This window comes from Hippopotamus amphibius, chromosome 16 (genome assembly GCF_030028045.1).
Source record: "Hippopotamus amphibius kiboko isolate mHipAmp2 chromosome 16, mHipAmp2.hap2, whole genome shotgun sequence".
Classification (NCBI taxonomy): domain Eukaryota; kingdom Metazoa; phylum Chordata; class Mammalia; order Artiodactyla; family Hippopotamidae; genus Hippopotamus; species Hippopotamus amphibius.
Window position 1 is genome coordinate 51,722,584 of NC_080201.1, and position 121,896 is coordinate 51,844,479.

At 51.4% G+C, this 121,896-nt stretch overlaps 5 protein-coding genes and 2 pseudogenes across 14 annotated transcripts; 4 read left to right on the forward strand and 3 right to left on the reverse strand.

The window, feature by feature from the left end:
* Positions 1–4,085: 4,085 nt before the first annotated feature.
* Positions 4,086–6,965, reverse strand: SERTAD1 (SERTA domain containing 1). Of its 3 annotated transcripts, none has more exons than XM_057710668.1 (2): positions 6,813–6,965; positions 4,086–5,140 (listed from the first exon to the last, which is right to left on the reverse strand). In XM_057710668.1, the coding sequence occupies exon 2, from the start codon at positions 5,138–5,140 to the stop codon at positions 4,418–4,420; it is 723 nt and encodes a 240-aa protein (XP_057566651.1). In that variant the 5' UTR covers positions 6,813–6,965; the 3' UTR covers positions 4,086–4,417. The 3 variants fall into 3 exon arrangements, with proteins under 3 accessions (XP_057566651.1, XP_057566653.1, XP_057566652.1); XM_057710670.1 differs by having other exon boundaries at positions 6,822–6,959; XM_057710669.1 differs by lacking the exon at positions 6,813–6,965 and adding an exon at positions 6,476–6,704.
* Positions 6,966–13,082: 6,117 nt separating this feature from the next.
* SERTAD3 (SERTA domain containing 3) lies at positions 13,083–18,774 on the reverse strand. Of its 3 annotated transcripts, none has more exons than XM_057711954.1 (2): positions 18,670–18,774; positions 13,083–14,360 (listed from the first exon to the last, which is right to left on the reverse strand). In XM_057711954.1, the coding sequence occupies exon 2, from the start codon at positions 14,352–14,354 to the stop codon at positions 13,758–13,760; it is 597 nt and encodes a 198-aa protein (XP_057567937.1). In that variant the 5' UTR covers positions 14,355–14,360; positions 18,670–18,774; the 3' UTR covers positions 13,083–13,757. The 3 variants fall into 3 exon arrangements, with proteins under 3 accessions (XP_057567937.1, XP_057567935.1, XP_057567936.1); XM_057711952.1 differs by lacking the exon at positions 18,670–18,774 and adding an exon at positions 16,198–18,582; XM_057711953.1 differs by lacking the exon at positions 18,670–18,774 and adding an exon at positions 15,931–18,582.
* BLVRB (biliverdin reductase B) lies at positions 18,731–32,347 on the reverse strand. Its single transcript, XM_057711951.1, has 5 exons — positions 32,167–32,347; positions 24,258–24,422; positions 24,023–24,112; positions 22,657–22,785; positions 18,731–18,986 (listed from the first exon to the last, which is right to left on the reverse strand). The coding sequence occupies exons 1-5, from the start codon at positions 32,243–32,245 to the stop codon at positions 18,829–18,831; spliced, it is 621 nt and encodes a 206-aa protein (XP_057567934.1). The 5' UTR covers positions 32,246–32,347; the 3' UTR covers positions 18,731–18,828.
* A 3,830-nt stretch (positions 32,348–36,177) lies between these two features.
* SPTBN4 (spectrin beta, non-erythrocytic 4) lies at positions 36,178–106,927 on the forward strand. 2 transcript variants are annotated; one of them, XM_057712957.1, is made up of 35 exons: positions 36,178–36,349; positions 47,115–47,266; positions 48,400–48,573; positions 49,684–49,775; positions 51,331–51,411; positions 52,505–52,620; positions 55,109–55,221; positions 55,318–55,505; positions 55,580–55,697; positions 55,971–56,129; positions 56,789–57,091; positions 58,369–58,519; positions 61,527–62,460; positions 63,791–63,928; positions 66,658–67,408; positions 68,965–69,167; positions 72,800–72,890; positions 76,416–76,562; positions 78,009–78,272; positions 88,667–88,891; positions 89,846–89,935; positions 92,268–92,546; positions 92,638–92,768; positions 93,684–93,888; positions 94,279–94,659; positions 95,956–96,200; positions 98,980–99,115; positions 99,210–99,294; positions 99,661–99,857; positions 100,503–101,122; positions 102,181–102,250; positions 102,863–103,155; positions 104,361–104,534; positions 104,666–104,708; positions 105,988–106,927. In XM_057712957.1, exons 1-35 carry the CDS (start codon positions 36,178–36,180, stop codon positions 106,144–106,146), a joined length of 7,680 nt encoding a protein of 2,559 aa, XP_057568940.1. In that variant the 3' UTR covers positions 106,147–106,927. The 2 variants fall into 2 exon arrangements, with proteins under 2 accessions (XP_057568940.1, XP_057568942.1); XM_057712959.1 differs by lacking the exons at positions 36,178–36,349; positions 47,115–47,266; positions 48,400–48,573; ... (21 more) ...; positions 104,666–104,708; positions 105,988–106,927 and adding an exon at positions 74,293–74,390 and having other exon boundaries at positions 95,956–97,474.
* Positions 45,234–45,398, forward strand: LOC130839101 (ATP synthase membrane subunit K, mitochondrial-like; annotated as a pseudogene).
* LOC130839100 (60S ribosomal protein L30-like) lies at positions 54,461–54,844 on the forward strand (annotated as a pseudogene).
* A 497-nt stretch (positions 106,928–107,424) lies between the features above and the next one.
* SHKBP1 (SH3KBP1 binding protein 1) lies at positions 107,425–119,130 on the forward strand. 5 transcript variants are annotated; one of them, XM_057713012.1, is made up of 18 exons: positions 107,425–107,554; positions 107,786–107,839; positions 107,958–108,003; positions 108,110–108,183; positions 108,482–108,540; positions 108,771–108,851; positions 109,820–109,981; positions 110,065–110,155; positions 110,246–110,436; positions 111,037–111,152; positions 112,079–112,166; positions 112,281–112,397; positions 114,962–115,132; positions 116,199–116,354; positions 116,785–116,881; positions 118,009–118,187; positions 118,479–118,593; positions 118,715–119,130. In XM_057713012.1, exons 1-18 carry the CDS (start codon positions 107,469–107,471, stop codon positions 118,944–118,946), a joined length of 2,115 nt encoding a protein of 704 aa, XP_057568995.1. In that variant the 5' UTR covers positions 107,425–107,468; the 3' UTR covers positions 118,947–119,130. The 5 variants fall into 5 exon arrangements, with proteins under 5 accessions (XP_057568995.1, XP_057568996.1, XP_057568998.1 ...); XM_057713013.1 differs by having other exon boundaries at positions 118,482–118,593; XM_057713015.1 differs by having other exon boundaries at positions 107,469–107,554; positions 108,785–108,851.
* Positions 119,131–121,896: the final 2,766 nt, after the last annotated feature.

A 121,896-nucleotide genomic window follows, 5' to 3' on the forward strand; every position in this document is an offset into this window, starting at 1 on the left:
ATGCCAAGCTGTGGGTGGTGGATAAATAAGAGTGAGTTTCAAGTAGAGGAAATAGCCCGTGCAAAGGGCCCACTTGAGAAACCGGTGGATGTGAGAGTGAGGCGAAGCTGGGAGGAGGGCAAGAGTCAGCAGGGCCATGAGGAGGGGCTGAGACTTTGTCCTGAGGGCCCTGGGTGCCTATGGGAGGGACAAGGTCCGAGCTGAGTTTTAATGACCGAGGGTGGAAAGAACCTGATGACAGACCAGGCTAAAGCCGGGAAGAAAATTCACCCCTTGTTGCTCTGGGTCAGACAAACAAGGAGGCTGGAACAGGCTATCCTGTCCCTCTTCTGGGTCTCAGGGGCCAGATACCCTTGCTTCTTCCCAATCTTAAGTGACAAGCACAGTCTTTTGTCATGAAGTGTGATGTTAGCTGTACGTTTTTTGTAGCTGCCCTTTAGCAGGTGAAGGGAGCTTCCTTTCCTAGTTTGCTGTGAGGTTTTTGTAGTGAATGGTCTCTCTCTCTCTGTGTGTCTCTGTCTCTCTGTGTGTCCCTCTTTGTCTCTGTCCTCATTCCTTATCTCTCTCTCCATGTCTCTCTGTGTCTCTCTTTCTGTCTCTCTCTCTGTCTTACTTTTCCTCACCTGAGGGGGTGTGGCCACAGGAAGTTGAGTTTAAGGGATGGCACCAGCGTCCCAGTTCCGGGCAAGGCCACCTCCATAAACACAGGACATCCTGCAGGGCTGGGAAAGGAGATGGAAGGCTCTCTTCAAGGACCACCCTCTCCCCACCCACTGGGAGCCAAGCTGGAGCCAGGTCCCACCCGGTGCAGCCCAGGGAACTGCTATCTCTCTCACCCTCATCCTTCATGCCTGCTCCTGCCCCCTGCCCTCTCTACTGAGCTCCAGTCCCAGGGGCCCAGCCCCCTGGATGCCTGACACTGGGTGTCCTCCCAGTCCCCCGCACCTCCTGTGTCCCTATCTGGCCTCAGTGTCAACCCCAGACCTGCTCCTCCTCTGGGTCGTCATCCCAGGGTGGCCCCACCATCTCCACGTCCCCTGGCTGGAGCCCTGGGTCTCATTCTAGGCCCCTGCTCTATTGCACCTCATCACCCCACAGCCTGTCCTGCAGCATCTCTCCCCTCCCCCCCTCTCCCCACTCCAGTGCTGCTTTGCCCCTCCCCGGCCTCCCCTTTGGACTCCTGGCTTCGAGTGTGAGACTCTCACCACCATGTTCAGGTGGCAACCAGAGAGATGCATTTACTTCTAGATCCCTTTGCCCTAGTGCCTTCAGAGTAAAGTCCCCCATCCAGCGTCTTGTGTGCCCTGGCCCCTGCCAATCCCTCCAGCTCCATCACTTACCTAACTGCTTTCCTCTCTTTCCAATCAAACCCAGCAGCTTACAGATTCCTGAAAAGACTGTAAGGTCCCTAACCCTTGCACACCCTCTGCCTAGAATACTCTCCCCTCAGAACAACAGCCCTTTGAGGTGGGTACTCTTACTGTCCCAGCTTACAGATGAATACCCTGAGGCCCAGAGAAGTTAAGTACCTTGCCTCAGGTCACACAGCCACAGAACGGCAAAGCAGAGGTTCAAACACAGGTGGCCTGGCTTTCAACACAATACGGCCTGTTGAGTCAATAATCATTAACTAAGCATCATTAGATTTCTGCACTGGGACTGCAAACCGTAGATGTCCAGTAAATGTTCACTGAATGAATGAATGGGACAGAGGCGGAAAGTGAGCCTTGGAAGGTGCAGGGTTCAGATCCCTGAGGACTGGAATACATTCTGAGGGCCCGGAGCAGGGGAGAGATGTGGTCAGATTCACCTTTTACATAGGGTAGGGCACACGGTAGAGTAGGTACCCATAAATCTTTGCTGAATGAGGGAAGAGAGGGGGGAAGGGAGAAGGAAACCAAGAACAGCTCTCCCAGGTGTTGGCGGAGAGAAGTGTGTGTGTGATAGGGGTCCCTGTGAATGCCCATGGAGGGGAACTGGCCTGGGGAGTGCCGTGGTGGGAACACAGAGGCTCTGTGAAAACCAGCCGCAGCGCCAGGGCTGGTGGCTCCGTTAGGAATGGTGTGGGCCCTGGAATCTGCTGGCCGAGATAGTGTGGCCTCCTGGGATTGAGCCTGAGGGCGGAGGGGCACACCAGAGCCAGGGAGCTCCACAATCATCCAGGGGTCAGACACAGGGAGAGTAGGGCAGGTCTTCAGGCATGAGCTGTCATAAACTTGAGGGCACTGGGGGTGGGGGTGCGGGTGGGGGGCCAGGGCTGATCTAGCCCATATGCTGCTTTTGTACAAAAGGCATCCCCTTCCCCAAGGCATTTGACCTCCATCTGCTGAGAAACTGCCATAATAAATATGTAAATGCATGGTGCCTGAGACATGTGTGGTAGCCCCTAAAATATGGAGCCTAAGTGCAGTGCACAACCAGAACAACTGTACACAGAGACTCTGGGGAGAGGGGAGCACTGCTTGCCAAACAGGCAAAGGGGCAGATGGGACCATTGTTGACAGATGGGTACGCTGTGTGCATCAATAGGTATCACAAATTATCCCCTGATTTGGCACCCAGAGACATCAGGAATAGGTCCTCAGGGTATTGTAAACAAAAGGCATTGCTGATCCCACAGGGGAGACTCCTTGACCATGGGTCGGGTCTCCTGGGAATCTAAGGCAGTGGCAGGACAGACCCCCAGACTGGGCACCAGGGGGCATTGCTGAGCTCAGCCTAAACTCCCGAGGTCTCGGTCTGGGTCAAAACCAAGTGTGAGTCCCATTGCCCAGGGGCTGGAGTCACCAGGTGTTGGAGTCAGGCACCCGGAAGACCCTCAGCCTGGGCACCAGCTCCCTTTAGGCCATTTCCACTCCCTTCCCCGGGGCCGCCCCATCCACTTCCAGAAATGGGCACGACTTCCTCCGCTCCTCCAGGAAGCTCCACTCTGCCCGCCCCTTCCAGGCCCGAGGGGCGGGCCGAAGCAGCCCGCCTCTCCCCTCTCCCCCGGCCCCCTCCCCCGGCCCGCCTCCCCGCTCACCCCCCCTCCCTGCTCTGTTTCCACCGCAGGTTCAGCCTCCCTGAAGCTTCCGGCCAGAGTGGAGGCACCCGGGCCGCACGATTTTAGTGTCCCTTTGCTGGGCCTTCCCGCAATTCGAGGCGCAGCCAGCCCCTCAGGTCACAGTCCGATCGTCTGCCCCTCCCCCCAACCCCCTCCCCGTGTTGCAGCTTTCACCGTGCGCCTTCCCCCCAACCCGTACCCAGGGCGCTGCCCTGCCCCCACCGCCAGGAAGGACGCCGCCTGGGTCCCGTGCCAGGCCTCTGAGTGTGCGCCCCTCCCAGCCCCGCCAGGAATGTAGCTGGACCGCGGGGGCGGCGCAGACACCCGGCGCTCTGGCCGGCCCTATCACACAGGCTGTCAGGCAGGTGGCCCCAGCTCGCCAGATTCTTCTAGAAGGAAAGCAGGATCGCCTGCCCCGTTCTGTCAAGCCACACACTTGGTGACTTTATTTCGGAATCAGCTTCCAAGCTGCCTTATCCCTTCCCCAAAGAGAGATTTGAGAGCCGGAGCGGACTTTGAAAACTTGCTGGAATCTCCCTTTCTTTCACCATTTTCAGCTTTGTGCTTTTATTTCTGGCTCATTCCGAAAGCTCCCATGTGCCCCCAACCCCAGCCCCAAAGACACACAGGTAGACTCCAGGCCAGGACTAGGTTTCATTTTTAAACTGGCCTGGGGCTCCTCCTCCACCACCACCACCACCACCACCATCATTATGTACACACACACAGGCACATCTGGAGACCTGGCTGAGTATATTCCCAGAGTTTCCTAGAGGGCCAGTTACCAGACCTAATTGGTCTGCTTCTCAGACCAAAAAGCAGTAAAGTCTGAAACATATCTCAAGTGATGACTTCTTGGAGCCTCAGTTTTCAACTGTAAAATGGGGATAATAATATGCCCAACTTGTTATGAGGATTAAATAATTTAACACGTCAAGTGCTTAGAACTGTGCTGGGTACACAGTCCATGCTCAATAAATGTTAGAGGTTACTTTATCACCCTTGCCTTAGCTGGGAAATAAAGCAATACACAAACTTGAGACTTCCTACGAGTGACTTTAATTTCAAAAAACTGGTTGGGGGTCTCTTCCCACAACAGGGAAAGAGTATACCAGGCTCTGCCTCCAGGGATTCAGCACTGGGCCTGATCCAATCACATTCCAGCCACCAGGCCCTGTCATTTCATCACAAGGGCCAATCCCAGACTCCCTCCATCAGCTAGAGACAAGAGGACGGAGATGAAGTTGCCCAGGACTGAATTCTTTCTCTCCAAAGCTCCTCTCTAGGGAACCCAGCTGTGTCTTTCCAAGGAGAGTTGGTCCAGTCACCAGGCTCAGTTTGGACACCAGATCAACATCCCAGCCCTGGGGGAGGTCAGCGCCCTGGCCCCGGTGGCCGCTCCAGTGACTGTGTGCCCACCAGCACGTCCATGAGGTAGTCCAGCTCAGCCTCGTCCAGCTCTGGAGCTTCCTCTTTGCCTGGCCCATCCTCAGGGCTGGGTTTGTGGCCCTCAGAGGCTGGTGCCCAAAATTCACTGTCGTACATGGATGTGTCAATGTCCTCAAACAGGCCCTCAAGCCCATCGTCCAGCAGACATCCAGAGGTGGGGCCAAGCAGGTCCAAGGCACCCAGGCTGGGTGGGGCTCCCCCCGGGGGGCGGCCTAGTGGCCCCTCGTCTACCAGGGGCTGGGGGGCCTGGCTCAGGCCCTCAATATGGCTGAGGTCCTCCAGGAGGCTGGCCATGGAGGCTGAAAGGCTGGCATCAGAGCTGGCCAGCAGGCTGTCAGCCACGCTAGGGGCTGTAGGTGGGCTGGGCACGGGTGGCAGGGCAGCTGTGGATGCCATGGACGCCTGAATTCGCCGCAGTGTGTTCACTACCAGCACCAGGTGCCGCAGGTCTGGCTCACTCTGCCGCAGGCTGTGGTGGAGCTTGAGCACCGAAAGGTCAAAGAGGGAACTGGAGGCCATGGCCGGGGATGCCTGTGCCACTGCTGGGTGGCCGGGATCCAGCCACCAGGCATCGACTGCCAGGGCTTCCTTCTCCTCCTCCTCCTCCTCCTCCTCCCGCTTTCGCTTCAGGCCCTTGCTCAGCATCATCTGCGGGGATAAAGGAGTCATTCAGTTATGGAAAGCCAGTGTGAAGTTCTGACCACTGCTGTCTGTGTGATCTTGGGAAAATCACTTAACCTCTCTGAGCCTAGGCTTAGGGAACCCTTAAGACATGAATGATAACTGTATCTATCTCCTAGAGTTATTTTAAGGAATAAATGAGATACCAAAATCACTTAGAACAGTGCCTGATACATAGCAATTACTCCTGTGACTCAATACTATTAATAATAACTATTATTATTTATTTCTTCAATGAACCATGTGAAATGTCCAATATTCAACCTTTTTTTTTTACCTACAAAAGCAGTTGTTTCACATGGTTTAATCTAATATTTATTGTGTCTACTAATAGTATTGGACAATAAATAAACAAATACAGGAAATGTACAGGAAGATACTAAATAAACAAATACAGGACATGGTGCTAGGAAGATACTAGAAGGTTCTGGAGAGTGGTCAGGGAAGGCTCCTCTGAGGAGGTGACATTTGAAATGAGGCTTCAAGTATGAGAAGGAATCAGTCATGGAAGAACCAGGGCGAAGGCAAAGAAAGACCTAGAGGCTGGATGAGTTTGAACTGAAAAAAGACTCTGTGGTCAGTGCACGGAGAAACAGGGGGTGGGTGGGGAAGGAGGGGATCGAGAGTAAGCAGAGGCAAGGAGCTTAGATTTTATTGTGAGTGTGGTGGGAAGTCTGACCTGGTGGGGAGCAGGGGGGAGAGTGGTGTTGTGGACTGATTAGATTTCCAGAAGATCCCCTTGGCTGTTAAGAGGAGGTGGGGGGGCGGGGGAGGGGCGGGGTGGTGGTGCTGGGAGAGTGACCCTAAGATCCATTCGGAGGCTACTGCACTCTTTGGGGTGGGCAAAGATGGTGACTTGGGAGTATACGGCGGTAGTGGACACGGAAGGAAGTTGGTCGATTCAGGATTTATTTGGGAGGCAGAGTGGACAGAGCTTGCCAGAAAATCCTGGTGGGCACGGGGGGTCACGGAGAGAAGTTTGAGAACCCACACTTTCCCCAGGGTGGGTGCCCCTGACCCAACCTGCTGTTTTCTAAGCCAGGCAGCCTGCAGGGTACTGTACCCAGATCCCTGCCCAGCAGGACTTTAGGAGCGACCCCTCACGCTACTCAAAACTGGGCCCTCGCCTCCGTCCCGGCGGACCCGAGAGTCCGGAACCGCAGGAATTCAGCCCCCACCCCCCGACTCCGCCCCCCGGTCCCGGCGCCCCCTAGCGGCGACAGGCCGGCTTTCCCCCGGGGATTCCGGCTTCCCAGACCCCGGGACCCTTTACGCTGCCCGGCAAGACGCGGTCGTTCCTACTTGCCACCCGGGACCGTGCGGGCCGGGATCTCCGGAGAGCTGTTCTGCCCTCTCGGCCTCCGCTCGCTTCCGGAAGGCAGTGGGGGCTACTTCTCTAGAATCGGCGGCGGCGGGGGCGGGTGAGTCACGCAGCCGGAGCCAGGGAGCCGGCGCCTCCGCCCCCTTCCCGGGCTGCGGGGTGATTCACCCGGCCTGGCCGAGGCGGGCGGCACAGAGAGGCCCGTGCGTCTCGACCCCGGACAGCCCTGGCGCGCACCTGCCGGACCCGGGGATCGAACCTGCCAATGAACCCCTCGGCCAGTACCCCTTCTTTCCCCAGGCCTCTCCATTTACATACCCAGCTCACCGGCTGCCAATCAAAACGAAGAGGGAGCCACCCGCAGCCAATCAGGAAGCGGTGGCAGCAGCATAGCTCGCCCGCTCTCCTTCAGCAACCAGCTCCCGGGTTGAGAGACGCAGTTCTGACTCCTGCTCACGACTCCAGGCTCCTGATTCCCCTTAGCTACCGCCCACTGCCGTGACAGCCCCGCCCTTCACCCAGGGATTGGTTCTAGACGGCTATGGGCGGAGCCTGTAGGGGGCAGGTTCGAAGAAGGGGGGGAAGTTGGCTTTAGGGCGCATGTCCGGACCGCTGCGTGAGGGGAGGGGAGAAGGTAAGGGTGGCTCATTGCCCTGTGGGACAGTGGCGGGGTGGGGTTTCTGTCTCTCAAGGTGCGGGCGCCGCACACCTGCCCACGCACCTGCCAAACCCAATAGTTGAGCTGCTTACGCACACAGCCCCCAAAGGGGTCTCACTCTAGGCCAGCAAGGCCTGGGTTCAGATTCGGACTCACACTCACTCGATGTGTGACCTCGGTCTCTGAGCCCACAAAGTCTGTTAAATGGGGATCTTCTTGCCTGCCTCTTGAGAGTTAGGAAAATTAAAATAAGGTAGTACCTATAAGAGCACTATATCAGCAAATGCTGGGTAGTTGAACTCAATCGTGGTTACAGGCTGGAGTGGGAGGGTGGGGATGGGATGCCACTGGAGTCTCATCCTAGGCTCCATTCCCTAAGGACTTGTGTGACCTTGGGCAAGTGCTTTGGCCCCTTAGGACGGTCTCAGTTTCCTCACTTTTGGAATGAGAGAAATAGCGTCTGGCTCAGAGGATTGTTTTGAGGATTAAATAAAACAGTTCTTGCAAAATGCTCAGAGTGGTGTGTAATGTGTCCTTTTTTCAGTAGTAATAGCTGTTGTGGTAATAGCACAGGTGCTTAATTCAAGGAGAGAAATTCAGGGTGGGGCCCAGGTAGGCAAGAATTTAGTGCTTGTCGGGTAAACTGGCAATGGGACTTACATTCTTCAAGTAGCTCATTTGCTAAGTCCTCTGGCTCCTTGGGAAGAACTGTTTGTGAATAAAGCTCCTAACCAAAGTAAGCTGTCAAAAATGCTAACTGGACTAGTTGATGCAGGCAGCCATTATCAATGGATGCTCAACCCTTAGGGTGAAAAATTCGGGAGGAACGGGATCTTGACAGCTTCCAAAGAATCATCGCACAGATTCCTGGCTAACTGCTAAGGGGGAAATATCCTTTTATGATGTGGAGGTGTGGTGCTCAACGCTTTAACCGTGTAATGACACTTTGCATCCACAGCACTGGGACACCACAAATTTGGCACCTGATGTGATGCGTTAGGAAGTACACAACATTTGTTGTGGAGCCTCCCTGTTAAACTGCATAGACTGAATCAGACCCAACCTCCAGCTTATAGGGAACAGAGAGTGACAAACACAAAAACAGGGACTTTCCTGGCGGTCCAGTGGTTAAGACTCCATGCTTCCACTGCAGGGGACATGAGTTCAATCCCTGGTCAGGGAACTAAGATGCTGCATGCTGCGGGGTGCAGCCAAAAAAAAAAAAAAGTTTAAATATAACTGCATAGGATTTCTGCGAGACCTGAATTCACATGTACAAAATTAAACACAAACACAGACAACTACAGAATGTGGAACATCTACAGCACAACTGGGTTGTTCTACCAAAAATTCAATTTCAAGAAATCACAAGAAGGGATTGGTAGGGTTAGGGGGGAGGATGTTTCAGAATAAAAGATATTATGTAATTTCATTACAACCAAATAGGCATGAGAACCTGCATTAGATTCTGATTTTGATTTGGGGGGGAAGAGATTCTACAACTGGGGAAATTTGAGCATAGACTGGATATTAGATGATATTATGGAATCCTTAATTCTCTTAGATGTGAAATAGGATTGTGGTTTGTAGGCGAGTGTCCTTAATCTTAAAAGATGTCCGCTGAGCTATTATCCTAGGGGTAGAATGTCAAGATGTCTGCAATTGACTCTCCAATGGTTCAGCAAAAGAAAAACTGTACATATACACATACAGATATGCAGATAAAGGAAACTTAAAATATTAACAATTAAGCTAGATGGGAGGGTGCTCAGAAGTGCTCAGTGCTCAGAAGACATACTTTTTTTTCTTTTCTATCTTTCCTCTGTACTTGAAATTTTTCATAATAAAAAGAGGGTAAAATGCTAATTAGATTCAGGCCCCTGCTAGGCAAATTCACATAATTTCCCTTACAACCTATCTTTCTGGCCTGGGGAAAAGGAGGCTCAGAGTCTCCAGGTGGCTCTTTTCAGGTCATAAAGGAAATAAGAGCTCATAGGAGTCTGAGGAATTTGCTTAACGTGTTTATTGAGCACCTACTATGTTGTAGGGACTGTTGTAGACAATGGGGGTACAGCTCTTGAATCGCCTCACAGAGCCTCTTTACATGGATCAGGGGACAGGGGGCTGGGGAAGAGAAACGAAATATGAAAACAAATGAATTGAGCACCTTCTGTGTGCCAGGGACTGTTCTAGGCACTGAAGATATGGCATTATAAAATTATAAACAAAAATCCCTGATGTGGACTTCCTAGGTGGCGCAGTGGGTAAGAATCCACCTGCCAATGCAGGGGACATGGGTTCGATCCCTGCCCCAGGAAGATACCACATGCCGTGGAGCCACTAAGCCCATGCTCCACAACTATTGAGCCTGCACTCTAGAGCCCGTGAGCCACAACTATTGAGCCCATGTGCCGCAACTACTGAAGCCCACGCGCCTAGAGCCCGTGCTCTACAACAAGAGAGGCCACCGCAGTGAGAAGCCCACGAACCACAACGAAGAGCAGCTCCTGCTCGTTGCAACTAGAGAAAGCCCGTGTGCAGCAACAAAGACCCAATACAGCCAAAAAAAAAAAAAAAAAAAAATCCCTGATGTGAGGGTGTGGACAATAAATGTAATAAAGCAAGACTATCTTAAGAGGTGACAAGTGAAAAGGAAAAGCAGAGCAGGAGGAGAGTAATAAAAGGGTGTGCAGTTTGGACAGAGAGCTGGTGGTGGTGGAGGGGTCTCTGAAGAGGCGACATGGAGTAGAGACTTGATGAAGTGGGAGAGGTAGTAAAGCTCTGGAAGAAGTGTTCCAGCCAGAGGAAAGGGCCAGTGCAAAGGCCCTGAGGTGGGAGGTTCTGTCTCTGCTGCCAGGGAGGAGGTCAGAGTTTTCAGGTCATTTAGAGTGCTCTATGGACCTTTGTTTTTCATTCTGAGTAGGATGAGAAGACCCTGGAAGATGAATAAATGAGGAAGATACTTTCTGCTTCTGTTCAGTGACTTGAAGAAAACAAATAGGACGGGGTAATAGAGAGGCCGGGGGAGAGGTGCCTGTAGCCAGGGTGGTCCGGGAGAGCCTCCCTGAGGAGGTGACATTGGAGCGGAGACCAGAAAGTGGAGAAGGAGCCAGGAATTCAAAGGGCTGGGGGAGGGAAAAGGAGAGAGCCCGGGCCTTGGGAAATGAAACCAGAAGTGAAGCCACTGGCCTGGCGGGCCTGGGGAGGAGGCTCCGCCAGCTGGGGGAGCGCCCCGCCCCCAGCTGGCCCCTGGGGAGAGAGGAGGCGCCGGCCGGGCTCCCGCGTGTCCAGCTCAGGGCAAAGGGTGGGCAGGAGGGAGGGACCGAGGTGGCCGAGGCCCATCCCCCACCGCAGGACAGCGAGGGAGGGCAGATTGGGGAACGTGGACTCTGCCCTCAGGGACCCAGTTCCCGCTGCACAGCCAGCCTTTCCACTTCTCTCGCTAGTTTCCTGACAGCTGGAGCTGGACCTCTCTGAGCCTTAGTTTGATCATCTGGAAAGTGGGGGTGCTCCTCATACTGGCCTCACTGTGGTCCTAACAAGCCCCATGATTCCTCTTCGCTCTTGTATCTTTAGGACAAAGAGGGTCCATGTAAAAGTGAGCCAGGTCTCCTTCCTCCACTGCTCAATGCCCTTGCATGCCTTCCTTCTCACTCAGGGTAAAGCTCAAGTTCTCCTATGGGACTCCCACAAGAATCTACATGATTTGCCTCCCTCAACTCTTTCTCACCTCATCTCCTAGCACTCTCCCCTTTGCTCCCTCTACTGCAGCCACGTAGACCTCCAAACGGTCCTTCAAATATTCCACTCATGCTCGGCTCTGACCACTGGACCTTTGCACTGGCTGTTCCTGCCACTGGGATTGTTTCCCCACAGATTCACATGGCTCACTTCTCACCTCCTTCAGGTCTTTCTCAAATGTCACCTTGTGAGGCCTTCTGTGGCCATCCCATCTAAATAGCAACACCCCATCACTTTCTTGCTTTTTCTCCACAGCATTTATCACCACTACCGGACAGACTACATTTTACTGTTTGTTTCGGTAAAGAGTACACACTCGTGTATATTTCAGCCTTCTCTCACTAGGGTGCCTTATGAGAGCAGGAACTCTGTTTTGTTCATGTGCCTGGAAGAGTGCCAGGTCCACAGTGGGCACTCAGTAAATTTGAACAATTATCTGAATCCTTGGTGTGCATCAGATGCCCTCTTACACACTTTGCATGATCACTCAGTGAGTCAGGAGTTACTCCAGGTCTTGAGGCTGGGACACAGTGTATTTGAAGAACAGCAGAGAATGGTGTGGTGGAGATGGGTTGAGAGAGGTGGGAAGGAGGGGAAGGAGGGTTGGCCATTGCAAGATTGGGAGTTTGTCTTCTCGACAACAGCAAAAGAAAAAAAAAAAAATTGAGTGTTCACCTGGGCCAAGCCTAGTTCTATGCAGTACAACATAACCCCTCTCTCTGAGAGATTCCTCCAACACTCCAGGAGCCTAAGCATAAAGAGGTCATAAATAACTTGAGATTGGGTAGGTGCTACTAAGAAAATCAAACAATGGGAAGTGGGGTGGGGGTGGGGGTGCACCTGGACCTGTTGAGCTGGGAAAGTCAGGGAAGACCTTTCTGAGAAGGGGACATTTGGATTGGTGAAACGAGGAAGGGTCCTCTGGGCAGTTAACAGCAAGTGAAATAACCTTGGGGTCAACTGGAGTCGTATGAGGGAGGGGAGAATGGATGATTAATTTGGGGAAGTTAGGAGCAAGATCATCAGGACATGCAGGGGTTGGGGTTTTATTCTGGGTGTGAGAAGTCACCAAGTTTTAAGGAGTTAGACATGATCCATTGGGCATCCACATTGAGACGTGGGCCTCATCTACCTTTTTGAGATCCCCTTGATCACCTCCTCTCTTTCTCCATATTGGCACCCACTTTTTAGTTACCCGGCTGTTTTCAGACTTAGATGCAATGCCCCTCTCAGGGTGAGAATCTGGCTTTGAGCCAGAAAGCAAAGGCAAAATTCCCCTCCTTTCCCTGTGTGTTACACCCACGTGCAGTTCCTCCTTGCAACCCTTCCAGAAAAGTCCCTAAATGCTGTGTTAAGGTACCTGTTGCCACATCTTCAAAGGTCTTAGTGGAGGCCTAGCCAGTGCAATTTTTTTTTGGCTGCACCTTGCAGCATGTGGGATTTTAGTTCCACACCCCTTGCGTTGGAAGTATGGCGTCTTAACCACTGGACCGCCAGGGAAGTCCCTGCAGCAACATACATCTTCCCAGGCCTCCTTTTTTTTGGCCTCTCACTAGCCTGAGCTTGCACCCCCAAATAAATCATTAGATTAACTTTGCTTCCTAGCCATCAGTTTTCTAGAAAGATCTGCTGTTAGTACTGGGGGGTCTTTGGGCATTTTCTTTCTCCTTTGGGCCTCAGCAGCACATTTCACATAATGAAAAGGCTGACTTTTAAGTGCCAGAGGCCCCTATCATTTGACTTGTAACTCATGTAACCCAGTTTCTCCCTCCTGTGTCCACCCATGTGTCTGAGGAGTCTACATCTACCACGAAGCAACAAATACAATAGTTAAGAAGGCCCTGGAGGTAGACTGAATTTGAGTTCTAGCTCCTTGGTCCTCATTCTTCCTAGCTGTGTGACCCTGAGCAAGTAACTTGGCCTCTCTGAACCTCCCTTAGGCCCCTTCAATGTAAAATGTGGCAACAGTATCTATTTCTATATAATCATGAGGCTTAGATGACAATTCATATAAAGTAGGTAGAACAGTGCTCTTAATAAGCATTCAATAAACGTTATGTTTAATAATATACCTGCCCCAACTTTGACAGGGAATGGATACAGGAGTCTAGGGAATTACCAGGTCCCTCCCACTGACCCACTGAAGTTTAGAAACTTTAGGCAACACCATCCCTTCCAAAATACTTTTATTAAAAAAAAACCATTACAAACAATCAAAAAAGGAAAAAAAAAACCCGAAAAAAAACCCCCCACAAAACCCGCCTTTCTTTTAAATAATGCGGCACGGAGCAGTTTGGTTTCCACCCTATTGCACGTGGTCCGGCCTGGTCATGAATCAGGAGGCTGCTGGGACTGGGGTGCTGTGAAGGAGGTGGGGTTCAGCCTGGCGGGGAGGAGGCCAGCCCCTCCCATTACCTGAAGGTGCAAGAGGCAGAGGCTGGGTTTCCATAGCAACCAGGCAGCACATCCCTGTCATCCTTTGACAGGCCCAGCTTATCTTCCCTGAGGCCCCAGTGGACACAAGGGGAGTAGGAACTGGAGGGAAAGGCAGAAGAAATGTGGAAGTGGGAAATCAGACTCCCAGAAACAGAGTCTCATTAAGGCATTTGGAACAGATAAATTAATTCAGGAAGACCCACCTTCACAGAAGGCTGTGATAACCAGACACACACACACACACACATGCAAGACAATTTGTGGAACCCTGAAATGGGAGGAAAGGAGGCCACAGCCACTGCTTCAAGGCCCCATCAACACACACAAACTCACACACACACGCACGCGCACACACACACACAGAGTTGCATCCAAGGATTCAGCCCACCAAGACTGAGATGTGGAAGAAGCCCCCCTCAGTCAAAGTCTTAGGATCCCAGAATGATTTCCATGATGTGATCTAGTTCATTCCACTCCCAGGACCCTGGGGCACAGAAAAGGTTGTGAGGAGGCTCTGGTGGGGCTAGTGTAGGCTCCTTCTCCACTGCAGATGTGTCAATGTCCAGAAAGAAGTCATCCAGGCTGGAGTCCCCCAGGTACCGGGAGCTCAGAGCTTCTAAGAAGACTGGATCAGGCTGGGGCAGCACTTCATTCTGGGGGCCCGGGGGAGCCACTGGATTCTGAGGGGGCTCAGTCTCATCCATGGAGGTGTCCAGCTCCCTGAGAATAGAGCCGATGGTGGCCGACAGGGAGAAGTCCTCCTCACCCAGGAAGAGGGGCTCCGGGGGCAGGGCAGGTGCAGGAGTCAGGCAAAGTGCAGCTTGGAGCTGCTGGAGGGTGTTGTGGATGAGGACATGCCTGCGAAGGCTGGGTGCTCGGGGGCCCAGACTTCGCTGGACTTTGTCTAGGGAGATGCGGAGCAGGGCTTGCTGGTAGCTCCGCAGGCCTGCTGGACCCCAGTCCCACTTCTCATCCTCCTCTTCCTCCTCCAAATCTGAGTGTTTCCTTTTCAAGCCTCCTACCATGATGCCCTGTGGAGAGAAGAGGGGCAAGTTAGGCACAGCAGGGCTAGTCCAAACCCCGAATCTCCTGTACGGCTGTTGATTCGTAATGATCCAAACTTCAGTTTCTGCATCTATAAACTGGAGATAGCATGAATCCCACAAGGCTAAGGAGGAGAGTACATGTATATGATCAAGAATACAAGATCTGGACTTAAACACAGCTAGGTCTGAATCCCACTTACTTGCCCATGTGCCCTCAAATAGTGAATTTACCTCCTTGAGACTCAATTTCCTTATCTGCAAGATGAGGATCCTAACTCAAGTTCCCCTATATCTTAAAGCTGTTCTTTCCACAATACTCTTTTCTTCAAATGTGGCATACACAAGACACGTGTTGAGTACAGAGACCTGGCCTCGAAGCAGAGAAACCTGGGTTTGAATTCTGCCTTTCACACTATCAGCTGCGTGATCTTGGGAAGCAATGTGACATTACACACTTAATGAACAAGAGTTAATTGACAAAAAAAAAAAAAAGTTGCCATTTACTCATTCAATATTTTTATTTGAGTGTCTACTATATTCCAGCCACTTGGACCCCTCTAAGGGCACCTATTTGTGGACACTCTTCTTCCACAGTGAAGATATTTCTGTCCACGCCCTCTCCCTAACTGACCTGGAGCGCTCCTGATGACAGAGAAGAAGCCTCCCTCGTTCCCGCCGCGGTGCCTTCAGGTTCCCCTAGGGCCCGCCCCACAGGAAAACTGGCTAGAACTCGACGCACGCCAAGCCCCGCCCCTACCGGCCCATCCAACCAGACCTCGGTCCCCTACAGGCCCCGCCCCATCTACGGATTCCCCTTTCAGCCTTCAGGCACGGCCCAATTTGGCCCAGGGCCTTCTGGGAAATGTGGGCCAATAGCCGCCGGGTATACGCACTGACGCTGAGCGCGCACTACAATCCCCGGAGGGCTCCGCACGCCGCAGGGACTAACCTTCCCCGCCCTCCCCAACTGCATGCGCAGAGGGGCCCGGAGTACGTGGGGGAAGGGAACCCGGACGTCCAGCTGCCAGGCGCCCGCCGAGCCCCGCCCTCCGCTGCCTCCAGGGCGGCGGGTCTGAGCTCCACGCCCGGAACACCCTTCCCCCACTCCAGACTCTGGCTCTAAAACTGCTTTCCTTCGGACCACAGAGTGTCCTGGATTCTTCCCTCTAACTGCTCTCGGGTTCAGAGACCCAGCCCCGACACAATGCTCAAAGACTTACAAACGCTCCCCGACTCATTCCGTTCGGGACAGTGGGTATCTCAGTTTTGAGACCTCCTCCCGTCCACTATCCCGTTTTCCCGTCTTTCAAATGCTTCTCGACTTCACCTCCAGTCTCCCCGCTCTGGTTCCAAGACAGGTCTTGACAGGGACCTCTCCCTAGCACCCCCCTCTCCGCCGCTGCGTCTTGGAGACCAAGAGTCCTTGCCGCTAGTTCTCTCGCTTCTCCAAATGCCCAGATCCCAGCCCAACCCCTCACACCTTTTCCTGAACACTAGGACCCCGAATTCAACCCGTCCCGGAGACCCGAATTGTCCTAATCTTCAGATTTCCTACCCCAAAAGTTCCTTTCTAGTTTTCTCCCTTCTCCGAACACCCCATGTCCCAGCGTCAAACTCCCTCCACTCGAAGATCCTGCCCCCAAAACTTCGCCTTCCGTCCAGGATCTCGAAACTCCGGTCCCCAACCCTCCCCTAAAACCCTATCATCACCCTTAATCTGCGCCCCCTACTCCCGCCCGTACTCCGCCTCCACAGCCCTGGGGGACGCGCCTCCGCCTCCCTCAACCCAAGGCAGATCCCAAGCCAGGCAGCCACACCTCACCTCAGCTGCCAGGTTCGCAATGACCACCTCCGGGAACGCCCGCGGCTTTGCGGACCCTCCAATGCTGGGTAGGGGCCTCGATCACCTCCCCGGGGCCTCTCGGTCTGGCCTCTGGCCCACCCAGCTCCGCCTGCGAGCCGAGCCGCGAGCCACGATTTGCTGGAGTCCTGCCCGCCCCGGGGCGAGGATTGGCTGGGCGGGGCCACCTTACGTCCCCCCCGAGGAGACGCCCTGCCTGCCCTCCCCTCCCTTGCTCCGCGGACCATTTAAAGGATTCCGACTCGCTGGGAGGCGGGGCCGCGTCGCTAGAGTGGCGGGGATATCCACGCGGTTTCTTTCAACTCAGTTACTGTCCTCGCTCCAAGATCGTCATTATTGCTCTCTGCGATCCCTTTACACCGGCCTGGACCGCATCTCGGAGCAAGACTGGCTGGCACTGCCCCATTCCACCCGGCTTTCCAGACGGGAGGGGCTGAGCCTCTAGCTGAGGCCGCGCCCCCTGGGCTCAGAGGCCGGACGCTGCGGGGCGGGGGAGGATGACGCTTTGAAGACCAGCCAATAGCTTGGCGCGGCCTGTGTTGCCTGGGCGATCGCAGCCCCGCCCCTTCACCGCCCCTGTCCTGCCCACCACACTTTACCCCGCGGCCTTCTTCTTATAAGGACTTCTCAGCATGTCCTCTGGTGGTGCCTCATACATCCTCCTGACGCCCCATCCTTCCTCTCTCAGGGTGGCACCCCTGCTGCTGGAAACTGGTTCATGGCTCCCCACTATCCCAGGGACAAAGTTCAAACTCATATTTTTGCTTCAGTGCCCTTCAGGTCTGGCCTGATGCACACCCCTTCTTGCTCCCTACAAACCTGTGACACCATTGACTTTAAGTTTTTCTAAAATGGCTTCAAGTGCTCTCCACCACCATGAACAGAGATTCTGTTTTCTTCCCTGCCTTATCCCCAGTGCCTACAACAATCCCAGGTACATAGCAAGTGCTCAAAAATGAGAAAAATAAAAGGCCTCTGGATCTTTCAATTTGCTTTCCCATCCTGAAAATGTATCCTCAATTCCCAGAACCCGGAATTCTCATCAGAACTCGTCTCAAAGGATGAAGCCCTCTCTGAGGCTCTAGGATGGGTTAGGACCCATTCTGGGGCTCCCATGGTGTCCTGTGCTTCCCCTTTCTAGGCCTTGACTCCTCTGCCCCTGCCTCCCCCATCCTTGCCCTGGGCTGTCACTGTCTGTACTGTGGGGCCCTGAGGACATGTACCAAGGTTATCTCAGTCACCCACTGCTTGGTCCACAGCATCGCCTAGCACAGGGCTGGACACAAAGCAGGCACCCAGTGAAAGTTTGTTAAATGCCCAGACTGTGTGACAGAAAGAAATAAAGAAGGCAGAAATAAAACAGTGCTAGTGCCCTGAAAGCCTGAACAGCATTGCCCCACCCCTCAATGTTCTCACCAAGGGGACAAGGAGGCAGTTTTCTCCAGGCCACCCCCCAGGAAGGTAGGTTTAAGACTCCTCAGACCAGTTCTCACCGGTTGGAATTTGTTAACCAAGTCGTCCAGCTGTTTTCAGAAGCAGTACAGGATTGGAATGGATTTTGGGGGCAGGGGTGGGAGTGGGTAGGTACAGAGGGGAGACTGCGTGGGCTTGCTCAGGCCTGGGAAATGTGTCTCTGGGGAACAAAGGTAGACTCCAAGGAGGGACATGATTAGGAAGGGGCAATTCACCCCCTTCCCCCTCGCAAACTTGCCCCTCCAGGGTTTTCTTCTCAGGGTGGCCCCGCTAAAACCCCATCTCCAGGATATAGCTTTAGGCTCCTTTCTGGATACCTCCCTGCCCTCTCCACGAACTGTCCACTCAGGCTCCCTCCTGCCCACTCTCCCTTCTCCGCTTCTGGGCGCCCCTTGGGTTCCCAGCCTCCACTCTTTTATCCTCTGATCCACCTACACACAGTAGCCAAGGGGAGCTTTATAAAACACAACCTGACGGGGTTCCCTCCCCAGCTCCACTCCTTGCATAACACCTTCAACTAAACCTTCAACTTTTTACAACCCTGGACAGTTGAGTGGCCTTCAAACAGCCTTTTGGGGCCGATTGCTCCTCTCCTCTGAACAAAGTGTTATTAACTGTAGGGGACAGATTTTAGTTCTTCAAAGGAGCCATGTGCTCTCCAGCCTCCTGGCCTTTGCTCATGCGGTATCTTCTGCCCAGAACCTTCTCCTGGTTCATTCTCACTAAACCAGGTGGGACATCCCCTATTCCACAGAACCCTGTTTGCTCCTCAAGCTGGGTCCCTCAGCCCTCTGTGCTTCCTCCATCAGAGTCCTGACCACTCTGTGTTGTCACCGACGGGGCAGGGCTGTCTTCCCCACTGGACTGTGAGATCTGTGAAGGCAGGGTCACCACTGGGTCCCCACAGTCACCATTGGGTCCCCCGCACAGGACCAAGCGAGGCAAGGAATGAATGAGTACCTGGAAAATCTAACACAGAGGCAGAGACACTGAGACACACAGAGGAAGAGTCAGAGGTGGGTCCTCTAGAATCACTTGAAGCTCCTGGCTCAAGATTTATTGCTCCTTTCCTTTGTTCTCTGTTTCCCAGGATGCTGTCCCCCTGGCCAGGCCAGAGCCCTACTCATACTGGTGGGAGGGGTAGGTGCTGTGCCCATTGTACTCATCGGTGGTGAGGCAGCGCAGCATGAAGTGGCCCAGGTCGTGTTTGGAGATGACCCTCGAGGGCCCTCGTCCATCCAGGGTCACTGAGTAGGCCCCAGTCAGCGGTTGGTCACCTGCGAGGTAAAGATGGAGGGACTGGGTAAATCAGATGTCCATTCCCCTCCCCCAACCAACATGTGATCACTCCTGTGGCCATCCCAGGGTGTCTACAGTGTGCCCAGCCCAGGTGGTGTAAGATGGTATAAGAGCCAAAACTGTATCAAACCCTTTCCACGTGTAGGGCGTAATCTGTACCCTTTACTTCATTCGCCAAATACTTTTTTTTCCTTTTGGTCACACCACGAGGCATGCAGAACTTCCCTGACCAGGGATCGAACCCGAACTCTCTGCAGTGGACGCGTGGTGTCTTAACTACTGTACCACTAGGCAAGTCCCATTCGCCAAACTTTTATTGATGACTTATTATGTGTCAGGTGCTGGGCACCCCACAAGGGACAAAACAGACATGAATCCCTGCCCTCAGCATGCAGACAGTCACTAGGAAGAGGCAACTAATAAGTAAAATAGACAATATGTTAGATGGAGAGAAATAAAGCAGAGAATGGGCTAGGGACTATTATTATTCATTCTATTTTACAAGTGGGCAAATTGAGCCTTGGAGAGAGGAAGTCATGTCTCAAGGTTGCAAAGGGTCACGTCCCAGTGGCAAAGGCTAGATTTGCCCTGTGCCCCCCTACCCCCCCACCATGACCTGGCTGTTACCAGGGCATCTAGTGCCTGCATTATGATAATTAAAAATACCATCTGACAGTGACCAACTTAACTTAGGGATCAAATGCAGCATACCAGCGCAGAGACAACCTGGAATAACCAGGTTGTATGTGCAGTAAGAAAAACACACCCTCACCCATGTGGCAATCCTGCCAAAAATGTTTAATCTGAGTCTGTAAGAAAACCACCACAGAAATCCAGAATGTGGAATATTTTAAAAGACACCTGGGACAACAAAGTCCTACCATATATAGCACAGAGAACTACATTCAATGCCCTGGGATAAGCTATAATAAAAAAGAATATTAAAAAGAATGTATATATGTGTAAAAAAAAAAAAGACACCTGGCCAGTTATGTTTCATGTTATGAAAAACATTAAAAAAAAAAAAGGATATAGAGGATGTTTCCAGATTAAAGGTGACACAGAGACTAAACACAACACGATCCTGGATTGGATCCTGATTTTGAGGGGAGGGGGAGGTTGGAAAATATTTTTTTTTGGCAACTGGGGAAATCTGAATATGGGGTGGATACTAAATGATGTGACAGAGTTAATGTCAGTTCCGTTGGTGCAATAACAGTACTGCAGTTCGTAGCCAAATATCTCTTCTTGGAAGATGCCTTATAAGAGGTTCTACGAGTTAAGTGTGCCGATGTCTGCAATGTACTTTCAAATGGTTCAGCCAGGGAAGGGAAGGGGAGGGGAGGGGAGGGGAGGGGAGGGGAGGGGAGGGGAGGGGAGGGGAGGGGAGGGGAGAAAGAAAGAAAGAAAGAAAGAAAGAAAGAAAGAAAGAAAGAAAGAAAGAAAGAAAGAAAGAAAGAAAGAAAGAAAGAAAGAAAGAAAGAAAGAAAGAAAGAGAAAAAGGAAGAAAAGAAAGAGAAATCAGACACACACTTATTTAAAAAAATATACATATACTACATATGTATTCACATATATACACATACACATTAGATGCATGCAGAGATGATTGATAGACAGATAGAAAAAGTAAACAGGCCAAAATGTTAACCAGTGAACCTAGATGAAGGATTTATGGGTATTCATAAACCTTTAATTTCTTTAACTTTTCTGGAGGTTTCAAAGTCTTCATACACACACACACACACAAAGAACTAAAACAAACAAACAAACCTTTGTGTTAAATAATTTTTAGGCATGATCTTTCTGGGTATTCACTTCAAACCTGGGAGGTCAAGAAATAATATCATGAGCCCTGTTTAGAGATGAGGAAACTGAGGCTCAGAGGCCACAGGCCTGAAGTCCACACAGTGCTAGGGGTGGGACTTTCCCCAGCTTCTCCACCATGCAGATTCACCACTGATTCAAAGCTTAGGATTCTTGTCCCAATAGGGTCCTGAACTGAACCTAACGTCGACACTTTACTCGAACCTCTGTAAGGCGTGCAGGTCTGCTCTTCCTCCAGGCAGAAGGCAGAGGGCACAGCAGAACTGCTCATCACAGGCAGGCAAATGTGAAGGAGATACAAGTGCCCAGCTCGGGCCTCCGCACTGCTGTTCCCTCATCCCGGGATATCCTCCCTTGCCCCAGACACTCACCCGATTCCCTTCCTCAGGGCACGAAAGCCATCTCCTTAGAGAGCCTCTGCTATAAGCAGTACCCCATCACTCTCTTCACCAAGCTTTACGGTTTCTTCATTCAGCATAGTAAGACCCAACAGTAGTATAGATCATCTATCTTCCGTTTGTCACCCCCGCTAGAGACGCTAGAGAGGTAAGCCTCATGAGAGTAGAGACTATATCATTGGTACTTGTAACGGCGCCCAGGCACCCACTTCCTATGCAAGAGACATTTGTAAATGAATGAATCTCTCTCTCGGTCTGACTCTGTCTCTCTCAATGTGGATTCCAGACCTGGGAGGGGAAAAGAGGGTGTGGTTCCCTCCACAGCACCACCTGGAGGTAAGGCATCTTCCCCAGTATTAGTTCATCCAACAAATATTTACTGAGCACCTACTACGTGCCAAGTCCTGTTCCAGGCCCTAGGAACACAGCTGTAATCAAAACGAGACAGAACCTGTGCCTTCGAACAAAACTTCAGACTTCAAAATTCTAGTGAGGGAGACACATGCTAAGTAAGATGAAGAAGGAAACGAGGGAATTCCCTGGTGGTCCAGTGGTTAGGACTCCCGGCTTCCACTGCAGGGGGCATGGGTTCAATCCCCGATCAGGGAACTAAGATCCCCGCAAGCTGTGTGGCGTGGCTGAATAAATAAATAAGTAAATATATGGGTTTTTAAAAAAAGAAAGAAAGAGATGGTGTGAAGCGTAAGTCCCCGTCCCTTGAATGTGGGGCAGCCCCGGGATAACTTACTGCTTCTCCTTCTTCTTCTTTTTTTAAAAATATTTATTTATTTATTTGGCTGCGCCGGGTCTCCGTTGCGGCATGCGGGATCTTTTTTAGTTGCGGGATGTGGGACCTTTTTAGTTGTGGCATGTGACTCAGTTGCGGCATGCATGTGGGATCTAGTCTCCTGACCAGGGATCGAACCTGGGCCCCTAGAGCTTGAAGTCTTAACCACTGCGCCACCAGGGAAGTCCCAAAACTTCCTTCTAATAAAGAGAATACATCGGAAGCAGCACTGAGAGCTCTGACATAGGAGAGGTGCCCTGCAGGAGTTCCAGTGATACACAGTCTGCATCCAGCACCAGCTTCCTTCCACATGACTCTACTGCCAGCAACTAAGCAACGGCATGCGACACCCCAGCAAGAAGCGCCCCCAGAGCCTAGTCAGCTCCCAGTACTGAGAGAGACAGTCATAATAAACAAGGGTTTTGTTTTACATTTCTAAATTTTGAAGAGTTTGTACAACAGAGATGACTGAAAAGTATGTTAGAAAGGAGATAAAATGAAGCAGGAAAGAGGACAGAAAGTGTAGGGGGAGGGTTTGTAATTTTAGGCTGGCCAGGGAAGGCCCAGCAAATGTCACCAGAGGACAGGAGAGGGCAGGCTGGTGGTGACCCTGCAGCTGGGTCCCCGCCCACTCACCTATGTGTGGTGGCATCACAGCCACGTACTTCAGGCCTGACTCCTGCAGTATCTTGTGCATCCGGATGTGGTCATCGGTCACATCCTGCAGTCTTGGGGGCACCGTGGACGGGTCCCACAGTAGGAAGGCTGGGGGGACACAGGGCAGGATTAGCCAAGGCTTGAGGACAGCCTGGCCAGGCCCATCGCCCGCAGGTCTCCTGCCAGGACCAAGCCCTACGGAGGCTCACGACTGCCCTCCAGTTTCTACAGGCTTCTCACTCTACCTGCTCCTGTCCAGTTACCTCCTGCCTAGACCATGGCAGCAGCCTCCTCTCTGGTCTCCCTGGCTCTGCCCCCCACATTCTGTTTCCCTGGCAGAGACAGAGGGATCAGAACTCATCTGTGACCCTGTCTCACCCAGGGTAAAAACAAAGGCCCCATCAGGTCCACAAGGCCCCACCTGATCTGGCCGCATTGGTCCCCTGACCTCACCACCCAACACTCTCCAGCCATGCTCCCTTCTGCCTCACAGCCTTTGCAAATGCTGACCCCTAAGCCTGGATCCCCTTACTCTCCCCACTCCTCCCTCATGTCACTTCTCTTCCCTGGGAGACAACAGGTGTGATGGAACAGAGGTGAGGAGTGGGGACGGTGGAGACAGACAGCCTGGTTCCACACCCCAGCTCTGCCAGCCACAGGCTGTGTGATCTCAGGTAAGGTGATGGGCCTCTCTGTGCCTCCGCTCCCTAAGCTATACAAGGGAAACAATAAGAACAGCAACTATTCACTGAGCACCTACTATGTTCCACCATGAATATAAGTACTACTCAAAGGAGTTTTGAGAGGATTAAGTGCCATTCATCTGTAAGGTGCTCAGATGGTGCCAAGCACACAGTAAGTGCTCAATAAATGCTGTCTGCATTAACTGCTCCTGCTATGCACCCTGCAGCCCTCCTTTCAGATTATTCAGGGCAACCATTTGTTTAATACCACCTCATCCTAAATTGAGAGCTCTGTGAGGGTAAAGACCTGGCCTGTGTATTCTATTCCAGTCCTGATCCCTCTGCCCATACTCCACCTGAACCCTGACCTTGACCCCTCTGCCTGGGTGCTCCCCCTGATCCTGGTCCTGACTGCTCTGGCTGGTCACTGTTTGATGATGGCTCTGTGGCCACTTCCCTCCTACTTGTGAGAACCATGAGTACAGGGCCCAGGGCTCTATTGTGTCTCTGGCATCATCCAGCAAGGTTCAGGCACACAGTTGGTGCTCAATAAATGCACAGTAACTTGGAGTGGCTCTAATGCACCTTGCAGAAGCCTCTGGGCTGCCTGTCCAGTACCCATCCCCCACTCTTCAGCCCCACCCCTATGACCCGCCACCCACCCGAGGTGCAGGCCACGACCTTGTCCACGCCGTGGGCCTTCATGGCTGCCACAATGTTCCGGGCACCCTCGGACATCACTGTGGTAGGACCTTAGAGGAGACAGAGAGTGGCTGTCACTGGCGGGCGGCGGCGGTGGCGGGGGTGGCAGGGGTGGCAGGGGTGGGGCTGGGGGCGGGGGTGGTGCTGGGGGCCGAGGTGCAGGGGTGGGCCGTGGACAGAGGGGAGGCCCAGTACTGAGGTCATTGCGGGTGCCCAGCAGCACGATGACGGCGTCCTGCCCAGCCACAGTCTTGTCCACATCGGCCGCCTGCCGAACGTCACCCACTATCACGTGGGCCGGCTGGGGCCCATCAGAGGGCAGCCTGGAGGTGTCCCGCACCAGCACTGTCACCTCATAGCCTGCAAAGAGGGGCAGAGAGGCAGGTCAGTTGACTTGTAGGCAGGCACTCACGGGATGCAGAGGCTGAGTCCCAGAGGGTGCCATGAACCCCCAAATCCATCCCCCAGATCCCCTGTCCTGAGACAATGGTCTTCAAACGTTTTTTTTGGCATACCCACAGCTGATACTCAGCTGGTTGTTAAAATAAGGTGGTACCTTGGTGTTGGTTCATAAATAACCTGCTCTGATGTCTCCAAGCGTCTCCTCTGCCCTGCACTCCCCACTCCTGCAACTTTTCCACCCTCTAGCAACCAAAGGGTTAATGCCGGGCACCATACTGGTCTATGCCTCTCCCCCTCATCCATGGTCCTGGAGCAACTGAGGACATGAGTTGCCCAAAGGTTGTCCACCATTGAGTTTGGTCCCCCAGGTCTTACTTCTGAGGGGCTGGGTCCTGCCTTAGCGGTCACTAAAGATTTTGAACATCACTTTGGCATGTCACCTCCCAAAAGAATTTTGGATAACTCTGTAACTCTGTGTCCCCCCTTCTGACACATACACTCCCTTTTAAAGTTTACAACCAACATATTTCTTCCTTTGTTTTAAACAATGCCACAATATATTAATGTTTATGTGTACTGCAAAAAAAAAATAAAGTAAAATTAGTAGTTGTAGTCTCTGTTACGGACTGAGTGCTTGTGTCATATGCTGAATTCATATGCTGAGGCTCTAACCCCTAACGCGATGGTATTTTGAGATGGAGCCTTTGGGAGGTAATTACGTTTAGATGAGGTCATGAAGGTAGGGTCCCCATAATGGGATCAGTGTCCTTATAAGAAGAGGAAGACCAAGGTGCTCTCTCTCTCTCTCTACCACGTGAGGACACAGCAAGAAGTAGCCCATCTGCAAGCCAGGAAGAGGGCCCTCATCAGAAACCAAACCTGTTGGTACCTTGATCTTGAACTTCCCAGTCTCTAGAACTGTGAAAAATGTCTGTTGTTTAAGCCATCCAGTCTATGGTATTTTGTTATAGCAGCCTGAGCTGATGAAGACAGCCTCAAAATAGCATTCTCGTGAAAAATGAGCCAGAGCTCCTTGAACAAATGGCTGCTTGCTGGGCCAGGCAAGGGAGAGCAAGAGGAACCTGAAACATCTTGTACTGCCAGCTGGTAAGGTGGTGTTTAAAGAATGATGGGGTGTCAAAAGGACACAGAAGCCACTTGAAGGGGTTTCCACAGGGCACATGGGGGCAATATAATTTGTCCAAAAGAGTACTGATGGCAAAGAATTGAAGCACATCAAATACACAAAAATCTGTGAGTGCATAATGATACCAGGAAACTTCATTGGTCATCACTGGTACCTATCAGAGGATTAATCTGAAGTGATAAAGGAAAAGGGAAACCAACAAAATTGTTCCATTTCTCTTTCTCTCTCTCTCTTTTCCAGCCACGTGCTGCAGCTTGTGGGATCTTAGTTCCCCGACCAGCGACTGAACCCGGGTCCTCAGCAATAAAAGCTGAGTCCTCACCACTGGACCACCAGGGAATTCCCCGGTTCCAGTTCTCCTGATTGTTGCCATCATATATGTAAAAAACGAATGATTAGAAATGTGTACACTCTGGGGCAGTGATAATATTTATAGAGTGCTCACTATATGCCAGGTGCCAAATGCCTTACATTTATCAGCTTATTTAATCCTCAAAGTAACCCTGGGTTTGAATCCTGTCTGGCCCTACCACTAGCTAGCTGTGACCCTGGGCAAGTCACTTAATCCATCTGGGCCTTACGACCTTCATTTGTAAAATGACACTAATAATAGTCTCTACCTTAAAGGGCTGTTGTAGGTTTAAATAATATTTCTTTTTTTGTTTGTTTGTTTGGCTGCACCGCACAGCGTGGGGGAATGTAGTTCCCCAACCAGGGATTGAACCCAGGGCCACAGCAGTGAAAATGCCAAGTCCTAACCACTGGACCGCCAGGAACTCCCTAAATAATATTTCTAAAAGTTTAATGTAGCTGGTTGATTTTTTTAAAAAACATTTACTTATTTATTTGGCTGCACTGAGTCTTAGTTGTGCAGGATCTTTTTACCTGTGGCACGTGGGATCTTTAGTTGAGGCTTGTGGGATCTAGTTCCCTGACCAGGGATTGAACCGAGGCCCCCTGCGTTGGAAGCGTGAAGTCTTAGCCACTGGACCACCAGGGAAGTCCAGTTGGTTGATTTTTGACAAGGATGCCCAGACAATTCAGTGGGGAAAGTACACCATTTCAACAAGCAGTGCAGAGACAACTGGATATTCATATATAAAAGAATGAAGTTGGATCCCTACTACCTCACACCATATATAAGAATTAACTCAGAATGATCAAAGACCTAAATGTAAGTGCTAAAACTATAAAAATCTTAGAAGAGGGACCTCCCTGAAGGCGCAGTGGATAAGACTCCCAATGCAGGGGGCCCAGGTTCGATCCCTGGTCGGGGAACTAGATCCCACATGCATGCTGCAACTAAGAGTTCACATGCCACAAGTAAGGAGCCCACGTGCTGCAACTAAGACCTGGTGCAACCAAATAAATAAATAAATTTTTAAAAAAGAGTTAAAAAAATCTTAGAAGCAAACATAGGCATAAATCTTTGTGTCTTTGGATTAGGCAATGGTATCCTAGCTATGACACCAAAAGCACAAGCAACGAAAGAAAAAATAGATATATTAGACGTCATCAAAATTAAAACTTTCTGTGCTTCCAAGGACACTGTCAAGGAAGTGAGGACTTTCCTAGGTGGCACAGTGGTTAAGAACCCGCCGGCCAATGCAGGGGACGCGGGTTCCAGCCCTGCTCTGGGAAGATTCCACATGCTGCGGAGCAACTAAGCCCGTGCACCACAACTATTGAGCCTATGCTCTAGAGCCCGTGAGCCACAACTATTGAGCCCATGTGCCGCAACTATTGAAGCCCACGCACCTAGAGCTTGTGCTCCGCAACAAGAGAAGCCACCCACTACAATGAGGAGCCCTCGCACCACAGTGAAGAGTAGCCCCCACTCGCATCAACTAGAGAAAGCCCGTGTGCAGCAATGAAGACCCAACGCAGCCAGTAAATTAAATTAATTAATTAATTTAAAAAAAGTGAAAAGACAGTTGTCTTTTCAACAGAATGGGAGAAAAATTTTGCAAATCACATATCTGATAAGAGACTTGTATTTAGAATATATAGAGAACTCCTACAACGTGATAATAAAAGATGAACATTAAAAGCTGGGCAAAAGATCTGAATAGACATTTCCCCAAAGATATATAAATGGCCACTAAACACATGAAAAGATACTCAATATCATTAGCCATCAGGGAAATGCAAATCAAAACCATAGGGAGATACCATTTCATACCCATTAGGATGGCCATAACCAAAAAGACAAAATACATGTTGCTGTGCATGTGGGGAAATAGGAACCATCATACACTGCTGATGGGAATGTGGAATGATACAGCTATCTTGGAAGACAATCTGGCAGCTCCTCAGAAGGTTAAACATATTGTTACCACGTGACCCAGCAATTCCGCTCCTAGGTATATGCCAAAGAGAAATGAAAATATACATTCACACAAAACTTGTACATGAATGTTCATAGAGGCATTCCTCATCATAACCAAAAAAGTAGAAACAACCCAAGTTTCCAACAACTGAATGGATAAATAAAATGTAGTATATCCAAAAAAAGAATAGTATTCAACAATAAAAAGAAATGATACACAGGCTACCACATGGATGAACTTTGAAAAAAAATTTTTTTGCTAAGTGAAGGAAGCCAGTCTGTAAAGAGCCACATAGAGTATGACTCCATTTCATATGAAAAGTCCAGAACAGGCATATCTATATAAACAAAAAGCAGATGAATGGCTGCCTAGGGCTGGGAAAGGGGTTGAGCAGGAAAACGGGGAGTACTTCTAGGTGTTTATTTTTGTGGTGATTAAAAGGATCTAAATTGATTGTGATGATATTTGCACAAGTCTGAATATGCTAAAAACCACTGAATTGCACACTTCACATGCTGCATTGTATGGTATGTGAATAATATCTTAGTAAAGCTGCTATTTCATAAATGCAAAATGCAAACAAACAAATGAAAAACTCAGAAGAGTGCTTGGCACAGGAAAGAGCGCTATACGGGGGTTGGTTGTCACTATACCTTTTCTTCGTCTCACAATTTTATTTCCCGTCCTGGTCTAGTCTTCCCTGGGCTCCTGGCCTCTCTCAACCCTTCCAACCCATATTCCACACAGTAGCCAGACAGAGAGCTTTCCACAGTTAGAGCAAAGCACCCTTGGCTCAGATTGCTCCCCTGACCCCCACCCCCCACTCCTCGTGCCCTGAGATAGTCATGTTCCTTATTTATGAGAGCCTTCAGGGCCCCCCAGGATGTGGCCCTTTTCACCCAGTGAGCTTCTTTCGGTTCCTCAAATGCATCATGCTGTCTCCTGCCTCCTGGTCTTTGCACATGCCCCTCTGCCTGAAGCACCGTTATCCCCTTTCTCCAGAAACCCAGCCAGTTCTGCTTCCTCTGTCATGGCCCTACTTATGCTGACCTGGAATCAACCAAAGGCCCTGTGGGTCCAGGGATTGTGACATATTTGCCACCACCTCCCTGACTTTTTTTTTTTTTTCATTTAATTTATTTACTTATTATACTTTTTTGGGGTCTCCCTGACTTTCGTATCAACACAAACGCACAGGCTATACCGTCCTACGGACCTGGGTTCAAACTCCGACTCCACTTTTTTTTTTGGCCAGCCTGGGAATAGGGATCTTAGTTCCCTCACCAGGGATCGAACCCGTGCCCCCTGCAGTGGCAGCACGGAGTCTTGACCACTGGACCGCCAGGGAACGGCCAGCTCCACCTCTTACTGGCTGAGGAACCTCAGGAAACACCTTCCCTAAGTGGCCCTCAGTCTCCTTTCTACAGTGAAGATCACAATCCCTGGCATCTCCATCCTGTGACCACCTGTCATAAGGGAATGAATGACACTTGTGCTGCCCTCACACTCATCGGGGAGCAATGGGGGCTTTCAGGGTGCCAATGTAGGCACTGGTTAACTACCACTGTATTAGTTAAGATGGACCCTAGTAAGTTGTGGGTATTTTGGAGGAGAAACGTTCTCATGGACAGTGAGAGCTCTGACACAGGCCCAATACAAGAGTACCTATTAGTGTCGTATTATTGGTGATCAGTGACATTTATAGAGAGCCTCCTAGGGAATTTCCTGGTCGTCCAGTGGTTAGGACTCCACGCTCTCACTGCCGAGGGCCCAGGTTCAATCCCTGATTGGGGAACTGAGATCCTACAAGCCTGAAGGCTAGGTCAAAAAAAAAAAAAAAAAAAAAAGCCTCCTATGTGGTGCCAGGTGCTGTGCTAAGTTCTTTTTACAAATAAGTATTTTTTTCCCCCAAAATTTTTAACACAACCCACATTTAAATTTAAATAGCAACTTGTGTCTAGTGGCTACCATACCAAACTATAGTTTTAGAATTCACAACTTTTGCCCTTTACAAAGAATAAGACTATGCCCCAAATTAAGAAAAAAAAAGAAAAAGGAAAAAAAAAACAAGAGCATTTATAAGGTTATTTCTAAACATTTCCTTTTTTAACAATTTCCTTACTTTATCTTTTTCTGTTAATTTTTTATTTTCAAATAAATTCAGACATATAGGAAGACTGTAAGAGCTAGATTCTCATATTCTCTTTATCCTTCTGTGTATATATAATATAAACACACATGTATAATTATATATGTGTATAAAGCTTTTTCCTAACTATATGAGAGTAAGTTGTAGACAGCATGCCCCTTTTAAGAGTTTTTGACCTCAACCCTCCATACAAAATAGATTTTACTCCCTAACCCAGTATACACAAACTCATACATATATAATTGAAACAAAAGTTTCATAAACCCAATATTTAACATGTGATACATTCTGACACTGTTGTGACAGATTATATATTTCAGAACTCACTATGACCCACAGTTGAAAAGCCTCAGATTGCAACAACCCCACAAAGTAGGTTGTATTATTTTGAGGATGGGGAAACTAAGGCAATTTTAGGTAACTGGACCAGGATCACACAGCTGTAATCTGAGTTCACTCAGCCTAGGAATGCCTGTTGAGCACCAACTATATGCTGGACACGGTTCTAAGCATTTTCCATATACTACCTCATTTAATCATCACAAGAGCCCCAAGTCAAGTTCTACTAGTTTCATCCTCACTTTACAGATATCTAGGTACACAGATGACAAGTCATTTGACCACACAGGTGGTAAGTGGCAGAGCTGGGGTCTGAATGCAGGCACAGGGCATCAGAGTCTGTGCCTGTCAGGACTCAGCCCTACAGAATCACTGAGGTAAATAAAAGCCCAGCTCATTCAAGCTCCTCCTTTTTCTAATGGGGACAGCGAGGCTCAAGTTCACTGTGGCTCTGAAGACAATTGTCAGAGCCACAGTGAGAAGGCAGGGACTCCACTAGGCCTCAGCGCTCCACACCCCCAGGTGCAGTCCCAGCTATGACCAGCAGGGTGGATGAGTGAAATCTCATAGATCCCAGGGTTAAGAGAAAGGTAGTAACATGGAAATCCAGAGACTCAGGGTGACTCAGCATCTTTCAACTTCTCCCTCTTACTTCCTCCCGGAGGAATGTTTATCAGCACATTTGTTTGTCCCGTCCCCCACAAGTCAAGATCCTTACTAGGTCTTCCTGGGGAGGGGGAGAGCAGTGGGCCTAATGGGGAACTTTCAGGCAGAGGCCCTCCAAGGGAGAGCTGGGCTAGGAGACAGCTGAGACAGGTGGGATCCTGGCGGCCTCCACACTTTCGGGGCACCCAGATAGTCAATATCTTTAGAGACACCGAGGCCAGCAAGGGTGGGGCTCGATATCTGGAAGTTCCAGGCTCCGTCCGATGGGGGTTGGCGAGGTCTGGACCAATAAAGTCTGGATGGTGGAGGCAGGGTACCGCTGTGCAATACTGATCCCGTTTGCTGCCCCCTTTCCTGGGGCAGCTCCGAATTTTCAGCCCTCATTGACTTTCCTAGGACCGTCCCCAAGTCTTCACCCTTGTCTCTGTGATTTTCTTCCCATTAGATGCTCACAGCAACCCACCCCCTCAGCCTTTTCAACTTTAAGCCTTGGCGCCCAAACCCAACAGCCAGTGAACTTTTGGCGGTTAAGAGCATGCGCTGGGTACAAATTCCAGCACTGCCACTTTCCAGCCATGTTGACACTGGGCAAGTCACTCAGTGGGCCTCAGTCTTCTCATCTGTCAAGTGAGGTGATACTAGTCCCCACCTCACATGAGTGCTGTGAGGATTTAACACGTGAAGAGAGGGCAGTGCTGGAGGTAAGCCCAATGCCTGGCTTAGGTAAGCCCAATGCCTGGCTTAGTTAAGCCCTTGCTGGGTGTACAACCAGCACCAGCACCAGCACCAACACCACCACAATAACAACTACATTTTGTATGAGCATGGGGTTTAAACCTGTCAATACAGTCCCCAGCCTCCCAAGGCCAATTCCTTTTCCTTGGACTCACATAAAATTGGCCCTCATAGCGTCCCCCGTTTCTGCCCCCGTGGCCACCTGCTTTGCTCCCTAGGTCCTCACACACAAAGGCAGTGATGGCCCCAACCAGCCTCGGCCCGACTCCATGACGCCACTTTCTAAAGTTCTGTCCAGTGCAGCCCGTGACACTCCCTGCCCGCCCCGGTTCATGCCTGCTTTCACCGCCTGCGCCAGGGTGGTGAGCCCGGTCCGGCCGGTGGCGCCGAAGATGGCAATCTTCTTGACCGCCATGCTGCGGGGTCGTGAGGGTGTGAGGCCGCGGAGTCGCAGGACACGCGGGAACCGACGGGCTGCTGGGCTCTAGGTCCTTCCCTAGCTGTAGGGGCGGGGCGCGGCCGCTCAGAGGGCCACGCCTCAGCCCGCCTCCGGCCCCAGACTCCTGCCGAGGGGCGGGGCCATGAGGACACGCCTCTAGCTAAGCACGGGATGGGCGGGGCGGGAGTCCGCTCGCCTCCGCCTGCGGCCCAGCACCGCCCTCTCCGCCCTCTCCGCCCTCCACTTAGGCTGGGAGGCGTGGCCGTATCCGGAGGTCTAGGAAGGTGGGCCCAGTGCCCCACCTCTGCGCTCTGGCCTCCCAGGGCGGGGCGAGCGCGGGCCACGCCCACAGCTCTCTCTTCACTCACGCCCCTTCTATCAGGGCCAGCAGGCTGATCTGGGACTCCCACTATGCCCCAAGGCCTCCTCAAGGCTACAAGGGGAGAAAGTGAGGGTGGACGTTGTGGGTGTGTGGCTGCGACACTGTGTAACTGCGTGTCTATGTGCCCGTGTGACCCTGTGTGACTGTGAATAACGCCAAGGGAGAGCATGGTCGTGGATGACACCATGTGCCATCTTCTGTGTAAAACACGGTATTACAGTGCGAGACTGTGTGTGACACCACGTGTGGAAGGCATTGATGCTGTTCTTCTGTGACCTTGTGGTGACACTGGGTGATGGTGTGTCAGTCTGTGATGCTGTATGCATCCATGACGCTGGGGGATATGGTGTGCGTGTGGGACATGTGTGAATTGTGTTGTGTGGGAGAGTGTGACTGTTAGTGTGTGACATTGTATGTGTCATGTACGGTGTGTGACACTGTGACATCATTTGAGTGTGGCTGTGGGTGTTACTGTTGTGATGCTGTTTGTGACTTGTGACTGTGTGATGTGTAAGTGTGTGACAGTGCAGGATATATGACCCCCAGGTGAGTATGTAACGGGTGTAACAAGTTTGAGGGTGTAAAAGTGTGTGACGCTGTGTGATGGTGAAGCCGTCTGTGATGTGTGAGTATATGACACTCTTTGTGACCCCATGGAAGTGTGCAACAGTGTGTGGCATATGTGCGCTTGTGTATGGTTCCGCGTGAATGATGGTGACATTATTTGAGTGTTTTACAGTGTGTGTGACACTGTCGGACACTGTTCCAGTGCGAGACCTCGTGTAAGCTTGTGACTGAGTGAGACAGTTTGAATATTTGACCCTGTGTGGCCCCATATGAGGGGGTGACAGTGTGAGTGTGTGGATGTGGATAATGTTTGTGACGCTATATGTGACCCCGTGTGTGTGGCAGTGTGGGAGTATGTGACCCCGTGGGAGTGCGGACTGTGTGTGACGCTACCTCTGGCCCCTGCAGCTGTGTATCACACGCCGTGGCCGGGTGTGTGACCGCGCGTGGGCCGGTGCTGCAGGCGGCCGGGGTTGACGGGGGACCGCTGGCGGGAGGGGGTCCCGGGGGCGCGCCGAGCGCGGCGGCCGCGCGAGCGGGAGGAGGCGCGCCGGCGGCGGCGGCGCATGCGGATCTGGCCGAGCGGCGGGGCCGGTGAGGCCGAACAGACCCGGCCGCACCGGGCCGGGCCGCGGACGCCGACAGGGAAGGCGGTCGGGCACGGCGAGCAGCGGGGACAGCGGCGCCGGCAGCCGCGGGTCAGGTGAGCGGCGTGGGGGCGGATAGCCCCTCCCTCCAGCATCTCCCCACCTGCCCGAGCATCCCTCCCCCGCGCGCCGTGGGCATGGCCTGAGCCCCGAGGGTCTCCCCGACTTGGGGAGGCGTAGGGTCGAGGGCAGAATGAGCCCCCATCCCTCAACCCAGTCCAGCCTCCGCGCCATGCGTGGGTCTTCCACCCAAGCCTTGTCCTTCCCAGGCCCCCTCCTTGGGAACGGTGACTAGACTGCAGGGAGAGAGAGGCGCGGCCTTGGAAGGGTTAAAGCATCGGCTCTCAGATCCCATCCCCAGCCTCACCCGGCCAACCTTTCCTGGGGCCCGCTGCCAGACACCCCTTCCCACCTCCCCCACCGCCTTCTCCCTTCCTTCTCCATTGAATCACGTAATGGCCAGGGCTGTTCCATCGCCAGCCTGACTGAGAGCTCACGAAGTGCTAAGTGCCTCTCCATCTCCAAGTATCCTCCATTGAGGAAACAGTTGTGCTTACCCTTTAACAGGGGGAAACTGAGGCACAGAGAAGCCAAGTTAAAGGTAATCGGGTTTAAAGATACAGCAAGGATAAAGCAGGACTTGAACTCATTTCTGTCTGACTTCAGCACAGGCACTTTGATTTCCTAAGATATGTGACTGGAAGATGAATAATAATAGCAAGGCCCATGTATTGAGGGCTTGCTGTGTACTAGGTACCATGTTCCCTGCAGAATTAATCCTCCCATCTTCAAACACCCCTAGGAAATGGGGACTATTATTGTCATTTTAGAGATGAACAAACTGAGCCCCAGAGAGGGTAAGTGACTTGGCCAAGGTCACACAGGTGCCCACTTACAGCTTTCCATGGAAGAAGGGAAAAACAATAATGGATTTTTGAGTGTCTGTTGAAAGGGACAGTCTCCACTACACTGACCAAGACCTAGACCCTGCCTTACTAAAATATGGCGGGTTGGCAACTGCCTGAATATTTTGAGAATGCGGACATTGACCTCCTCCCAGCTCCTTCCTTTCTTAGTCTTAGAATCAGGCCTGGGGTTCCAGAGGGTGGAGGAGATGTATCTAATATCTCCCACAACCTTAAATTTCATATTTACAATCTGGCAGTGTTCTAGAACATAGCTCTGGAGTCAGACAATATGTCAGTTAGCTATTGCTACAATAATGCTGCATAAGAAACCACCCCCAAACTCAGTGTCTGAAAACACTCAGCATTTATTTAGCCATGAGTGAATCTGAGGTCATCTGAGCTTATTCACCAGCTGGGATGGGTAGGGGGATGTTGACTGTTGGTTGCTCTAGCTGGCCTTGGCTGTAATAAGGGCCTTGGACCTGGACTAGCCTAGCAGTGTTTTTCTCATGGCCACAGTCAAACACAAGCAAAAACATGCAATGTATCCCGAGTTCTGGACTCAGAACTCACCAGCACTTCTACCTAAAACTATTGGTCAAAGCAAGTCATGTGACCAAACCCAGAGTCAAGGGGTAGGGCACGTCTCCCCACCCCACTCTTCCATTCCTCCCATCCCCAGAGTGGGAGAACACCGAAAGTTACATAGCAAAGGGTTTGGCCATAAGGGTGAAAAATTGAGACCATGAATGCAGTTATTCGTTCACAGTGACTATATTTGAATCCTAGTTACTCACTAGCTGTGTGACCTTGGGCAAGTGAACTAACGCCTCTGTGCTTCACCTTCCTCCTCTGTAAAATAGGCTTAATGATACCTTTCTTTAGGTAATTAAAATAAGGTAATGCATATAAAGTACTGAGCACAGTGCAAGTGCTCAATAAATGTTAATTACTGTTATTACTGCCGTATAGAGTTCTATTGATAACAATGATATCGTTCTAACAATAATAACAGTGACTTTTCTTTGGTGGGGGCCACATGGCATGCAGGATCTATGTGTCACGTGGGATCTTAGTTCCCCAACTAGGGATCGAACCTGTGACCCCTGCAGTGGAAGCGCTGAGTCTTAACCACTGGACCGCCAGGGAAGTCCCAACAGTGACAATTTGCTGAGCCCCTACCCTGTGCTAGGCGCTGCACTGGTGCTTGACCACAGCCCTATGATGTGGTCAGAGTGAACACTGCTGTCATTATCATCATGTCCCTTCTAAAAACAGAGAAATTGAAGGTGAGAGAGGCGACAGGACTCACAGCCAGTCGCTGTTAGAAGTGGGACCTCTGAACTCAGTCCCTGTTTCTAGCCTTGACCTGCCTCTCCTCATCCCCAGACCTCACCTTCCCCGATGGCGCAGGTACCAGGGGAAGTGGACAACATGGAGGGGCCACCAGCCCCTAACAATAACAATCCTGCAGCCCGCTGGGAGAGTCCGGATCGCGGCTGGGAGCGGGAGCAACAAGCCGTCTCCACCGCGGCCGCCTCCCTCTTTGAGTGCTCCCGGATCAAGGCCTTGGCAGGTACCTGGAGGAGGGTTGGGGTGCGAGGGTGGGAGGGAAGGAAGGGAGGAAGCTGCTGGGGTGGTGCCTGTGTATCTTGATGGCCTGGAGGATGGGAGGGAAGTTATAGACATTTAGAACTTGAATCTTTAGACCAGCATTGTTCAATAGAACTTTCCATGGTGATGGAAAAATGTTCTGTAACTGTGATGTCCAGTATACTAATACTTGTGGCTGGGAGCACTTGAAATGTGGCCAGTGCTACTTGAGGGACTGAATTTTTAATTTGATTTAGTTTAGTTAATTTGAATTTCAATAGCCACATGTGGCTTCTGGCTGCTGTATGCAGCAGCGCAGCCGCAGACCTTAGAAGTGTATCAATACAACCCCAGAAACGTGGGACCTTCTAAGCGTACTTCCTTAGAATTCTGAAATGCTGAAACCACGAATCTTAGGACCTTGGAATGTCATACTCAGAGATTCTTTGAACCCAAGGCCTTTAGAAGTGGAGACTCTTGTAAACAGAACATTATAATCACAGATCTTGGAAATTTTGATCATTGGCCCTTAGGATCTTAGAACATCAGAAACCTAAACTTTAACGCACATAGATCCTTAGGGCTTTATAATCCTAAAGCTTTAGGATTTCAGATTAGAAACATGGATCCTGAGCACTTTAAGAAAGAATGACCACACATTCATCTTTTTGCAGTGAAACCCTCAGCCTTGGGACAGCTGGAATGGCTGGTCAGTCACCATACTTTGGTGTTTTATGACAATATAAGCAAAGACCAGAGAACTGTATGGTTACAGAATCTTAGGACCTTAGACCTTTGGAATTGTAGGCCCTTGAACCTTAGGACTTTGTATTCATGGGGCTTTAGAACCTCAGAAGTGTTTAATCATCAATATTATATTAAAGTTTTATGAAAAAAAAAGTTTTATGAGCAAAGACCCTTGAGAGACATGTAACTCCATAATCATAAACCTTTAAAACATTAGACCCTTAGCACGTTGACCTTTGGAATGTTATTATCTCAGAAACATGGAGTGTTACACACATAAAACATATATTGTCAGAGTCATGAAATCTTAAAATTCAAAAGTGAGAATCGGTTCCCTCAGAGTCTCAGAATTTTAGTAACTCAGCATTTGACAATTATGGGATCTTCAATACTAAGATTCTTTATAAGATGTCAAGCAGGTTGTTAAACTCAAGGGCCTCTGGGAAAGCAGGTGCCATACACAGGTGAGTGGCCTGGGGGCTGTGGTTGCCGTGATCACCAGCTCTAACCACAGGGAAATGCAGGCCCAGAGCTGCTAGTTCTGATGTTTATCTGCAATTTCCCAAATAAAAAACAAAACAAAACTGTAAGTGCCAGACTTCCTAGGTGGCGCAGTGGTAAAGAATCTGCCTGCCAATGCAGGGAACACGGGTTTGAGCCCTGCCCTGGGAAGATTCCACATGCCACGGAGCAACTAAGCCCGTGCGCCACAACTACGGAGCCCATGTGCCGCAACTATTGAAGCCCATGCACCTAGGGCCCATGCTCCACAACAAGAGAAGCCACTACAATGAGGAGCCTGTGCACCACAATGAAGAGTAGCCCCTGCTCTCAGCAACTGGAGAAAGCCCATGTGCAGCAACTAAGACCCAGCACAGCCAATAAATTAAAAAAAAAAAACAAAAAAAACTGTAAGTGCCCAAAGTCTGAAGCAGATTCAACCCATAGATTGCTACCTTCCTCTGGTTGAGACACCTAGAACGATATAAACATATACTTGTGGAAACTTAAAATTGCATTTTTAGACTCTTAGATTTAAAAACGTGGGAACAAGGGGGCTTCTTCGGTGGCACAGTGGTTAAGAATCTGCCTGCCAATGCAGGGGACATGGGTTCGATCCCTGGTCCAGGAAGATTCCACATGCTGCAGAGCAACTAAGCCCATGCGCCACAACTACTGAAGCCCATGAGCCCAGAGCCCGTGCTCCGCAATAAGAGAAGCCAAAACAATGAGGAGCCCGCGCACTGCACCACAACAAAGAGTAGCCCTGGCTCTCAGCAGCTAGAGAAAGCCTGTGTGCAGCAACGAAGACCCAACACAGCTAATAAATAAATAAATAAATTTATTAAAAAAAAACAACAACAACTTGGGAACAGGGACTTCCCTGGTGGCACAGTGCTTAAGAATCCACCTGCCAGTGCAGGGGACACAGGTTCGATCCCTGTCTGGGAAGATCCCACATGTCTCGCAGCAACTAAGCCCGTGTGCCGCAACTACTGAGCCTGTGTTCTAGAGCCCCTGAGCCACAACTACTGAAGCCCACATGCCTCGAGCCCGTGCTCCACAACAAGAGAAGCCACTGCGCTGAGAAGCCTGCACACCCCAATGAAAAGTAGCCCCCACTCGCCACAACTAGAGAAAGCCTGCATGCAGCAACAAAGACCCAACACAGCCAAAAATAAAAATAAATTAATTAAATTAAATTAAATTAAAAAAAAAACTTGGGAACATATCAACTTAGAATTTTATAATTCATTTTTTCATCCACAAAATATTTAGTCCGTATCTGCTCGTGCTTGGCCTGTCCTGGACAATATGAGGGACATAGCCCTGCTCCTCCAGGGCACCCAGTCCAATGGGAAAGTTAGATCCAGCCCCAAAATGATGACCCACAGGGATCGGGGCTGAGATGGGGGAGGCACAGGCAGAGGACAGATGTGGAAGCTCAGGGCTGTAGGAGCCCAGATAAGGTGCCTGAACCAGTCTGTAGAATCAGAGTGCTTCTTGGAGGAAGAGATGGCTAAGTTGAGCCCTATAGGATGAACAGGAACGAACCCTGGGAAGAGAGTGGAAAGCTATTCCAGAGAGAGGAAATAGCATAGACAAAACCTCCAGAAGTTGAGAGCGGCTGGAGTGAGGTGGTGGGTAAATGATGACAGGAGAGGAGCCAGTGGCAGCCAGATCTTAGGGGCCTTGTAGGCCATTCCAAAGAGTGTGAGGGCACCTGGAGCAATGGTGAGATTTTAAGCAGAGATGGGATGTGGTAACGTGCGGATCAAGGACTCCTCAACTCTTAGAACCACTGATTCAGAGAATACTAACTCTGGACACCTCAGGCAGCCCAGAGAAATGCAGGGACTCCTTTAAAAAAAAAATTTCTCATACACTCCCTGTGTCTACTTAAATTATTAGAATATGGTTTTCTGTTTTCTGTTTTCTTTTCCATTATGATTTGTTACAGGATATTGAATATACTGTAGTTCCCTGTGCTGTGCAGTAGGACCTTGTTATTTATCCATTCTACATACAATAGTTTGCATCTGCTAATCCCCAACTCCTAATCCATCCCTCCCCCACCCCCCTCCCCCTTGGCAACCACAGGTCTGTTCCCTATGTCTGTGAGTCTGCTTCTCTTTCATAGATAAGTTCATGTGTGTCATATTTTAGATTCCACATTTAAGTGTTGTCATTGAACTATGGTTTTCTTCAATGCACCGAAACACACAACTCTGTTTATATCTTGTGTCTATGGTTCTCTACAATGAAAACAATTATAATGGATTACAGACTCAAACCACAAAACCAGTAACTTCAGCTTAACAGTGACTTTGAGATGCTGCTCAAGATGTTAACATGACGTAGACAGCTAGGGTGCATTTTCTTTTGCATCCCTTTGCCCAGTTCTCTCATGGTTTCTCTATCCACACTAAGGCCAAACCTTTGAGCAGAGTCCTCTGTAATATGCTTTTGCATGAAGATACTTAAAAAAATTGTCTGGGTCCCATGCTCAGAAAGTTCCCGTAATCACACTCCAGAGTTTGTGTCTCGCTGGTATCATGCGTCTGTGTGAGGCCCCTTTCCTCTTGATCTACTCCCATTATTATCTTTTTATTCCCATATCTTGCTCCGATGCCTTCTCTCCTATAGGCAATGTTTTAATGCAAATCTTTTTCTTCGCATGTGGATAACTTTGCAACATGTGCATTGCTAATTAGTGTGCACGTATCCATATTTTTTAACTCTTCATTAAAGTATTACATGCACACAGAAAGACAGATACATTGTGTGGCCAGCATTTCCACAATGAGCATCTCCTTGTAACCAGATCAGGAAACAGAATCTGACAGCCTCAGAGAAGCCCCTCTTGGGGTTGCCTCTGTATCATCCCAAAAGTAAACACTGTCCTAGCTTCTAATGGTGTATATACATTTTGCTAGCATTTGAACTTTATATAAATGGAATCATGCAGTGATACCCTTCTGTGTTTGGCTTCATTCACTCAACACTCTGCTCATGGGATTCATCCATGTCTACCCGTACTTGTAGGTTGTTCCTTTTCATTGCTGTATAGTATTCCACAGTACAAATGTGGCATGGCTTATCCATTCACCTGTTGATGAGCATTTAGGTTGCTTCTAATTTGGGGATATCACAAACTAGACTATTACAAACTAGTAATTTGTAGTATCACAAACTATTACAGATTATTGCTGCTCTAAATGTGCATGTTTTGAGAGGCATGAGCACTTTTTTTTTTCTTTTTGGCTGTGTTGGGTCTTCGTTGCTGTGCGTGGGCTTTCTCTAGTTGTGGTGAGCGGGATTCTCTTTGCTGTGGTATACCGGCTTCTCAGAGCGGTGACTTCTCTTGTTGTAGAGCACCGGCTATAGGCATACGGGCTTCAGTAGTTGTGAAGTGTGTGCACATCATTAGTTGTGGCTCACGGGCTCTAGAGTGCAGGCTCAGGAGTTGTGGCATAAAGGCTTAGTTGCTCTGCGGCATGTGGGATCTCCCTGGACCAGGGATCGAACCTGTGTCCCCTACATTGGCAGGCGGATTCTTAACCGCTGTGCTACCAGGGAAGCCCCATAAGCACTCATTTTTGATGGCTTATACCCACCCAGGAGTGAAATTGTTGGGTCATAGGGTATGTATATATCTAACTTTATTAGAAACTTCCAGTTTGTATCATTTTACATTCCCACCAGCACTGGATGAATGATTCAGTTGCTGTACATCTGGCCCTTGGTGTGGTCACTCTTTGTAATTTTAACCATTCTGATGAGTGTGCATTCCATGGTGGTTTCAATTTGCATTTTCCTGATGACTAACAACAACTAATGAGGTGGAGCTCTTCTTCATATAGATCCTATTTGGATAGCCTCCTGGGAAGTGCCTATTCAATTCTTTTGCCCATTTTCCTATTAATTTTCCTGCCTTTTTCTGATTGTTTTGTGGGTGTTCCTATATATTCTGGGTGTCTTTTGTCTGATATATGTGTTGTGAATATTTTCTCCCACTGTGTGGCTTGCCTTTTCATTCTCTTAATGTTGCCTTTTGATGAACAGTATTTCTTAATTTAAGGGTAGCCTTATTTGATCGTTATTTAATCCTTATTTCCTATATGGCTGACATTCTGTGTCTTGTGTAAGAAATCTTTGCCACCTCCAAAGTCATGGAGATATTCTTTGATGTTTTCTTCTAAAAGCCTTACTGTATTCCTTTCACATTTACATTTATAAGCCATATAAATATATAAATATATTTATTATTGTGTACCGTGTGGGTCAAGGTTCTTTTTTCCCCCAACATGGATGTCCAGTTGACTCAGCTCCATTTATTGAAAACCCTTTCCTTTCCCTACGGAAGTGTAATTTCACTTTGTCGTAAATCTGGGAGCCCTGTATGTGTGGGTTTGTACATGCAGGTATTGCTACTTGATGCATGTTTCATCATAGTCTTGATTGCATCTTTTGCTTTATGGTCTCACTCAGTGCTATGCCTTGTAGCCTCAAGACTCATCCATGTGGCTCTGTGTGCCTCTACTCTGGCTTTTAACTGCTGCATGGAGTCGATGGTGTGCCCTCGTCATATTCCACTTTGCCAGTGATGGACAGCCAGGCCCTCTCGAGCCCCCAACCTGTCCCTGCCCCCTCCCCCCCAATAGCAGTGCACTGAGCATCGTCATACATGTTCCTTATCAGCCGATGTGGAAAAGTTTACAGGACATATATCCAGGGGAAGAATTGCCGGCTCGTGGCGGGTGTGCACTAATTTAATTGGACTCAGATTGCCTCCCGAATGGCTGCCCCACCAGCGGGCATGAGGGTTACGATGTCCTCACACTTCCACCAGTACTTGCTATCTCCGGCGTCCTAACTTTTCCCAGAATAATAGCCAGTGTGTCATTTACATGTTGTCTCTCTCTATCCTTCCTGTGTATCTAGTAGTAGATAAGGGAGTAGTAGTTGGTCCCTGCTCTATGAAAATCTCAATGTATTAAACATATGAAAAAATTAAAGTCTTATTCTAAGGAAATGCATTCCACTTGTGATTGGTGACTATCACCGTGGAGAAGAATATATCAATGGCAAAATGCTATGAGCGCAGCGGCAGAGGTAGGGCAGTTGTCATTTGACTTGGAATCTTGACAACCCAAAGATATGTGTGCCAGCTAGAGGGCCAGGAGGAAGCAGATGGCTGCCTCAAAGGGGTAAAATTGAGGAGAGTTTAATGAAGGGACTATTTACAGAGGTGTGGAGACCCCCTTCCCCCTCCCTGGCCAAGCACTGGGGCAGGGCAGGGAGTGGTGAGAGGGGAGAGAGGCGTCCCCAGCAGGAGTGGAGGATGTAAGGAGAGGCACCAGGTCCTGGCAGAAGCTGGTCAGGCAGGGAAGGAATAAATCCCTCAGCCCTTTCTCTCTCCTCTCATCTCCTGCCAGCCAAACCCAACCGAAAGTCTGAGGCCTTTAAGGGCCAGGGAGCCCACTCCTATAGTTCACGCCGGCCAGCCTCCCTGGGCTCAGAGCACGAGCAGAAGAGGGGAGGTGGCACCGGAGGGGCAGACGGAAGACACCCAGCGAGGGAGCCACACACACTCACCAGCACAGTAAACATTCAATGTCGACTTAGGTCAGAAGTGGCACGCTGGGACATATTTGGTTTCAGCCCCACTGTGTTTTATAAAAACGTAAATCAGTTGCCAACATTTAAAAATAGGGAGATTTTTGTCTCCAGACTTTTGGCACCATATGGGCTATTACGTGATATGGCAACATTAGGCCTTCATTCCTGTGAGGCTCTAGTTGCCGGGGCCACGTGGCCACTGCCCCCTTTTAGGAGGCCCTCGTTCTCTCACGCGGAGCCTGCCTGGCCCCGGTGGGCATTTCAGTTCTGGACCCCAGCTCCATGCTAACGAGATTGTAATCACAAACCCCCAAATCTCACAGCACAGTCCTCTATGAAGTCACCATCTAGATGGGTCCAGGATGTGTTTCTATTAATTTTTCTTTGGGTATCATTGAAATGAAGTTACAAAATGAAAGATATTCTCCTGGTCCTTGTCTGCCAAGCATGAGTTCCCAAACATCCAGGGGCCCCCAGAACCCGCTGAAGAAATCCTGATCTAGTCCAAAACACTCATTTTGAAAATGGGAAACAGAGATCCAAAGAGGGGGGATGGGCTTTCAAAGTCACACAGCCAGTCATCAGTAAAGGCAGGACTGAATGCAATTGCTCTCATTCTGCATCACGCTAAGGATGCACTAGGTTCCATGAGGCCTCAGCATGGACCACAATCTCCTCTGGGCATCGGCCGTCAGAAGGCAGGATAACCAAATACTCAATTTAGCATGTTTTTTGTCATCAATTCCTTGTGTGGGATTGATGATCATGTGTTCACACAGTTCCCCCATCCTATCCAAACAGCACAAAACCCACACTTAGACAAACAAGATGTGCCATTTGGATTTACTATTAGTTTCTGCATATTCACTTTCAAATTAGAGGCAAACATTCAAGATCCAACTTGAAGCGCAAAAAGATACAGGCCAGTCAGTGTGTGTTTTCCAACAATGAGTATTTTCTACTGCCAGAGTCAAATGCAATAGTTGATAATGTTACAAATGGTTAATTCTTGGAAAAATGTTATAGGAAGATTTCAAATGGTTAAAAGTGGAAATAAACTGGCAGTATAAATCATGATTTCTGCACTCATGGGAAACAAAAGTGTGATTGCTAAATTATTTAGTGATGAAATGTGGACAGTATCTTACAGGCTAAGCTGCTGTAAAAAAAGAGACCCATCAATACAGTGGCTGAAAGGAGATAGATGCTTATTTCTTCCCCTGGATAGTCCCTACATAAGCAGCCTCTTTGGCAAGGAGGCTGTGCTCCAAGCAGTCAGTGTGGATTCCAAGTTCCTTCTTCCATCCTGTGCTCTGTGGACCTTGGTGTTTAAGCTGTGGGAGTCAGGGAAAGAGTGAGGAAGACCAGGCAGCAGCTTCCTTCTTTGGTAATAGCTTATTTATGTATGTATGTATGTATGTATGTATGTATGTATGTATGTATGTTTTAGGTAAGTTACTGCTACTTTTTAAATAATTAATTAATTTCAAAGCTGCATTGGGTCTTCGTTGCTGCACGGGGGCTTTCTCTAGTTGTAGTGAGCGGGGGCTACTCTTTGTTGAGGTACATGGGCCTCTCACTGCGGTGGCTTCTCTTGTTGCAGGGCGCAGGTTCTAGGCTCTCGGGCTTCAGTAGTTGGGGCACATGGGCTCAGTATTTGTGGCGCATGGGCTTAGTTGCTGCGTGGCATGTGGGATCTTCCCGGACCAGGGCCATGCATTGGCAGGCGGGTTCCCAACCACTGCACCACCAGGGAAGTCCCACTTTGGTAATACTTTAAATTATGAAATAATTTTAGATTCATAGAAAGTTACAAAGATAGTACAGAGGATTTAAAAGTGGGCAAATGATTCGCATAGATAATTTCACCAAAGAAGCAATACAAATGGCCAATAAACATGTAAAAGATGCTCAAAATCATTCATCATTAGGGAAGTGCAAATCAAAACCACATTGAGACAGGCTGCAGGGTTTGTGCCTTTTAGAAAGTTGAAATCATGGCAGGTCCAGAAACTGACACCCAATTCCATTTCACTGGTATCAAAAAATATTTCAACTTTTATACTCTCACAGTGCACTGGCTACATATGGAGGCATTGCTTTGATAGTCTTATATTTCAAGTTAAGGTCCAAAAAAAACTCCAGCTGTGAAAGCAACGTGAATGGATTCTAAACTGTACCTCATCTGTTAAGTTCCCATGCCTAGAGAAACTAATGTCAACTCATCATGTGATACTCAATTTGTACAATAAATTATGAATCTGGAAAAAAGAAATCATACTGAGAAACTACTTCACACCCACTAGGTTGACCATAATTAAAAAAAAAAAAAAAGAAAAATAACAAGTGGTGGTGAGGATGTGGGGAAATTGGAACCCATTCATCGCTAGTAAGAATGTAAAATGGCTCAGCCGCTTTGGAAAACAGTCTGTCAGTTCTTCAAAAGGTTAAACATAGAGTTACCAGATGACCCAGCCATTCCACTCCCAGGTTTATACTCAAGATAACTGAAAACATGTTCACACAAAAGCTTGTACCTGATTGTTTATAGCAGCATTGTTCATAAAAACCAAAAAGTGGAAACTACCCAAATGTCCATGGATAGATAAGTATATCTTATGTGGTATATCCATACACTGGAATATTACTTGGCTGTAAAAAGGAATAAAGTACTAATATATGCCACACATGGATGAACCTTGGAAACATTATCCTGAGTAAAAGAAGCCAGACACAAAAGGCCACATACTGCATGACTCTATTTATGTGACGTATCCAAAGTAGATACAGACAGAAAATAGATGAATGGTTGCCTAGAGTTAGGAGAAGGTGGAGTGGGAGTGACTGCTAATGGGTACAAGGTTTCTTTTTGGGGTGATAAAAATGTTCTAATGTTAGATAGAGGTGATGGTTGCACAACTCTGTGAATATACTAAAAACTACGGAATTTACACCTTAAAAAGGTGAATTTTATAATATGGGAATTATAGCTCATACTGAAACTGTGATTTAAGGGAAAAAAAAAGATGGGAAGAGAGGCCCCAAACAATTTCTTAAGTAAGCAAGGCAGAAGTTGTATATATCCTCCCCACCCCCCACCCGCCGCCGCCAAGTAATCCCGTGCCTACTCCTTGGGCCAGGGATGTGGGAAAGCTGGCAATTCAGCTACTGCAGAGGAGGGAGCTGTGGTTCCTGCCCTCAGGGAACATTCAGTCTAGTATATTCCTTCCTCTTCATTCCCCACAGCCTGTCAGTGGCCTGACTCTTACTTTTTCATCTCTCAATAACTCTCCAGTATGTCCCCTTCTCTCATCCCCTCAGCTTCTGCCCTGGTCCAGTCTCTTCCTCTCTCTCCTGGGTCCTTTCCCCTATCTTCTCCCTGGGTTGCGGGCTGCCATTCTTGTTCTCCCTGATGCACCCTCCCCACAGCAGCCAGAGATATTCCTGAGACCCAGCTCTCCTCCTCTCCTCCTCCCTCCTTAACCCTCTATGGCTCTCTGGCGTATTATCTGTGCCCTCACGAAAATGAGTTCTGCCCCAGAAGGGCTCTGACTGTATTCAGAGCCTAGAACAGTGTGGGGCACATGGTGGGCGCTCAAATATTTATTGAACAAATGAACAGAGATCACGAGGGTAAGAAACAGGGCAGCTTTCCTGTGGAAGTGATAGCTCAGATAAACTTTAAAGGAAAGTGAAGCCATCCCCAGGTGGGGGGTGAGGGGAGGGCGTCCCGGGTAGGAAGAGCCACCTGCCCAAAGACCTGATAGTTGTAGAGAGCTGGGCCTGAGCAGGATTTGGCTGGGTAGTGGAGGGCGGGGGTGAAGCTGGAAGGGGGAGTTCCTGGAGGTGACGGGGGCTCATCAGGGCCTGTCCTTCAGATGAGCGAGAGGCCGTGCAGAAGAAAACCTTCACCAAGTGGGTGAACTCGCACCTTGCGCGTGTTGGCTGCCACATCGGGGACCTCTATGCGGACCTCAGGGACGGCTTCGTGCTCACGCGGCTCTTGGAAGTGCTGTCCGGGGAGCAGCTGGTGAGGGGGCCAGAAAGGCTGGGGAAAGGGGACGGCCCTGGTGTCTCGGGCTGGGCTACTACAGGGCCTGGCTAATGGATGGATGGAAAGACCTAGAAAGGCTGGATGGGGAAAAGGCACATCATTTGGGTGGGCGGGGCTATGGCACAGGGGTGGAGCTTGGTTGTGATGTGGGGGATGTGGCTTGGCACAGAGGCGGGATTCTGTCAAAGGACAGGACTGTCCTTCGGGGCGGATCTCTACCTTTCGGCTAACTTTGGCTAACTCCATCGGTGGGGCCCCGTTGGAAGGGGTGGGGCTATTGGGAAAGGAAGGAGATTTATTACAAGGGACTGGCCTGGGTATGCGGTAGCAGGAGGCATGGCTATAAAACAGGGGTAGAATTGTGTTTCAGGGGGTCTCTGGTTGAGGGCGTGGCTGTCATCGGAAGGGTGAGGCCTAGGTCTCGGGTGTCTAGGGGACCAGAAGGAACACTTGCATGCGTGTGGCTTGTGCGGGTTGCAGTTGTATTTCTGGGCTTGGATGGGACCTCATCGCAAAGGGTGGGATTCTGATGGAGCTAGAGGTGGATTAAAGGACCAGAGCCTGAAGCTCAGGAAGTCTGTGAGGGGCATGGCTATAGAATACGCACAAACACCCTTGGAAGGAATAGAGCTATAAACAAGAGGAGGGTCCTGGGGTGGGGCGGGGCTTGATAGGAGTGGGCGTGGCTCTAGACATGGACCTGAAAAGGAGGAAGTGAGGGGTGTGGCCATGGAACTAGCGGCAAAACATTGGTGGCCTGGGGCAGAGATCCAATGGAAGGGGCGGGAGTGTCGCTACAGGCAGGGGGCGGAGCTTTATGATAAAAGGTGTGGCTATCAGTTTGGAGGTGGAGCTTGAGTTGAAGCGGCGAGGCCGGGAACTTGAATAAGCCCTGAAAGGACGTGACTTGGAAGGGTCTGGCTGTGAACAGGCAGGGCTTCTTAAGGATTGGGTCCTGGGTCTTTGATAGGACTGAAAGGGCGTGGCCTGGACTTGGACGTGGGGTTAGGGAGCGTAGTTATGGGGGTGGCCTTCTTGGGAAGGGGTGGGGTCGAGGGCATGGTGGTCTTGGCCAGCTCCTGGATTTCCTAATGCCCCTGCTGTCCTAGCCAAGGCCCACGCGTGGTCGCATGAGGATCCACTCACTGGAAAATGTGGACAAGGCACTGCAGTTCCTGAAGGAGCAGCGTGTGCACCTGGAGAACGTGGGCTCACATGACATCGTGGACGGGAACCACCGACTGACCCTGGGGCTGGTCTGGACCATCATCCTGCGTTTCCAGGTGATCTCCAAGTGACCCCAGCCCAGCCCACCCCCCCCCCGGGGTGGGGCCTTAGATGGGTGTCCCTCATCCACTAATTCATTTATTCCAAAAATATTCCTAATATGCTCCAGGAATCACCACCATCATCATAATCATCATTTATATAGTTTTTATTCTGTTCTAAGCACTTGGCATTTAATATGCACATCAATTAGGTACTATTTAGTATCCCATTTTACCAGTGAGGAAACTGAAGCCCAGAGAGGTGAAGTAATATGCTCAAGATCACACAGCTGGGTAGTGGAGCTGGAACTGGAATCCAGGCAATCTTGCTCCAGTTCAGAAACAAAATAGACAAATTTTCTGTCTTTCTGGTGCAAGACATGGGGGGGAGGGGTAGACAGCTAATAAACAAACACATCAATGTGCAAACAAGACATGTATGGGAAAAGGACCAATTTTAGGCAGAGAAGTAAAAAGAGCTATGCAGAAAAGATTATGAATGAAGTAGTAAAAGGGACATAAAATATCCAGTTGGTCATGTTGAGATTTTAGCCTTGGTGACCAGAGAAGCTGATGGCTGAATGACATACGAAGATGAAAGGAGAAAGCATTCCAGGCAGGGGGCACAGCAGATGCAAAGGCCCTGAGGTGGGAATGAGCTTGGCATGTTGCAGGTAGAGAAAGACCAGTATAGCTAGAGATGAGGAGGCAGCGGGGAGACAGGGAGGAGATGAGGTCAGAAGTGTGGGCCGGGCCCAGGCGATCTGTGATTAGCAGTTTGGATTTTATTCTGTCTGAGATGGGGAGTTTTATCAAGAGGAGGGGCATAATTAGATTTAGAAGGATCCCTCTGGACCAAAATTGGGAGCCGGAAGCCCAAAGAAGAGACTGGAGCTGGACCACAGTAGGTCCATAGGGAGGTGAAAAGGGGGCCTGGAAGGAAAGACTGGGGAGTGGGGGGAGTGGACATGCCGCAGGGGAAGGGGACGGAGAGAGAGGTGATGGCCCCACCCCCAGCCCAAAGCTGCCTCTCCCATCGCCTCTGCCACCCCCAGGGTGGGGGTGGGGTGTCTCCCAGCCTCAAAGCTCTCCAGGCCCCAGGAGCCATGCTCTGTATCCTCACAGATTCAAGTCATCAAAATTGAGACGGAGGACAACAGAGAGACTCGCTCAGCCAAGGACGCGCTGCTCTTGTGGTGTCAGATGAAGACAGCTGGGTACGCCACCCCCCTCCCGACCCCCACCCCCAGGAGGGCCAGGCCCTAACCTCTGCGCTTCCCTCTGGGACAGGAGTGCAAGGGGCAGCCCACGTCCTCGGCGTCGGAAGTTATATCTGAAGTTAGCAAACTGGTAACAAACTCTTCCGACCTTGACAAATAAACCTGTATAACAATCTGGAAGGCCAGGTTCAAATTTAGAACTCCGACTCCTCGGGAAACAATGTGGGAAGGTGGTGGGCTGTGCCCAGCCTGTTCCCTTCTCTCCTCCCATCTCGTCCTGCACCTCAGGAGGTCTCACGTGCACCTGTGTGAACCCCCGGGCCCTATTCCCGAGCTGTCCCCCACCCCCAGCACCTGAAAGCAGCCACCCTTCAGCCTAGGGGGCCACACACTAGGGCTCAGGCTGCTCAAGGTCCTGGTACCTTCAGTGGGGTTGAGAAGAGGGGCGCAAGACACCGCCAGGCACGTCCCCTGGCGCCCCTGCCAGGAGGGGCCTGGCCTAAGACCGAAGTGCCCTCCAGGGAGCAACAGCCCTGGGAGGAAGAAGGGAGGGGCAGGAATGGATGGAGACCGGGCTTTCTCTGACGCGCGTCCTCCTGGGGCTGTCTTGCAATGCTATCTGTTCTTCCCTGTGTCTGTCATTACCTCTGTGTCTGCTTTTCCTTGTTCTGATCTCTTCCTTTCTCCCTCCCTCCCTCCCTTCTCTCTCCCCTCCTATATCTCTCTCCCCCTCCTTTCTTTCCCCATCTCGGTCTGTATCTTGCTCTCTCTGTCTCTCTCTCTCTGTCCGGTCCTCGTTTCTCCTTCTTTCCTTTTCTTCCTTCTTCCTTCTGCCTCTCTCTCTCTCTCTTGCTCTTTTCCTGTCCCCCTCCCTCCCTCCCTTTCTCTCTCTCTTTCTTTCCATCTTCCTGGCTCCCCCCTCCCTCTCTCCCTCTTTCTTTCTCCCTTTCTTTCTTTCTTTCTTTCTTTCTTTCTTTCTTTCTTTCTTTCTTTCTTTCTTCCTTCCTTCCTTCCTTCCTTCCTTCCTTCCTTCCTTCCTTCCTTCCTTCCTTTCTTTCTTTCTTTCTTTCTTTCTTTCTTTCTTTCTTTCTTTCTCTCTCTTTCTTTCTTTCTCTCTCTCTCTTTCTTTCCTTTCATTCTTCCTTCCTTCTTCCTTCCTTCCTTTCTTTCTTCTTCCTCCCTTCCTTCCTTCCTTCCTTCCTTCCTTCCTTCCTTCCTTCCTTCCTTTCTTTCTTTCTTTCTTTCTTTCTTTCTTTCTTTCTTTCTTTCTTTCTCCCTTTCTTTCTCTCTTCCTTCCTTCCTTTCTTTCTTTCTTTCTTTCTTTCTTTCTTTCTTTCTTTCTTTCCTTCTTTCTTTCATCATTATCTACTTATATGTCATCTATATCTATCTACCTACCTATCATTTATCTTTTATCATCTATCCATCTATCGATTAATCAATCTATCCATCCATCCATCAATTCATCTATATCTGTCTCTCTCTCCCTTCCTCCCTCTTTCCTCCTGACCCTCTCCATCTCTGTCTCTGTCTCTCCCTTCCATGCTGCCAGTTACCCTGAGGTAAACATCCAGAATTTCACCACCAGCTGGCGAGACGGCTTGGCCTTCAATGCTCTCATTCACCGGCACAGGTACCGCCTGGCCTGGGGCAGCCCTGCCTTGCACCTTACCCTCCCATTCCTCAGGTACACACCTGTACACGGATGTATATAAACACACAGACACAGGATGCCCCCTCCTTCACCTCTCCGCACACATACACGTTTCCATTCACACACACGCTCTTACACACACTTACACACAGATGCACACACAGACCCCTGTCCAGGCCACATACTCTGTGCACACATGTACCTGTGCCTGCTGCTTGGATGCCCCCAGGGTGGGCAGCTCATTCCCCATGGAGAGTCCACTCACTTCCTCCCATCAGAAAGTTCTTCCTCACGGTGAGCCCCCAGGCCCCGCTTCTGCCTCCCCGTGCACCCACTTATCCCTGCTTCAGGGCCTGGTGCTGAGCTGGCTGAGGAAGGGTACCCAGATGAATTAGACCCACATCATGAACCATGGTGACAGATCTGTTCTTGTGACAGGTTGGGGAAACCCAGGCCTGGAGGCTGGGAGGGACTTGCTCCGGTGTGATGGAAGCCCAACCCTCATGGACTCACTCATGAATACGGGGAGACCCAGCCCCACCTACACGCTCACGAACCCACAAGCTCTCAGTGGGGTTCTGCTAAAATGGAAACATTCACTGAGCGTACTCAGCATTGTTTTAAGTGCTTTCCAATAAGTCATTTAATATTCAATGAACCTATGAGGCAGATGCTATTATTCTCCCCATTTTACAGACGAGGAAACTGAGGCACAGAGCGATGCAGTAGCTCACCCAGCCTGACAGCCAGGAAATGACTAAGCTGGGGTTTGAGTCAGGAGGGCTGACTCCAGACCTCATGCTTCCAAGCACTACATAATACTGTACAGAAACACACCCACGTAGACACTTGTGCATCATGAAGTCAGACGTACACGTGCTCTCACGCAGCGCTCACACCCGCAGCTAAATGCTGCACAGGCGCGCACCAGCACACACAGCTTTCCCTTTGGCCGGGTCGTGCTCCTCCTGCCCTCGCCCTGGGTGGGACTCAGACAAGGATGTCTTTTCACCCGTTTGCCCACTGGCTTTGGAGCCTGCCTGCTGCCTGCCTGCTCTGTGCCCCTGCCCAGGCCCGATCTCGTGGACTTCAGCAAACTCACCAAATCCAATGCCAACTACAACCTGCAGAGAGCCTTCCGCACAGCTGAGCAGCACCTGGGGCTGGCACGTCTGCTGGACCCTGAGGGTGAGCCCTGCATGGCCCCAGCCCAGGTTTCCTCTTGGGGGGCTCCCAGCCCAAGTGCCATCCCAAACTCAACCCCATCCTACTGCAACACCATCCTAAACCCCAGGTCATTTCAGAGTCCGGCATTGGTGGTATAGTGGTGCGCATAGCTGCCTTCCAAATTCCGGCTCCCTCCCAGGCCCCTCCTATTCTTCATCTCCAATCCCGTCTGCTTCCCATCCCATCTTTTACCTTCTCCATCTCCATCTCTCTTCTTTTTTTTTTGGCCATGCTGTGAGCCTTGTGGGATCTTAGTTCCCCAACGAGGGATGGAACCCTTGGCAGTGAAAATGCAGAGTCCTAATCACTGGACCACCAGGGAATTCCTGTCCATCTCTACCTCAAACCCAACCCCATCTCCATTCCTATGTTCAACATAACCTCCTTCCCCAACCCCATCCTTAATCACCTCCCCACCAAATCCAACCCCCCTCTCTCCCTAACCCCAGCCCCATCCCTAAAGCCAACACCATCCCCAACCCAATCTCCGATACTGTCCCATCCCTAACCCCAACCCCATCCTCCCCAACATTATCCACATCCCCACCCACAGCTCTGTCCTCATCCCCAGCCCCTTTCCCATTTTCAGTCTATCCCCAACCGCACCCCTGACTTCAGTCTCATTCCTAATCATGGGCACACCAATACCAACCCCCCATCTCTGGAATAATGGCCACGATCATACCCCACCAGTCCCCCATATCTGGAATAACGGTTGCTCCCGTTCTCTGAGCATCTATCAGGTGCCAAGCACATGACTGGGAATCGTATCAACACTGTTCCCTTTCCTCCTCACACTGACCTGGTTGCATAGAAATCATCAGTCTTGTTTTAAAGTGATGGAAACAAAGACTCAAGAGATGTGAAGTCACCTGCCCAGCATCACACTGAAAACCCAGTAAACAGGACTTTCTGATTCCAGAATTCATGGTCCGAATCGTTCCTCTACCCTGCCTCTTATAGTGCCTGGCACATAGTAGGTGTTTATTGGATGTCAGTTTCATCAGGTTGGGGAGATTAAGGGCCTAGTATAATGTTCTGCATTCAGTGGGTAAATTAAAATGATAATCAGGATTTATTGAGTTTCTCCTCTGTGCCAAGTTATTCTCTCTAATACTTGCAGTGTTCCTAGGTGGCTGGCATTGTGATTATCCTACCGTAACAACAGGGAAACTGAGCTCATAGAAGTTAGGTCTATTTTATAAGGACATTCAGTGAGTAGGTGGTTGAGCTGAGATTCAAGCTCAGGCAGCCTCCAATGCCCATGTCCTTGACCTCAAACTTCACACACCATTCATACACTTAGTGTATTTATTTATTGAGCTCCTACTGTGCGCTGGGTACAGTAGGAACAGTAGTAAAAGACAGGCATAGCCCTTGTCCTCATGGAGCTCAAACTCTAGATAAGAACATAATCACATAAGGGAATATTTAATTATAAATTGTGATACGTTCTAGGAGGAAATGATAAGATGCTACGAGGAAGAATAATAGGAGGAGACTATCTCTAGACAGGATGAACAGGAAGATGTATTTGAGGGAACTTAAGTTGAGCAGAGCCCTGAAGGATGAGTGGGAGTTTAGCACACAGAAAAGGGAGAGAGAACAGTGAGAAGAGCATGTGCAAAGGCCCTGAGGTGGAAGGTAGAATGGTATGCTCAAGAAATCATTATAGGGCCCAGTCCCACCTTGAAGAGCTTGACATTGTGGGAACTCCTTCCTTTCTCGCTCCACGGCCATCTTGGTGGCTGCTCTTCGTTGCGGTGGGGGGGGGGGGGGGTCCTGCACCTAAGGCAGGAAGATGGTGGCCACAAATAAGACAAAAAAGTCACTGGAGTCAATCAACGCTAGGCTCCAGCTGGTTATGAAAAGTGGAAAGTACGTGCGGGGGCACAAGTGCACTCTCAAAATGATCAGACATGGCAAAGCGAAACTGGTCATCCTCGGCAACACCTGCCCAGCCTTGAGGAAATCTGAAATAGAGTATGATGCCATGTTGGCCAAAACTGGTGTCCATCACTAAAGTGGCAATGATACTGAATTGGGCACAGCATGTGGAAAATACTACAGAGTGTGCACACTGGCTATCATTGATCCAGGTGATTCTGATATCATTAGAAGCATGCCAGAACAGACTGGTGAAAGGTAAATCATGCACAATTTTTCTTTAATAAAACTGGCCAGAGCTTGCTCTAAAAAAGAAAGAAAGAAAGAAAGAAATCGTTATAGGTAATTTCTCCATGGTGGTTTATATGTGTCGGGCACTTTTTAATCCTGTGAGGTAAATCCCCACTGGGCAGATATAAAAACTGAGGAACAGAGAGGTTAATTGTTTTGTCCAAGGTCACACAGCTAGTGAGAATGAGTTCTCCCTCCCTCCAGTCAATACCTTCAATCTCTTGGTCAGAGCACTCATCATCACTCTCCCTCACTCTCCTTTACCCCTCAGACGTGAACATGGAGGCTCCAGATGAGAAGTCCATCATCACCTATGTGGTCTCTTTCTACCACTATTTCTCCAAGATGAAGGCTCTGGCTGTGGAGGGGAAGCGGATTGGGAAGGTATGAGGAGCCAAGGAATGGGGCAGGTGGGAGCCTGGGGACCATATGGGGGCGAATCTGGGGTGAGGCTGACCCCACCTTCCTTTGCCGGCTCAGGTCCTGGACCAGGTGTTGGAGGTGGGGAAGATCATTGAGCACTACGAGGAGATGGCGGCCGAGCTGCTGGCCTGGATCCACCGCACTGTGGGCCTTATCAGCAACCAGAAGTTCGCCAACTCACTGAGTGGGGTGCAGCAGCAGCTCCAGGCGTTCACGGCCTATTGCACACTGGAGAAGCCCGTCAAGTGAGGCCCAGCTCAAGAGGGAGGGTAGCAGGTGGACGTGTGGAGGCAGGGTTCCTGAGCTCAGGCCCCTTCAGGTTTCAGGAGAAGGGGAACCTGGAGGTGCTGCTCTTCAGCATCCAGAGCAAATTGCGTGCCTGCAACCGTCGCCTCTACGTGCCCCGGGAGGGCTGTGGCATCTGGGATATTGACAAGGTGAGGCTGAGGATGTAGGGGAGAGGAAGGGTTGCTCTGTGAGGTTGTGTAGGTTGTGCACTGCTCAAGGGAGCTATTCACATTGCAGACATCATGGATTAGATATTCACTCGGATGGTTTTTCCAGCAGTAAAGGGTCATGAGAAAGCAACTTGTTTTTTCTAATTTGCACAAAAGTGCCGTAAGTGCTGAGAGTGACCTCAGACAGAGAAGCCAGGGCCATTAAACTGTGGGGAGTTGTTGAAATCTGATTGCCTCCTCCTGCCTCCCTAGGCATGGGGCCAGCTGGAGAAGGCAGAACATGAGCGGGAGGCTGCCCTACGGGCCGAGCTGATCCGACAAGAGAAGCTGGAACTACTGGCCCAGAGGTTTGACCACAAGGTGGCTATGCGGGAGAGCTGGCTGAATGAGAACCAGCGCCTGGTCTCCCAGGTACAGAGCATAGGGCTTGGCTCTGGGGGAAAGGGAGGGAGAGTGGGCCTGATGGCCCTGGGACCAGAGAGGGAGACTTGATCTCCTAAGCAACAGAGAAGTGTTGGATTAGTCTCCTAGGTGACAAGCGAAGGTGGGAAGGGAGAATTGTGATTGGTGGGGGAGGGGTGTGGGCCTGCTCTCCAGGGTAATAGGAGAGTGAGGCTGCTCTCCAGGGTAACTAGAGAGGACAGAATTAGTCTCCTCAGAAATAGGGAGCATATTTAATTATCTCTTAAGTGACAAAAGAGGTTGTTATCTGGTGGCCAGGGTAACTCAAAAGGATAGAATTGGTCTCCTAAGTGACAGGATAGGGTAGGCCTGGTCCCCAGTCTCTAAGGAAATGGAAGGATGGGGACTGTTTCCTGGTTAACAATTTTAGGGTTAGAGATGTAACAGGGAAGGGTGGAACTGATCTCCAGGTAACTGGGGATGGTGGGGCTGGTCTCCAGGGTAACTTGGGGTGGTGGGGTTGGTTTCTAGGGTAACAGAGAAAGATGTGACTGGTCTCCCAGGGTAACAGGAGCGGGTGGGGGAGTTTTCAGGGTCACGCAGGGTCAAGGTAACAGGTTGACTGCTGAGGCAACATGGATGAGTGTCTGTGGCCTGCCCTGCCCCAGGACAACTTTGGGTATGAGCTGCCAGCAGTGGAGGCAGCCATGAAGAAGCATGAAGCGATTGAGGCAGACATTGCAGCCTATGAGGAACGGGTGCAGGGCGTGGCAGAGCTGGCCCAGGCATTGGCGACTGAAGGCTACTATGATGCCCGCCGGGTGGCAGCCCAGCGTGACAGTGTCCTGCGCCAGTGGGCCCTGCTGACCGGGCTGGTAGGTGCCCGGCGGACACGACTCGAGCAGAACCTGGCCCTGCAGAAAGTCTTCCAGGAGATGGTGTACATGGTGGACTGGATGGAGGAGATGCAGGTGGGGGCCAGATCGGGGGCCAATGACTGGGGTGGCCTGCCAGGAGGGGAGGGAGGGGAATACACCGAAAGAGTTGGCAAAGATGGAGAAGGAAGGGAAGAGAGACAGAAGGAGGTAAAGAGAAAGGGATGCAAAGGGACTTCCCTGGTGGGCCAGTGGTTAAGACTCCACGGCTCCCAATGCAGGGGGCCGGGGTTCGATCCCTGGTCAGGGAACTAGATCCCATATGCTGCAACTAAGAGTTCGCATGCTGCAGTCCCGCATTCTGCAACTAAAAGATCCTGCATGTCACAGCGAAGATCCTGCATGCTGCAACTAAGACCTGGCACAGCCAAATGAATAAATTTTAAAAAAGAGAGAGAGAGTAAGGGAGACAAAAAGAAAGAGTGAAAGGTACAGAGAGAGACAGAGGCAGAAAAAGAAAGTGTGAGAAAGACAGCAAAATATCTGGAGAAATAGATAAAAAGACACAGTAATATGGAGACAGAGAGAGTCAGGGACAGACAGAGACAGAGAGATTAAGTCAGAGGAAGATCGCAACAGTTTGAGACAAAGAAAAATCAGAGAAAGAGAGAGAGAGAGAGAGCTGGAGAAGCGGACCCGAAGTTAGCAACAGAAATCTAAATGGCTACAGAGAAAGACACATAGGAAGATGGGATCCATTTGAGAAAGAGAGACCTACTGGAGATAGATAGATGAATACAGAGCGAGATGGAGATAAGAAGGATGAAGCAAAGAGAGAGAGAGATACAGACACAAAGAGAGACATGGAGCGATTTCCCTGGTAGTCCAGTGGTTAAGACTCCGTACTCCCAATGCATGTTCGATCCCTGGCCAGGGAATTAGATCCCACATGCTGCAACTAAAAGAGCCCCTGTGGCTCAGCGAAGATCCCACGTGCCACAGCTAAGACCCAATGCAGCCAAATAAGTTTTTTTTTGAAAAAGAGAGAAACATGGAGAGAAAGAGATAGGGGTCGAGATGAGGACAGAGAAGTAGAAATGAGAAAGAGGTGAAGGCAGAGAGAGACAGAAGAAGAGGGAGATGGAGGCATAGAGAGGAAGACACTGTGACGGAGCCCAGAATTGTGGAGACGATGAGAGATGGAACATCCAGAGAGTCAGAGACGGAGAGGTGATGACAGAGACACGGAGACTGAGACAGAGATCAGAGTTCAAGTGATGGAGTAGAGGAGCAGAGGCGTGGGCCATGGGGGGAGGGGGGAGGGGCCTAAGGGCCAGTGCCAAAAGTACACTCAGGGCTGCCCCTACTCGTAGGCTCAGCTGCTGTCCCGGGAATGTGGGCAGCACCTGGTGGAGGCAGATGACCTGTTGCAGAAGCATGGACTGCTGGAGGGGGACATCGCGGCCCAGAGTGAGCGGGTGGAGGCGCTCAACGCTGCTGCCTTGCGTTTCTCCCAGCTGCAGGGTGAGTCTGAGTTTCGGGATTGGGGTGGAGACTTTCAGGGCTGGTGCTAATAGAAGCAGAATGTCTCCTGAGAGACAAAACGAAGGAGTGAGCTCCCGGTCTTTGGAGGCATCCAAGCACCGACTAGGATCACACTCCATCAGGGATATCATGTGGGAAATTAATGCCTTGAGTGAGAGGTTGGACCACATAACTTCTTCCTGCTTTGAGATTCTGCAGTAATGATTCATGTTTGTTGAGCACCTGTTATGTGCTAAGCTTTTCACAGCCGGATCTCAGTGAATACCGTAAAAAGACTGGGTAAGGTAATTATTGTCAGTGCCTGTTCGGCATCAAGTGATAGAAACTCAATTCGGTTAACTTAAGGAGGAAAGGGGAATGTATTGGCTGATGTAACTAAATGTGCAGGGAGGGATGAGTTTTGCTTCAGTTTTGGCTGGATCCAGGGATAGTTCAATGATGCTTTTAAGATTCCATCTCTCTCCAGCCCTAGCCTTTATGTTTGTGTCACTATTGGGCAGTCCCTCCCCATGTGGTGTAAATCTGGGATCATCCAGCCCTACGTTTACATCCCAGCAGCTTCACAGATCCAGCGAGAGACAGTCCCCTTTCTCCCAATGTTCTGGCAAAAGGTCCAAGGAAAGTTTTCATTAGCCCACCGTGGGTTCTATTCCCATCACTCAGCCAGGCATTGTGGCCCCAGGCTATACAGCGATCTAATTGGCCACACCTATGTGACATGCCTACCCAGGGCCAAGAGTGGGGTCAGCTCCCTCCAAAGACATGAACTGAGAAGAAGGGGGTGGGCGCCATTAGCACAAGCAGGGGGACGCGGATGCTGATAGAGAAAACCCAGACTGGCTCTAATAAAGTTCTCATTTTACTGATGTCAACGGCCTCCAGCCGAAGACCACCAGGAACCCTGCTGTAGTCAAACCAAGCTGGGTTTGTTGGTTCTTTGCACACACCAGGGGGACCATGAAGCATCTTAGTAAGACGATGTTAAGAGGGGCTTATTATAGGATGTGGGCTAGTGTTAGGTGATTTGGGATGATTTAGTGTAGTGTGTTTTGCTGCAGATTGGATGCTGTCAGGAAGTGGGGGTAATTAGATGATTGTGCATCTTAATCATTTTTATCTGGGTGGTGGGAGGAACAGGATTGGCAGAGTGGTTCATCTTGGCCAGGAGAGGCAGGGGGTGGTGGTGGTGGCGGCGGCGGCCATTTGTGTGGTTTACACAGTGACCTTGTTTTAGGTGTGCTCAGATGTGACTGTGGAACAGTCTTGTCTTTGCCCTGATCCATCACGATCACAGAGTGGCCTTGTCTGATGTTGCGTCCCGTGCAACTGTGCATGAGAGCTGACAGCATCAGCGCTGTTTTTATCTTTCTCACTGATGAGGAAACTGAGGACCAGAATCACACAGCTGATAAGAGGTTTTGGAGGCTGGTCTGTCTCACTCCTTTACCTGGAGCCACGACCCTTGGGAATCCTGGAGCATTGTTAGGAAAGGAAGAGGCTATCCAGCTTGCAGGATGGTTGGGGGTTTCTCACCCTCATGGACTGGGTCATGTCCTAAGAGCAAATGTTGAGGTCTCCTTCCAAGCCCCAGTGCAGACACCCCCATCCTAGCTCAGCCTATCACCAACCTCACGACCCCAGGAGACATTGTCGGGACCCTCTCCTTCATCTTCACTCTTCATCTTCATTCTTACGGATGTTTGTCCAGGAGGCTCCCTCTGTCTTTTCCTTGTGAAGTCTCAGCATCTGGTGACAATGCGCCAGCAGCACCGTGGAAACAGCAAAGAAGCCAGTGTGGGGTGTGTGTTGTCATGGTGACAGGAGGCCGTGCTGATAAGTGGTCCAGAGTATGGCCTCCTGATTGACCATTTCTTAGCTGATCCTGGGCAAGCAGCTTCCCTCCCAGAGTGTGAGTTTCTTCATCTGCAAGGCGGGGCTGAGGAGGATACTGGCCTCATAGGATAGTTGTGAGAATTAAATGACACTATGTTAGAGTAAGAGCCAGATACACAGACACCATTGATGTTTATTATTCAGTTGGATGCCTTGGTATTTGGGTCAATTTCAGTGAATATCCAGAAATGCAGAAATCCCGCAGGCCACCTAGGGCAGTGTCTCTCACACTGTTTTGACCCAGTAAGAAATACATTTACCTCATGACCCAGAGTTCACAGGCACACATGCAGAAACACACACACACACACACACACACACACACACACACACACACACAGGGTTTATAAAACAATGCTTCCCCTTACCTCTGATATTTTCTATTAATTCTATTCTATTTCATTAAAGAAATGCTGGCTGCAACCCATTAAGTTAATGTCACAGTTCTCAGTCACAAACTAGAGGTCCAGGAGGAAGATGAAATATTTGAAGACAAAAAAGGAGTTTAGGTCATCACTCCTTAATAGATAAGGTGGGTTAATAGATAAGGTGACAGAGAATGAGAGAAGGAACCCAGAAGCATAGGTTAAGAGTAAAGACGTTTCATTTGGTCTGTTTCTGGAGGAAAAACACTGTATATTTACACGAAGATATACAGATTCTAGGATTCTCCGAATCTCAGTTTCCATCCATCATTCAATCAATAAGTCACCATTTTCACTAGGCTACTGCTCTGGGCTACATCCTGTGCTGGGCAGTGGTGGGGACAGGGTGTGATGGAGACAGTCCCAGGACCTGTCCTTACGAGGCTCCCAGTCCAGTAGGGAAGACAGAGTGTCAGTGACAGCCCAGAGGGTTCAGAGTGGGTGAAAGAGTCACAGGCAGAGTGGTCGGGGATGGGATGGGAGAAGCAGAGAAGCCTGGGAGAGCCAGAGAAGGTGCCTGCTCCAGATTTGGGGTGTCAGGGAAGGCTGCCTGGAGGAGGGGACGTATAACCTGGCATCTGATGAAGTCGGGCCAAGGACTAGGCACTTAGCCTTGGGCGCCCCATGGCTCGTGCCCAACCCAGGATCTCCCCCTTTCCCTGGCCCAGGTTACCAGCCCTGCGATCCGCAGGTCATCTGCAACCGCGTGAACCACGTGCACGGCTGTCTGGCGGAGCTGCAGGACCAGGCGGCGAGGCGGCGCGCGGAGCTGGAGGCCTCGCGCAGCCTGTGGGCGCTGCTGCAGGAGCTGGAGGAGGCCGAGAGCTGGGCCCGCGACAAGGAGCGCCTCCTAGAGGCGGCGGGGGGCGGCGGCGGCGCGGCGGGCGCGGCGGGCGGTGCACACGACCTGTCCAGCACCGCGCGCCTCCTGGCGCAGCACAAGATCCTGCAGGGTGAGCTGGGCGGGCGGCGGGCGCTGCTGCAGCAGGCGCTGCGGCGCGGCGAGGAGCTGGCCGCGGCCGGTGGCGCCGTGGGCCCGGGCGCCGAGACGGTGCACCTGGCGGGCCTGGCGGAGCGCGCGGCGAGCGCGCGGCGGCGCTGGCAGCGGCTGGAAGAGGCGGCGGCGAGGCGCGAACGGCGGCTGCAGGAGGCGCGGGCGCTGCACCAGTTCGGTGCTGACCTCGACGGGCTCCTGGACTGGCTTCGCGACGCCTACCGCCTAGCAGCCGCGGGCGACTTCGGCCACGACGAAGCATCCAGCCGCCGCCTGGCCCGCCAGCACCGCGCGCTCACCGGGGAGGTGGAGGCGCATCGCGGGCCCGTGGGCGGCCTGCGGCGTCAGTTGGCGACGCTGGGGGGCGCCAGCGGCGCCGGGCCGCTGGTGGTGGCACTGCAGGTGCGCGTGGTGGAGGCCGAGCAGCTGTTCGCCGAGGTGACCGAGGTGGCTGCGCTGCGGCGCCAGTGGCTGCGGGATGCCCTCGCTGTCTACCGCATGTTCGGCGAGGTGCACGCGTGCGAGCTGTGGATCGGTGAGAAGGAGCAGTGGCTCCTCGCCATGCGTGTGCCTGATTCACTCGACGACGTCGAGGTGGTGCAGCACCGGTGAGCGCGCACTGGTGGGACTCCCCGGTCCCCTTCTTCACACACACAGTCTCGCCTTCCTTGGTTCAACAGTTCCCATGTTCACTCACCTGGAACCAGGGGTTCCAGTAAAATGGGAATGATATTAGTCCCAACCTCACAGGCTCCTGGAGAACCGTGAATGAGTTAATATGGGCAAAATACTTAGCAAATGCCTGGGTCCAGGGAGCATTCCAGGAGCGTTTGCTATTATCACTCTGAGGCCTATAGTCACCTGGCAGGAAATTAACCTAAACTCCTCCAGGGATGCCCCGGCCAGATCCCTCCCCCTGGGATTCCCACTGCCCTTGCATAGATGTTACCTCCCTAGCTAATAAAATTGCCCTGACCCTTGTCATTTGCTCTTCCCTCACCACTTTCCATTTCTTTGTAGCAGTTAACCATCCTGTGACACATTAGATACTGACTTGTCTGTTGGCAGATTTAGAAATGGGTTATTAAATCAATGGATGAACCCTTTGCACCTCTCTCTGAGCACATTCATCTGTCCACTCATTCAGTGGGTACTTATTGAGCTCCTGCTCTGTTCCAGGTCTTGGACTGGGCATTGCTGGAAACCCATGCCTGGACCCCACTGTTACTGTGCCCACTCTTATCCAAGCCACAGCTTTGGGCATTGTTTTAAACAAGCGAGGACCATGGCCAGCTTAAAACAGACCTCCCTGGCTGCCATGTGGAGGGTGGGTTGGAGGGGTGAGAATGGTGGCTGGGAGCCCAGAGAGGCAGCTGGGGTGGGAACTCAGGTAGAGGGGGACAAGACTGGACCAGGGCTGGAGCCCAAGAAGACTGACCATAGGGGCAGACAGGCTTGGGAGAAGTGTTTGTCCAAAACGGAGCTTAGGGCTCTGGCACAGGGGGTGGGGGTGGGGCTGTCCCTGAGATGGAGACCCAGAGAAAGAACAAATTGCGGGAGATGTTGAAATGAGTTTGAGTCACAGTGAGGAGCCTGGAGGAGGTGCACAGCAGGCTTTAAGGTTGGAGACAGGTTCAAAAGGAAGTTGAGGCTGGAGACAGATGTGGGAGTGATGGCTTCAGGGGCAAGGACTGAAGCTGTGGGGGTGGGTGAGATGGCCCAGGCAGGATGTGCGGGAAAACTCAGAGGACCCAGGATGGAGCCCTGAGGAATCTAACATTTAAGTGGCAAGTAGAAGAGGAGTCAGCAAAGGAGCCTGTGGAGGTGAGGTTGGAGAGTTAGGAGGAGAACCAGGAGAAGGCAGCTTCATAAAAGCCAGTGAACAGGTCCCTAGGGTCCAGGCCTCTCTGAGCACGTCCATCCATCCTTCTTCCACAGATTTGAGAGTCTGGACCAGGAGATGAACAGTCTAATGGGCCGTGTCCTGGATGTGAACCACACAGTTCAGGAGCTGGTGGAAGGAGGCCACCCCAGCTCAGATGAGGTGCGCTCCTGCCAGGACCACCTCAACAGCAGGTAGGTGAGGCCTGGGGCTGAAATTCCTTCTAGGTTTCCCACACCACTTCTTCCCATCATTGTTTTCTTCATTCACTCAATTGCAGAAATCAAGAATGTGAACTTTCAAATTTCTGAGATGATAAGGGTCACCTAGTAAATTAGTAAAACCTTGAAAAAAAAATGATAATACCCAGTGCTGGTGGTGATGTGGTAAAATGATAACACAATACATTTCAATGGGCTATTAATTTACTTGTTCAGAAATGATTTATTGACTATCCATTATCTGCCAGGAATTATTCCAAGAACTTTTGTTTTATCTCCCAATATCCCAATTTACATAATAAAGTTTCCAGAATTCAGAACTCTTTAAGAACAGTAACAAATTAAATCTTTCCCTCCAGAACACTACCAGCAGTTCTGGCAAGGTAGGATTCATAGATAGACACAGATCCAGAGAGGTGAAATCCTTATCCAAGATTACTCAATCTAGTAAGCAGGAGTCAAACTCAGTTCTGTCTGAATCCAGAACTAGGGCTCTTGATCACATATATATATTCAGTTTTCCCAGCAATTCTGTAGGGGGGTGTAAATTACCCACGTGAGAGAGGAGGAAACGGGAGCTCAGAGAGGTGAAGGTGGCCTAAGGTGATATGGCAAGTTACGGGGGTCAAGCCTGGATTGTCTGACTCCAAAGATTGTGCCCTTAACTGCTGTGCTGTAAGATCCTAATATCCAGTGATTTCCAAGCCTCCATAGTCTCTCAATCCCAGTGCACCAGGGCCTAAAAAGATAACAACATCAATAGTGATTTATATATGGCATTTAGTGGGATTATGTGCCAAGTGCTTTAGCCACACGAACTCAATAAACACCCAATGAAGTGGACATACTTATCCCCATTTTCCAAGTGAGGAAACAGGATCAGAGAGGGAAATGATTTGCCCAAGTTCACATGGCGAATCTGGCCAGAGCAGAACTTGAACTTGAGTCCTTCTAATTTCAGAGTCCTAATCTCTGCCCTAGTGGTGTGTCCATTCTAGAGGTAACAGAGAGAGAGAGTTAACAAATAAACTAATACATGAACAAGATATTTAGAGAACTGTAAGGATTTATGCAGGAAATAGAGTAACCTGGTAGGGCATAACTGAGGCTTGGGAGTGATATTAAATCTTGTGGTTAGCCATGACATTTTGAGCTGGGTCCTCAAAAGGGAGGAGAAGGATTCAGCCACAGGAAGAGTACATATGGGGAAGGAGAGGGAGGGTACAGAGTATTCCAGGCAGGGAGCACAGCCAAGGCAAAGGCCCTGAGGTAGAAAAGGGCTTGATATGGTCCCGAAGACTATCCCCACTCAATAGGAATAGCTAACAGGTACTCTTTGAAGCATGTCACAAATCATAACTCATTTGACTCTCACAACACCCCTATGTGGTAGGTACTGTGCTCCGATTGTGTCCATTTTACTGGGGGGCACGGAGGCACAGAGAAGGTTACTAACCAAAGTGTGCATAGCTCAGATTTGACTCTGAGCCTGACACAGCCAGTCAGTCTGGCTTGGATTCTGTGCTTATAAACTAGACCATACACTGCCTATGAAGGGGAACTGAGGCCCAGAGAAGTACCATCACTTGCCTGAGGGCACAGAGCAATGCATAATTTTCCCCATTAATTTATTTTGGAATAAAACAGGTTTGCCTCAGCACCTGGCTTATAGTACATGCTCAGTTATTATCTGTTGCATCCAACATATTATCTGATGTCATAAGCCAGAAGTTCAAACACTCTTTGGTTTCAGAACCCTTTGCACTCTTTATTTTTAAATAATTTAAAAAAAATTTATTGGCTGTGTTGGGTCTTCATTGGTGTACGTGGGCTTTCTCTAGTTGTGGTACACAGGCTTCTCATTGTGATGGCTTCTCTTGTTTCGGAGCATGTGCTCTAGAAGCACGGGCTTCAGTAGTTGTGGCACTCGGGCTTCAGTAGTTGTGGCACTTGGGCTTCAGTAGTTGTGGCGCAGGGGTTTAGTTGCTCCCAGGTATGTGGGATCTTCCCTGATCAGGGCTCGGGCCTTGTCCCCTGCACTGAGAGGTGGATTCTTAACACTGAACCACCAGGGAAGTCCCTACACTCTTAAAACTATTAAGGACCCCAAAGAGCTTGTTTGAATGCATTATATGTATCAATATTTACTATATTAGAAATTAATACTGAGTAATTTAAAACTATTGAGTCGTTAAAAATAACAACATAAACCAACTCTGTTGACGTTAACATTTTATAATGAAAAGATAACTATTTTTCAAAACAAAAATATGTAGTGAGAAGAAGGGTGTTGTTTTGCGTTTTTGCACATCTCTTTAATATCTGGCTTAAAAGAAGGTGGCTGAGTTCTCAGGTCTGCTTCTGCAATCAGTCTTTGTCCTGCAGCCTCTGGAAAACTCCACTGTACACTCCGGACAGAATGAATGTGAAAAGGCAAATAGCACTCTGCCTTAGCAAAATAGCATCTTAGCATTTTGATGGAGATAGTTTTGCCCTCGCTCAGATTACATTTTGAGAACCGCTGTTCTAAGCAAATGTGCCCGGTGGAGTCCATTTTACACAGGCAGAAAATAGGGCTCGGTGAGATAAGGTGATATTCCAAGGTCACACAGTGGTTGGATTCTACCCAGGGTCGATGGGCCCTCCACACCAAGAGGGGTCTCCGTCCTCCTTAATTAAGCCTCCCTGCTTCCCCTGGTCAGGTGGAACCGCATCGTGGAGCTGGTGGAACAACGCAAAGAGGAGATGAGCGCGGTGCTGCTGGTGGAGAACCACGTACTGGAGGTGGCGGAGGTGCGCGCCCAGGTGCGCGAGAAGCGGAGGGCTGTGGAGAGCGCACCCCGCGCGGGCGGCGCCTTGCAGTGGCGCCTCAGCGGCCTGGAGGCGGCTCTGCAAGCGCTAGAGCCGCGCCAGGCGGCCCTCCTGGAGGAGGCGGCCCTGCTTGCTGTGCGCTTCCCGGCTCAGGCTGCGCGGCTGCATCAGGGTGCGGAGGAACTGGGCGCCGAGTGGGGCGCGTTGGCCAACGCGGCTCAGGCCTGTGGCGAGGCGGTGGCGGCGGCCGGGCGTCTGCAACGCTTCCTGCACGACCTGGACGCTTTCCTGGACTGGCTGGTGCGCGCCCAGGAGACGGCGGGCGGCGGCGAGGGGCCCCTGCCCGGCAGCTTGGAAGAGGCGGACGCGCTGCTGGCGCGCCACGCCGCGCTCAAGGAGGAAGTGGACCAGCGCGAGGAGGACTACGCGCGCATCGTGGCGGCCAGCGAGGCACTGCTGGCGGGCGACGGCACCGAGCTGGGCCCGGGCCTGGCACTCGACGAGTGGCTGCCGCACCTCGAACTTGGTTGGCACAAGCTGCTCGGCCTGTGGGAGGCGCGCAGGGAGGCGCTGGTCCAGGCGCACGTCTACCAGCTCTTTCTGCGCGACCTACGCCAGGCGCGAGCGGTGCTGCGCAACCAGGTGCCCGCAGATGGGGTTGACACGGGTGGGGGTCTGAGACCCCGGGAGATTTCGGGGACAGGGAAATGTTTGGAGGAGTGTGTTTGCGGGGACCACTAGGTTCATGGCTTATCTGATGTCAGTGGCGGGGGTGGAGGGTGGCAGGTATCAGGTGTGGATGCTGGGTTTGTGGAGCATCCGGTGTGAACACGTGTGGGTGGGTGTGTGACAGAATTTGAGGATTACGATGGGTAGGGTGGTGTCTCATCTTACGTGACTAACAGCTTGTGGACTATTCCAAGTGAGTAATGCACTTGGGTGTTCGTTGGAGTAGCTTCCTGGGTTTGTGAATTGTCTGGAAGGAAATAAGAGTATTAGGTTGATTGGTGATGGTTAATGGGGTTTAAAGAAGATCTTGGGGTGGATAACAGAGGATGGAGATTATGGTAGAGGTAATTCAGGCTGAGACATTATTGGGGTCTGTAAATGATGGTGGATTAAGTAGTTCTGGGGCCTAAGTTAGCAGATTATCTTCTTATTGGGAATGGCAATTTGCAGATTCTCTGGAGAGGGTAACTGCCTTTATGGCTTGAGGAATCAAGTACCGTGGTTGTCAGGGAACAGCTGGTCCATTTGGGAGATCTTTCTGGGATGGGAACCAAATTTAAGGATTTGGACAAGATGGAACACCCAGTTTTCAGATTGTCCAAGAGTAGGTACCAGCTTTTGGGATCATTTTAGAAAGCATGACTACCTGTGCTAGTTATCTAGAGAAAGCTGACCCAGTTAGAGGATTATCTGGAGGAAGGGACGGGAGCCACTAGACTCATGAGGTTACTAAACATTGGAACTGAGGTGGCCTTGAGGGACCCTTTCTTTTTCTTTTTTCTTTTTTAATTTATCTATTTATTATTTTGACTGTCCTGGATCTTAGTTGTGGCACATGGGATCTTCACTGCAGAATGTGGGATCTTTTTAGTTGCAGCATGCAAACTCTTAGTTGCGGCATGCATGAGGGACCCTTTCTGACCCACCCATTTTACCAGTTAGAAAACTGACCCCAGAGAGGGAAAGAACTTCCTTGAAGTCACACAGGACCCAGGTCAGTCTTCATCAATTAACCATATATTTAGAGTGCCTCTTCAGTGCCAGGCACTATTCTGGGGCTGAGCACACAGGAAGCAAAACACAAAATCCCACCCTTATGTGGCTGGCATTCTAGTGTGTGTGTATATATGCGGGGAGGAGATGATAAGCAAGTAGGAGCATATATAATATCATGTCAGGTATATGCTATGAAAAATACTAAAGCAGGATAAAGAGATATGGCTGGGGGAGGAGGAGGATATTTTTGACAGATGGTCAGAGACCTGAAGAAAGTGAAAGAGCCAGCCATGGGGATATCTGGAGGGACTAGCATGGGAAAAAGACCTGATGTGAGACCATGCCTGGCATGTTCGATGCTAGAACCCAGTGAGCAAGGGAGAGGAAAGTGGTGGCAAGGCAGGCTGGCAGCCTCTCCCAGGTCCTGGAATGGAGCAGGGCTGACCGGAGCATCACCCCTCCCCCGTTCCCAGGAGATGGCACTGTCGGGTGTGGAGCTGCCGGGCACCGTGGAGTCAGTGGAGGAGGCACTGAAACGGCACCGGGATTTTCTCACCACGATGGAGCTGAACCAGCAGAAGATGCAGGTGGCTGTGCAGGCTGCAGAGAGCTTGCTGAGACAGGGCAATGCCTACGGGGAGCAGGCCCAGGAGGCCTTGACTCGGCTGCTGGAGAAGTAGGTCCCTCAGACCCTAGGGGCACAGGGGGTGGGATCTTGGCACAGGGGAGAGGCGAGGAGGCCAGAATTCCTTTTCTTTCCATCACATTTCTGATTCTCTGTCTCTCAGTCTCTCTCTCTTTTTTTCTTTTTGGCCATGCCATGCGGCTTATGGGATCTTAGTTCCCTGACGAGGGTTGGAACCCAAGCCCCCTGCAATGGAAGCATGGAGTCCTAACCACTGGTCCGCCAGGGATTTCCCTCTCTTTCTCTCTCTGGTTTCTATTTAATTCCATATTGTTTTAGATTTGATTTAAATTGACATTCTGTGAAAAGGTAACTTGTGGTTGATAACCTAAAAGCTGCAGAAGGATATACAATGAAAAGTTTCTCTCCCAAGCCTGCACTCAGCCTGGGATACCAGACTGTGTGTTACAATGTTAACATCTACTGTGTGTCAGCACTATTCTAGGCTCTGAACAAAACAGCAATTCCCAGCCCCCCCCTCAAAAAAAATCCCAGCCCTCAAGCAGTCCTTTATACGATTTCCTTCAGGCTCACTTCTTTCTGTCATTGTCACTTTCTGCCCATCCTGGTCACCCCAGCTCTCTCCTCTCTGGCATGAGCAAGGCAGGAAAAGAGCGCAGTACTGCTCTGTCTTCTGTCTCCTTATGGAAATCATACCCGGTCCCTCCACCACCATCCACAGCCCCAAAACCCCAGCTCCTCCTCTATCTGGGTCTCTGGCGTCCTTTTCCCCTAAATTCATTTGGAGTTTCCTAAAGGAAACTTCTATGGGGATTCTCATCCTGAGGGTGCAAATTCATGATCTAGTGCCTCCAGCTCTAGGCCTGGCACCTTCCTTCCTTTACCCCACATTTCTTGAGTATCTGCTCTCTGCTGGGCTCTGCAGAATGAGGAGGAGAAGGAACCTGGAGGGCTGTTCCTTCTGAGTCACTCCTTCATTCCTTTGCAGTCATTAATTGTTCCGTTCATTCTATTGTTTATTCATTTATTCTTTTTATATTTATTTATTTGTTTATTTATCTGCACTGGGTCTTAGTTGCAGCATGCGGAGTCTAGTTCCCTGGCCAGGAGTTGAACCCGGGTCCGCTGTATTGGGAGCACGGAGTCTTAGCCACTGGACCACCAGGGAAGTCCCTATTCATTTATCCTTCAGCCAATTAAACATGTACTGCGTCCACACTGCGTTCCAGGCCCTGTGTGGAGCCATGCTGGGCACACAGCGGTGACCAGGACAGAACACGATTCCTGCCCTCATAGAGCTCACACGCTATCTCACAAGGATGGCCCAGAATGGTCAGGGCCAAGATGGGAGAGATGCAGGGGGCTGTGGGAGCCCCGGGTCAGACAAGGCCCTGTCCTAGTCCCAGCTCTGCCTCTCAACATGTGAGATTCAGGGCAAGTCACTTCTCTCTCCATGGGCCTCACCTCAGCTGGAACCTGACTCTGCCCTGCACGCAAGGTGCTCTTGCATCTTGTCTGCATTTGGCATGTGAGGCTCAGAGAGGGGAACAGACTTGCCAGAGGTCACAGCTGTTTTTTCACCTTCCCAGAAACAAGGGACTTTTCTCATGCCTAGGACCAGTGCTTGACACATTGGCTGGTGAAGCCCTGGAGGGGTTGAGTTTGGTTCAATTTCAGAGGCATTCCCTATTTCCTGGTTCCTGAGTTGAGTATGGGCAAGAGGGAGTCCATATTTTGCTCTGGCTCTTCCTGTTCCTCCCCTCAGCTCTGCCCCTGGTTCTCTCTGTAACATTCTCTCACACCCTCCATCTCTTTGCCTCCATCTCTCTGTACATCCATGTATCTCTGTTTCCTTCTCTCTCTCTTCTTGTTTTTGCTACCTATATCTGCATCTCTCTTTTTTTTAAATAAATTTAAGTAGTTTTATTTTATTTTACTTATTTTGTTTACTTATTTTGGCTGCATTGGGTCTTTGTTGTGGTGCGTGGGCTTCTCATTGTGGTGGCTTCTCTTGTCACAGAGCACGGGCTCTAGGCACACAGGCTTCAGTAGTTATGGTGCGTGGGCTCAGTAGTTGTGGTTCATGGGCTTAGTTGCTCTGTGGCATGTGGGAATCTTCCCAGACCAGGGATCAAACCCGTATTCCCTGTATTGGCAGGCAGATTCTTAACCACTGCACCACCAGGGAAGTCCCCTCTCGGTCTTTTCTTCTGTCCCTCCCCCCCAGACATTTTACTTCTGTTTCTGCCCTCCCTCTTTCTCTCTACCTCTAAGTCTCTCTTGCCTCCTTTCATTCATCAGATCCGTATTGAGTACCTACTGTGTGCCCGGCCCTTTTGCTAGGCATTGGGGATGCAGGTGTGAGCAAAAGGGACAAAAATTCCTGCCCTCGTGGAATGACATCCTAGTGGGGAAGACAGACAAGATAAATAAGGAACATATGCAGTGTGTTAGATAGTATTAAGTGCAGAGGAGAAAACTAAAGAAGGGAAGAAAGCCAGAAAGTGTTGGGGAGTGGTCAGGAGGGGTCTTGCTAAGAAGGTGACATTTGAGGACACTTTGGGGGGAAGAGCATTCCAGGCAGAGGAAACAGCCACTGCCAAGGCCCTGGGCTGGGAGTTGCTTGTTCAAGGCACAGCAAAGTGGGACCCCCTCAGCCCTCTCCACCAGGCCTCTTGGACACTTTGCCCTGCACTATGGGCAGGAGGCCAGGCTGCTTGGGGCTGCGGTGCTTGCTGACTCCAGGGTGGCGGAGCCTGGGTCCAGGGTGGCAGAGCCTGGGTCCAGCCTGGCCAGTTCACTTAGGCCAAGGGCCTGCCCCTCCTTGCCTCCCTGTGTGGCTCCTGCCCCATCTGTCCACACCCTGCTCCCATCCATTTCTCTAACTCTGCTGCAGCCTTCCATCTGTCTGGCTGTGTCTTTTATCAGTGGCATCTGGCCACTTCTCTGCCTGCCCCCTTCTGGGCTGTCCCTCCCCTGAATATCTCTGTCCCTTTTCCTCCCTCTGCTTCCTTGCCCACTTTTCTCCTCTCTCTCTCTGGCACTACCCCTGCTTCATTTCTTTCCTTGTCTTTTCCTATTTTCTCTATCTCTGGGTCTCTGTCTGTCTCTCCTCTGAGTCTCTGTCAGTCATTCCCTCTTGAGATCTCTGTTTCTCCTTGTCTCTGGTCTTGTGTCTGTGTGTGTTTGCTTATCTCTCTAGGCCTTTGCATCCCCCACCCCCACCCCGAATCAATCTCTCTCCTCCCTGATCTATCTCTCTAGATGTCTCTAGTTCTCTAAGTTTTTGTCTCTCTCGGTATCTCTTACTCTGTCTGTAGGTCTCTGTTATCTCTCTCTACGGGATTGTGTCTCTCCAAGGGTCTGTATTTCTTTCTTTACAGGTATCTGTCTGTCTTTGTCCCTCTTTCTCCCATTCTCTTTCTCTCTCTTCCCCCTTCTCTCTCCCTCTCCACCTTCTCCTCTCCAGCTCTGTCCCTGGCTCTGCCCCACTGATATTTCCTTGCCTTTGCTCCACCCCTACCTTGCTCTCTCCTCTTCCTCGCTGGCTCGTAGGTATTCCCCATGTTCCTAGCCCTGCCAAGCCCGACGCCCTCACAGCCCTACTACCAGTGCCACCCCCCACCCCAGGCTTCCCCCAACTCCTATCTTCCCATCCCCAGGAGCCAAGAAAACCAATTACAGGCTCAGCATTGGATGCAGAAGCTACACGACCAACTTGGGCTGCAGCACTTCTTCCGAGACTGCCACGAGGTAGGAACTCCAGCTGTGCTGGGCACAGGGACTTCTTTCCTAGGCAGGGAAGTGCTCCAGGGCTGAGGCGCGATGGGGGCGGGGACGCCCCGTCTAAGTGGGTCGCGGAGCAATGTTTACCTCGCGCCGCCAGGAGGCGTGCGGATGCTGGCCTCAGTGCGCATGCTGGCCTCAGTGCGCATGCTTCTCAAGTCTGGCCTCCGCCCACGCGGGCGCCGGGGAAGGGGGGGAGGGGCCTTGGGCGCCCCTGGCAACGGCGCGCGTCCGCGCCCACGGGTCCCGCGGGGACGCGCGCTGATCTCACCTTTCTCGCAGGAGATTCGTGAGAAGCGCTCTACTGGGGAGCGGGACCAGAGACAGGCGGGGGTGGGGTGGGGGGGGAGGTGGCGTGGGTGGACCAGAAGCCCAGAGCGCAGCTTCGGTCAGAGATGGTCCACATCCAAGCCTTCGCCCCTTTAAAAGTGTCCGGGAGTCAAGCTCTGCCCCTTTTAGAGATGATCTACACAACCGTTAGGATCGCCCCAAATCAGAGGTGGTTCAAGTCCTCTTCTCTATCAGAGACGGCTCAGGAGATAAGCCTTTCTCTCCTTCCTCTGCATTCCGCAGAAACTATTCTGGACCCCGACCACATAAGAGATGGCCCCATGAGAGATGGCTCAGTAAACATTTTCCTAATCCCAAACAGAGTCGGTCCTAGTCTCATCTATCTACCCGACCCAGGATCATTAGTATCCCCTCCGCGATGATGTAGTAAAGTTTCCCCCAACCAAAGATGACTCAAGAACCAGGTCCCAATCCCCGCAATTAAAGATGATTTGATTCTCCCCATGGTGAACCCCCATGTTCTCCCCACACATGAAATGGACAAGGGCTTCCATACTCCTCTCCCAACTCAAGTCCATTAGAGATGGGACTGGGACTTGAGCCCACTAGAGATGAGTTCAGGAACCCCCTGTCCCCCTTCTTTCCAGTGGAGATTATTCTGGACTGAAGTCTTATAAGAGATATTTCAGGCTGCCTTCCATATTTTCTATCCCTGTATAGCTCAGATAGCCAGGAATCTGAGCCCCTTCCCATCAGAGATGAGTCAGGAGCCCACCCCACCTCACCCCCTCACATAGCTGAGGTAGCCCAGGCTCCAGCCTACCCCCTCTCCCCCCGCCGTTTGATTCGGCCTAGGAGCCCTTCTCCCTCTCGTTAGATTCTTCTGGACCAAGCAGCAATCATCTGAGATGGCGCAGGAAACCCACCCCTCCCATGCTTTCGGGAGGGTGTCGATTTCTCCTCCACCCGCCTCTGGGGCCCGGCGGGGAGGCGGGCACGGAGGCAGGCAGGGGGCGCGCGCGGGCGGGCGCGCTGCCGCGGCGAGGGGGCGGGGGCGGGGGCGCGCGTCCGCCGGAGACTCAGCCGTCACCACCGCCGCCGCCGCCGTCGCAGTGGAGGGGCGAGAGCCCGCCCGCCCGCCGCAGGGACGCCCCGCCAACGCCTCCGCCACTTCAGGTCTCGGGGGCGCCCAGGGAAGGGGGCTGACGCGCGCCCCCGCCGAGGCGGGCGGGGGAGGGGGCTTGGGCGCGTGCTCGCCCGCCCGCCGCGGGAGGGAGGGGCCCCGGCGGCGCGGGGGCGGGTCGACCAGGCTCCGGGACCCCAGCCCTGGGGAGGGGCCCAGATGCCGGGAGCTGTCCGCGGTGCTGCTGCGGGCGGGACTGAGGGACCAGGTCCCAAGGGAGGGTAGCGGAAAGGGGGGACTTCTAAGGCTACTCCTGGGGTAGTGTGGATTTGCCTTGGGGTTAAGGGGGTCCCAGCCTCTCTAGGGACTTCTCCTCTGCGTCCCTCTCTAAGGGCCTCTCCATCCGAGATTTGCCCTGGGGTTGGGGGACTCTCAACCTTTGAAGGGATTCTTCGTTGGGTCTTGCGGAATCTGTATGCCTTGGATGATGGGGGCTAATCACTGTTGCGCGGGTCTGCCTTGGGCGATGAGGGTCTTGGACTTGCTCTGGGTTTGGAGGGCTCTGATATTTGGGGGCTTTTTTCCTGGGTCGTTGGGGACTCTGGCTTTGCCCTCAGTGATGGGGTCAGTCACTTTTGGGGGCTTTACCTTGATGACGGAGTACCTCTCCTTCAGGGGCTTTGGCTTCCTTATGAGCTGTGGCTGCCATTGGCAAACTCTTCCCTGCTTGTCGGGAATCTGTGAATAGCGTTGGAGGATTCAGCATTTGACTTGTCTTGTGTGTGTCTGTGCATGTATGTGGGAGTATGAAGCTGTCCTGGACCCCTGGGGAGCACATGCTCAGGGGACATGGAGTGGGGTTTGGCCAACTGGGAATTTGTCCTTGGCTATGACTGCAAGCCAGAGTCCGTGGTTTGTTTTTTTTTTTCCAAGAGGGAGGAGGAGGATCTTGTGACTGAGGGGGGAGGAGAAAGGGGAGGAGCAAACTCTCCAGGTGCCAGGTTTGGTCATGAGTGGGGAGGTTCCTGCTTGAGGGACAAGTCTTATGGGAGGGAGGGGTGGCTCAGAAAGCGGCCTTGTGATTGGGCCTGCTGAGAGTAGTCAGAGGGGCCCACTCTCCTTGCTAGCGTTTCGGATGACTGGTTTTGTTGGTGAGTGCGGGCAGTAGAACTGGCTTTAGTTTGGGAGGGGGGTTGGCTGCAGAGGTTCTGTCTGGTCCATGTTGGAGAGCCTAATGCTAGATTTGTAGCATCTCATTTGGGGTAGACTCATTTGAGGAACCAGAAGTTAGCCCTGATGCTTGCCTTTGGGGGGTTGGCTTTGGTTGGGGGCTAGAACGCATTGTGGTTTTGGGCTGGTTCCTCAAGGCTGGATTTGGAGAGTCCTGTGGGCTCATTAGGGAGGCTGGATCTGGGTTGCAGGGCATGGATCTACTCCAGATTGGAGGGATGGTTTGGAGGGAACTAGACTTGGAACTAAATGGGAGGTTTTTTAGGGATTCATCTGGCCATGTTGGGGGTCTGGGACTAGATATGGGCGCTTCACTTGATACCTTTGGGAATGGGTTGGAGATCCTGAATTGGTTCTTACTGGAGGTGGCTGAGACTGAATCAAAGGGTCTAAGTATTGCTAGGTGGGGGGTGCAAGGCTGACTTGGAAGTGAGGTAAATTAGGTTGGAGGGCTTGTTTTGGAAGGTTGATTTGGCTATGGATGGGAAGACTGGCCCAGGAACCCTGCCTTGGGGCTTGGGGCTCATGGGGAGTTGAGAAGGGCTGTCCTGAGGACAGGGGGCTAAAGGATGATGCATTCTGGGGACGCTTTCATCCATTCGCTACTCCCTAGGAAAAGGGTTAAGCTGTGTATGCGCGCGCGCACACACACACACACACACACACACACACACACACACACACACACACACACACACACACTGACATAAAGGGCTCACTTGCACAGGTTTTTCCATCCCACCCCTCTCTCCCTCCCCAATCCTAGAAGCCTAGGCCCTGAATCTGGGATGAGGGGGCTATGCCAGGTTGTGGGGAATTGGCTGAGCCCCTCCCCCTGTCCTGCACAGCTGGATGGCTGGATCCATGAGAAGATGCTGATGGCGCGAGACGGCACACGGGAAGACGGCCACAAGCTGCATAAGAGATGGCTCCGGCACCAGGCATTCATGGCCGAGCTGGCTCAGAATAAGGAGTGGCTAGAGAAAATCGAGAAGGTGAGGATGCAGAAGGCCCCTCTGCCTATCCCAGGTGCCAGGGGTCCCTACAGAACCCGTGTCTCACCTCCTTCACCCTACACTGCCAGCCTGCTGTTCTCATACCCCTGAACTGGTTCAGATCATTTCCATGTCTGCTTCTACCTTTGTGGCCTTGAGTAATTCATGTAACCTCTTTGAGCCTCAGTTTGCCCATCTGTAAAATGGCCAACATCTCTTCTGAATGGTTATTAAATATTTCACCCCTTCTTATAGTCTCCTCCACCAGGCTTCCTTCCACACCATTTGAAACATTTAAAATAGAAAGTCAGGTAGTCAGGTTGGGGCAGCCCTGGTAAGTTAGGCTAAAGTGAATATTGGGTTCCTACAACCCTGGGTTCTCATTCTGTCTATGCCTGTTACCAGCTCTGGGGCTTTGGGGGAATTGTGTTAACTTCTTTGAGCCTCAGTTTGCTCTGCTTTATTTTAATTTTTTAATTATTTTTTTATTTAAAATTTTTATTGAAATATAGTTGATTTACGGTGTTGTGTTAGTTTCTGGTGTACAGAAAAGTGATTCAGTTATATATATGTATATACATACATACATATACAAGTATATATATTATTTTTATATGGTTGATTATAAGATATTGAATATAGTTCCATGTGCTATACAATAGGACCTTGTTGTTTATGCTCTGCTTTAAAATTAAGGAAATAATAAATATAGACTCTTGAGTACATAAAGTGCTTAACACGAGACCAGGCACCTAAGAGCTGTAATTGCCATTGTATTGTTATTTTTAATATGTAATATGATGTATTTGGCTCTAAGCCAACATATATTGGCGCTTGACTTCCGTCTTGGAGGGACCCAGGCAGATTTTTGCTCTAAACATCAACCCCCAAAACTGCCCCTAGACCTGCTACCCTGGAACCCCCCTACTCTTTTGACTCAAACAGAGACACCCAGGTGGGTCTTCAACCCTTAAATGGCCACTGATGCCCCATAAATGGTGGCACGTGGCAAAGGTACTCTCCTTGACTTTGAGTTTAATGGATGTTTGTTCTCTCTGCCTCTCTCTGTCTCGTTCTTCCATCTTTGTCTCCCTCTCCCCTTCTCTGTCTTATGGTCCTCTTCCCATGTTTCTAACTTTGTGCACATCTCTGTGTCCATCACTTTGTGGCTATTTGTGTCTCCCTGTCTCCTTCCCATGGCTCTGAGTGTCCCTCTGTCTCCCTCCCCACACCTCTGTCTGTCTATCTTTCCTCATCTCTCTTCCCATGCTTGGTGCTTTCTCTGCAACCACCCCTCCTGTCTCTGTCTCTCTGTGTGTCTCCAACTCCTTGATTCTGTCTCTCTCTCCACATCTCTGCCTGTGTTCTGTTGCCCCCATATTTCTCTGTCCCTCCCCACCATCCACTCCCTCCCCCTCACTTCCTGCCTCCCATCGTCTGGGGCAGGAGGGCCAGCAACTGATGCAGGAGAAACCAGAGCTGGCGGCCTCGGTGCGGAAGAAGCTGGGTGAGATCCGGCAGTGCTGGGCGGAGCTGGAGAGCACCACCCAGGCCAAGGCAAGGCAGCTCTTTGAGGCCAGCAAGGCCGACCAGCTGGTGCAGAGCTTCGCTGAGCTGGATAAGAAGCTCCTTCACATGGAAAGCCAGCTGCAAGATGTGGACCCTGGTGGGGACCTGGCCACTGTCAACAGCCAGCTCAAGAGGCTGCAGGTATGGCCTGGCTGATGCAGATGGGGGCTTTCTAGCCACAGTGGGGCTCGAGTCACGGTCAGACCCCACTGGAGGTATTTCAAACAACAGGGATTCAAAACAGGGGTTTATTTCAAATGTGTTAGGAGAAGTGGAAGCAGAAAGGGAATACTGAGGCAGTCCAGCAAGTAGCCACTGTTGGAAGTAGCCACCACCCCTACAGTGGGGGGTACAAAGAGGCAGGAAATATTTAGAGCCAAGAAGCAGTAGGTAGATAACAAGCACACTGAGGGTTTCACAGGACCCTGACACCTGTTTCCTGAATAGAGAAACTAAGGCCCAGAGGTAGGGGGATGGTTTTGCACAGAATAATAACAGCATTCATGGGACTTCCCTGGCGGTTCCGTGGTTAAGACTCTGCAATCCCAATGCAGGGGGCATGGGTTTGATCCCTGTTCGTGGAGCTAAGATCCCGCATGCCGCAGGGCGCAGGCAAGAAAATAAATTAATTAAATAAAGGCGTTCATGGAGTGCTTACTCCACCAGCCTCTGTGCCGAGCTCTCCCTGACTCCTCCCAGCAACCCTAAGAGATTGGTACTGTTATTATGCCCCGTTTGACCAATGGGGAAATGGAGGCACAGAAGGTAGAGCACCTGGCCCAAGGACACACAGCGAGCCAGTGTCTCCATTACCAAACAGCGGCTCTTAGAGAACAGGCACAGTGTCTGCTCTATCTCTGCTCCTAGCCTGGCAGCCAGCGGGTGCTTGGCATCTCCGTGTTTGATGCGCTGACTAGAGGTGCGAATGTACGTGTGGCATCTCACCTCCCAAGGTGTGACAGCTCCTGCCTTTGCATCCCAGGAAACGTGCCTGAGGGTCTGGGAGATGAACTTATAGACCAGGGAAGCAAGTGGCAGAGCCCGGATTCAAATCCAGATCCCTTGACTGGTCACTGCTCCTGTGTAGTTATGTCTGGCCAAAAAAAAAAAAGTCAGCTGATAGGAAAAGCACATGATACTAATTAGTATTTATTCAGTTATCCATGCAGCAAATCTTTATTGAGCACCTGTGTCAACACGCCCGGTGCTTTTCTGGAATATAGCAGTAAGCAAAACTGACAAAAAATCACGGCCCAGGTGGGGCTCACATGCTGGTGAGGGAGGCGGGCAAAGAAGCAAAGAGCAAAACAGATCTGAATACGATGTCAGGGACATCATTGCTTTCTATACCCCAGCAGTTCTCAACTGCCTCATCTCCAGGATCCCTTAAGTTCTTGCAAATCACGGAGATCCCAAACAGCTTGTTTGCGTGGATGATATACACTGATATTTACTATATTAAAAGTTAAAAGGGAGACATATTGAAATGTGATTTGTTTTAAAACGACAACAATAAATCACATATTAACCCCAAAGCATTGTTTTATGAAGATTAACTAAATTTTTCAAAACAACAAAAAAACGTAGGCAGAAGATTGGTATCGTTTTCAGTGTTGCAGCTCCCTTTCATACCTGGCTTAAAAGAGCACTGGATTCTCACCTATGCTTCTGCATTCAGTCTCTTGCAATAGCTCTGGTTCCTGCAAAACCCTGCTGTGCACTCAGGAGAGAATGAGAGTGATAAAGGCAATATCACTTTATTTTTTTTTAACAGTAGTTGTAACCTTGCAGACTCCTTGAAAAGATCTTGGGAATCCCCAGTAGTCCCTGGACCACACTTTGAGAACCATTGATCTGTGCTCTGTGCCGGCCACTGATAACCCCTCCCTCCTCCCCAGCAACCCTACGAGGGAGGCGAGGGAGGCGCAGTGGTTCATCCTCACTGGACTGTGAGGAGACCACAGCACACAGAGGTGTGAGCAGGGAATGGGGAAGCCTCGGGGCCAACAGCAGGGAGCCTTCACTTCCCAGCAGGAGGTGGGGGGGGGCACAGTCTCCAGGCAGGAGTGGGGACCCTTAGTCAAGAATGGCTACAGAAAAGAAAAAAAAAATACAAAAACCAAACACACACACACACACACACACACACACACACACACACACGCACGCACGCACACACGGGCACACACGCTGCTTCAGGGAGGAGCCAGGAAATGATACGTCCACCTCCCTTAGTCCACAGGGCTGACTTCATGGGTACAGTCCCACAGGGCCTCACACTCCGTTTTCTGTTGTGTTGTCCTGTTTTAAAATTCCTTTTTTTTTTTTTGGCTGTGCTGCGGGGCATGCAGGATCTTAGTTCCCTGACCAGGGATCGAACCCACGCCCCCTGTATTGGCAGCTCAGATTCTTCAACCACTGGATCGCCAGGGATGTCCCGGTCCTATTTTGAAATTCTTAACATTTGAATCAAGGGACCTGCATTTTCATTTTGCACTGGGTCCTGCAAATTATGTAGCCGGTCCTGAGCCCAGCCCACCTGGAAACCAGAAGGCAGGGGAGCCAGTTGCTGTGGTCCGTACAGGTCAGCTCCCCCAGGGCACAGAGCAGGATGGAGAAGCTTAGACTGTGGGTCAGGAGGGGCAAATGAAGACCTCCAGCACAGCAGCAACTGTTACCAAGATTATTAATTGTCTTGTGATAATTACTGACTCTTCCCCGGCAGCTTATTGCAGCGGATGAAAGCATAGACTTGGGACTCAGCGGCTGTGGGTTTGAATCAGAGGTCTGCCACTTACTAGGTGTGTGATGTTAGGCACGTGGTTTTGCCTCTGGTCTGAGCCTCAGGTGCCTCCTCGGTGCAATGAGAAGGACCCTAATGCTAAGCCACTCGGTGACAGAGGGACTGTGGGAGGCAGTACATGCCAAGGTCAAGGCCACAGATGCTGGAACCTGGCTGCCTGGGGTCAAGCCCAGCTCTGTGACTTACCAGCTGCGTGACCTGGAATTATTTCTCTTTTTTGTGCGTCCGTTTCTTCTTCAGTAAAATGGACATAATAACAGTAGCAACTTCATAGGAACATTGTAAAGACGAGGAGACATAATGCATGATGTAGCTTCAGAATTGCTGACCCGACAGGTCTAACTAAGAGACAAGACTCATTTATAGGTTTTAAAATTGTAATTGTCTTCAGCCAGAGGGTACATCACTGTACTGTGTTTAAAAGCTTGGTTGTTTCTCTACCTTCCACAGATTACGTTATTTATGTGAAATAGTTGTTTCATTTGTTTCTGATTATATTCCATTTTGAGATTTCCCCCATCCATGTAGCTTTTTTTTTTTCATTTTTTAAAATGAAGCTTTTAAAAAATGTATTTGGTGGTAGTGGTGGGGAATTTCCTGACAGTCCAGTGGTTATGACTCCGTGCTTTCACTGTCAAGGGCCCGGGTTCAAACCCTGGTCGGGGAACTAAGATCCTGCAAGCCACGTGGCATGGCCAAAAACATAAGTAAATAAATAAATAATGTTATCTTGGGACTTCCCTGGCAGTCCAGTGGTTAGGACTCTGTGCTCTCATTGCTGAGGGCCTGGGTTCAATCTTTAGTCGGGGAACTAAGATCCTACAAGCTGCATAGCTTGGCAAATAATAATAATAATAATAATTAATAATAATAAAAAATTAAAAATGTCCTTGGGGGAGGTGCTATATGAAACATTAATATAGTGGCAAAAGGTAGAACCATCCACAGTTCACCTGGTTGTGACAAACTGCTTGCCTGAGCCCAGATGCCATTTAATGCTCTCCTCCCAGTAGCAAATGAGCACTCCCATTTCCACCCATACTCGTCAGCACTTGGTGTTGTCAGACTTTTTAGATTTTTCCCAGTCTGGGGGATGGGAAGTGTATCTCTGTGTGGTCTTTGCATTTGCATTTTCGGGGGAACTGATGACCTTGAACATCCCTGTATCCCTTTTTGGCTATTTTGGTTTCAGAGGGAGGGTTTGGGGCCTCCTGCCCTAGACAGGTGCAGAGTCGGCTCTTCCCTCCACGTGGGGGTTCAGTCCCACCAAGCCCTGGAGACCATGAGGTGGGGTCCCCATTGTTTAAGGGAGAGACTGAGGCCCAGGGTGGATGAGAGCCTGTCTGGGCGGGGGGGAGGTCACCCAGCGACGGGCAGGCCCCAGCACACAGGACTCCTGGGCCCTTTCCCCGGCAGAGGGAGCCCGAGGCAGGGAGTGACTCAGTGGGCCAAGGCCCCCAGATGGAGTCCAGCTGGGCCTCAGGAGCTGCCACTGGGGAGGGGAGGGGCCTCCCAGGGCCCCCCGCTGTCCCCTGGGGCCCGCCTGATATCCCAGACACTGGACATATGCGGGAGGGAGGGGGTGGGTCCAGCCGGCACGTTTCCTGGCTGCCCCACCCCTCATGGCACCAGGGCCAGGCTGGGCTGGGGGAGGTGCTGGCTCAGGGTCTGAGGGGGTGTGGGTGTGTGCGTGATCGGTCCCTCCTCTGCCTCACTCTGGGCCTGTCTTCCAGTCCTGCTCCCCCAGTTCCTCTGTGTCACCGTTAGTTTTTTCCTATCTCTCTCACCTGTCTTTCTCTCTGTCTTTGTTTCTGTCTTACTCTCTCACTGTCTTCTCTGTCTCTTTTCATTTGCATTCTCCATCTCTGCCCCTCTCCCTTGATCTCTCCTCATCCCTGTGTCCTCCTCATGTCCTTCCCCTCGTCCCCCCCACCCCAGCTGCTGCAGTAGGCTTCCTGGAACCCCACCTCCCAGGTCTAGGCCACGTGACCCCGAGTCCTCTTTCAGGGCCTCCTCCAACTGTCCTTCCTGGCTGAGGGGCCAGATGGTGGAGTCCCAAACCCCTGCTTTCCCAGTCCCCAGGGGTCTGACCAGCTGGTCTGGCTCAGCCACGGGCTCTTGCTTGGGGAAGGAAGAGGGGAGCTGGTCTCCTGCCATCTGAGGGGGACCAGCCAGGGGAAAATGCGCTTGGAGGCTTTGCAGCTGCTGAGCGGAGTCCCTAGAGACGCCTTACTACCCCCACCCAAAGCCAGGCTGTTCTCTGGGCAAGAAAACACCCTCTTTGCCCCATTTCACTCTTTGTCCCAGGTTTCTTCACCTAACTCAGCATGGCTACACGGTCTCTGGGTTTGAACCGTCACTGTACTACCGTGTGACTGAGGACAAGTGACCCCACCTTTCAGAGCTGCATCATCCCCAATTACAGAGGAGCAGAGTGACTGAGGGCCACTGGGGTTTTGTGGTCACATGGTCGTGGGTTTAGATTCTGGTTCTGGTAGTCTTTACTTTGGACCAGACATTGATTTTCTCTGAGCCTCCGTTTCCCCAGCTGGAATATTGGGAAGGCAGCAGGTGGATCTGAGCAGGAACCAGGTTGATGTGGTGGTCAGGGCTTGCGTGTTACCATGTGACAAAGCGCTTGAGGCTTTTTGGAAGTAGGCTCTGGAAGGAGGATTTTTGGAAGTCGGCTTCTGTTTTTTGTTTGTTTGTGTTGGTTTTTACCTTTAATGGTTTTGTGTGTGTGTGTGGCTGTGCTGCACAGCTTTGTGGGATGGTAGCTCCCTGACCCGGGACTGAACCCAGGCCCTCGGCAGTGAGACCACCAAGTCCTAACCACTGGACTGCCAGGGAATTCCCAAAATGCACACTTCTAAAGTGTACAGTTCAGTGGTTTTTAGTGTATTCGCGCAAACAACTCTCACCACTGTCTAATTCCAGAACATTTCCATCACCCCAAAGAGAAACCCCGTTGTACCCATTCGCTCCCTCTACTAGGCTGCTTTCTGTGTTTACAGATTTGCCTCTTTTGGACACTTCGCATAGATGGAATCATACGAATATATGGTCCTTTGTGTCTGGCTTTTTTCACTTAATGTTTTCTAGAGTCATCCATGTTGTTCCTTTGGTGTTAACATTTAAAGCTAGTTTCATTTTTTTAATGTTAATCTTTAATACCAAGAGAAGCAGAAGAGCATGGTAACCAACCCAACAAACAAAATCAACACACATTTATGGAGACTTACTCTGTGCCAGGCATGGAGCCAGGACCTGGGCTCCAGTTGTGAACAGTACAAACATTCCCATCTTCTCTGACCTCATATGCTGTTGTGAGGATTAAATTAATTCATTCCTGTCAAGTGCTTAGAGCAAACATCAGGGTGTGTTACCCATTATTGCTGTTATGGTAAGAAGTTCAAACAGAAGGGTAGGATGTGAAGAGTAAAAAGCCTTTCTTCCTCCTCCACATGCAAGTCCTACTCCCCAGGGATGTAACTCCTCTCAACTGTTTCTTCTCTATCCTTCTAGAAATATTCTACGCATACCCCCCCTACACACACACGACATACAGACTATAGTGAAGCTTGCCTTTTCAGTTAACAAAACACCCTAGGCATCCTTCCTTGTCACAAAATCTAGGATATACTCTGTCCTTTTAAACTGTTGCGTGGTATTCCAGGGGGTAGTGTAACAATGTCATTAATCAGCCTTCTGTTGAGAAACCTTGGGATGTTTCCAATCTTCTGCTAGTATAAATAATACCACAACAGACATCCCTGTCCATATGTATTTGAGCCTATGTGCAAATATTTCTGTAGAAATTAATCCTCAAGGTAAAATTTTGGAACCAAAAGGTATATGCATTAAACTTTTTGATAAATATTGCCAAGTATCCTTCTGAAAAGGCAGTGGACACACCTGCAATGTGATAGCCATCCACCTCCCCACATGGTCACCATCATTAGGTATTAGCAAGCTTTTTCATCTTTGCTAATCTGAGACGTGAAAGATACTGTTTTGTAGTTATCTGAATTTGCGTTTTCCTAAACACTGAAGGAAGCTGAACATCTTTTCATGTGTTTAATGACCATTGTACTTCTGTATCCTTTGCCCATGTTTGCAGGAAAGGATACATGTTAGATGGGTGTTAAAATACATGGCATTTTTGTAGAAGTAGAAAAGTGGCAGCCCCAGGAATTATTCCATTGCAGGTCACATAGCCGCTTGCTGGAGAGGTGGTGGAGGGGTTTTCATTTCATGGGGAACTGGCACTTGTAACTTTAATATTTTGGACTATATTTGAAAGTTTCCCAAATTCTAATGCATTTTTATTTTCAACACATCACTACAATGATTTTCTTAGTGAAAAAGTTTTGAGGATGTTTCATTTTCCATTTATTTCTGCCACTTATAATTGTGCCTTTAAAATTTTTTGATTGTACGTGGTTTTGATTTGTTATAAGGTTTGATTTTTACCCATTTTTATGACTCCTACAGATTGTGAACTCTATCAGCTGGGACTATTTGGGATGCAGTTCATAGGGCTTAGGCTAAAAGGGGACATCGTTGGCTCCCATAGCTGGAAGATCCAGGGCATATGAGCTTGGGGCATAGCTGGATCAGTTCCTCAAATTCTGTCCTCAGGAATCTCTCTGTCTTTATTTCTGCACCACGCTTTCCTCTGTGTTGGCCTCATCGCTGGGGAGCCTGTTCCCTCTTGGTGGCAAAACTGTCTCCAGTATCCCAGGTCTATGTTCTTCCAGCTTTAGGAACACGATGAGAAGGACACCACCCCTTTTGAGCTCACACTCTTTCCCAGCAAAAGTGGGAAGAGTCTTCATTGGCTTATCTTAGTCACATGCCATCTCTTACCCAGTCCTTGTGGCCAGGGTGATTCAGTGTTTCTCATTGGCCAGGCCTGAGTCACATGGCCACCCCCCCCCCCCCTTAGGAAGCCAGAATAGTTTTCATTGGCCCAGCTTAGGTAATGTGTCCATCTCTCACCCAGTGTTCTGATTGGCCAGGTTTGGATCATGTGGCCACCTTTGGCCCTCTAGGTTTTATTAGTTCCTCAAGAAGCTCAGGACCTGAGAGTGGGATTTCAGGTGCTGCAAAGGCAGGGGCCAATGTTGGGTAGGCAAAACCAATCCCTCTGCACTAGGGAACCTTGCAACAAAAGTCTTGACTTGGTTCTTAAGTTTCCAGCTTTGGGTTGCAGTCTTTTGCTGTAATCTGTTACCACTTAATTTCTTTATTGTTATTTTGTTTACTTTTCTAGATTTCCTCCATCTGTTTAGAATCACACAAGTAATATATAAATTTTTTTTTTTGTTAAAAGATCCTACCAACCTAGAAATCTTCAGTAAGATATAAAGTCTCCCTTCAGCATGCCTCTAGATATCACGCACCAAAGGGAACCTCAACTATTATTTGCTGTGCGTCCTTCTAGACCTCTTTCTGTGTGTTAACAGATGTACCTATATGGCTTATTAATGATTTTATTTTCTTTGTTTTTCACGCTTAGTTTAAATTCTTGAATAAATATGGTTCAGACATCAAAAACTATATAAAAAATCCAATGTGAAAACTCTCTCCTTCATCCCTCTTCCCATTCACTAAATTCTCATCTCCCCAATAGGTACCATCTGTTATTAATTTCTTGTTTATTGCAGACAATTTTTATGTGTGTGTAATTTACTACAAACATCTATTCATAAGTGTGTTCTAATTTTTTTTTCCTCTTAACAGTACGTCTTGGGTATTATTCCATGCTGATGTGGATTTGTTTAACCATTTCACTCTTGATGGGCATTGAGGTTGTTTCCAATTTTTTCCCATTAGAAGCTCTGCTATGATGAGATCTTTGGACAAACATCTCTGCTATGATGAACATCCTTGGACAAACATCTTTGTGCATATGTGCCAGTGTTTCTTTAAATACGTTCCTGGAAGTGCAAATGCAAATGCTGGGTCAAAGCATTTCGACACATATTGTATTTTGATAGGACCTGCCAAACTGCCTTCCAAAAAGGCTCTGCTAATTTACACCACCACTGACAGTGGCTGAGTGTGCCCGTCTCCCTTGTGTCTTTGCCAACCTTAGATATTATCCATCTTTTACATTTTTGGCAATCTGATGAGTAGAAAAGGGTATCTTGTTTTTGTTTTTTTTATAAATTTATTTATTTGCCTGTGTTGAGTCTTCGTTGCTGCACACGGGCTTTCTCTAGTTGCTGAGAGTGGGGGCTACTCTTCATTGTGGTGCGCAGGCTCCTCACTATAGTGGCTTCTCTTGTTGTGGAGCACAGGCCCTAGGCGCTTGAGCTTCAGTAGTTGAGGCACATGGGCTCAATAGTTGTGGCTCACGGGCTCTAGAGTACAGGCTCAATAATTGTGGTGCACGGGCTTAGTTGCTCCATGGCATGTGGAATCTTCCCAGAGCAGGGCTCGAACCCGTGTCCTCCGCATTGGCAGGCGGATTCTTTCCACTGTGCCACCTAGGAAGTCCTGGATACCTTGTTTCAATCTGTATTATTCTGCTGATTAGTGAGACTGGAAATCTTTTCCTGTGCTTATTTTTTCTTTGGGTTGCCTTTTCACATCTAATGCCCATTTCTCTTTTGGACAATCTCACTTTGCTGATGTCATCATTTGTGCATTGAACAAATCGCAGTTGAAGACCTATTACATGCCAGACACTGTTCTAGGCACTTGGGAATACAGAGGTGAATTGTCACAGCCTCTGCCCTCATGAAGCTCACATTCTAGAAGCTGGAGACCAATTAAAAAAGCCTCACAAGCAAAGACAGAGTTATCTGATGGTGGTTAAGTGCCGCAGAGACAAAGGAAGCTAGTTCCTTGCTTTAACACATATTAAATATTTTTCCAGTTTGTCATTTGCCTTTAACTAAATCTAGAAATTTTGGTTGACGCAAAAATATTTTATGTGGCCAGATTTATAAATCTTTCCCTTTATGTGCTTGGAAAGATTTTCTCCATCCCAAGATTATAAAAGCATTTGCTTGGGTTTTCTTGGTATGCCTTATGGAGTTACTTACTCCACTGAAGTCTTTAATCCATCTGGAATTGTTTACAGCATAAAGAGTGAGGAAGGGATCCAGCTAAACTGGTCAGTGACTTGGCCCATGACCATTCATTGAATAAGCCATCCTTTCCTCGGAGGTTGGAAATGGCATTTGTAAACTGTATGAATTCTCCCGTGTATTTGGGTCTGCTTTTGCACTTTCTGTCCGTCCCTGTAGCACATCAGCCATTTAAATCACAATAGCTTTGTGTTTATTTTTGATATTTGGAAGGGTTGACTCTTTGGACAAATCACCTAACTTTGGGGGCCTTAGTCTCCTCCTCTGTAACATAGGGATACCACCAACCTTGAAGGATTTTTCTGAGAACTAATGAACTAATGGGTCACTTTGTCCAAGGGGTCAGGTAAGACTCTTTGAAAAGGTGATAAATAGTTGAGCTGAAATCTGATGACAGGGAAGAGCATGCCTGGCAGAGGGAATAGCAATGGCAGAGGCCCTGTGGCAGGAATTAGCTTAGTGGGTTGCAGGATCAGAGAGGAGGCCAGCGCTTCCGGAAGGAATTGAGCAAGGGGAGAGTGGAATAGTGGGCCTTCACCAGGGGTTTGGCTTTCACCATAAAGGTAACTGGAGAGCCACAGCGGGATCGGGAGGGAGGCTGGGGCCTGCTGACCTTGCCCCTGTCCCTACAGTCCATGGAGTCGCAGGTGGAGGAGTGGTACCGCGAGGTGGGAGAGTTGCAGGCGCAGACGGCTGCGCTGCCGCTGGAGCCCGCGAGCAAGGAGCTGGTGGGCGAGCGGCAGAACGCGGTGGGCGAGCGCCTGGTGCGTCTACTCGAGCCGCTGCAGGAGCGCCGTCGCCTGCTGCTCGCCTCCAAGGAGCTGCACCAGGTGGCGCACGACCTCGAGGACGAGCTGGTGAGGATCCCCTGCGGGGATCTGGGGCGCAGCCGGGATAAGCGGAGGGGTGTGCGAAGATGGGGCGGGGCGTGAGGCCAGAGGCGGGCCAGCGGGCAGAGGGGGTGGAGCCTGGGATGGGGGCGGGGCCGTGGGACTTAGGAGGGTTCAAGAGTGGAGGTGGCTGGGGACCTATCCACGGACACGCTGATAGAATCACTCAGTCATCCAGTCCTTAACTTTTTCACTTATTCACGCATTCATTCACTCTTTCACATTTCGTTAACACTTCCAGTCAGTCATTGATTTATTCATGAAGTCATTGATTTATTCATCCACTTATCCTTTATTCCGTCCTTCTCTCATTTATGTATTATTCACTTACTCACTTGTCACTTACCCATTCATTTCCTCATTCACTAATTTTTTTATTCACTTGATCATTCTCGGCCCAGCCCTGTGCTTACGTGATGCTGGGTGACAGGAGTGACCAAGGCAGACCCCATTCCTGCCCATAAAGGACTCAGAGTCCAAAGGGGAAAACAGACTTGTCTTAAGTCGCTAACAACCCAGTGTGGTTAGGAGTGTGATGGGGGAGGCAGGGGGCTGTGGGAGCCCGGAAGAGGCATCTGGCCAAGTTCCGAAGTCAGGGAGCGTATCCTGGAGGAGAGGACATCTGAGCTGAGCTGTGAAGGGAGAGTACATACGAGGGAGCCTGCTGAGAGAGTGGGAAGGGAATTCCAGGAAGCGAGACCTGCCTGTGCAAAGGCCAGAGGTAAGCATGCACCTGGCTCGAGAGCAGAGAGCGAGACACAACATGTCCAGAGAGGAGGCTGAAGACGTGAGCAGACTTTTAGGTGAGGAAGGGCCTTGGATGCCATGGAGGCTTGGATGCTTACAGTTTAGTTGGGAGGGAGGGGTCCTTGCCCTGCTCCCTGTGTTCTTCCCTTGACCTTCTCCCTGATTCCTCTCCAGGCATGGGTCCAGGAGCGGCTGCCACTGGCCATGCAGACAGAGCGGGGCAGTGGTTTGCAGGCTGTCCAGCAGTACATCAAAAAGAACCAGGTGAGCAGAGTCAGGGCAAGGGAGTGGGTTAGAACACATTTGGATACGAATGATAGAAAACAGCTCAAGGTGGTTAAAGCCAAAGAGGGGAATCTATAGACTCTTGTAATTGAGGAGACCGTGGACAGCAGATACAGATGGTTCCAGGTGCTTACAAGATGTCGTGAATCTCTCATTTCCATTTTTTTTTCCTGTTAACTTTGTTCTCAGGCCAACTCTCCTCTTCTGCTGATAAAAGAACTCCAACAGATTTAAGTTTATGTCTCACCAGTAAAACTGAAGAGAATTTTTCTCTCTCAATAATTTCAGCGGTAGTCCCAGGAATAACTCTTTTCGGCTCAACTCGCGACACATGTCCACCATGAACTAATCATGGTGGCCAGGGATTTAGACAGCTCTGAATGGCCTGGTCTGGGCTAAGCGCTCACCCTTAGAACCTGCAGGTGGGGTCCTCCTTAACTTTATCTGGGGTGAGGTGGAGGCAAGGGGGTTCCCCAAAAGAGAATCAGGGCCCTGTAACTAGAAGTAAGGATAATGGCTATTGGGCCATGAACAAGGAAACAAACAAGAACTCCAGACACCTTTTGGGAGAGAGGACAGAGATGATGAGAGTGCTAACTCCTACACTGAGCACAGTGGGGGGCTTCTGAGCCCCTGAACTCTCTGGATCTCTATTCACCTCTCTGGGCCTCAAGTTCAATATCCAGTTAAGTAGAGACTTGGTCTAGAGCAGTGGTTCTCCAATTGCTTAGCAGAGGAACCCTTTGGTTAAAGCCACTCTTTCACCAGAGTCCAAAGTAAGATATATGTAATGTAAGAGGAGTAATAATTCATTGATGGGACTTCCCAGTGGTTAGGACTCCGAGCTTCCACCGTAGGGGGCACAGGTTCGATCCCTGGTCAGGAAACTAAGATCCCACATGCCGTGTGGTGCAGCCAATGATAATAGTAATAGTAATAATAATAATAATAATAATACATTGATTAAAGACTTACTATGTGCCAAATACTGCCCTAGGGGGTTATATCAGTTATTTAATTTAATCTCCACAATAACCCTGTGAGGTAGGCATTACCCCCTTTTATAAAAAAAAAAAATCTAAGTTGGAGAATAGGACACTGAAGGATGGTGGGGAGGTGGAAAGATTCGTGATCATGCTGCAGTAGGTGGAGTTCTTTAAGAGACTGGAGTTTTTCTTCGATGATGTTTTTCTATCTTGATGGAAACACTCCTTGCTGTCTACAGTGTTGGGAACAAACAAAATTGGCCTATCATTTTCACAGTTGAAGAAACCATCAAGTGCGCTTAATGCTTAAAATTGGGGGAGCTCAGCTGTGTGTGTGAGAGTGCTGGATACACGAGGCGGGGGAGGGCAGAGGCTGTTAAACCAGTAATAGCCGCTAATGTTGACTGAGCACCTACCGCATGCCCACACATTTATTTCCAAGTGCTCCACGGTACAGCAGCTCCACAAGGTCACCACTAGCCATGTGCCTTTGGCAAGTTCCTCAACCTCCCCGTGCCTCAGTTTCCCCACCTGTAAAATGAGAATGATAATGATGTCTGGCTCCTGGGGTTGGAGTGAGGATTATGTGCGTGCCTACAGGAAGTTCCCTGGCAGTCCAGTAGTTAGGGCTCTGCGCTTCCACTACAGGAGGCATGGGTTTGATTCCTGGTCAGGGAACTAAGATCCTGCATGCCGTGCTGTGTGGCAAAAAAAAAAAAAAAAAGTGGCGACATTATGCAAAGCCCTTACTTACCAAAGCGCCTGGCAGGCACTTGGTGTTGGCTATTATTATTATCTCCATTTACCAGTTGGGGAAACTGAGACATAGGAGAGGTTAACCTAAGTACTCAGTAGGTACAGAACTGGTTGAGAGAACCTTCTGGGGGTGATGGAAGAATTCCGTATCCTGATCTGGGTACACGATTGTATAATGTGTAAAAATGTGTCAAGCTGTACCCCTCGGATCTGTGCACTTCGTTGTATGTAAATGATACCCCAACCTGTGTTTAGGCCTGTGTTGCAGCCATTAGGGAGGTATCTTGTATCAGCAGGCATCTCCTTTGAGAGCAGAGTCTCTGGATCCAGCCTCTTGTGTTCAAATCCTGTCACCCCTTTACTAGATGCTTGTTCTCAACGTACTTCACCTCTCCCTGCCTGTTTTCCCACCTGCAACGTGGGGGAATGAGTGAACGAGGAACCGCAAAATGCTTAGGTGGTACCCAGCACGTGGCGGTCCAACTGCGGCTGTTTGTTAACCTCTCCTGGGCGATGCCAGTCGTGGAGGCGCCCGGCCTCTGAACGCCCCTCTCCTCTCCCACCCCCAGGGCCTGCGGCGGGAGATCCAGGCTCACGGGCCGCGGCTGGAGGAGGTGCTGGAGCGCGCGGGTGCCCTGGCGTCGCTGCGCAGCCCCGAGGCGGAGGCGGTGCGCCGCGGCCAGGAGCAGCTGCAGAGCGCCTGGGCCGGGCTGCGGGAGGCGGCCGAGCGGCGGCAGCAGGTGCTGGACGCCGCCTTCCAGGTGGAGCAGTACTACTTCGACGTGGCCGAGGTGGAGGCGTGGCTGGGCGAGCAGGAGCTGCTCATGATGAGTGAGGACAAGGGCAAGGTGCGCCCGGGCTGGGGGTGCGGGGGGCCTGGGGGCGCTGGAGCCCGGGGCCGGCCGCTGCCGCCTCATCGCGGGCGCCGTGTGCCCCCAGGATGAACAGAGCACCCTGCAGCTGCTCAAGAAGCACCTGCAGCTGGAGCAGGGCGTGGAGAACTACGAGGAAAGCATCGCGCAGCTGTCGCGCCAGTGCCGGGCGCTGCTGGAGATGGGGCATCCGGACAGGTGGGCGGGCGGGGGAATCGGGGCCACGCAGGGGGCGGGGCCAGTTCTTAGGGAGTGGTCCAGCAGGATCTGGAGCTTCGCTGTGGAAAACTGGGGCAGGGCCAGGATTGGACATTGGAGTGGGAGGGGTCCCTCGTTGCCCTTGGCTGGTGCTTTCGAATTTTGGCAAGTGGTTGGGCCCGGGAATGGAGAAGCACTGCGCAGGGATGTTTGTGGCGGTGGGGCCAGGAGCACTGGGATTTGAGTGGAGGGGAGGGAGGTGATGTCTAGAACTGAGGGGAGAAGTCAGAGCTCAGGGTGGAGAAGGGTCCTCTTCCTACCTAGTGTCTAGGCTGTGTCTGGGAGGACAGAAAAGCCTGGAGCACTGTGATTGGGCATGGCCTGAGACTTTCTGGACCGCAGGCCATGTGGCCTCCCTGAGGTTAAGTGTAGGGGCCACATCTAGGAGGCTTGGTCCAGGAGTGAGATCTGAGACAGAGGCACAGGGCTAGACCTCTGTCCTCCTGAACCTGGAGATCGGGGCTGGAGGTGAGGTGGGTTGGCTAGGGACCCAAGTCGGGAGTCTGGAGTCCCACCCAGGTCGCTGGAGGGGCCACGTGTGGGACTGCACACTGGAAGGCTGGCGGGGGGTGGGGGGGCGTGGGGGGGTGGGGAGGGGGTGAGAGGGAGTGGAAAGCTTATCAGGCTTAGGAAAGCAGAGTTTTCCCTGAGTGCTGAGATGCAAGTGCTGGATTGGCTGCATCCAAGCCTTGCAGAAAACAGAGTCCTACATGAAGGAGTCTGACAGAAACTTAACCCCACTGAAGGTTCAAAGGAAACACAGCTCTGCCCTGAGGTGTGGGGTGGCAGGGGGTCAGAGCTCTGTCCTGGTAGTCTCAGGGGGCTCCATCCCTGCCCCTCCCTGTCCCCCACCAGCGAGCAGATCAGCCGACGGCAGTCTCAGGTCGACCGCCTGTACGTGGCACTCAAGGAGCTGGGCGAGGAACGCCGGGTGGGCCTGGAGCAGCAGTACTGGCTGTACCAGCTCAGCCGCCAGGTGGACGAGCTCGAGCACTGGATTGCGGAGAAGGAGGTGGTGGCTGGCTCACCTGAGCTCGGCCAGGACTTTGAGCATGTCACGGTGAGCAGCATTAGGGATAAACAATGATCCAGTGACCACTGTGTCTGCTGCTAAGGTCCTCTGGTCCTCAGTTTCCCCATCCGTAAAAGGAGGATTATAATAGCACCACCTTATGGCTCTGTTGAGACCCAGGTGGGTTGATATAATGTAGAGCACTTGGGACAGTACTGAGCATACACAGGCCTAACAGTGTTAGTTGTTATTCTTATGGTCTTATTTTTAGCACCGTTGTTAGTATTTATTGCTACAGAGTGAGTGCTCAGTAAGTGTCGGATGTTATTTTTTGTCCTGATTGTAGTCATGAGTGTTATTATTCTTACCTGCCACACGATGGTGGCTTGCGTTTACAGCACCTTTGCCCACGCTGGGCCCCCCACTTTTTGGTGGCAGGTGCTGCAGGAGAAATTCTCGGAGTTCGCCAGTGAGACCGGCTCGGCAGGGCGGGAGCGGCTGGCAGCCGTGAACCAGATGGTGGACGAGCTGATTGAGTGCGGTCACACGGCGGCGGCCACCATGGCTGAGTGGAAGGACGGGCTGAACGAGGCCTGGGCTGAGCTGCTGGAGCTGATGGGCACCCGGGCCCAGCTGCTGGCCGCCTCTCGGGAGCTGCATAAGTTCTTCAGCGATGCCCGAGAGCTTCAAGGACAGATCGAGGAGAAGCGGAGGCGACTGCCTCGCCTGACCGCCCCGCCTGAGCCGAGACCCAGTGCCAGCTCCATGCAGCGGACCCTCCGCGCCTTTGAACATGACCTGCAGCTCCTTGTGTCCCAGGTGGGTGCTGGTGGCCAGGAGGGGCGGGTGGGAGGGCCTGGACATCGTGACCAAGGGATGAGGGCAGCAGAGCAGGCAAAAATCAGGCTGTGGACCACGGTGAAATTAGACAGTGGAGTAGCTGGAAAACAGACCATGAAACAGCGAGAAATTACATGATGCGGCAGGTAGAAAACGGACTGATTACGTGCTGCGTAGACTGAGACAAGTGACAGAAAGAAAGTGGGACACTATGCCTGATAGAAATTAGTGTTTCCAGTGGAGATTGGGCAGGGTTCTCCTAGAAACTGTGAAGTGAATCTTACCCAAATCCACTTGGAGAGTCTAAAAGGACTCTCCATGCAAGGGGGTTGAGAGAAATTTGGCTGTGGGGCAAATAGAAATTAGACAGCAGGTCTCTGATAGAAGTCATATGCTTTTGCCTCGAAGAAATTTGATGGGGTTGGATTCAATGAATAGAAATCAGAGCTAATAGAATCAAGCAGTGAGTCTGATAGGAATTAGGAGGTGGGTCTGAGAAATCAGATAGAAATGAAGTTGTGGGCCTTATAAGACTCAAGCAGCAGAACCGAAGGAAATTGGGTTGTGGGTCTAATGGAAGGTAGAAATCGGACACTCATTTTATATACATCATACAGATGACTGTTAGAAATCAGGCAGAGAGGTTGATAATGATTACTTGGTGGATCTGATACAAATATGGTGGTCCCTCCAAAAGAAATCAGGTGGTTGAACCCATGGAGAGTGAGCAGTGGGTCTAACTCACACAGCAGAACCAATGGAAATTGGGCAGGAGACCTGCTAGTAATTGAATAGCAATCCTGAAGGAAATTGGGTGGTAGGGAGTGGGTCTGAAAAAACTGAGTGGAAAATATTGGACAGCACGTCTAATAGACATCAGGGTGGAGAAGGGTTTCCTGAAAAACATCAGATGGGTCTGAAACAAGATAGAGGTGGGCCTGAAAAAAATGAGGTTGGCAAACCCAATAGAAATAGAGCTCTCGGACTAAAAGAAATCAGACAGTGGACTGAAAGAAAGCTGATGGTAGGTGTAAAAGAAGTGCAGGTAGGTCAAAGAAACATCAGGCAGAGAGAAATATGGTAGTGGGTCTAAAAGAAGTCAGAAAGTAGGAAAGTCAAAAAGAAATCAGGCAGTGGATAGGAATGAAACTCAGTTGGAATCTCAAGGGTGCAGGCTCCTTACTTCTTTCGGCTGTATACCCAGCCAGCAAATGGGAGAGAGGGTGGAGCCTGGACCCCTTGGAGGGCTGGTGCTCGACCTGGCGTGCCCCTCAGGTACGGCAGCTCCAGGAGGGGGCAGCCCAGCTGCGGACGGTGTACGCAGGCGAGCACGCGGAGGCCATCGCCAGCCGGGAGCAGGAGGTGCTGCAGGGCTGGAAGGAGCTGCTGGCAGCCTGCGAGGACGCCCGCCTGCACGTGAGCTCCACGGCCGACGCCCTGCGATTCCACAGCCAGGCCCGTGACCTGCTTTCCTGGATGGATGGCATCGCCAGTCAGATTGGGGCAGCTGACAAGCCCAGGTGCCCCTCATCCCACCTCGGGCTTCTTACCTGCCTCCGGGCAGCCACCCCCAGCCCATCAGCAGTCCCCTTCCCATAAAAAATCTCAACAGCCAATACCTGTGTAGCATCTCTGCCTGCCATGCATTATTCTGTACGCTTCATGTGTATTAAGATCCCTTGTCATGCCTGGCATTGGGGCTCAGAGCACAGAGCATCCTCCTGCCTCTGTGGGGGTGTCACAGCATGGGATGGGCTGAAGCCAAGATAGGGATAGGGAGGTGTATTGGGGGCTTAACCTAGTAGGCACTGATTTGTCACTCACATAACAGTTTGATGTGAGTATCCAGCAGAAGCCTGTCCCACACTGACTGGGAGCCAGTGTCCTTCCATCATCAGCCCTGGGATGATTTGCTGGACCTTCTGCATCCAGCTACAGATGAGAAAAAGAGAACAGGGGGGTACAGTGGGAGGTTTTAGGGATTAAACCTGCACTCACTTTCAGTTGGCTCAGTGATCCTGACCTGTCTGCCAGGGAGGCTGGGAAAGTAGTCCTGCAAGGACCTGGAGAGTGGTGGATACATAGCATTGTTTTTGTGAACTGTGGGGCCTTGAGTCTGCATTTGTTTACTCAGCAAATATTTATTGATGTCTACTGTGTGCCAGATGGTGAGCAAGGTCCAGCCCCTGTCCTCATGCAGCTTACATTCTGAGGGAGGAAACAGGCAACAGATACGTTAATAAACAAACACCTAATATTATTTCAGATGGTAATAAAAGAAAAATAAAACAAGGTAAGGGGACCTGAGTGAAATGGTGGTGAAGTTTTGGGGGGAAGAGTCTTCCAGGTGGAGGGGTCAGCAAGTGCAAAGGTCCTGAGGTAGGTTGTAGTTGGACATGTTTGTGGAACAGCTAGGTGATCACTGTGGCTGGATGGAGTGAGTGAGGGGGGAGGGTGGTAGGAAAAGAGGTTAGAGGAATAATAGGGCATGGTAAGGAGTTTGCCTTTTCTTGGAGTGAGATGGGAGTCACGGGAGAGCTCAGAGCAGGGGAGTGATATGACGTGATATACGTTTGAGAAAGATCACTCCAGGTGCTTGTGGGACATAGACTGTGGAGAGCCAGGAGGGAAGCAGGTAGGCCAGTCAGGAGGCTGCTGCCATCATCCAGGTGAGAGGTGATGTTGGCTTGGCCCAGTGTGGCAGTTGAAGAAATGGGGAGACGTGATTGATTTTAGAAATTGAAAAAATCTTTTTATTATGAAAATTTTCAACTCTACAGAGAAGTAGCGGTAACATATAGGGAACCCACATGTGTATAGTGAACACTTGGCCAGTCTTCATCTATATGCTCCCCCACACCCCCTCTACCCTTGGCTGAGTTATTTTAAAACAAATCTCAGATTGCATATCATTACACAGAGTATGTTTTAAAGTTATAAATGTCCAGTCTTTTTTTTCCAAAGATTTATTTATTTGGTTGGTTGCATTGGGTCTTAGTTGCAGCAGGCGGGCTCCTTCTTAATTGCAGCTCCAGGGCTCCTTAGTTGCAGCTCCAGGGCTCCTTAGTTGCAGCTTGCCAGCTCCTTAGTTGCGGCAGGCAGGCTCCTTAGTTGTGACATGCGAATTCTTAGTTGCAGCACATGGGATGTAGTTCCCTGACCAGGGATCGAACCCACGCCCCCTGCATTGGGAGCGGGGTCTTATCCACTGCGCCACCAGGGAAGTCCCAAATATCCAGTCTTGATTGATGGGTTAGCTTCAGGGGCTGAGGGAAAAAGAGGAGTCACAGATGAATAATGGTTGAATTTACTGAGGTAGACAATTTTGGGGAAGGTACATTTGGGAGATAGGAGAGAATCAGGGAGATTGTTCTAAGTATACTAACTCTCAGGTAGGAATCATTACAATGTGGGACCATCAGAAATAAATTTGGACACGTTAAGTCTTTTTTTTTTTCCGGCCGTGCCGGGCAGCTTGTGGGATCCTATTTCCTTACCAGGGATTGAACCTGGGCCCTCAGCAGTGAAAGTGTGGAGTCCTAACCCCTGGACTGCCAGGGAAGTCCCTGGACATATTAAGTCTTATAAAGCTATTCTTATAAAACTATGCTTGTTGACTGACTGAACCTTCAGAAATTTGGAATTTGTTTCGGCCATGTAACAGCTTAGACTGGTACCATCCAACATTTATACAACGCAGGCCACAAATGTGAGCCAAATATATAATTTAAGATTTTCTTGTAACCACATTTAAAAAAGTAGAGAAGCAAGTGATAATTACTTTTAGAAATTCATTGTATTTACCCCAGTATACTCCAAATATGATTACTTCAGCATGCAGTCAATATTACAATTATTGAGGTATTTTACCTTCTTTATACTAAATCTTCAAAATATGGTGTCTCCTTTACATTTGAACACGTCTCAAGTCAGACTAGCTACATTTCAAGTGCTGGACTGCCACACGTATCTAATGGCTACCATAGGCCACAGCACAGACTTAGAAGGTTAGAATCATTGGTTAGTGGAAGCTTCAGAAGTATAGCTTTAGAAAATTAGAAGAATTGGATCTTGAAATTCTGGGTTAGCATCACCAAAGTGGGACATTTTAGCCCTTTGGGAAAAGTTGGAATCATGGAAGAAGAGTGGCCCTTCAGAACTTGATCATGGGAGGTGGGTGTCCCTAGGTGGCGTGAAATCCCAGCCTCGGGGATTTGGGCTCAGCGGGAGCTGTGTAATGGTGGGGTGGGGGGAAGGAGGTGGCTGGTGGCTCAGCTCCCTACCCACCACCCACTGTAGGGACGTGTCGTCAGTGGAGGTGCTCATGAACTACCACCAGGGCCTGAAGACCGAGCTGGAGGCGCGGATGCCCGAGCTGACGGCCTGCCAGGAGCTGGGGCGCTCTCTGCTGCTCAAGAGTGCCATGGCTGACGAGGTGGGGGGGGGGGAGGGGGTCCCCGTCTGTCATCTGTGTCCATCGGGGTGGGAGCCACCCCTGACGCCTCTCCCCACCCACCTGCCACTCCCAGATCCAGGCACAGCTGGACAAGCTGGGAACCAGGAAGGAGGAGGTGTCGGACAAGTGGGACCGCCACTGGGAGTGGCTGCAGCAGAGTGAGTGGGGGCCCAGACACGTGGCTCAAGGCCGCAGGGACATGCCCCAGTGTGTTCGGAAAAGCCCAGAGGGTGACACAGTCATGCTTTTGCACATCCCATGGGTCCCCAGTGGCAAACATGAAGGCCTGGGAGGGTAGACAAGGGGGCTGCCCTATCATTGACCCCCTGGTGGGAGACACCTACGGGAGAAGCTGGTGCCCTCAGAAACAGCCCCCACCTCTCTCCTTCCTGCAGAGCTCAGAGTGGTCAGGGCTGGGATAGAGGAAGACAGAGGGGGTGTGGAAGGCCGGAGAAAACAGCCACTGCCCCTGTGAAGGGCCCACAGGTGCCCCCAGCCCCCTTACCCAGAATGTCTCTCCTCAGTGCTGGAAGTGCACCAGTTTGCCCAGGAGGCAGTGGTGGCCGATGCCTGGCTGACGGCCCAGGAGCCGCTCCTGCAGAGCCGGGAGCTGGGCAGCAGCGTGGATGAGGTGGAGCAGCTTATCCGGCGACACGAGGCCTTCCGCAAAGCGGCTGCAGCCTGGGAAGAAAGGTTCAGCTCTCTGCGGCGCCTGACCACGGTCAGCACCCCATTTCCTGCCCCAGCCCCCCTCTGACGGCCCCACACCCATCTCTCTATGTGAGACAAACACACGGCCAAACACATGGGCTCAGCGCTGTGTTGAGTGAGGGCTGAGACACACCCTCACTGGGCTTCCAATCCTGTGTGTGTGTGTGTGTGTGTGTGTGTGTGTGTGTGTGTGTGTGTGTGTGTGAGAGAGAGAGAGAGAGAGAGAGAAGGGGGAAGGGACAGATCTGTCACCAGTGACAGGCCAGGGCTAGGATGGGGGGAAGCACAGGGGGACATAGGAGCCCAGAAGCACTCGTCCTGGCCTGTGGGAGTCTGATCTGAGATGTGAAGAAAGAGAAGAGACCATTGTAATAGTAAAAAGTCTTAGGTCCTGAAGGAAGGAGGCAATGGAGAGCAGAAAAGCACCTAGAGAGAGTGATGACTTAGCTAAAATTCTTTAAAGAACACTAGGTGTTTGTGGGAGAAAATAGGAATCAAACTCCTAGCAGAGAGCAAAACTTGGGCACAGGCCTGGACAACTTTTTTCACTAATAAGAACTAATGAACTGGGTAGTGAGGCAGACGACTCAGAGCCACCTTCCCAGGCCCCACCCCACCCCGCCTTTCCACCTGAGCCTGGCCCCTCTGTCCCCAGATCGAGAAACTCAAGGCAGAACAGAGCAAGCAGCCACCCACCCCCCTGCTGGGGCGCAAGTTCTTTGGGGACCCTACTGAACTGGCGGCCAAGGCTGCGCCCCTGCTGCGGCCAGGGGGCTATGAGAGGGGCTTGGAGCCCCTGGCCCGCCGGGCCTCGGACACGCTCTCGGCCGAGGTTCGGACCCGGGTGGGGTACGTGCGCCAGGAGCTCAAGCCGGAGCGCCTCCAGCCGCGCATCGACCGGCTGCCGGAGGTCCCGGGGAGGGTGGAGCCCACGGCCCTGCCGGTCGCACACGAGGACGCCGCGGAGACCCCTGGGGCCCCCGCGGCAGCGGAGCAGGTCCGGCCGCGGCCAGAGCGCCAGGAGTCAGCTGATCGCGCGGAGGAGCTGCCCAGGAGGCGGCGACCGGAGCGGCAGGAATCAGCCGATCAATCCGAGGAGGCTGCGCGGAGGCGGCGGCCAGAGCGGCAGGAGTCTGCGGAGCACGAGGTGGCACACAGCCTTACCCTGGGCCGCTACGAGCAGATGGAGAGGCGGCGCGAGCGGCGGGAGCGGCGGTTGGAGCGGCAGGAGTCCAGCGAACAGGAGATGCCCACCAGAGGAGACCTGGCCAAGGGGTGAGGCCCCATGTGCCCGGGGAGTAGAGGAAGGGAGGCACGGAGAGCTCCTGGAGCCACACAGGCCCAGGGCTCAGAACTGCCTAGGAAGGGAGATACATTCGTAGTACCCATTTTGCAGAGATGTAAACTGAGGCTGAGAGAGGGTAGGAGTCCTTCCCATTATCCCACAGTGGCAGTGGCTTCTTCCAGGTGCAGGTTTTTAGCTACTGAGTTCTGACCCCTGCATCAAATCCCTTGGGTGACCCTGGGCAGGGATTTAACCTCTCTGCATCTCAGTTTCTCCACTGGGCTAAAGGTGGAACCATCCCTCATTGGAGTTAAGACCCTTTATCCCAGTCTCTCTCAACCTTATAAACTGTAATCATATCCATTTTATGGGTGGAGCAACTGAGGCTCAGAGAGGGCAAGTCACTCAGCTTGGGTGAAACAGGACCGGAACCCAGGCCTTTCAGAATCCAGAGTTAACCAGAGTGTGTCGTGCAGATCACGTCAGTCATCCCCAGAAAGAGGCCTTTGGTCAAATACATTTGTGACAGTAACCTTGTGACCCCTTTTTAAATTTGTATTTCACAAACATTGACTAGAGTGCCCACTCTGTGTGGTATGTGCTGGGGAGAGCAGTGACCCAAGCAGCTCAGCCCTGCTTTTATGGGACTCACAGTCCGGTGGCGGAAACAGACTTGTCAGCAGAGAGTGTGACCTAGAATGATCAGGGCTGGGATGGGGGAAGTCCAGGGAGCTTGAAAGCTTAGGGGGTGGGTGGAAAAAGGCAACAATATGTTCAACGGGCTTGAAGGCACCAGTCTGCATTTTGGTCTTTGTGTTGCTTAAAACTCAAGAGGGGAGAGAACTTCCATCCTCCGTTTAGCAGACATGTGCTGAGCACCTGTGGTGTGTAAGGCAGATATCTGAGACAGGCAGCTGCAGAAGTGGACAGGGACCTGGCATCTCAGGCTAAGAGGTGGAGGCTCCTCCAGCCAGCCAGGCTGGTCTCTGAGAGAAGGCATCCTAGTTCCATTGGGTCTTTCTGTGCCCACCCCCCACCCCGCCCCCAGGAAGGCCACCCTGGCTGACATTGTGGAGCAGCTGCAGGAGAAAGAGGCAGGCCCAGGGCTCCCTGTTGGGGTAAGTTGAGCCTCGGCATGGGTGGGGGTATGGGGGCCCCTCTCCTCAGAGTAGAAGTCAGAATCCCAGAAACACCTGGTGCCTAGCCTTGCCTCCCCTATCTGAACCCTGCAGAGACTCTCAGGGGATGGAGAGGGCCCCCAGATATCTCCCACAATTTCCTCCCTTAGAAAGATAAGGCCGCTGACCTAAGAGACTCCTGTGCCTCTACACACACACGTAGACGCCAGACTCTTCCCACATCTGTCCTGGAGTCTTTCTCTAGCCCAGTGGGGGTCTCGAATTTCATTACAGACAGCCATACACACACAGGAGGCCCCAGATTCCTCCTACAACTAGATGGGACATCCACCTGCCTGCACCCCCACATCCCTAGCCCCCTTGCCCCTAAGATCGAGAGGGATACCAATCCTAGGAGTCCAGACAGACCCACTCCCAAGACCCGGGGAGACCTTAAGACTTGGGCCTCCAACCCTGAGCTCCTCCCATACTCGCCTTCAAGACAGATGGCCCTGCAGACAGATGGGATCCCCAGACCCGTGATTTTCCCCAGACAGATGGCTCCCACACCCCACTATGGACAGCACCCCTCTTCCCCCTCCCTTCACACAGCCGTCGCTGCCTCAGCCTCGCGAGCTTCCCCCCGGCCGCCTGCCCAACGGGCTTGAGCCGCCCGAGCGGACACCTCGGCCGGACCGGCCGCGGGCGCGGGATCGGCCCAAGCCGCGACGGCGGCCGCGGCCCCGAGAGGGTGGTGAGGGCGGGGGAAGCCGGCGCTCGCGCTCGGCCCCGGCCCAGGGCGGCTCCGCCCCCGCCCCTCCGCCACCGCCCACTCATACAGTGCAGCACGAGGGCTTCCTGCTGCGCAAGCGCGAGCTCGACGCTAACCGCAAGTCGTCCAACCGGTGAGAGCGTGGGCGGGGCTTTGGAAGGCGGGTCCCAAACTCAGTGTCCAATGAACGCATAGGTGGGGGGGGCCTGGAAAAGGGGGTGGGGCTAAGCTTTAGGGCGTCCAACCCGTGGTGGGGCAGGCGGGGCTTGAAAAGGGGGCCTTAACTTCAAAAGAATCAATCAATGAACCCTTGGAGCTGGGCCTTAGGTTGGTGTGTCCAATGGGTGAGCGGGCGGAGCTTAGATGGGAGCGAGACCCGAAGAAAATGTTATTGCTACCCCACCGCATAGCAACCAATCCAGGAGTTAACTAAAGCTAATAGCAAACTGGATATGGGGTCTAGTCTAAAGGTTCTCAAGGCTTGTGAGGTGGAGCCGGGAGAGGTCCTTCAACCAATGAGTGGGGGGGGGGGGGGTTCACTTATTTCAATTTCAAATTGAGGGAGGGTCTGATAAGGGGCGGATCCCAAACTGAGGGCTGAGGGGTGGTGGGGCACCTCATATAGGTTTCCAGATGGGGGCCTAACAGTGATGTGTCTGCGCTTGGAGTCCAGCTCCGGGTCGTCCAACCCTTTTTCTGTCCAGCTGGGAGGCAGAATCCGGGGAGAGGTGGAGCCCAAAAGGGAAGCATTGAGCAAGCAGAATGAGTTGGGCAGAACAGATTAAGGTTTTGCCTGTGGGGTCTGGAGGTAGCCTTTCCTCTTTGTGCTGAGACCAAGGTGGGAATAAACAGGGGCACCTGGGTGTATTTTGCTTGTGGGAGACTTCTTCCTTGGTTGGGGCTTTGGCTGAATGCGGAGACAAGAATTCCTCATCCCCGACAGTAGACCAGCAGACCAATAGATCACCCTTCAGGGGATTCAGGGGTGAGATGGAGTGGGGGTGGGGATGGTGGAGGAGTGGCAAGGAACATGCCTAAACACAGGCTTGTGGAGGAGACAGCTTAGGTGTTGCCTTCAGGAAATTCAGCGTGGGAGGGGATGAGGAAGGGGAACCCCAGCAGGGGCCAGCCAGGACAAAGCCTTGCTACCCACAGACTTAGACCCACCCCTCAGCTCAGCAACTGCCATAAGGAAGAGTACTGCAGGCGTGTGGCCCAACTAGGGCAAAGGCCCAGAGGGAGGAAGGCTCAGGTATATTCAGCCTGTGAAGGGTATTAATGAAGAGTACCCAGGCAGAGTGCTGCGACTCTGCCTTGAGCCCCATGTCATCACCCCAGGTCATGGGTGAGCCTGTACTGCGTGCTCAGCAAGGGGGAGCTGGGCTTCTACAAGGACGCCAAGGGCCCAGCATCTGGGGGCACACACGGCGGGGAGCCACTGCTCAGCCTGCACAAGGCCACCAGCGAGGTGGCTAGTGACTACAAGAAAAAGAAGCACGTCTTCAAGCTCCAGTGAGCCCCCTCATTGGGCAAGAGGGAGGGTCCAACACCCAGCAATACCCTGCTCCCCTGGAGGACAGTTGGTGGATGGGTGGGCTGGGCCCTTGCCCCAGAGCCCCCAAGTCCTGTGTCCTCTCCCACAGGACCCAGGACGGCAGTGAGTTTTTGCTCCAGGCTAAAGATGAGGTGAGAGCTGTTCCTTTCTCTCCCCTATTTGGACCTCAGGAACCACTTGGCTGGCTGACTCCTGGCCCAGAGTGATGAGGCTGTGAAGAGGCGAAGCACAAGCCAGACTTACCAGAGCTGAAATGGGAAAGCCCATGGGCAATGAGAACCCAGAAGTTCCTAATCTAGCTGGGAGGAGGTGGAGGATCAGGAGGGCTGGCCTGGAGGCCCCAGGACAACGTCCAACCTCCTTGCCTTGGCCTCTGAGATGAGACTGGAAAGTTAGGAGGGAGTTAGCTTCAACAACAACAACAACAAACAAAAAAAGAAAAAAGAAAAAGAAAAAAAATGAACTGCAAGTGCAAAGAACCAGAAGTACAGAATCACAAAGAGTTAACTGTACTGGAGGAGAGTTCAAGGAGGAAAGGTCTCAGAAAGGTTCCCAGAGGCTGAATCTCTAAGTACACTGTGGTCCATTCGGAGAAGGCTGGAGTTTATTCTCAGGGCACTAGGGAGCCATGGTAGAGTTTTGAGCAAGGGAGGGTTACAGTGATGCCTTAGAAAGATCCGTTTGGCTACCATGTGCAGAGTAGATTGGAGAGGGCTAGAGTGAAGACGTGGAGCACAGGAGGTGGCCAGGGCAGGGACCCAAATGGGAGAGCACAAGGCTGGTCTAGGGCAGGCCTGTGGAGAGGGGAGGAGGAGGTGTGTGAGAGACAGGAATGTGAGTGGACCTTGGGACTGGGACTAAGAGGAGAGGGGAGGGGAGGAGGAGCAGGCATGGAGGTGGTTTGAAGAGATGTTGAAAATAGTAACACTTGTTAGAGCATTCATCCTCATGAGAGGCTATGTATAAAGTAGGCCTTTATTCTCCACGTGCCTCTTTTACTTATCTTTAAAATGGAGATAAAGATAGTTTTCAATCATAGGATTATTGTGAGAATTAAATAAGTTGATACAGGTAGAGCATTTACAGGGTCCGGAAGATTACAGTGCTATAGAAGTGTTTTATTGCTTCTTGTTGTTTATAGTGGGAGTTAGATATAATCCAGTTGCATAGGATTAAGTGAATTAATCCACAGAGGTGCTTAGAACGGAGCTAGGCACAAAATAAGTGCAATGTAACTATTTACATCCTCCTCCTCATCGTTATTGTTTTTGTTATTATTATCTTTATTATTATCATCATGTTTAATAGATGAGGAAACAGGTTCAGAGTGGGCAGTCTGATTCCAGACTCATCTATTACTCAGTCTCCTCTCTTCCAAACATAGACTGTGTGCCCTGTTTCTCTCTCCAGGAGGAGATGACTGGCTGGCTGGAGGCTGTGGCCGCCTCAGTGGGGGAGCACGCCGAGATCGCCCGCTGGGGCCAGACGCAGCCCACCACGTCATCCACAGACGAGGGCAACCCCAAGCGCGAGGCGGGGGAGCGCAGGGCCAGTGGGCGCCGGAAGTAACTTCCCACCTGCAGGGCCCGACTCACCTCCCCGCCCCTCCTCCCCGCACTGTGGGCACAAAGACACTTTCTCTTCCGCAGGGGCGGGAGCCCCTAGTCCCACCAATACTGCGGACGCGCCATGACCGGCACTGGAAAGGAGGGGACTTCTCCTGCACCCCCAGAAATGGTGGGGGGATTGCTGCCCCTATAGCCATATCTCGGCCCCTTCCCGCTCGCCACCCCCACCCCAGGTGCTGGGGCTCCTTTATTTTTATGCAATAACTGAGCTTGGGGGGGTGGGGCGGGTAAGGGGCCAGTTGAGCCAAGCCCCCTGCCCCGATGCCCAGATCCAGCCCCAAGAAGCTGGGGTGATACGGGCGATAATTCCTGCCCCCCTCTCCGCCCTAGGGATGGGCATGGGGGCGCTGGTGAGGTCCCCTGGACCATCCAGGGTGCTAGGGGGTGGGGAGGGGACGCCCCCTCCCCGCCTTTACCTCACTTCCAATGCTGCCTTGATCTCTGTCTGGGAAGGGGGAGTGAAGGGGCCGTAGCCCCCGCACTCCACTGTCTCAGAGCCATGCGGTTAATTCCTGACTTAGTTTATTTTTGCAAAACGTCGACCTCCTCCTCCCCCGCCCCGCATCCGCGAAGGCTTTTAATGGGAGGGGCGTCAAAGCTCAAAACTGTCTTCCTCTCTCCTCTCCCCTCCAGCTGTAAATGCCACTTCGTGAGGGGAGGGGCGAGGGCAAGCCCTCCCCCTGCATGCTTCTGGCTGGAGCACCTCCCTGGGGAGTGGGGGAACCGGGTTGTGGGCAGCCCCCGTGGCCACCAGGAGAAGCCGCTGGGGCCCAGGGGTGTGTGTGTGGGGGGGGGTGTCGCAGGCGCACACTCTATGTACCTATAATAAATCCTTTGGCTTTGACGGTCTCTGCTGGTTTGTTTCATGGGCGGCGCCCAGGAGGATTGGGTGGGGAGAGGGGAAGAAACTATCTTGCGGAGAACATTTTAGATGTCCCTCTTGGTATGGACTAATTTCGAGGTCTAAACACGTGTCCCCGACGAAGCACCTAGATGCCATTTCTAAATCGGGAACCCCAGAGCGATGGAGGAACATTTTACTCTCTTTGGAAACTAAACTTCCCGAAAGGAGCCGCTCGGTCCGCCCCGTCAGGGACAGGAAAGGCGGGACCCTTTAAGGAGGCGGAGAAATCTGCAAAGGGTGAGCGCTTTACCCAATCGCTGGTGGCTCTGGGAGTTTCCAGCCCAATGAGCACGCGGTGGGGGCGGGGACGGAATGCACACCCGGAAGCGGGTTCAGGCCGGCCGGCTAGCCCGGGGGCCATGGCAGCCGCGGCCCCTACAGCCGACGGGGTCCCGGGTCGGGGACCTCCCGGGGAGGTGATTCATCTGAACGTGGGAGGGAAGAGGTGAGTGTAGGATTTTCCTGAGACCCTATTCTCGGGGGCGGGGAGCGGGGTGGGAGTACCCTCCTCCCCCGGGGGAATCCCTGTCCATCAAGGATTGCTCCACCCCCTGCTGGAGGCGCGGGAGCCTGGATGGGTGCTTGGGGAGGGAAGGGAACTTATTTGGTTGTGACTGGGGACCACAGTCCTCATACTCCCTACATCATCTCGCGTCCGCTCACTGTCCCCGCACAGATTCAGTACCTCTCGCCAGACTCTCACCTGGATCCCAGACTCCTTCTTCTCCAGGTGATTGGGAGAGCGAGTTTGAGGTGGGGGGCAGGGGGAGAGGGTATGGGGAGACATAATCTCTCCCTCACACACACACCTCGGCCCGTGACACCTGCTCTGCGTCCCCTCCCTGCAGTCTTCTGAGCGGACGCATCTCAACACTGAAAGATGAGACCGGCGCCGTGAGTAGAGCAAGGGCTGAAATGGGGCGGCCGGTAGGAGGAGGGACAGGATCCCCACTCAGCCCTGCTCTTTGCTCCATCTATCCTCTGCCTCCCTTCCGCACAGATCTTCATCGACAGGGACCCCACCGTCTTCGCCCCTATCCTCAACTTCCTGCGCACCAAAGAGTTGGACCCCAGGTTGGCATGGAAGATAAAGGGGAGTCCCCCACCGTCTTCACCCCCTGAGAAGTCTCTTTCTTCCCCTCAGAATGTTCACTTAAGCTTCTTGATCATATTTAAACTATATGTCCTTAGAATTCCCCCCCCCACACACACACACTTTCACCGCCCTGATCATTGCTCCTTTAGAATCCTGATCCCATCAAACTTTGCTACCTCTTGAGATTCTCTGCGCAGTTTTGAAAATTTCATCCTCAGAATTCTCTGCCTGCTCCCACTCCCCAGACTCTGACCCCTAGTCATTTCTACTACCTAGGGGTGTCCACGGTTCCAGTCTCCTCCACGAAGCCCAGTTCTATGGGCTCACTCCTCTGGGTAAGTGGGGCCTCCCTTCAGCATCTTCATCCCATAGAAAACCAGCTCTCTAGTGATGCTCCCCCTTTCCCCTCTCTCCTGAAAGAAAATTGGGTTAGAGCTGAGAGCACTGGATTTGGTCCTGGTTCTCAGGAGAGTGGTGATGTTCTGTGGAGAAAGAGATGGGGGAGGGGGAATGGGATCTGCCTCAGTGTTCTCCAAGTCCCAGCCTTTGAGTCCTTCCACCTTAGTTCGTCGTCTGCAGCTTCGGGAAGAGTTGGATCGATCTTCTTGCGGAAATGTCCTCTTCAACGGTTACCTGCCTCCACCAGGTGGGAACTACTAAGGAATGGGGGGGGTCTAAAGACTACATTTCCCATAAGGCTGCAGCCCTTGGATGCAGGAGCTGTGAGCCCTGAGACACTATGGGAGTTGTAGTTCTATATCAGATGCCTCAACTGATGCTTGGAAAGGAAGTAGGAAACAGCATTTCCAATGAGGCAATGGGCCAAGCTAGTCCCCTTGAGGCTCAGAAGCTTGCCCTACAGCCCGATGGGGGTTGTAGTCCAGGTATGATTTCCTTGTAGGAAGGCTTAGGGAGAACTGGTGTCCTTTGCATGGAGGGCAGAAATATTAAAGGAGAGTTATTGACTATAATCTTCATGGAGCAGCCAGCCTACTGGCCATGGAAAATATGCTGCAATGGTTACTGGGAACTGTAGCCTACTAGGCTTTGCTGACTGATAGAAGGAAGAGAGTGGGGAATTTCAGTTTATGGCTTTATTTCTCTAACCTTAGTCAATACCTACTACCTTCATGAAGTCTGCCAAATAGGAAGACCTATTGTTCTCTTAACGTAGTTTGGCCCTTTTTTTAAAAAAAATTGTTTTAAATAGAAGCTTTTTATCACTACTTTCATAGCATAAATAAGTAGATGTGAAATAATCCCCAAACATAGCAGTGTAATTAAACTCTGGATAGATGCTGTTGCCTGCCAAGGGGACAGGCTTCCATTTCTTAAAAGGAAAGATTGGCAAATATTGACGAGGTATCCATATCATGGCAGCCACAAGCTGATTCATTCTTTGTGATGGGCTCAAAGGAACTGCAAAGGGAGCAGCTCACTGTGTGATTCAGTCTCACGTAATGCCATGTCCCTGCACCACCGAAAATCTTTTCTCTAGGAAACGATGCTACCCACATGGCAAAACCAGTATCTGGCACATTTTAAATGCTTGCGGTGTGGCAGTTCCCACAATTATTACCGTGATTGTCATTCTGCCCCTTCTCCCTGCCACAGTGTTCCCGGTGAAGCGGCGGAACCGGCACAGTCTGGTGGGACCCCAGCAAGCAGGGGGACGCCCAGCCCCTGTTCGACGGAGCAACACGATGCCCCCCAATCTGGGCAACGCGGGGCTGCTGGGCCGCATGCTGGATGAGAGAGCGCCTCCCTCCCCCTCGGGTACATTTATGTCTCTTGGGAGATCAGGGCAGCCAGCGGCCCCCTGTGACCCTGCCCTGATCCCTGCCTTTCCCCCCCCAAAGGGCTACCGGAGGAGCCGGGGATGGTGCGCCTGGTGTGTGGACACCACAACTGGATCGCTGTGGCTTATACCCAGTTTCTTGTCTGCTATAGGTGCTCAGGGAGGGCGGTGGGAGGAGACCTTGAGCGCTGTTGACGGGGAGGGCTCGGGGTGAGGGTTAACGATGTCCCCCGATCCTCCAGGCTGAAGGAAGCCTCCGGCTGGCAGCTGGTGTTTTCCAGTCCCCGCCTGGACTGGCCCATTGAGCGACTGGCGCTCACCGCCCGGGTGCTCGGCGGGGCCTTGGGTGAGCATGACAAGATGGTGGCCGCGGCCACGGGCAGCGAGATCCTGCTGTGGGCTCTGCAGGCCGAAGGCGGTGGCTCTGAGATAGGTATGGCCCCTGGCTTTTTCCAGAACCCTTCTGCCCTTTAGAATTCTACTCCAACCTGTGGCCTGTTACAGCAGCCCACCCGGCACGATTCTCACACCCACCGAGATTTCTTTGTGTTATTAGGATGCTCCAGCCCTTTAGAATTCTGTGGCATTCCTTGGTCTGCTAGAGAAATCCACCCACATAGAATTCCCTCCTCCATCAGAATTCACTACCCTGTTAGATCTCTTTGCTTTGGTAGAATTCTCCATTGCCAGTAAAATCCCAGAACCTGTTAGAATCTGTTCCCATTAGAAATCTGACTCCTTAGACTAATCTGTTCCCTAACAAATCTTAATCCTCGTGAGAATCCTCGGCTGCCCATAGAGTTTTTTGCCTTTGTTGAAAATCTCAGCTGGGTTAGAATTCCACACCCTGTTAGAGTCCCACACCCGAGCAGGCATCTGGCCCATTGTAATCCTCTGTAATTCCTGCTGGAATCCTCTAGCCTGTAAAGAGTCTATGACCAAATTGAATCCTCTGGCCCTTGCAGTTCTTCCCGCCACCCCTCTCCTCCCCGGTGAAAGGGGGTCCTGGCTGAGCCTTCCTCACCCTCTGCAGGTGTCTTCCATCTGGGAGTGCCTGTGGAGGCCTTATTCTTCGTTGGGAACCAGCTCATTGCCACAAGCCACACAGGGCGCATCGGGGTGTGGAATGCCGTCACCAAGCACTGGCAGGTCAGGGCGCTGGCCAGCCTGGGGGCATCTTTCCCAGGTGTCCAAACCGGTCAGACCCAGGGAGGGGTTCCTTTCTGCCCCACCTGACCTGGAGAGAACCAGAGAACCCAGCAATAGGCCAGATCTGTTGCGAGGTGTGGGACGGGGGTGGCTATGATAAAGGCCTAAGGTGGATCCAAGAGGCCTTCCTGGAAGAGGGGCTGCTGAGCTGACATGAAGGATGGGTGGGTTTGGAAAGGAAGGGGGGATTCTCCAGACACTGGGTGGGAGACCAGGTGAGGGGAGATGGTGTAGGAGGCAGAAATCCAGAGACAGACGTGCAAACATCTGTCATTCTCTCTGTGCTCACCCCAAGCTCTGTCCAACATGTAAAAAAAAAAAAAAAATACACCTACAGCGTTATTTTCTAAAGTTTGAGTGTTTGGTTGAGAGACAGACAAGCAGAGAAAGGAGAGAGACGGAAACAGAGATGGAGAGAAACAGACAAATAGAAATAGGAAGTCAGGGGCAACGGAAAGAGAGAGGGTGGATGGAGAGAAACTAGGACTAAATGACTGTGATAGATGTAGGGACAAAGAGAGATGGGTGAAGACTAATAAATGTTAGGGAATTGCTAGGCAATCCCTGGCTGGGGAACTAAGATCCTCAAGCTGCACAGCACAGCCGCGGTGGGGAGAGGTGAAGAAATGTCAGAAATACAGAGTCCAGGAGAGGCCAAGAGACAGAAGCACCGTCCACGAGCCATTTAGAGACAGACACCGATGATGCAGGCCTGGAGCAGGCGAGGCTGGGAGGAGTGGGCCTAGAAACCCCCGGGGGATGCTGGAGCAGGGAGGCGAGGACATGCCAGGAGGACCATTGCGGAGGCAAAGGCAGGGAGGGAGGACACCATGGCCACAGCCTGCCCCGCCCCATCCCGCCCCCAGGTCCAGGAGGTGCAGCCCATCACCAGTTACGACGCTGCAGGCTCCTTCCTCCTCCTGGGCTGCAACAACGGCTCCATCTACTACGTGGGTGAGCAGCAGCCAGCTCCCCAGCTGCCTGAGAGTCTCCCCTGAGAGGTGGGAGAGGAGGGGAAAGGCTGGGGTACCTTCAACAAACCCGCTCTGTCCTCCCTGCCCACCCCAGATGTGCAGAAATTCCCCCTGCGCATGAAGGACAACGACCTCCTTGTCAGCGAGCTCTACCGGGACCCAGCGGAGGATGGAGTCACAGCCCTGAGTGTCTACCTCACCCCCAAGACCAGTAAGCTATGGCTCAGCTGTCCCCCCACCCCCCTGCCCCACCATCAGCAACCAGCCTCAGCCCCAGCCTGCAGCTGTCTCCCCATCAATTGTGTAGCATGACCCAGTGAGTTTTATTAAGAGGGAGACAGATTCAAGTCATTCAGTCATTCAACAAACAGTTACTGAGCACCATTTATATATAAGCACTGTTCTAGGTGCTCGGCCATGGCGGGCCTCTATGCCAGGGCAAAATTGATGTCTAGTAGTTGATCTTTGTGTTTCTTTCCCATCTCTTGATTAGGGCATAATGTTTGCATGCTCCTAAAACAAAGAGCATGCGTGTCTTGGGAATTCCCTGGTGGTTCAGTGGTTAGGACTCCAAGCTCTCACTGTCAAGGGCCCAGTTTCAATTCCTGGTCAGGAAACTAAAATCCCATAAGCCGCATGACATGGCCAAAAAAAGTCCCCAAAACCCAACAAAACAAAAAGGCTCAAACAAAAACAAAAACAAGCAAAAAGAGGACGCATGTCTTACAGTGGGCGAAGCTGAGTTCTCTCACTTGGGACAGTCTTTGTGTTTTGTTTTCTTGATCACAAATGCAGAGAAATAGGTTAATTTTTTGTTTGTTTTTATTGAAATATAATTCCCATACCATAAAATTCACAATTCAGTGATTTTTAGTAGATTCACAAAGTTGTGCTGCCATCACTGCGATATAATTCCAAAATGTTTTTATCACCCCCCAAAAAACCCCATGCTCGTTAGCGGTCACACCCAAGTCCTCCCTGCTGACAGCCCCTGGACACCTCTAATCCATTTTTTGTCTTTATGGATTTGCCTGTTCTAGACATTTCATGTAAATGGAATCATACAGTATGTGGCTTTTTGTGTTTGATTTTTTTCACTTTGGGTAATGATTAATGTTTTTTTATGGTTAGTGCTTTTTGGAGCTTAAGATGTCTTTCCCTACCCCCAGGTTGTGAAGGTTTTTCCCTATGTTTTCTTCTAGAAGCTTTGCAGTTTTAGCTCTTACATGTAGGTCTCTGTTCCATTTCAAATTAACTTTTATGTATGGTGTGAGGTAGGGGTCACAGTACTTTTTTTTCTAGCAGGAGTAAACTAAAAATACACCTAACTTCACAGCATGTCATCACATAAGGTCCCTTTCTTTTTTTTTTAATTTTATATATTTATTTATTTGGCTGCACCACATGGCTTATGGGATCTTAGTTCCCCAGGCCCTTGGCAGTGAAAGCCCGGAGCTCCAAACACTGGACCATCAGGGAACTCCCAAGGCCCCTTTCTTATTTCACTGATTTACTCTTTTCCTTCCCAGCCCCCTCCTCACCATGTGCCACTGTTCTGTCATGTTTAGCATTTATATTTTCATTTGTATGCGTCCTTACAAAATTGGTATTATGAACATGTTTTGAATCTGCATAAATGGAATTGGGTATATATCTCAGTTTATATATCTTGCTTTTGTCCATCCTGCCCTAGATTAAATACCCATCCATATTGCTATGCATAACCCAAATTCCATTGCTTTTAACTCCTGCACAGAATATTAAAACCACATTTTACCCGTATTCCTGAAGATGGTCCATTAAGTTTGTGATGTTACAACATACCTTTTCCCCTGTGGAAAGTTGGCGAGGGTGGGGAATCCCTCAGGCACTCTAGGTTGCATTTTCTTGTCTTGCTGTCTGTCTGGTTTTTTTGTTTTTTGTTTGTTTTTGTTTTTGTTTTTTGCCCCACCGTGTGGCTTGTGGGATCTTAGTTCCCAGACCAGGGATTGCACCCAGGCCACAGTGGTGAAAGTGCTGAGTCCTAACCACTGGACTGCCAGGGAATTCCCATTGCTGTCTGTTTATGTGTCCCTTTCTATGTTTCTCTGCCTTTCTCTTGAATTCCATCTCTCTCTCTCTCAGTCTCTGCCTCTATATCCCTCCCCATGATTTGTTTCTCAGTCCTTGTTTCTCTATTTTTCTATCTCTCTTCCCCCTCTTCTTAGCTCTGTCTCTCTCTGTCTTAGTTTCTGTCTCTGGTGCTCTCTATCTCTGCTTTGTCCCTCTGTCTCCTGTTCCTCCGTTTCCCATGTCTTGCCACAAGTTCTCTCCCTCTCTCCCTCTTTCCTCACTTTCTTTTTCTTTTTCTTTCTTTCCTCCTTTCTTTCTTTTTTTTTCTTTCCTGCATAGGGTCTTCATTGCTATGCACAGGCTTTCTCTAGTTGTGGCGAGCAGGGGCTACTCTTTGTTGTGGTGTGCAGGCTTCTCAGTGTGGTGGCTGCTCTTGCTGCAGGGCACAGGCTCTAAGTGCACGGCTTCAATAGTTGTGGCATGTGGGCTCCGTAGCTGTGGTGCAGGGGCTTCGTTACTCCACAGCATGTGGGATCTTCCTGGACCAGGGATTGAACCCGTGTCCCCTGCATTGGCAGGTGGATTCTTAACCACTGCACCACCAGGGAGGTTCCCTCCTTACTTTCTGACTCCGCGTCTGTTCTTTGCCTGCCTCTTTCTCTGCGCCCTTGTTTTTGTCTCTCTGTGACCCTGTCCCTCTCTTCCTCCTCGGCCCCTCACCAGGTGACAGTGGGAACTGGATCGAGATCGCCTACGGCACCAGCTCCGGGGGTGTGCGTGTCATCGTGCAGCATCCCGAGACTGTGGGCTCGGGGCCTCAGCTCTTCCAGACCTTCACTGTGCACCGCAGCCCCGTCACCAAGATCATGCTGTCAGAGAAGCACCTCATCTCAGGTGGGCCTCACCTGGCTGCCCCAGGTGCCCATCTCTCTGCAGGAGGGATGGCTCAGCTGTGAGCACGAAGCCAGGTGTATGAGGGTTTCCACTGGGGAGAGACATTGTGGGGGGAGTGACTTCTGGAGAATTCCATGAAGGGGACCAGTCTGGGGGAGAGTGGATTTGCCAGGAAAAGAGGAGAATTCATCAATTCAGCAACTGCCAGGCATGGGGATACTGTGACAAAGACGGGCCAAGTCCCTACCCTCATGGAGCTGATGCTCTTGTGGGGGCAGCAGACAATAAATCACTAAAAATATGAATCACTATCCAGCCATGAGGAAGGCCATGCATAAAAGCTAAGCTGTGTGAGAGGCCAGAGAGTGCCAGCATCACTGGAGACTGTGTGGTTCGGGAAGGCCTTCCTGAGCAGGGAGCTTTGAACAGAAATGAGCAGTGCAGATCAGTGGGGACAGGCATTTCAGGCAGAGGGAACAGGCATTACAAAGACTCTGAGGTGGGAGGATGATTGGTGTGTCTAAGGAACAGCAGGGGGCCCCCTGGGCTCAGAGTGGAGTCGGTGAGGAAGAGGGTAGGAGGTTACAGGGGCAGGTCAGTGGGACCTCCTAACCCAGGGAGAAGACTTTGTCCTTAACCCTGAAGGAGGTGGTGCTGCGGGAGGTCTCTCAGCAGAAGAGGGCTGTGACCTGACTTGGGTGTTCACAGGGTCCCCCTGACTGCATGTGGGGACAGACTGTGGGGACGGGATGAGAGCAGGAAGGGCAAGGTTGAGGCTGCTGCGATGGTCCAGGCAGGAGATGAGATGGCCAGGGCCAGGGTGGGGCTGGTGGAGGCAGTGGACAGGGACAGGTGAGATCAGGCCCTGGAAGGATCTGGGGGGCAGAGCCAACAGGATTGCTGACTGTTTGGAGCTCTGGGGAAGAGAGACTTTTCTGAAAGGGAGGAATTCAGAGGGGCCTGTATCCTAACACCTTTGAAAGGAGGTCATCCCGGGGCTCAGGAAGATCGGGCAGTGGTGATGCCACGGCCGGGCCTGACCTGCTGCCGCCTCCTGACTCCTCAGTGTGTGCCGACAACAACCACGTGAGGACGTGGTCTGTGACTCGCTTCCGTGGCATGATTTCCACCCAGCCCGGCTCCACCCCGCTCGCTTCATTCAAGATCCTGGCGCTGGAGTCAGCTGATGGGCATGGCGGCTGCAGTGCTGGCAATGACATCGGTGCCTCCTAAGCCCCCCGGCCCCCCCCCCCCACCTACCTTGCCTGATCTCCATTGGCCTCCACTGGGGCCTTTCCTGACCCCTGCAGACCTCTCCTGACCCACCCAGCTGACGTAGCTGACCTCCACTGACCTCCACCTGACCCCTGTTGACCGCCACTTACCCCCAGCTACCCCGGTTGAATGCTGTTACCCTCACTGATTCCTGCTGACCCAGGGCTCTCCCCCTGCCCCGTGATGTGCCTGAACTCCGCTGACTGTTGCTGACCCTCAGCCCTCTCTGACCTCGCCCGACGCCAGCAACCTGGGGATGGGGACCTGGTCCTGGGGTGGGGGGGAGGTTCAACCATGGGGAAGGGGGCAGAGTCTTGGGGTCTGGAGGTCCCAGGGACCCCAGCTGGCCCTGACTGCCCCTCCCCCACCTGGCCCAGGCCCCTACGGCGAGCGGGATGACCAGCAAGTATTCATTCAGAAGGTGGTGCCAAATGCCAGCCAGCTTTTTGTGCGTCTTTCATCCACTGGTCAGCGGTGAGGACCATCCCGTCAAACGGGGAGGGTGGTCAGAGGAGAAGGCAGGATGCCAGCTGGGTCACAGAGGTCAGAAGGGCATCCCAGCCCAGGGGCACCACAGGAGCAGAGGCTGGGAAGGAGCACAAGCCTGGTCCTAGGTGTTGGGGCCTGGGGGTATCAAAGGTGTGACATGTGTGGATGGGAATGAAGCTGGAACAACCCCAGGTGCCCGTGCTGGACCTCAAGCAGAGATCGCCCAGGGTAGTCAGGGCTGGGATGGGGATCGGGGGTGTGTGCACGGGCAGGGGGGTGAGGGCCGCGATGGGGAAGGAACGAGAAGCTGTGGGAGCCCAGAGGCAGTGCTTGCTCCAGGCTGGGAAGGGGGCCTGTTGAAGAGGGGACTCTGAGCAGAGACCTTGAGGATAAATAGGAGTGAGCAGAAGAGAGGAGGGCGAGGGGAGGGTGTGCCCGGCTGAAGGAGCAGCATGTGCAAAGGCTGGAACAGTCAGAGAGGATAACCAGGGATGAACATGTGGTCTCTGGGGGCTGGAGCACCCAGAGGTGAGAAATGGGGCTGCAGGGGGGCGGACCCTTGCCGATCTCGTGGAAGAGCTGAGACTGTCCTGAGTGTCCTCAGGGCCGTGGTCGCTCTGAGAGGGATGGACTGGAGGTTGGAGAGGAGGCCAAGAGCCCAGGGAGGAGGCTGGGACTGATGCCTGGCTGGAGAGGGCAGGGCTTGACCAGGGCCAGATGGGAAGGGGAGGAGGGGGCCGAGGAGGGAGCGATGCAGGAGGAGTAGGACCGGCCCTGGGGAATGCTGGGAAGTGAGTGGGGCGGGCACCCAGGGTGAGCCTCGGGCCCTCTGAGACAAGAGCAGGGAGGGCAACCGGTTTGGGGGAGGATCCCATTTGGGGCCCATGGTGGGTGTGTGGGGCTGGGGACATCCAGGAGGCTGCTGGACCCACAGGGCTGGAACCCAAGGCAGTAAATCTCGGAGGGATGGAGAAGCTTGGGTGCTCATCCAAGAGGCAGGAACGGAAGCCGTAATGGTGGGGACTGAGGCCTGGGAGGGGTGTAAGGATGAGAAGAGGGACCAGGCCAGGCCCTGGGGTGGCCAAGGTGACCCCTGCCCCCTCCCCTCTCAGGGTGTGCTCCGTGCGCTCCGTGGACGGCTCGCCAACCACCGCCTTCACGGTGCTCGAGTGCGAGGGCTCCCGGAGGCTTGGCTCCAGGCCCCGGCGCTACCTGCTCACTGGCCAGGCCAACGGCAGCCTGGCCATGTGGGACCTGACCACCGCCATGGACGGCCTCGGCCAGGCCCCCGGTACTGCCCACTTCAGTCCCACCCCCAGCCCCAGAGACTCACCCTGAACCCCTCTCTTCAACTTCCTTCGCCATGACCTCCCTCCCCAAGCCCTTGCCCTCTGACCCCTTTCCCTGCCCCCCCCGAACCCCGCCTTGCCCTTGCTTTTTAAACCCTCTCTCTTCGCTTCTGACCCCTGTCTGTTGACCTCTGCATCTTTTCTGCTATCTCAGCCTCAGTCCCTGCACATGAACCTTGTCCTTTGGCCTGTGACCCCTGTCTTGCCCCTGACCCTGCTTCCTTGCCCCCCAGCAGGGGGCCTGACAGAGGAAGAGCTGATGGAACAGCTGGAGCAGTGCGAACTAGCCCCACTGGCTTCTTCGAGGGGCTCTCTCCCCAGCCCCTCACCCCGGACCTCTCTCACCAGGTAGGCGTGACTCTACTTCCCCTTCTGAGCAGTGTGGGAGAGGGCAGAACACAGTGGCCTTGGGGGAAGGGGGAGCCAGCTCCACCCTGATGACCTGCACTGACCCTCATCACCCCCTCAGTCTCCACTCAGCCTTCAACAACACCTCCCCGTCCAGCCGCTGTGGGAGCCCAAGCCCCCCACAGGCTGAGGCCCGGCGCCGCGGGGGAGGCAGCTTCGTGGAACGCTGCCAGGAACTGGTGCGGAGCGGGCCGGAGCCCCGGCGGCCACCGACACCAGCCCCCCGGCCTTCTGCGGGTCTCGGGGCTCCCCTTGCACCCCCCAAGATAAAGCTCAATGAAACTTCCTTCTGAACACTGCTGCCGTGGTGCCTTGGGATACCCAGGTCCTGGGGGACTCAGGTGCCCGCCTCGCTTCCTGTCAGAGCCCTGGGTTCAGGACCAGGGCCTCCTTGGAGTGGTTACTGTTACTAGGCCCCCACCATCTCCCTTTTCTGGAGCCAAAGTCACCCTTTCCTAATAAAGTTCTCACTGCCAACACCTTGGTTACATTCTTAGAGGGTTTGGGGACCCCTAGGAAAAGGGTGAGAGAGATGTGGTGCCCAATCAGGTCCCTGGCTGTAGATTCAGGAATATCTGTCTCTCCTGATTTAAGTAAAGAAGGGGAATTGGTTTACACTCAGGCTTCAGGCGTGGCTGGATCCGGGGCGCAAACACTCATCCAGAATGTCTTTCCATCTTTTGGCTTTGCTCTCCTCTGGGATCATTCTCAGTCAGGTTTTCCCCTCTCTGTGCCAAGATGACTCCAGGTAGCTCCTTAGCAACTCTTCTTGCTGGCAGCAGCAAAATCACAGGACTGATTCTCATTGGCTTTAACTGAATCAGATGGCCATCCCTGAACCAATCACTATGTCCTTCCAGGGATCATGTGACCTCACAAGCCAGGCAGTGAGGTCAGCCCCGTGACAGAGTGGAGGAAGAGTTCCTGAAAGGTGAATCAGGGTACTGTTACCACAAACAGGGATGAAGAGGTACAGATTGGCAGAAACACAGATGTCGGCTAAGTGACATTTGTACCCCAAACCTCACCACTGCAAACACCTTGTCCATATCCCTGGCCGCCCAGTCTTTCACCCCTCTCTTGCCCACACCAGAGAGGGTATGTGGGACAGGATCAGCTCACCCCAACTTGACGTCCTTGAGGTTTTTCCCCACATAATACCTATTCCTATGGCAATTCTTCAGGGAAGTTTTCTGCATCTTTTCCTTGGGTCGATGAAGAGGAGAGAAAGTGGGCCAAATAAGAACAGGGAATTTTAGAATGTGCTGATTCTAGAATGCCAGAGTTTCTGGAATGCCAGAACTTCTATAGCATGATGGAGAAAGGTGTAGAATGTTAAGGAATCTAGAACACAGGAATATTCTATAGTGCTAGTGGATGAATAATATTAGGGTTCTCCCCTGCATATCAAAGAATCCAGGCTGTAGACATTTCTGAAAAAGGACCTGGAAAGTCAATCATTCTAGAACTGAGGAATATTCTAGAATGCCTATGAATCTACACCAGTAGGAATATTTTGCAAGACAGGAATTCTGTAACGCTGAGAGTTATAGGACACAGAAAGGAATCTGGATTTCTAGGAAATCTAGAGCATAGGGGTGTTCTAGAATGTCAGCCCTTCTAAATCACTAGAGGATTTTTTGCATTCTAAGAAATCCATAATGTCAAGTGGTTCTGGATTGCCAGAGAATCTAGAGCATGAAGGGGAGGCCTCAAAGGTCAATGATTCTAAAACATGAGTGTTCTGGAATGTCTGTGATCTAGAATATAGGGGTATTTTGTAATGCTCACAGATCTAGAATATTGAGATAGTTTTTTCTGCGTCATGGAATCCAGAACACTTGTGTTTCTAAGATGCTAGTGATTCCCATACTGAGGGAGAAAATGTCAGAAAACCTAGAACACTAAAGAGTTTTGTTTGTTTTTTTAATACCAGGATAAAACCCCATGTATGAGCAGGTACAATGAAGGAAGCTTCTGGAATGCCAGGGCTCTAGAGCTCTGAGAGATTCTGAAGAGTTGAAATCAGATCGTGATCCCGGAGTGACATAGAAACAACCCTAGGAGATAGTGGCACTGATAGGGAGGGATTGGGAGCTGGGAACTCCAAAATCTGGGGGGAAGGGAAGCCAACGCCATCCCCGGAAGTCGCAGTGGTGAGCCAGAGGCTGTTGCCTAGCAACGAGCATTGAAGATGCCCTGGATCCCAAGCAGAAGGGAGAAATTTCGGCAGCGCCCCCAGCAAATGCTCCAGCCACAGGGTAGGAGATGAGGAGGGGGGCAGTGGGGGCAGGGGCACACTGTCCTTCAGGGCCACGTTTAGCAGGGATCGTGGGAGCTACACAAAGAGAGGGACGCAGAGCACATTCAGTGGGCAGAGCCAGGCACTCCATCATTGAGCTGGGGCAGCCCACGAACGCCCCTGAGTGGGGCCTGAGTGCCGTCGTTACTGCTCCAAGGGGCTGTGTGTCCCTGGACGGTGGGTGGGCCCAGACTTCTGGGTGTCAGTGTTGGGTGGAGGTGTGGATTGCCGTAGGCGGCGGTAACGGGTGTGAGTGTGGCTGTGTGAGTCAGCCCGTGTGCTTCAAGGTAAGGCGGGAGGGTGAAGGGGTCCCCTACCCTCCTTGCACACCCTTGGAAGAAGGAGCAGGAGTGGGGATGAGGTGGAAGCTGAATTGATTGCTGTTCTTAGTCTGAGGTCAGCACTATGGTCAGGCCTAGTACCCTGTGTGGGCGGAGCCTGGGATCTACTGGGGCGGAGCTAAGACTGCAGAAGTGGAAGCCCTAAGAATCAAACTGCTGTGAGAGATGGCCCCCTGGAGGGGGGACCAACATGAAAGGGGTCGGGCTTGGGATCCTAAGTGTGGGGTTTTGGCCCAATTCTTGTGGTAAAGGGTGTTGCCTGAAACTCAGAGAAGGGGGCGACTAGGGGGTGAGCTCTGAAGCTCTGAGGCCTTTGGGAGAACAGAGTTAGGATTTGTAATTCCAAGGAATGAAGGAGGGGCCTTGAATTTATAATGCAAGGATGGGGCTGGGCTTGAGACCCTCTGAGCTGGAAGGTTGTGAGCGGGGCTTGGAGCCTGGAACCCACTGACGTGGGTGCAGGTGGGCACTAAGCCCCCTTGTGGCTCCTAATGGTAGAGGTCCCTAGGAAGGGAAGGGACTGGAATTCTTTAAGGAGAAAGTCTGCATTTCTGGGAGTGGGAGGGGTGTTCTTGGGAGCCTTTAAAGATTCAGGCAGGG

Bases quoted from the DNA above. Each gene is read 5' to 3' on its own strand.
- SERTAD1 (XM_057710668.1), bottom strand. From the start codon at position 5,140: ATGATGCTGAGCAAGGGCCTGAAGCGAAAGCGGGAGGAGGAGGAGGAG.
- SERTAD3 (XM_057711954.1), bottom strand. From the start codon at position 14,354: ATGGTAGGAGGCTTGAAAAGGAAACACTCAGATTTGGAGGAGGAAGAG.
- BLVRB (XM_057711951.1), bottom strand. From the start codon at position 32,245: ATGGCGGTCAAGAAGATTGCCATCTTCGGCGCCACCGGCCGGACCGGG. The intron at 24,113-24,257 runs GTACTGGGCCTC...GTCTCCTCTAAG, and splicing joins GGGCACCCGCAATGACCTCA to GTCCTACCACAGTGATGTCC. The intron at 18,987-22,656 runs GTGAGTGGGCGG...TTTACCTCGCAG, and splicing joins TGTGATGCCACCACACATAG to GTGACCAACCGCTGACTGGG.
- SPTBN4 (XM_057712957.1), top strand. From the start codon at position 36,178: ATGGCGCAGGTACCAGGGGAAGTGGACAACATGGAGGGGCCACCAGCC. The intron at 62,461-63,790 runs GTGAGCGCGCAC...CTTCTTCCACAG, and splicing joins GTCGAGGTGGTGCAGCACCG to ATTTGAGAGTCTGGACCAGG. The intron at 78,273-88,666 runs GTATGGCCTGGC...CTGTCCCTACAG, and splicing joins GCCAGCTCAAGAGGCTGCAG to TCCATGGAGTCGCAGGTGGA.
- SHKBP1 (XM_057713012.1), top strand. From the start codon at position 107,469: ATGGCAGCCGCGGCCCCTACAGCCGACGGGGTCCCGGGTCGGGGACCT. The intron at 111,153-112,078 runs GTCAGGGCGCTG...TCCCGCCCCCAG, and splicing joins CCGTCACCAAGCACTGGCAG to GTCCAGGAGGTGCAGCCCAT. The intron at 115,133-116,198 runs GTGGGCCTCACC...CTGACTCCTCAG, and splicing joins AGAGAAGCACCTCATCTCAG to TGTGTGCCGACAACAACCAC.